The sequence below is a fragment of the Myotis myotis genome, unplaced genomic scaffold, assembly GCF_014108235.1.
Source record: "Myotis myotis isolate mMyoMyo1 unplaced genomic scaffold, mMyoMyo1.p scaffold_m19_p_2, whole genome shotgun sequence".
NCBI lineage: Eukaryota > Metazoa > Chordata > Mammalia > Chiroptera > Vespertilionidae > Myotis > Myotis myotis.
The window spans coordinates 113,267,668-113,411,846 of record NW_023416324.1 but is presented as its reverse complement, the minus strand read 5'-3'; the positions used below and the strand labels follow the sequence as shown (position 1 = coordinate 113,411,846).

At 43.6% G+C, this 144,179-nt stretch overlaps 1 protein-coding gene, 1 long non-coding RNA gene and 1 pseudogene across 2 annotated transcripts; 2 read left to right on the top strand and 1 right to left on the bottom strand.

Annotated features, from left to right (window-relative positions):
- Positions 1 to 25,749: 25,749 nt before the first annotated feature.
- Positions 25,750 to 115,627, top strand: ERICH6 (glutamate rich 6). Its single transcript, XM_036348499.1, has 14 exons — positions 25,750 to 26,035; positions 26,720 to 26,777; positions 35,652 to 35,743; positions 61,208 to 61,267; positions 61,606 to 61,661; positions 61,758 to 61,874; positions 64,765 to 64,878; positions 65,853 to 66,010; positions 66,440 to 66,510; positions 74,135 to 74,280; positions 87,394 to 87,479; positions 97,989 to 98,144; positions 101,011 to 101,239; positions 115,364 to 115,627. The coding sequence occupies exons 1-14, from the start codon at positions 25,750 to 25,752 to the stop codon at positions 115,625 to 115,627; spliced, it is 1,893 nt and encodes a 630-aa protein (XP_036204392.1).
- Positions 92,371 to 93,328, top strand: LOC118677550 (annotated as a pseudogene).
- Positions 115,628 to 115,709: 82 nt separating the features above from the next.
- Positions 115,710 to 117,050, bottom strand: LOC118676488. The gene is made up of 2 exons (XR_004974117.1): positions 116,814 to 117,050; positions 115,710 to 115,862 (listed from the first exon to the last, which is right to left on the bottom strand). It is a non-coding gene; the product is annotated as an uncharacterized LOC118676488 (long non-coding RNA).
- Positions 117,051 to 144,179: the final 27,129 nt, after the last annotated feature.

Here is a 144,179-nt window from a genome sequence, read left to right as displayed (position 1 = left end):
CTATAACTGACACACTGTAAGAAAACACAAAATGTGACTTTGCATATTTACTTTAGAGAGTCCAGGGCTTAAAAGGGGAAAGAAAGGTTTTCTCACTCTCCTTTTAGCTGATTTTTAAAACTATTTTTGTGCTAAAATATACTTAACATAAAATGACCATTTTAATCATTTTTAAGTGTGCAGTCCATTGGTATTAAGTACATTTACATAGTTGTGCATCTGTTTAACAGTTTTATTCTTATACTTCCTTTCTTTTCTTCTTGCACATGCCCACATGTATGTGCATGCACTATCTTCATGATTTTGTGGTTCAAAAATGTTTCACATTTAAATTTAGAGACTATCTAAAATTTAGAAACAATCTGACAAGGGGTCCCAAGGCAACATGTATTTTCCTCTCACTAGGGGGAAATTTATTTGGTGAATGATAATTATGTGTTAGGTGCCTCCACACTTTATTCATAACAAGCCTGAAACTGAGGGAGGAGGTGTTACATTCTTAACAGATGAGGAAACTGGAGGCTTGGGGAGGAGAGTAGCATGTGCACAGCCCTGAGAGAGGAAGGATGCAGCTTCACACCATGTCCGCAGGACTCCCAAGGCAATGCTTTTTTTCTCCAAGAAAAAAATTTCTTATAGAATATATGAGTTATTATTACAAAAAATTAATGCAGGAAAATGTAAAGAAAAAAGTAAAAATCATGTACAAACTCCTCTCACAGAAGCAGTCACTGATAGATTGTGAGGTCTCGTCCAATGCCTTCCACATGCCAGCACGTTTGCCTTCACGTGTCCCTTTAAAACTGGAACAGCAGAGAGGGTGGCAGAGAGATCGGACAGAGAAGTTCTATGGCTTTTTTTTCTGTATATGTATGTGTTGTTTGAACCTTTAACAACAAACTGTGTTTACATACTAGTTATATTGTAAAAAGATAGAAAATAATTGGAAGTAAAACACAGAAAAAGAATGCATTGATCAAAATGGGAAAATTGTCAACCCTGGTAACACTGAAAAAGGAGAATGCAAGACACAAAGATTGACTCATAACCAAGAAGTCTTTCAGGTAGAGGATAAGGCTGAAGCCAACAGGTGTACTTCTAATGTGAAGATGGGTACATCGGGCTTTCAAAGTGTGATGCCATTAACCTCCTTACTAGCTAGTCAGCTCCTGGTCCTGGGGTTTCATTCTGTGCCTGCCAAACAACTTCCTGAATACAACTCAGCTTCCCGTGTAGTTTGCTTACAGGGTGAGAATGTTCTGGGTAAACTATTATAAATGTCCTAACTATTTGACCATGTGGGCCTTTCTGCTAATTGAGCTAGTTTCCAAATATTTCTTCAGTCAGTCAGCATCACCAAATTATGTCGATAAGGACACTGTCAATTTGAACTTTCAAATTCTTAAGTTTGGACTCTGGGTTATGTCAAAGGTCAAGTTAATGCATTTCATGGAATATGTTCTAGGATGGGGAGTGACAGGACTGCAGCAGACCCCCTGGTCCTACACATCCAATATGTACCAGAAAATGCCCTCATTAACACCATCCTTAACACTCCTCATGTTGTTTGGGGCAGGACCAATCTTGAGCCATTTAACAGCAGTGCAATGTGGTGGTGGGGCAGCAGATTCTGAGGAGACAGACCCAGCCACAGACACTGCGGGGGGGGGGGGGGGGAGGGATAGGAAACCCCATCCAGCACACAGAGGATGGTAGGTGGCTCAAACAGTAACAGAAGATGCTACCAGTTTCCACAACCATTCAGCCTCGGATAGTGCAGGTGGGAATGAGGCTCCATAAGGCCTGAGAAGAGTCAAAGGGAATCTTTTGTAAGTGATAGTAAGTGATAGGCAGGGATCCAGGCAGCTGTTGACCTCAGGTGAGTTCATCCACAGGCACCGATACTAGGTACCTGGTCACTAAATGAAATCTTCATTCATTCATTCATTCATTCATTCAACAAATATTTACCACATACTTCTTGAAAGACACCCCTCCATTAGACTCTCACACACCTTGCTGGGTAAGTTGTGGATACACAGCCTGACTGCCCTTGACCTGGGCCATTTCTCAGGGTTGTGTTGTCAGTAAGGAACCTTGAGAGGTGAGATAAAGTCTCCCATGAGGACAAAAGGCAGGCTTACTTACTGCTTCCTAAAAAAGTCATGGATTCCCCAGATTCAGTGTTCCTCACCTCCACCTGCAGTTTCCATCTGACCCAAATCAGGTCTCCCACGTGGGAACCAGAAGCAAGGGAACCTGACACAAACATGCTGCCTGCTGTCCCGGGAGTAATAAAGTCCTTTGTTTCCAACCCTGGAGTCTCATGTCTCCTACCAGCACCCACAGGATAGTAACGGCTAACTCACAGCTTGTGAGTGGGGTAGAATACAATTCCTGACCTGGCAGCACCTAGTGTGTATCAGGTTATATACTAGGTCTTGAGGATAAAGCAGTGCATGAAAACAGGCAAGGTGCCTGTTCTCATAGAACATACATTCAAGTGGAGGATGCAAATAATAGACAAAAAATATCAGAGTAAGAGGTGCTCTGCAGAGACCATAAATGGGGTGATGTTCTAGAGGTGACCAGGTGGCCACTTTAGGTTGAGTGGCCAGAGAAGGCTGAGGAATGCAAATCAATGTAAAATCCACCTGGAGGTAAGAAGAGAATGGCAGTGCAGAAGGCCTGAGGCAGAAGCAGCCCTCATGGCCAGAGTCCAGAGCACATGGGGAAATGGTTTGAGGGGAGGTCATGAAGGAGCTAGATTCTTGCCCTATGAGGCCAGGGGTCTGGGTTTCTTCTGAGGTGCAATGGGAAGCCACTGGACTGGAGAACTTTAAGAAGGATCTTAAATAATCTGATTTAGATTTTTAAAACTAGCTCTAACTGTTCAGTAAAGAAAAATGATGGTAGTGGACAAGTATGGCAACATTTAGGAAGCTATTGCATGAGTCCAAGTGGAAGATGAGTAAGGTGTGGCAAAGGATGGGTAGAGGTAAAGCTAAAGAGATGTGGGCAGATTTGGGCTAGTGTTTAAAGATACACTTGATAGGAATTGCTAAAGGATTGGATGGGGAGGCAAGCTGGGATGGTGATTACAGGACTAAGAAAAGGGGAAAAACCAAAGGTGCCCACTCCTAGGCTTTTACCCTGAGTATGGTAAGTTCCATTCTAGAGACGAAAGAGCCTGGAGAACCAGCCAGTTTAGGGGAGAAATCCAGAGAGACACAAGGTTGAAGGCAGCAACCAAATGATTGTTTTATGAGTCTGGAGTTCAGAGAGAGGCCAACCTGGAGTGTCATTAGGGGGCCATCACCATATGTGTGCTATTCAGGCTGTGGGAAACCATGAGAAGACCTGGAGGGATAATGAGGACAGAGAAGAGGGTGGGGACAGGACCATGTCCCAGGACTGTCAACATTTTAGAGGCCACATGAGGAACTAGAACCAGGGAATTAGACTTTTATGAGTGGCTGTCAAGGGGGATGGGAGGAATCCTAGAGGTTGTGGTGTCATGGATCCTCAGGGAAAAGGTCAGGTTCAAGTAGAACAGGGCAATAGGCTGTTGACTGCTGCTAAGACTAAAGAAGTCAAGGTGAGTTGATGGGAGCTACTCAATGGAGGGGAGGGGACAGACCTAGAGCAGAGAAGGGCAGGGAGAGGACCCGATCGGGGAGTGAGGAGACATGGTGGGAGTCACAGACAACACTTTCAAGGAGTCATGCTGAGAAGGGGCAGAGAAACAAAGCAGTTGCTTTGGTGTAATAGTGGGGTCAGTGACAGGTTATTTTGTATTTAAAGTTGGAGCTATGAGCATGGTATTTTACAAATAGGAATGATCCAGAAGAGAGGGGAAATGGATGATGCTGGGAAAAGACGCAATGATGGCAGGGGAAAAAATCCTCATAAAGGCAAGAGCAGAGGGAGAGAGAGAGAGAGAGCCGACCAGAGCTTTCAGGGCAGATTATGTACTTGTGCTGGCTGGTGTTGCTCAGTGGTTAGAATGTCGGTCCTCGGATAGAAGGTCACTGGTTTGATTCCCAGTCAAGGGCACATACCTGGGTTGCAGGTTCGATCCCTGGCACCAGTGGGGGGAGGCAACCAGAAACCAATTTCTTACATCAATGTTTCTCTCTCTTTCTTTCTCTTCCTTCCTCCCTCCATCCCTTCCACTCTTTCTAAAAATCAATGGAAAAAATATCCTCGGGTAAGGATTAACAACAACAAAAAAGTCAAATTTTAAAAATAATATTAAGTAAATGTTAATACAGGTGGGGCAAAAGTAGGTTTACAGTTGTGAGTATGTGAAACAGTTTATTCTTATATTATTATTTATTAACTAGAGGCCCAGTGCATGAAATTCGTGCCTCAGTCCTGGAAGGTCGTCCGGAAGATTGTCTGGAAGGTCAGCCATTTGGTTGATTTGCATATTATGCTTTTATTATTATAGATTACTGTATTATTTTCCATATAAACAACTGCAAACTTGCTTTTGCCCCACCCAGTACACAGAAGAGGCAAAATTTCTGATGGTGGCCTGCAAGGACGATGCTTTTGAAAGCCCTACTCAGCAATGAAGGGCCCAGGCTCTGAAGACAGTCACCTGGACCAAATTCAGGCCTTCCTGATTGCCACTGGCTTTTCGAACTTACAGCCTCAGTGTGCTCATCTGGACAACAGGAACCAACACCTTAGGGTTCTTGTCATGAGACAGTGAGAGCAGGGAGGCCAGGGTTAGGCACAAACTGGGCTAACCCAAGAGAGGGGCTGGGGAGGAGCCTGGTCTAGGCCTGGCCTCCTCCCTGACCCCAACCCCATGGTGCCTTTAACTTCCTCTCGCTGACAGGTGTAACATAAATATTCACCACACTCAGCATTTTCTCCAGTAATCACCCCAACACCTCGCCAGCACTGCTCCCATGTCTCAGCATCATTTCCGTCTGCTGGAGGAGCTGGTTCCTGCAGGTGGCCTGCCCTGACAGACATGAAAAAACATCCCACTGCCAGTTGATTATATAAGTTCTGCTTTTTTATATTTTTTTCACTTCCCTATGGGGCTCTAAGGGCACTTTTGGAGTAGGTAACATAAACTTTAACAGATACACACACAGTGAACATGGTTGTAAGAGTCCTCATCCCTCTGTGTTGGCTGTGTGGTGAATCAAACAGCTTCTAGTTTAAACAAAAAGACCCAGTGCAGGGGGATAGGGGGAAGAGAAGAGGGAGGAAAGGGGATAAATGGTGAAAGACGGAGACTTGACTTGGGGTGGTGAACACACAGCATAGTGTACAGATGATGTCTTATAGAATTGTACACCTGAAACCTATATGATTTTATTAACCAACTAGAGGCCCAGTGCACGGATTCATACACTGGTGGGATCCCTCGGCCTGGCCTGTGAGGATTGGACTGAAACTGGCTCTCCAACATCTCCCAAGGGGTCCCAGATTGTGAAAGGGTGACACGCCCCAGAATCGGGCTCCCTCCTCTCTGGTTCCAGGTGCATCACCGGAGAACCGCAGTTGCCAAGTCACTGCATCTCGGCAGCTTCTGCATTGAGTGTCTGCCCCTTAGTGGTCAGTGTGTGTCATAGCTACCGACCGGACAGTCAGTCGAACAGTCGGACGGTCACTTAGACTTTTAGATAGATAGATAGATATAGATAGATAGATAGATAGATAGATAGATAGATAGATAGATATCACCCCCAATAAATTCAATAAAAATAAAATAAAATAAATTTGAGGGCGTTGGGGGAGGCTCAGTCATTCTCATGGGTTCCTCGGCTATTCCCCAACAGAGTCCTCAGTACATATGACTGGGCCTGGGCCTGTGCTGGCACCCAGGATATGAAGTGGAGACTGCCTCTGTGTCTCCTGTGGAGTTCTGACAGCTTCTTTGGGAGGCCATCCGTGGACAGCACAGCACATTCCGGTAGCAGAGACCAGGGCCCAGAGACCTGCCTTTGTGCCCTCTGGCTGCTGTCTGCTGTGTTGGGCTGTTTTGCTTGCAGGGAATGGAGATCAGTGAAGTCCTCCAATGACTGGCATTTGTTGTAACAGTCACAACAGCAGCAGCCACACTAGCAGACACCTGCTCTGCGAGGGCACTGGCTGCCCATCCTCCCCACCCTTCCACACCTGCTCTGGGCCTGGCTTGTGTTTTGTATCCACCTAACTGCCTTGCCTTTTGGCCTCCAGTTGGACTCGTCTTTGGGAGGCATGAACAAGAGATCAGAGCAAAGAGAGAGAGGGCTTGGAAGTATGTTTGCCCTCCACTCCTGCCCTCCACTCCTTCAGGCCTAGGCACAGTAAAGGCTTCCTGCAGTGCTAGCCCCGGGGTGCTCCACTATTCCCTGTCAGAGTCCCTGCAGCTTACCCACACCACTGTACATTCTCCTCAATCACCCAGTGGAGTGTCCTGCCCAGGCCCAGGCTGCTGCTGGTGTGTTTAATATATCCCAGGCTCTTCTCTGCATTTGTACCCATTAAGTCATTCTGTCATCACATCCACTCTATGAGGAAAACAGCAGTGTTAGACAGTTTACAAATGAGGAAACTGAGGCACAGAGCGGTCAATCACTAGCCCAAGTTCACACCCTTGTAAGTGGCAGGGCCAGCATTCAAACTTAGGCAGTGGAGCTCATGACACTCGTCTGCATTGGAGCAGGTAAGAGGAGAGGGAAGTGTGTGTGGCTATTTCTGCTCCTGGGAGCACAGATCCAGCCATATACTTAGACTTCTGAAGTCTGGGATGCAGTTCAGAAACAGAAAGATCCTCCAGGTCCCTCTGAGGTTGTCTCATGGCTCTTGGATCCGTGGCATCACTGTGACTCAGCCACATCCTCTCTACCTGTCTTGTACCAGCACGTGCTTCTACCTACTCTTCTCTCATTCTCATTGCTTCTTCCCCGGTGCCTTTACCTTGTACCCTACACTAGCTGCTGCTGATTCAATGCCTCCAAGAGGTCTGCTTGACTGGGCCAACCACCAGTCATTCTTCCCCACTCTAGTCACTAGCATGTCCTTGATTCAGGAGCTACCTGGTTGCCACAAGGAGATGGCGGTCAGTGGAAAGACATCAACAGCCCCAACGCAAGACTGTTTCATGGCAAAGAAAACAAAAACATACACAAGCAGAAGGTTGCACAGCCTGCTCTGAGGCAGCAATACAGGCATTCTCATGGGGGTGAAGGGTAGACATTCTCACTCCTCCCAACTACCCCAGAGACCCTGGCTGCATGCTGGTTGTCCCCAAGAGCAAGAAATGGATGCAAATAACTCCCACACTACCTGAGCCTAGTGAGACCAGACTTAGTGTCCCAGGAGCATCTGCAGCAGACTCAGGCCTCAGGCCTGTCCCAAGTTCATCTCTACAGATGTCCACCCCTCCTCAGCAGCTACAGCCAGGGTTGGAGGGCTACTTTGTACAGAAGGACAGAACCAGGCCAGAAACAATCTGAAGGCATGCAGGGCCCCTTCTCTGACCTCTCAGGGGGTGGCAAGTACCCAGATTTTGAGACTCCTCTATGCACATTCTTTAGGCACCCTCCACTCCAGTCTCTCTGAACTTCCCAGGTTCCAAACATACCATGATCATGGGGAAGCAGTCAATTCCATTCTAATTTCCAAAAACTCTTAGAAAAATGATGGGTAAGACAAACAAACAAACAAAACCACCTTCAAATTTTAAATGAATCAAGAGGAAGGCACCTGGAGAATACGTGGGGTGCAATGACACAACTTCTCAAACAATTCTCTCAGGACATGCACACTGAGAGCTGCCTTTGGAGCCCTTAACACATGTGCTGAAGTGCTTCCTGCTCCAACCGCATGGGAGGCTCTTCTCTATCTTACCTCCTGACGCTGGGGCACATTTATATAGATATCCTCCAGGGTTCCTTTCTTTGTCTTTTTGGGGTAAGTTAGATTTTCCTGAACAGTCCAAGATTAAAGGCAAGATGAGATATTAATATTTATTTTCCCGTGTGAGTCATAGCTTGGATCACCAAACACAGAGTTCGGTCAATGTTTTTAGTGGTGATGACACTATGGAGACAAGATTATAGAGTTCTGCTGTGATGTTTAATTAAACTTTTCTTCTGATCAAGGGCACTGTCACTGTTGGTGACAATGTCAATTACCCATCACCCAGAAAGTCTGCTTCTGGGAATTTATCCTAAGGAATGAATAAAGAATATGGGGGTAAGATTTAGTTACAAGGATAGTCACCACTGCTATAAAAAGCAAAAATTTAGAAATGATATAAATTCCCAATAGAGGGGCATTAAAGACAGTACTATCATACAATGGAATACTATGTGTCACATTCCCATATGTGTGTGTGTGTTATATTATGTTCTGACATAAGCTGAAAGAATCTACAGTATTTCCCAGGTTTGTGAGGATGGGAGTATTTTAGATGTTCCTTTGCTTCATTTTATAAATTATGAGTATGAACCACTTTTGTAATCTATATTATAGAAAATCCTAAGCGACTACTCAACCAGTCAACTGGTCACTATGCTGCGCACTGATCACCGGGGAGCAGATGCTCAAGGCAGAAGCGGCTCCCTGGTGTCAGTGCGCTCCCAAAGCCAACCTCCTGCTACTGGCCAACCTCCTACGGTCCCTCCCCCAGCTGGCCAAACTCCCGCGGTCCCTCCTCCCGCCAGCTGGCCCCTACGACCCCAAAGGGGGGGTCGGCCAGCCAACCTCCTGTGGTCCCTTCCCCCAGCCAGCCCACCTCCCATAGTCCCTCCCCCCAGCTGGCCAACCTCCATGGCCCCTCTCCCTGGACGGCCCCAATCACCCCAATCTGAACCTCCTATGGCCCCTCCCCACCAGCCAACCAGCCAACCTCCCGTGGCCCCCTGTCCCGCCAGCTGACCCCAATCAGGTCTAGGCGAGACACCCTAATGGGCCCCGATTGCTGGCCAGGCCAAGGGACCCCACCCATGCACAAATTCGTGCACCGGGCCTCTAGTATCTATAATAATAAAAGTGTAATATGCAAATCGACCGAATGACCAAACAGCAGAACGACTGTCTGAATGACTGTCCAGAAGACCACACTATGACATGCACTGGCACCAGGCTAGCCAAGGCAGGTGTGATGCGATTGGTTGGGGAGTCCTGCCATTGCCCCACAATTGCCCCCACAGAGGGAGGCCCAGGCCACCCTCTTTAGGATGATTGATCAGGGGCGGCCTCCATGATCGATCACCCCAAAGAAGGAGGCCAAGGCTATCCAGCCGATAGCGCTGCAGTGGGTGGGCATGGCCTCCCTCTGCTGGGTGATTGATCACCCCAAAGAGGGAGGCCCAGGCTACCCGGCTGGTGGCACTGCAGTGGGGGGGGGGGGGGGGGACCTCCGTCTGCACTTTGATCAATCACATCGCTCCTGCCAGGTGGGCAGAGCCTCCCTTTGCTGGCAGCTGGAAGGCCCCAATCAGCCCTGATCGCTGGTCAGGCTTAGAGACCCTATCTGTGCATGAATTTCATGCACTGAGCCTCTAGTAGAAAAAACAATTACAGAATAGTCCCACTGAGGGGATTTCCATTGCTCATGCCCAAGATGGTCATAATTTCCCCCTATTTTTAGCTTCAGCTAATGGAGCAGGTTAGTCTTGTAGACATTTGTCCAGCTTAAGTAGGACATGCCACACACTACAAACTTCTGGGGACACATGGAGAAGGTGAGGTATGGTCCCTGCCCTTGAGGATCTTGAAGTGGGACACACACACCTCAATGGGAACTCATCAGCAATCTCGGGGAAGCCTAGGATTTGAAGCACAGCTGAGCCTCCCAAAAATAGTAAAGTGCTTTGGAAGGCTGTACTACACTGACAGAGGCTCCAAAATACCTTCCATCAGAGGAAAATCTAAGTGTTCTCATGAGAACTGGCATATAATGCACAGCTGTGAGGAAGTGATATAGCCTCTTTCTATAGCCAGCACGTGTAGGTGGAATCTGAGTAATGCTGCAGCCATTCTTCCAAAGCACCCTCTGATATAGTAATAATATTTCCCTCCTACAGAAGTATACTACAGACACTATATTAAGAAAGACATTTTACTTTCCTTGATACTAGACATTTGAAATCTTCTGGTCAGATTTTCAAGTGTGCTGATTTTATTTTAATTGCAATTGCATGTTGTCCCCTAATGTTCATCTATATTATTTCACCCTGTTGTAATAGGATGAGAATAGAATGGAGGCAGGTCCCTCCTTACCCCTCAACTTCCCTGAAGAGGAAAAATAAATGTATTATACATGTGATAAAACTTTTAAAAGTACACAAATGGCCACTTAAATCACAAAACATAAGCCATGGGCCCTGGCCAATGTTGCTAAGTGGTTAGAGTGCTGGCCAGCGCATGAAAGGGTTGAGGGTTGACTTTCTAGTCAATGGCATATCCCTGGGTTGCAGGTTCACCCCCAACCCCCTTCTGACTAGGGCGTGAGGCAATCAATTGATGTATGTCTCTCATCTCTCTCTCTCTCTCTCTCTCTCTCTCTCTCTCTCTCTCTCTCTCTCTTTCTCCCCCCTCCCTCCTTCCCTTCCACTCTTTCTAAAAATCAATGGAAAAAATAAACTGATTATCAAAAATAGACCCAGAGTCACAGAAGCATGAACAGACTGTTGAACCTCAGAGGGAAGGCAGGAGAGGGTGGGGGCGAAGAGATCAACCAAAGAACTTGTATGCATATATGCATAACCACTGGACACAGGCAAAAGGGTGATGAGGGCCTATTGGCGGGGACGGAGAAGGACATAAGTGGGCTGGAAGAGGTTAATGGGGGAAAAGGAGAACCTATGTAATACTTTCAACAATAAAGATTAAAAGAAAAAATATTTAAGAAAAAATAATAATATTAAATGTAAAGTGTAATTGAAAAAAACTTTTAAATAAAAATGTAAAAAACATTTTAAAAATATATCCTCAGGTGAAGATTAACAAAAATTAATTAATTAAACATAAGCCATGGCTCTTTTTTTCTATAACAATATAAAATTTGTGAATTTATAGTCAGCATAATAGTAAGAGGTAAGATTTAGTGTACATTTACCAAGTGCAAGGCATAATGCTAGGTGCATTGCATATATTAACTCATTTAATCCTCACAAAAATCCTCAGAGGGAAGAACTATTAGTTGGTCTGAGCTTATGCAGTGCCTCACAGTTCAAAAGGGGATAGACATAAAACATCACAGCAAACAAAGCAAAGGGGCCATGCTCTGCAAATAGGAACAGTGAAATGAAGTACAGAAGGCAGAGTCTGCACTCTATAGTGCTGCCATATCAATTGTTGGTGTCTGCATGATGTACTTTCAGATTACTCTCCAAATTAAGCCATCTTTATATAGAGAGAGAGATTTCAGAGAGAAAGGGAGAGGGAGAGAGAGAGAGATAGAAACATTGATGATGAGAATGAATCATTGATCAGCTGCCTTTGTACGCCCCCTACTAGGAATTGAGCCTGCAACCTGGTCATGTGCCCTGACCTGGAACAGAACTGTAACTTCCTGGTTTATAGGTTGATGCTCAGACAGTGGGCCACACCAGCCAGGTCATCTTCAAAAATAAAAAGCTTTATTGAGATGTAATTCACATATGCAATCCACCCACTTGAAGGATGCAATTCAATGTTTATTATTAGTATGTTCACAGAGATGTGCAACAACACAACAAATTTTAGATCATTTTCATCACCCCTAAAGGAAACCACATACCCATTAGCAGTCACTCCTAATTTCCCCAAACTCCTCTGATCCTATGCAACTGCTAATCTACTGTCTCTGTGGATTTGTCTATTTTGCCCACTTTACATTTTATAAAAATGGAATCACATAATACATGGTCCTTCATGACTGGCTTTACCTCAGCATGCTTTCAAAGTTCATCCACATTGTAGCATGCTTCATTTCTCTTTTTTTAATTGATTTTTTAGAGAGAGAGGGAGGGAGGGAGGGAGATGTCAATTTTGTTTTACTTTTTTTTTTTCAAATAGGTTTTAATTGATTTTTTTTTTAGAGAAAGAGAGAGGAATAGAGAGATGGAAACATCGATGAGAGAGAAACATCATCGATCAGCTGCCTCCTGCACGCCCCCTTCTGGGGAGCAAGCCCAAAACCTGGGCATGTGCCCTGACTAGAAGTCAAACCCATGGCCTCTTGATTCCTGGGTTGATGCTCAACTGCTGAGCCACACCAACTGGACATGTTGTTCCACTTATTTATGCATTCATTGGTTGCTTCTTGTATGTGCCCTGACCAGAGATTGAACTCACAACTTTGGCATATTGGGATAATGTTGTAACCAATTGAGCTACCTGGCCAGGGCTGCTTTACTCCTTATTTCCAAATAATATTTCATTGTATAAATATATCACATTTTAATTATCCATTTATCAGGTTATAAACATTTGGGTTAGATTCACTTTTTTACTATTGTGAACAATGCTGATATGGACATTCATGCACAAGTTTTTGTGTGGACATATGTTTTCATTTCTCTTGGTCATAATCCTAGGATGGAATTGCTGGTTCATAGATGACTCCATGCTTAAATATCAAGAACCTGCCTGACTGTTTTCCAAAGTGGCTGCACCATTTTACATTCTCACCAGCAGTACCTGAGACTTCTAATTTCTCCACATTCTTGCCAAAACACATGTCTCAGTGAGCGTGAAGCAGCATCTCCTGTGGTTTGGTTTTGTTTGTATCTGATAGCTAACGATGTTGAAAGTAGAAAACCACTGCTTTTTGGTAATACAGTAGCCACACAAGCCAAATTAAGACAATCTAGTCTTACTTTTATTAACAGTCTAAACATATCAGATAAAATATGAGAAACAATCAGAAGAGATGGAGTTGAAGGTTCTGAAAACAGCAAGTCATTATCAAAGCTCCTGTTCTTGGTGCTGGGAAAAGGGTGGACAGACACACAGAGACAATCTCTGCTCTCATGGAGCTTAATATTCTGTTAGGGGACATGACTAAGCAACTATTTACATAATGAAATAATTACAGTCATGAAATGCTCCGTGAGAGAGAAATAGGAGAAGGTCTGAGACATAACAGAGGGTCCTGATGATGTAAGGGCTCATGGAAGGCCTTAAAAGTTGGAGTGGAGATTGGTAGGATGAGTTCACTGTCAGAACAGGGAGGGGTTGGTGGCAGGAGAAGGCCTGAGCTGGTGGGAGTTATAGGGAGGGGTTGCTGAACAGGTGTGAGGAACTGAAAGTTGGTGGGTATGGCTGCAGTATAGACACCAAGAAAAGGAGGCTGGAGACACAGCCAGATCATACAAGGTTTACAACTTGTGTCCAGACTTTTCCCTAAGAACAGTAAGAAACCATTGTTTAAAGGGTTTTAAGTACAGAGAGCTGGGAACTAGGGTTGTAGTGGCGTTTTTAAATGGTCACTTTGGCTGAAATTGGAAGAATGCAATGTGCAGAGTGCCATTTGAAACAAGAGGGAATGTAAGCAGACCCTTCAGGAAGTGATTTTAACTAATCCAGGCCAGAGATAAAGTTAACTTAATTCTAGGATTCGGAGAAATTTTGAAGAAACTTAGTAGATGATTAGATTTGGGGGGCTAGGAAATGGAAGATGTCAAGATAACAGTGCCATAGACTTGATAATGGGAAACCCAGGGAAAGAGCAGGCTGGGACAGGGAAAACCATACCTCATTCCTGAGAAGTTAAATTTAGGTGTGCAGGAAACACTGGGTGGAGAGTTTGATATGTAAGTTTGGAACTCAGAGGAACATTCCAAGCTAGAGATACACATGTAGGCTGCTCAGGGTACAGATGGTAAATGTGACCTTGGTAGAAATTAGCCAATTAATGGGAAAGGTATGGAATTAGGAGAGAGGGAAGCCCAGGGAGGAGGCATGAGCCACTACAATATTCAAAGGTCACATAGAAGAGAATTGGCCAGCAAACGAAGCTGAGGAGTGATTAAAGTAGTAAGATTAGAACTGGGAAGTTATTCAAGAACTAAGAGAATTTAGGAGCAAATGAGCAATGTGACTGGAAACTGCCAAGAGGTATACAACATGATGACCACTGCCGCAACCTTTTGCAGTGAGGGTTCAGGATCTGAAGAAAGGGCTACGCACAAATGAAAACACTAGACTAGAAATATGAATTTAGAAGGCATAGGGGGCCAGGTGGAAACCTGTCTGTAGTGGAGAAGCTCTCTGAAACCCTGGTCCTGTCAGATTTTATTCAGTTTTTGATACACATCTTGCCCTCAGGCAAACAGGTAGCAGACAGACTATCTCAAAGGTCAGTAAAGATTTACTTTGAGGCTATTAGGTCAGGAAATTGCTTCAAGCCATCACTATCTCAACACAGCCCTGCTAAGTCCAAGGTCCATCAGCCTTCTACGTTCCTTGGAGCACTCTTATGACAGTATTGGGAAATCAGTGGCTTCCTGCAGGCCACTGGGTTTAACAGCAGAGGGGTAAAATCAGCAACCTTAGTGAGGGGTTCATTACAGGCCTCCCAAGGCGTGCCACTTCCACATGTGAATTATTTTTCACTGAAGGCACTCAAGACCCTGTGCGCTCATGAGAAACTCTTACTTCTCCCTTAAAGAATTTAAATTTGGCCGAAACTGGTTTGGCTCAGTGGATAGAGCGTCGTCCTGCCGACTGAAGGGTCCCAGGATCGATTCCGGTCGGGGGCATGTGCCTGGGTTGCGGGCATATCCCCAGTGGGAGGTGTGCGGGAGGCAGCTGATCGATGTTTCTCTCTCATCGATGTTTCTAACTCTCTATCTCTCTCCCTTCCTCTCTGTAAAAAATCAATAAAATATATTTTAAAAAAAAAAGAATTTAAATTTGGGGCCTTTCCCATGATAAGAGTTATTACCAGAGAAAATGTTTTCTAACCTATCTATAGAGGCAGGGACATTACTGAATTACTGAACATCTGCTCTTCTTATCATCCCATCTGAAGCCCCAAGGTCCTGTACCTCATCCTTAGCTCAGAATGTCTACCACATTTTAACTTGCTGTCTTTAACCTCTCATGTATGTGGGGTTCCCATAATTTGCATGCAATTAAATTGGGTTATTTTCTCTTGCTAACCTGTTTTATGACCATTTGATTATAAGACCACCTGGAAGAATCTAGACAGGTGGAAAATGTTTCTTCCTCCCCCACAGGAGCAAGAATATGGTTGAGTGGAAGGGGCTGAATTCAGGATACAGTGAGGTGAGGAGTGTGTGGGAGGGGAGGAAATTGAGATGATATGAGTAGACAACTCTTTCAAAAACTATGGAGGTAAAGGGCAGGAAGGTGGAAGGGAGAAGTAGCTGGAAGAAGATGTGTGGTCAAGGGAAGCAGTTGGATGTAAGATAGCAAGATGAGGTGTATTTAACACTACTGGTGGAGACAAGAGAATGAAGATACAGAGGCAACAAATCTGAAAGACAGAGAGCTTGGCTTCTGCGGCCAGACCACTTGGGTTCAATTCTCGCTTCTCCTTCTGCCACCTATGTGGTTTGGGGTGGGGTATTTGGCCTCTATGTGCCTCAGTTTCTTCATCTGTAAAATGGGGGAGCCAGCTTTTGTTTGATAAACCCAGTTCATTGAACCTTTCAATTACAAATACTCACCAAGACTGGGGTGCAGGTGTAGGTGCAGTTTTGTGGTGGCTGGAGAGAGGCTGTGGAGAAGAGCAAGACAGGGAGAGGTGACCAGGAATCCGGCACTGGGACATTCTTGACCCTCCAACTATAAGCAGCCATTTTTCTCCTGAAGAGCCAGCCCCTCCCAGCAGCACCTGCAGGGCAACTAGTGCAGCCACACCCAGCCTTGAACTTTTCAGAGGAAAGGAGGAATCTGAATAGCCAGAGGGAGCCCTGGGGGATTGGGTTGAGGGGCTGTTTGGTCCCAGAAACACACCCACCTAAAATCCATGTAAGAAATAGATGCTTGTGTAAATAAGCCTGAAAGCAGGCAGATAAACAAAGCGTGCAGATTGGTCCCCTGTGCCTGCAGCCAAGGCTGCGGAGACAGACACAGAGGAGTGGTGGATCACTGGGAACTTCAACACAGTGCTGACTACCTAACAGGAAACTGAGAAGTGGCAGACAGAACAGGAGAGAAGGGTCTTAAACCAGACCCATGGGAATTAAAACTCAGCTGAGGTGAACAACACTTCACTTTTTTATTTTTATCTTTTACTTAAGGAAGGAAAATTTTTTTTAATGTTTTTAACCTTTTATGTTTTGTATTATTTTCCTTCATTCTATTTTTATTTTTATATCATTATTTCATTTTATCTTAGTTTTTCTTTTTTTTCACCCTTTTCTTCCTCACTTCTCCCTTTTCTTCCTGTTTCTATTTTCCTGTTCCTGCTTTAGTTTACTCTCTCCTTTCTTTTTACATCTTGTTAAAAATTGATCTTCTTAGGGAGACAAAATTGTGGCAGAATAGATGAACGTGTCCCGAGCCTTGTCCCAGAGCAGATAGAATGAGCAATTAAATTGAATAACATCCACCCCGAATTGGTGAAGTAGACACAGCTGGTGGACAATCTGCAGCTGGGAAGGGCACAGGACACCTGGAGAACAGCAAAATCAGGGATCTGGGCTGGGGAGAACTGTGAGACCTCTGAGCCCAGAGCGTCAGAGGGAAACCGCTTGGCACCGAGGCCGTGTCCCTGGGAAAGGCACAGCGTCTGACTGTAGAAAGGAGGTCCACAGGACTGCTGGTGTCAGGGGATTCTAGATCTGGGTCCACAGTCATGAGAAACTCTAGTTTTGTAATAAAGATAAAAGCAGAAGATCTAGCAATCAAAGCTAAAATGAGTTAATTTGGTCTGCACATGTGGCTGTTTTTCCCAGAAACTTGCACTTTTAAATAAAGGGAAAGTGGAAGAAAATTACCCATTACAGACTGCAGCCAAATTAAGTGGCTGATGGGGGCACCCGGCAATGCCTCCAAAACTAGAAGGATAGTGAAAGTAGAAGCAATAGGGTCCATTTGCTTACTTTTTGACATGAAGAACGAGGATAGAATATCCCGGATGGACCCCCAAAGCTGATATCCAAAAGTTGAGCTGAAGTTCTTCTGGGATCATGTCTCACAAAGTTGAAGAGTAAAATCATGGACCAGAAGATTTAAGTAAAATCATGGACATTTATTATCAGCAGATACAAACTCCCCACATGGGGAGTGGGCCCAAGAATGGGTTGTCACCAAAACTCACTTGTCTAGGGGTTTATATCTACCAAAAGCCTGATCTTTGTCTCCCTGTTATGCCCAGATTTCAAGATCCCCAATAGACCACCAGGGAGCCAGCGAGTCTGATGCAAAAGCAGAGAGTCTTTTATTCAAACTAGTTCGGCTCCCTGACCACACTCACCGACCCAACGGTAAGCCAAGTGGCAGAGAGAGGGCTAGCCCGGTGGGAAGGAGTTTTATAGGGGGGTGGAGTAAGGGAAGGAGAGGTGACCGTGGGCCCTGCCGATTGGCCAGGCGCAAGTCGGGTCCCGCCACACAGGATGTGGTCATATCCATAGCGCGCACCTCCCTTGACCGTCACTGGCTAGTTCAAAGAAATCCTGGGTGTGGCTAGCAGAGGCCTGGGCTTCCAGGAAGAAGCCCTGCTGAGCACATGGCTGCTAGGGTAAGATGGAGGGTGTAGCCCTTGCCCTTCCATCCCATGTCACTCTCTGATTGGCTCCTTCTACCTCTTTTGTCCAGCAACAATTTTAAAATCCACCTGCTGCTACCCCTCCTCTTTTTCCTCTTCCTCCCCATCTCTTGTAACCATCTGCGTGTGCAAGATAAGCATTCTTGTCTTGTGACATCCTGTTTTTCTGAAAGACCAGAATTCCTGTGGTTTTAGCTGGCTCCAACTGTCATGTCCATATTTCCTTCTTCCTTTCACCCCTTATCCTATCTGCCTAATCCCGTTTCTAATTCCTCTCAATAGTGTCAAGGACATGGAATTTTTGTGGTGTTGTTGAAACCAGACAACAAGTGGGTCTAGGCTACCTGTCACTACTTGAGCCAATTAAGCAGAGACAGGGTTGAATCATATATGAGTGTTTATTCCAATACTGCAGGCAGTATGGGAGGGCAGCAAGTCATCCACAAAAATCCCCATAAACCAGCTTATATTGGGTAGGACAAAGATTACATGGGGAAGTAAGGATTACAGTCATGGGAAGTAGGCTGGGGCGGGACTCCATTGTTTGGGCAACAAGGGTTTTTTACTTATTTGTTTGTTTTTTAAATATTATCTCAAGAAACAATTTTGTTAATCTTTCCCTGTTAATAGGCAATTCTTGAATGAGAATGGACCGCATTCCAAGGCTGACTGCCAGCTCCAAGGTTGACCTGGACACAGGGGTGGTAAGTCTTTTGAGACACAGCTGGAGAAGTGGAGGCCAATAGCTTATTAAATGACTTACACCTGAACCCTGGCTGACCAGTTCACCAAAAGGAATCATTAATGGGGCAGGGCAAACATTTAAACACCATCAGGCTCCTGAAACACACTCAAAAGGCCTCTCTTATACTAACAGGCCATGTGCCCTACTCTGCTCATCAAAACCACGTTAGGAAATAAAGCCAGATTTTTAACCCCATGGCAATCTGCTCTTGCATGTCCAAGGCTGGTGCATTATTAATAATTACTTGAGTCAAAGGGTGAAATAAAAACTATAATCCAGAAAATAGAGTAGAGAGAAAACCAGTGCTTTTCCCCCACCTCATGGATGTGCCTGTATAGTTTTCCCACACACATTTATATAGAGCCAGCTGTCATTTATTAAGTTGCTTATTTGCTACAAAACTGCTGGGACAGTAGGGAGCTAAAAAGCACAGGAGAGTGCAATTAAGCTGTCACTTCCTTTGCAGCCATCTCTCTTAACCATCTCACTTATTTTTTGGGTTACTGACAAGATTTGAAAGGAGTATTTCCATGGCTGCCTCCATTCACAAACTGTTATTACATTCTAATTGCAAGGTAACAGACAATCAAAAGTATAGCTAGCCCTGGCCAGTGGGTTCAATTCCTGGTACAGGGCATGTACCTGGGTTGCAGGTTTGTTCCCCCAGGCCAGGTTGGGGTGCGTGCAGAAGGCAACCAATCAATGTCTCTCTCTCTCTCTCTCTCTCTCTCTCTCTCTCTCTCTCTCTCTCTCCCTCCCTCCTTTCCACTCTCTCTAAAAAATCAATGGGAAAAAATATCCTCAGGTTCTCAGGTGAGGATTAACAAAACAAAAGTGTAAATAGATAATGCAATATTTATAATGTGCCAAGTCATTATATAACATATTAACTCATTGAACCCTCATGACCAGCCTATAAAACAGGTACAAAAAATATTAGTTTTCCCCAGCTGGTATGGCTCAGTTGGTTGGGCGTCATCCCCTACAGCAGTAGGTGGTGGGTTTGATTCCCAGTCAGGGCACATGCCTAGATTGCAGGCTCAATCCTGGTCCAGGCACATGTGGGTGGCAATCAATAGACGTTCCGCTCTCACAAAATCCCTCCCACCAGGAACATTTGTTTTGAGAAGTTTTTAAAAGGAAGCTGAACTCTTCGGTGAAGGTGTATGCTCCAAATCTGGGTAGTAGGTAGACAGGTGTCTATTATAGCTGTATATCTATTTGTGTGTACATAAATATTTTACAAAAATTTTAGTAAGTACAATGAAATGAAAATAAAGCCCCCCAAAAACTCAGGTGGTGCCTAGGTGGCCAGATGCCTCAAGCCTTTTCCACCTCCTGATTGAATGGATGAAAAAAGCAACAAATAGGCCCCAGATTCACTAACCAAGGTAAATAATATTTAAGGCAATGTCTTAAAAAATCATAGTTCTGGAGGCTAGGAAGTCCAAGATCAAGGTTGTGGTGAGAACCCACTTCCTGGTTCATAGGCCTCTGTCTTTTGGCTGTGCACATGGCAGAAGGAGCCAAGGAGTTCTCTGGGGTCTCTTTTATAAGGGTACTATTCACATTCATAAGGGCTCTGTCCTTATTATCTAACTAGAGGTCCAGTGCACGGATTCATGCACTGGTGGGGTCCCTTGGCCTGGCCTGCGGGGATCAGGCTGAAACTGGCACTCTGACATTCCCCAAGGGGTCCTGGATTGTGAAAGGGCAGTACTCAGGTGATGCACCCCGGAATCGGGCTCCCTCCTCTCTGGTGTATCACCCAATAACTGCAGCTACCAAGTCACCACAGCTTGGCAGCTCCTGCGTTGAGTGTCTGCCCCCTGGTGGTCAGTGTGCATCATAGCTACTGGCTGGTCGACCAGTCGCTTAGGCTTTTATATATATAGACTAGAGGCCCGTGCACAAAATTCGTGCACTGGGGTGGGGGGGTGTCCCTAAGCCCAGCCTGCACCCTCTCCAATCTCGGACCCCTCAGGGGATGTCCGATCCCAGGCCTAAACCAGCAGTCGGACATCCCTCTCACAATCCGGGACTGCTGGCTCCTAACCACTCACCTGCCTGCCAGCCTGATCATCCCCTAACCACTCCCCTTCCAGCCTGATTGACACCTAACTGCTCCCCTGCTGGCCCAATTGCCCCCAGCTGCCCTCCCCTGCTGGCCCAATGGCCCCTGAATGCCCTCCCTTACAGGCCTGGTCCCCCCCAACTGCCCTCCCCTGCCAGCCCAATTGCCTCCAACTGCCTTCCCCTGCTGGCCATCTTGTGATGACGTGGGGGTGGCCATCTTGTGACAACATGGGGGTGGCCATCTTGTGATGATGTGGGGTGGCCATCTTGTGATGATGCGAGGGTGTGAGGGTCAAATATTACCTCTTTATTATATAGGACTGTTACCCAACACAAGGTTTTTGCCACTTGGGGTGTTCTATTCAAGAACAAGACAAGGTTGTCCCAAGGTAGTTTTATTTACTTGGAGCAAGTAAAGGAAATGGGATTCACATCTAAAGCTGTGTCCCCAAAGGGAGGAACAGTATAAATTGGAAATAATATGACTTACCCCTGAGATGTTTGTGGATATGTGGTAGGCAGTTAAACTTGAGCAGAGCAAGGATGATGGGCCAGGTACAGAAGGTCACCATGGTGGAAAGCCCAGGTGCCTAGCAATGGACAACTGTAGGGTGGGACCTCATCTCCAGGGTGACCTTTCATCCCTAGAGATAACATCTCGGCCTCAGTTGTACTTCAGCTCCAGACCCAGAAAAGCAGCAAAAGTAGCAAAACCAGACAAGTGATGCTCCAGTTGCCCTCAGGACCAGCTTCATTGCCTAATGACTCCTGGCCCTGGCACCAACAAATGAACCACTGGAGACCTAGACCCTGAAAGGACACACCTGGAAAGCTGTTGAATATTCTACTGAGATCTTCCCCTGGACCTCCTCTGAAAACTACACCCTTAAAACCCTTAGGATAGAGGACCCAGGCCCATTTCTTTCCCTTCCTCCTTGTCCTCTTCTTCCCCCCAAGTGCATTACTTTTACCTTCCTCACTTGCAAGCTCCAAGGGCCCTTCTTTTGCCTCTGCAACTTGTTTCCTGAGCCATTTCTTCTACCACTCATTTTTTCCACCTTTGTGATCTTCTGTAATAATAAAAGCGTAATATGCTAATTAGACCAGGCATCCTTCCGGACAACCTTCCGGATGAAGCTGGGGATGCAGCCATGGGATTGAGGAAGTTGCCGCGGCTGGAAGGGATCCAGGCAGCCACCACGGTTGCAAGGGAGAGATCCAGGCAGACACCACAGGTGCAAAAGGCCTACTCTTGCATGAATTTCATACATCAGGCCTCTGATCCTATCTAATAAAAGAGAAACATGGTAATTAGCGTACGACCGCTACCCTTCCCATTGGCTAATCAGGGGGATATGCAAATTAACTGCCAGCCAAGATGGCGGCGGGCAGCCAGGCAGCTTGAAACTAACATGAGGCTCGCTTGCTTCAGTGACGGAGGAAACCAACGTTCCCCGCCTGCCTTGCCGGCCTCTGAGCCTGCAGTTTAAAACATTGTAACAAATATAGAAGCTAAACAAAACCCCAGAAGCCTGCTTTCAGCAAGCCGGGATCTCAGAGCTGGAGTTATACATTGTTTCGATTATAGAACCGAAACAAACCAGATACCTGCTTTCAGCAGCCGAGGCCTAAGAGCTGGAGCCTCAGAGCTAAAGCTGGCCCAGAATAAAAAAGAAAAAGAAAAAAAGGAGCAGTTGGGAGCTTCCGTTACCCACCAACCTGAAAACAGCCCTCAGCCCCTTACCCAGACTGGCCAGGCACCCCAGTGGGGACCCCCACCCTGAAGGGTGTGTGACCAGCTGCAAACAGCCATCATCCCCTCACCCAGGCTGGCCAGGCACCCCAGTGGGGACCCCCACCCTGATCCAGGACACCCTTTAGGGCAAACCAGCCGACCCCCACCCGTGCACCAGGCCTCTATCCTATATAGTAAAAGGGTAATATGCCTCCCAGCACCGGGATCAGAGGAGCCACGAGGCCTCCCGGCACTGGGATCAGCGTGACAGGGGGCAGCGCTCAAACCCCCTGATCGTCCCTGCTCTGTGTGTAACAGAGTGTGGCGCCCCAACTCCCTTCCCCCCCAGGGGCCCTGCTCTGTGTGTGAGAGGGTAGAGCCATAACCTCCCCATCGGCCCTGCCCTGAGTGTGACAGTGGCGGCTCCCCAACCCCATGATCGGCCCTGCTCTGTGGGTGATAGAGGGCGATGCCCCAACCGCCCCCCACGGGCCCTGCTCTGTGTGTGATGGGGTAGAGCCATAATCTCCCCATTGGCCCTGCCCTGAGTGTGACAGGGTGCAGCACCCCAACCCCCTGATCTGCCCTGCTCTGTGTGTGACAGGGGGCGGTTCCCCAACTCCCCTATCGGCCCTACTCTGTGAGTGACAGGGGGGAGCTCCCCAACCCCCTGATCGGCCCTGCTCTGTGCGTGACAGGGTACAGAGCCCCAACCCACCTGATGGGCCCTGCTCTGTGCGTGACAGGGGGTGGTGCTGCAACCTCCCCATTGACCCTGCCTTGAGTGTGACAGGGGGCTGTGCCCCAACCCCCCAATCGGCCCTACCCTGAGCGTGACTGGGGGTGGCATCGCAACCTCCCGATCTGCCCTGCTCTGTGCATGATAGGGGGCGGTGCCCCAACTCCCCAATCAGCCCTGCTCTGAGCCCGACCAGGGGCTGCACCTAGGGATTGGGCCTGCCCTCTGCCACCCGGGAGCAGGCCTAAGCCAGCAGGTTGTTATCTCCTGAGGGGTCCCAGACTGCGAGAGGGTACAGGCCGGGCTGAGGGACCCCCCGCTTTCCCCCAAGTGCACAAATTTTTGTGCACCGGGCCTCTAGTATATAATAAAAGCCTAATATACTAAGTGTCCGGTTGCCTGGTCAGCCATTCAACCAAACAAAGCATACTATGCTAATGATATGCTAAGGCCACTCAACCACTCGCTGTGATGTGCACTGACCACCAGGGGGCAGACACTCCAACCGGTAGGTTAGCTTGCTGCTGGGGTCCGGCCAATCAGGACTGAGCAAGATGGACCAGATACATGCTGGAGCCTTCCCATGGTCCCTTCCTGGCTGGCCAACCTCCCATATCCCTCCCTGGCCTCGATTGTGCATTGGTGGAGTCCCTTGGCTTGGTCTGCACCCTCTCGCAATCTGGGACCCCTCGGGGGATGTCAGAGAGCCAGTTTTGGCCCGATCCTGCAAGCTGGGCTGAGGGACCTCACTGGTACATAAATTCCTGCACCGGGCCTCTAGTTTTCTAATAAATGTTCTCTTATAGTTTCAACCCTGGCTCTGCATTCTTTCTTAGCCAAGATCCAAGTACCAAGGTTGCTAAACCTAGGTCTGATCTGACTCCTGGTGCCAGTTCTCAAACCAGCCACCAACAGATATCTGTGGCCAAAAAGGAGCCACATGCTAACCTGAGTAACTCAGGAAAGGCCTGCATGGTGGCCTTGCAAATTCAGAAACCTAAAGTAACCACAAAAGATGGTCTAAAATTAAAACTTTTTAATTAAAAAGCAGTCTATAGTGATTAGTCATATCCTAGGCCGGTATCTTCCCTAATAAAGATCAATTTTGATCTTAACAGAGCCTATTTTCTTTTTGCATCTTTGGAATGTCAGGGTAACTTGTAACATCCCCTTTTCAGGACCCCTCAGGGCACAACCTATGTGCCAGGGTGCCAGGCAGAGACCACAAATTTCCTCATTGCTATTGTCATGTTAATTTTTGACTGTTAACTATCCTATGTAAAAGAAGCTTGTGTCTATCATTTTACTTTTTATCCAATCCCAGAGGTTTCCCTCCTCTGCTTTCTCCCACCTCCCTAATCTATCATCAATAGATTTCATGTAACCCACTTATGTCTCCTATTTTATAAAAATAGGTGAAAAAACACCATTCCCTGGAACATTGTCTCAATGCATTGAAATTCTGTTTCCCTGCAATTGTCGACAGTTTGGTTCAAATAAACTCACAAAAATTCTTTACAGCTTTGAATGTTTCTTACGTTAACATATCAATGAATGTGAAATGACTACCTACAATTGACAGTGCACTTGCTTTGTGTAAGCACAGATATCAATAAGGTGCATTTCAGCCAAAGACCATTAGGAACAGGATACAGTTAAATACGTTGGTTTGTTACTCATAGCAGTAAGATGTCTTAGTAAGAGGATGTTAGAAAGAACCTATAGGATTTAGGATTTAGTTAGATGATTTGGGAGAAGGACTAAGAAGAAACTAAGGAAGCGAGGTTTTGCTCTGAATTGGATGCTGTTAGAAAGTGGGGGCAATTCTATGATGGGGTTGTTTTGTGGTAGCACAGTCACCTTATTTATATCTGTGCTTAGACAAAATTATGACCTGGCCTTGCTTTGTTTCTTTTTATCATGGTTTCAGAGTAACCTTGTTTCTTATTCTATTTGGGCTGCTAGAACAAAGTACCATAAACTGGGTAGCTTATACACAACAGAAAGTCAAATCAGCAAACTAGGACCCAAGTTTATTTATAGTTTTATAAAGTTTTATCCTAAGTTCCAACAAGCATCTGTCTATACACACATACACTCCAGCATCTGCAATAACAAGTGGCCTTATGGGTCTCCATCGCTACCCCTACCACACTAAAAAAAAAAAAAAAAAGACTTGCTCCAAAGGAGCTGATAGAAGAAAGGGAGATCATCTGGCCGCAGGCTGCCAAGGTGTCTCTGAGACCACGGAGAGCTTGTGCAAAACAAGTTTGCAGTGGCCCAGCTCCCCGCAGCAGCTCCTGGCCTCACCACCTCTCTATCTCTGTCCATCATTCCACCCAGCTAAGGGGTTCCTGGGGCTTTATTTCTTTATTTATTTATTTATTTATTTATTTATTTATTTATATATTTTATAATCCTCACCTGAGGATATTTTTATTGATTTGAGAGAGAGCGAAACATCCATCGTTTCTTTCCGTATGTGCCCTGACTGGGAATCCAAATGGCTACCCTTTTGGTCACCAGGGGACACTCCAACCAACTGAGCCACCCACCCCTGGGCACTGGGGCTTTAAATGCCCCGAGTTATAAGCAGCTGGCGGTTGCCCAGGGAGATGGACAAACAATGGGGCGCGCCCGGGGCGCGGGACCAACCGCATCCCTCTTCCGCCATGGCTAGCTTGCAATGGCAGGGCAACTTCAGGAAGCCCGAGGAGGAGGGCCAGGAAGAGGAGGAGGAGGACGAGGAGGAGAATGAGGAGGAGGTGCACATGGGAGAAGAGGAGGAAGAGGAGGTAGAAGTGGAGGAGAAGGCGGAGGCAGAGGAGCAGGAGGAGGAGGCGGAGGTCCGCAGGACGTTGGATGATGCGTACTTCTGGAAAATTATGAACATCGACGATGACAGCGAGGAAGACCTGCCAGCCGCTCGCCTCCGCTTAGCCAGCGTCGTGAGCCCCAGCCTGAGCTCGATATCCAGCGAGACTCTGATGTTCAGCCAGCCCGTGAGCCCCGAGAGCCTCAGCTCCAGCTCGCCCTCCAGCCTCTCCTCCCAGAAAAGTACTGCCCCTGCCCGCCCTTCCCTGGAAGCTTCGGGGCCCTAGGGGGCAGCTAACCCAAAGGCTCCAGAGCCTTCATCCACCTGGGTGTCTGATTTCTAAATACCGGCACCAGCACCACCAGACACACCTCTATCTCAGTCCCTTCTGTAAAAGGACTGAAATCCTGGCTGAGCAGGTGTGATGGTTTACAATTTAGGATATAGGTGAACACCCAGCACACAGGGATCTCTCCCTTTTCTCTCCCTCTCTCCCCTCCATCCCCTCTCTCCCCTCTCTCCAGTCTCTCTCCCCTGTCTCTCTCCTATCTCTCTCTGTCTCTCTCAACTCTTGGAGAAGTAGTGCCTTAAGGGTGCTGTGCTACTAAAAACAGTCCTGCAAAAGGCAACTCCCCTTTCTGTTAAATTTCCTGTGCTAAAACTACTCCATTCACTTCCTTAGAAATATTTTGTCAGTATAATTCTTTGTTGGGGAGGGAGGAGGGAAAGGCTGTCCCCTGCATTATAGGATTTTTAGCAGCATCCCTAGCCTCTAGCCCTGGCTATGCCATTAGCCCCTACCCCACTCTGTGACAATCAAAAATGTCTTCAGATGTTGCCAAATGCCTCCTGGATGGCAAAATTGTCTTCTTGAGAACCACTGATTTAGAGGCAATGGCTAAAATTTTTAATGTTACATTTAACAGGTTTTCCTACGATATTCCAGACATTTAGGAAAGGCATGCCTGAAGAAAATTTAGATAGGTAAGAGAATGTTTTCGTGTTATTTTTGAAGCTGATTGCATTTACTTTTTGGATAAACATGTCAGGAATTGGAGTAAAATAACCCAGGACATTTACAACTAATTAATTTTTTAAAGTTTTAGGTTTTTTACAAATCTACACTGTTAGACAATTTGGAAGAGACCCCTGCCCATTTCCAACTCATCACCTACCTGTAGAGAGGACATGTGCACTTAATGTAACTCAATAACAACTGTATGGCATGTGTAAGCGCTATGAACATTTAGCACATATGTCTCTATTGGCTAAATTCAAGAGCGATCAGGGACACTTGTGGAGGAGAGTGGAAATTATGATCCTTTTCTTCTCTTTTTCTTCTTCCTGTTGTTGCTATTAGCCTTTGAGTACTTTGTAAGAAGAAGAAACCAGAGCAATCCCTTTTGAAAAATCTTTATAAATCTTCCCTGAAATCTACACCAAACCTGAGTCTACAATCTTGAATTACTATTCACCTAAGTTTTGCTTTTACAAGCAACTTTTAAATTATTAAGCATAAGGACAATAGTTCTGTTCCACTTATATGTTTCTATGTATCCCTCTTATTTCAACATTTTAATAAAAGATAATATATGTACATAGTTAAAATATTAAAGTATACAATAGTATAAAATTTTATTTTTAATAAATTTTTATTGATTTGAGAGAGGAAGGGAGAGGAGAGAGAGGGGGGGGGGAGAGAGAGAATCATTCATCAGCTACCTCCTGCATGCCCCCCACTGGGGACCGAGCCCACAACCCCAGCATATTCCCTAACCTGGAATCAAAAGGTGACCTCCTGGTTCATGGGTCAGCACTCAACCACCGAGCCATGCCAGCTGGGCAAATTTTAAATCTCCATACTTTTCTTCACCACCACCCGCTCCCACTCATCAGAATTAACATACTGTTAACTGTGGGGAAGCACAGGACTTGGTCAGAAAGTCTTTAAGGAGGATTCTCTGAAAGGTTGGGGGCCTTTAGGGGGACCTTGCCAAAGGCAGTAGAACCTGCCTTCACTTTTCCAAACAAGTCTGAGCCCCCAGGTGTTTTACTGGAATCTTTATGTTTAGTCCTTAGACATCCTTGCTTAAAGAACACTACAGACACATATGTATTCTCAAGGATGCTTACCCTGCTGATAGTATCTAATAGTTAATTTTAGTTCAAGCTGTTGTTATAATAAAAACCTAAAGAGGCAGGCAAACAGGACTGTTTGGTTCTGATAACTAAGCAGCCCCTTAGCCCTCTCTTTCACAGAAACGTGTATCAGAGTAATCCATTCATCCATCGCTCAGGGTCTGCTGGTCAGTCCCTGCAGTTAACAGTTTGTTTTGCTTCTGGTACAATTTTAAGTGGCATATTTTCATTTCTTGACTTATCAATTTTTGATATAACTAATGACTTCCCACCATGAAATGTAACTTCCCTCCTCTCCATTTTTGGTAGTTACATTATTTTTAGTTTTTCTAACTTTTAGGACATTAATACATTTAAATCACTACTGTTTTTACAGAGAGAGAATGGAAGAGAGAGAGGAAGGGAGAAAGAGAGAAACATCGATGTGAGAGAGACACATAGATTCGTTGCCTCCCGCATTCACCTACCTGTGGAGAGGACATAACTTGATCTCCAGGGCTGGGGATCAAACCTGCAACCAAGCTGCCTGCCCTTGAACAGGAATCAAACCCGACACCCTTCTGTGCTAGGGCCAACACTCTAACCATTTAGCAAGGGCTAAACCTGTACTTCTTTATTTTAGCAGCTATTAACTTATAAAAATTACACATTAATATACTTCTACTCCCTTCTATCTCTTCTCTCACCCTTTCCTCTCCCAGTTAACAACAAATTATATAACAAACTATATTAAAACATATATACATATATATATAGTCATATTGCTTTGCCAAGCTTTATTATATTTGTATTATATTTTGTAACTAGAGGCCCGGTGCACAAAAATTTGTGCACTCCGGGGGGAGGGGGCCGTCCCTCAGCCCGGCCTGTGCCCTCTCGCAGTCTGGGACCCCTCAGGAGATAATGACCTGCTGGCTTAGGCCTGCTCCCGGGTGGCAGAGGGCAGGCCCAATCCCTAGGTGCAGCCCCTGGTCAGGCTCAGAGCAGGGCCGATTGGGGAGTTGGGGCACCGCCCCCTGTCATGCACAGAGCAGGGCGATCGGGAGGTTGTGATGCCACCCTCAGTCACGCTCAGGGTAGGGCCAATTGGGGGGTTGGGGGCATCGTCCCCTGTCACACTCAAGGCAGGGTCAATGGGGAGGTTGCAGCACCACCCCCTGTCACGCACAGAGCAGGGCCAATCAGGGGGTTGGGGCGCTGCCCCCTGTCACGCACAGAGCAGGGCCCATCAGGGGGGTTGGGGCTCTGTACCCTGTCACTCACAGAGCAGGGCCAATCAGGGGGTTGGGGCGCTGCCCCCTGTCACGCACAGAGCAGGGCCCATCAGGGGGTTGGGACGCTGCCACTGTCACACTCAGGGCAGGGCCGATGGGGAGGTTATGGCTCTACCCTGTCACACACAGAGCAGGGCCGATCAGGGGGTTGCAGCGCCACACCCTGTCACAAACAGAGCCGCAGGGCGATCAGGGGGTTGGGGAGCTCCCCCCCCCCCCCCGATCAGGCACAGAGCAGGGCTGATCAGGGGGTTTGGGCTCTGCCCCCTGTCACACTGATCCTGGTGGCGGGAGGCCTCGCGGCTCCGCTGATCCCGGTGCTGGGAGGCATATTACCCTTTTACTATGTAGGATAGAGGCTTGGTGCATGGGTGGGTGCTGGCTGATTTGCCCTGAAGGGTGTCCTGGATCAGGGTGGGGGTCCCCACTTTGGTGCCTGGCCAGCCTGGGTGAGGGGATGATGGCTGTTTGCAGCTGGTCACACACCCTTCAGGGTGGGGGTCCCCACTGGGGTGCCTGGCCAGTCTGGGTGAGGGGCTGAGGGCTGTTTTCAGGCTGGGGGTGACTGAACCTCCCAACCGCTCCTTTTTTTTCTTTTTTTTTTTGTTCTGGGCCAGCTTTAGCTTTGAGGCTTGGCTCCAGCTCTTAGGCCTCCGCTGCTGAAAGTAGGTTTCTGGCCTTTGCTTACAATGTTGTGATCCTGCTGGCTGAAGCCCAGGACTAAAGCAGGTTTCTGGGGTTTTGTTTAGCTTCTATATTTGTTACATAGTTGCTTAGATTTGCAGCTCAGAGGCCTGCAGCGGCAGGCGGGGAACGTTGGAGTCCTCCGTCACTGAAGCAAGCAAGCCTCATGTTAGTTTCAAGCTGCCTGGCTGCCGGCCGCCATCTTGGCTGGCAGTTAATTTGCATATTGCCCTGATTAGCCAATGGGAAGGTTACCGGTCGTATGCCAATTACCATGTTTCTCTTTTATTAGATAGGATTATAATTAATTCTAGTACTTTGGGTACAGGTTGATTCTAAAAATTAAAAACCAATCAAAAATACTCATAATTTCATGTTAACACCAAATAATGTTACTGAGTTTATGCACAGGAAAATGAAATCCTATGTTCATAAAGCTTAACTCCTAAAAGATGAATTTTTCAACTCCTAGTTGTTTTTAGTTGTCTTCAACTTTTCTGAGTTGGGCTCAATAGCCATACTTTCTTGATTCCCATATTGCTTGCTTTCTTTTATTCTTTTTCTTTTTGCTGGAGAAACTCCTCAGGTAATTATTTCATATAGATCTCAGAGGAATTTTAGAGTCCTTGCCTGTCTTGAAATTTCTTCATTTTGCCTCATACTTTATTAATCATATAACCTGGCATAAAACAATAGATTTAAAACCACTTTCCCTTGTGCTCTGATACATTGATTGCTTTATTGCATTCTAGTATCTGGTACTGCTGATCACTGACTTTCAAACCCTTCTGATACTTGCTTATTTCCGCCCTTCACTGCCTCTGTTCTTTCCATCCTGCAGGTATCTGAAGGACGGCTATTGGGTTTCTGGATATCTAAGATTTTAGGTGTTTACACGCTACTGTGCAGCCCTTGTACAGATTTTATTTCAGGATTCATGTTTGTAGCTTCCAAGAACCAGTTTTTGTTCTCTGCTGCTTTTCAAATAGTTGTGTGGGGTCTTTTTTAATGTCTTTGGGGGTATTCTTACAACATACTAAAGTTCTTTATTCTTTGTATTGCTTCTTTTTTCTTTCAGGATCAGTTGTTCTGGTTTGTTTATCTTGATCCTTCTCTTCCATGCTACTGATTGTCCTTAAGCATTTGATAAGCCTTGGTTACCTAGTGACTGTTAGCTAAGATGGAGTCCTATGCTGAGTAGTTCTGTTGTGTGTGTGTATTGTTGTTTTTTAATTTTTTATTCATTGACTAGAGGCCAGCGCATGAAATTTGTGCACGTGTAGGGTCCCTAGGCCTGGCCTATGATCAGGGCCGATCTTCCCAAACTGACAGCAGCTGGCCCCACCCCCACCACCAATGCCAGTCGCCCTCTGTGTGTGGAGCAACTGGTGGGGAGATCAGAGCCCCACTCGCTCGCACCCACCTTGGCCTGGCGCTACCTGCCACCACCCACCCTGGGTGCCCCATTCCCCATTGGGCGATCAGAGACTGCTGGCTGGGGGTAAGGACCAACAGGGTGGCTGGCAGGCTCCAATTGGGGTCGGTAGGCTGGGGACAGCTCCTGCATTGACCATCTGCCCCCTGGTGGTCAGTGCATGTCATAACAACCGGTCGTTCCACCATCTGGTCGATTTGCATATTATGATTATATATATATAATAGAGGCCCGGTACACAAAAATTTGTGCACTCGGGGGGGGGTGGGGGAGACCCCTCAGCCAGGCCTGTGCCCTCTCGCAGTCTGGGACCCCTCAGAAGATAACAACCTGCTGGCTTGGGCCTGCTCCTGGGTGGCAGAGGGCAGGCCCAATCCCTAGGTGCAGCCCCTGGTCGGGCTCAGAGCAGGGCCGATTGGGGAGTTGGGGCACTGCCCCCTGTCATGCACAGAGCAGGGCGGATCGGGAGGTTGCAATGCCACCCTCAGTCATGCTCAGGGTAGGGCCGATTGGGGGGTTGGGGCACTGCCCCCTGTCACACTCAAGGCAGGGTTGACAGGGAGGTTGCGGCACCACCCCCTGTCACGCACAGAGCAGATCCGATCAGGGGGTTGGGGCACTGCCCCCTGTCATGCACAGAGCAGGGCGGATCAGGGGGTTGGGGTGCCGCCCTCTATCACTCACAGAGCAGGGACAATCAGGGGGTTGGGGCGCCGCCACTGTCACACTCAGGGCAGGGCCAATGGGGAGGTTATGGCTCTACCCTATCACACACAGAGCAGGGCCCGTGGGGGGGGGGGGGGGGAGTTGGGGCGCCGCACCCTGTCACACACAGAGCCGCAGGGAGATCAGAGGTTGGCGAGCTCCCCCCTATCAGGCACAGAGCAGGGCTGGTCAGGGGGTAGGGGTGCCTTCCCCTGTCACGAACAGAGCAGGGTGGATAGGGAGGTTGTGACCTCGCCCCCTGTCACACACAGAGCCGCAGGGCCATCAGGGTGTTTGGGCGCTGCCTCCTGTCACACTGATCCCAGTGCCGGGAGGCCTCGTGGCTCCACTGATCCCGGTGCTGGGAGGCATATTACTCTTTTACTATATAGGATAGAGGCCTGGTGCACGGGTGGGGGCAGGCTAGTTTGCCCTGAAGGGTGTCCTGGATCAGGGTGGGGGTCCCCACTGGGGTGCCTGGCCAGCCTGGGTGAGGGGATGATGGCTGTTTGCAGCTGGTCACACACCCTTCAGGGTGGGGGTCCCCACTGGGGTGCCTGGCCAGTCTGGGTGAGGGGCTGAGGGCTGTTTTCAGGCTGGCGGGTGACTGAAGCTCCCAACCGCTCCTTTTTTTCTTTTTTTTTAATTGTGGGCCAGCTTTAGCTCTGGCTCCATCTCTGAGGCCTCTGCTGCTGAAAGCAGGTTTCTGGTTTGTTTGGGTTCTATAATCGAAACACTGTATCATCTCCAGCTCTGAGATCCCAGTGGGCTGAAAGCAGGTTTCTGGGGTTTTGTTTAGCTTCTATATTTGTAACAATGTTTCAAACTGCAAGCTCAGAGGCCGTCATGGCAGGCAGGGAACTTTGATTTCCTCCGTCACTGAAGCAAGCAAGCCTCATGTTAGCTTCAAGCTGCCTGGCTGCCTGCCGCCATCTTGGCTGGCAGTTAATTTGCATATCACCCTGATTAGCCAGTGGGAAGGGTAGTGGATGTACGGCTAATTACCATGTTTCTCTTTTATTAGATAGGATATATATATATATATATATATTTATTTATTTATTTATTTAGAGAGAGAGAGAGAGAGAGAGAATCATTGATTTGTAGTTCCACCTATTTATGCATTCATTGGCTGATTCCTGTACATGCTCTGACCAGGGATTAAACCTACAACCCTGGCACATCTGGGTGATGCTCCAACCAACTGAGCTACCCTTCCAGGGCCTGAGTTGTTCTGTTTTCTGACAAGGTATGCAGAGGGGAGTTTGACTATGAGTCCTATGTAGGTGGGTGACGTATGCCAGAGCCAGTTTCCAGGAAGTGTCAGCAGGGAGCAGGCAAGGTGGGCAACCCTACTATTGCTAGAGTTAGGATAAGGACACTTGACTGTGTGGCTGCAGTTCTCTGTAGATAGAATGTGCCTTCCCTTCACTAAGGCCTGCTGAGCAGATCCTCAAGAACCTCTTACTGTGCTCTGCTTCTCTTTTAGACTTAAATCCCTCAGGCAAGCTGCTCACATTTTCTAGAAAGCAGTTCTTTGGGCTTCATCTGAAATAAAAGCGACTCCTGCCAAATGCTCTGTACAAGGGGAAAGAAGGAGTCTGTCTGGCAGCTCTTCCAAGTTCACTCCTTGAACTTGAATGACAGGCCCCAGCCCTATGTCTGCATTTTGTTGAGTCAGAGCTGGGAGCTCCTTGGAAATTCCCTTCAGAACGAAACTCTCTTGTCTTGAGCTGTGGTGCTCCCTGTTCTGCTTTTCCATCAACCTGAGGCCACTTACTTTCTTTTTAAAAAAAATATATTTTATTGATTTTTTACAGAGAGGAATGGAGAGGGATAGAGAGTTAGAAACATCGATGAGAGAGAAACATTGATCAGCTGCCTCTTGCACACTCCCTACTGGGGGTATGCCCACAACCAAGGTACATGCCCTTGACCAGAATCGAACCTGGGACCCTTGAGTCCGCAGGCCAATGCTCTGTCCACTGAGCCAAACCAGTTAGGACTTACTTTCTTTTTTATAAGGAGTTCTTCAATATTATCTCCTTTATGACAGCTTTCTTATTTTCCAGGGCTGTTTCTTGTTTGCTTTTAAGTGTTTGGTATCTCAGAAAGGAAGGGCCAAACCATGTGCTCAGATGCCCTCTTGACCTGGACTCTCTACATGGGAAGCTCTTTCCCAGATCAAATCTTAATTTCCTCTCATAAATCTTCCTGAGAAAATGCTTCTTCATATTTTAAAGCATTCTCTGGTGAATTTAGTGAGGTATGTTTTTAAGGAAATCCTAAAAATCCATAAAAATGCCACCAATATTGGCTCAAGTTCTATGTTTAATGGCCCTATTACTATTCAGGTTGAAAATGAGGCAAACTTTGGAGTAGGTAAATGTGGAGTAACACAGGTTTGGGAGCCAAACAGGTCTGAGCCCCCACCTGCCTTTGCCACACATAATTTCTGAGAGGTTCCCTATAGCCTCAATTGCCTTGCCTGTAGAAAGGGATATCTGCCTTGATTGTTTTTTGCAAAGATAAATAATGTGAGAAAGCAAATACTATGTATGTACTACTACATACTGTAGTAAGTTCTCAGAAAATGTTGATTTTGTTATTATCCTTGGTCATCTGCCATCTTGACACAGGATTTCAGAAACAATCTTTGGTGTTGGTTTAAGGAAAACAAAGAGACCTAAATAAATAATACACTGCTTTTGTTAACCATTGCATTTTGGCAGGGGGGAGGGGGGGCCCAAACTTTAAATGTTGTCTAGGGATTGCTCTTCAATGTGCCTGTATTCTTGGTCCCTATAACTTGTTTCTCCAGGAAGTTAGATAAACAGACTTGCACAGGTAGCTTCGGCAGAGGAGTTCTTCGCTCATTGTAAGGTGCAGTCATTTCAGAATTAAAACAAAACACCCACTGCTACAATGTACCAATGAACAAAGCATCAAAACAGGAAGGTGGAGACAGAGGAAAACAGAGAAACATGGAAAAAGGGACAGTTCTGAAATTGACTAAATTATTTGGAAAAATTTTGTTTGATAATTTGGGAAGATGCCAGAAATGATTACAAGAAAATGAAATTCAAAGATGCAAAGGAACTTGAAAAACAAGTTATCATGTACTTGTTACCAGTAACAGTCATCTTAACTAGTAAAAGTCAATAAATTCCTGCCTTTCTATCATGTCAATAACTCAGGTAACTGATTAAACTACTTGTAGAAAGAATGCAGATTTTTTTTTTATTACAATGCATATAGCTTCAGCCTTCTAAAAAGAGTTCTCATTTAAATTCAAGGAAATGTTTAAGCACACTCACAATCACTACCACCACCATCAGCACACACTCACAGAATGGTAGTAATTTAGTCCCTAAGGAAGGTAATATGGGAGCCTCCAGAATTTAGAAAGGAGTACTTGCTAAAGAGCAGATACCATGCAAACACACTGTGCCTGACTTACTGTAGAGATAAAAATGGAAGAAAATATTTCAAAGAAAATAGAATTTAGGATCTTCTATGTACTAGTGCACTTGTTATTTGATTGTTAAATGCACTATACTTAGGTCAACTGGTAATGACTATATAGGTATACTCAAAAATAATGTTTTGTCTAAATTTCAGGACGAGTTATTATGGTTTATATCCAGGAATCCCAATGTCCATCCAAACAGAAGAAAGTTGGCTTCAAGAGATGTCCAGCAAAAAGAAGCCTAGTGAGTAGTTTGATTTTTTAGCTTTTGCTGGGTGATAGATGGCACATTGGGAAGAGCAGTATAGGCAATTGGTAAGTCCAGGTTTGAACCCCAGCCTCAGCACTAACATTGTGATGGCTGGGCAAGCTGCTTCACGTCATTCAGTCTCAGTTTCCTCACATGCTGGCAATAATACTGCTCCTGTCACAGGGCCGTTATGTAGATCAAAATGAGGTTAAATGTTTACATTCCTTGGCACTTAGTCTTTAAGAAATAGTAGTGTTACTAGTAAACCCCCTGTTGGGCTCTGGTTGCCTGTCACTATGTCCAATAACAAAGGCAGGGTTGAATCATATAAGGCATTTATTACACTTGATCTTAGCCAAAAGGCCGAGAAGCGGTATATATAAGGCATTTATTGAGAAGGCCAGCCAACCAAGAAAACAGGGTGCCTAGAAACATTCACATCCTGTCTTACACAAAGTTCAGGGGACAGGATTATAAAGGGGAAAGAGGTTAGAGCAGTGGTTCCAATGTGGGGCACACGCCCAAATTGCACAGGGGGACAATTTGATTTTTAAGGGGGAGCAATTCAAGAATAAGTTATTAACAGTGATGTTTTTTGCATTTCTTATGAATCTAGAGGCCTCATATATAGTGTATAAATATATATTGTCACATATTTATGCATTTCAGTTCTCTTATATGTTTTGAACTTTATTTGCTATTTTTTCATATCACTTCATATTATTTTTTTTAACAATTTCTTAGTGATTTCTTCCTCAGTATTTCAACTGTCCTTTCCTTCTTTTATTTTTCTCTTTCATGGATGCCACGTTCTTTGGAAGCTTGTTTAGACCAAGTTAATGGCCTTTTAGGCTTCCTCCACATGAATAGGAGCTCACTTTTTTAATAATCCTATATAATAAAAGCATAATATGCAAATTGTCCCCTCGGGTGGTTGTTCGACCAAAAGACCAGAAGTTTGACCACTCACTATGACATGTGCTGACCACTAATGGGTGGCACAGAACATGGTGAGCATCAGCAACAAGGCACTGGCAGCAGTCGCTCAGGTGCCAGGTGCCCGGGAGGAGCCCGCCCCACTTTTACACAGCCTCTTTCGGGTGAGTTGGGCCACAGCCGCAGGGACTGCAGGGGCTGGTCAGCTACCCGTGGGTTCACGGTGCCCTCCTGGCTTCCATGCGGTGCCACTGGGCGGCCCAGAGGCCCATGCTGCTCCCCGGTCCAGCTGTGATCACCGCTTCTCCATGTGAGGACGTGGGCACCATGACTCGTCGGGGGTCAAGGGGCCCAGGTGCTGCTTAGGGCCCAGAGATCAGCTGGGACCTGCCCTTCCATGCCAGACACTCACGCTTCGATAGCCAGCCAAGCCTAGGGGCTGCACCCATGCATGAATTTCATGCACCGGGCCTCTAGTAAGAATTACATGAAACGAGGGCATCAGGATTTTAGAGATGCTTAGATGGGGCATATCGAAAAAAGGTTGGGAACCACAGGGCTAGCATGAGACTGAGAATGGAATGCCCTGAAGGTCCGCAGACGTCAGCTATTGTCCTTAGTTACCAGGTGATGAGATGATGTTTTGACTCCTGGTGGGTCAGTCTGACCCTGCTTATTGGTTCTACTTGCTGGATTCACAGCTGAGTCACCTCCTTCAATCGCTTTGCATAGGCCTTGAAAAGGAAACTTAAGTAAAACTTAATCCCCTATTCACATATGAGAAACTTAACCCCCTATTCACATAAGTATATGTGTTTTAAGATTTAAAATATGATTATTTTTCAGATTAATTCAGGTGCTCTATCTACCAGATTATAAATCCCCCTATCAGTAGTGTTTATGTTCACAGCAAGTAATAATCTGCCATTATATTTTGATACATATCTTTATTTTTAATATAGAACATATACATACTGTTTTTTAAATGTCAAACCATTAAATATATAATGTAAAAATTGAAATTTTAAATTATCCCAATATACTCCTCAGAATTAATCTTTTTGCCCAGCTGGTGTGGCTCAGTGATTGAGCATTGACTTAGGAACCAGGAGGTCACATTTCAATTCCCAGTCAGGGCACATGCCTGGGTTGCAGGCTTGATCCCCAGTAGGGGGTGTGCAGAAGGCAGCCTATCAATGAATCTCTCTCATCATGGACATTTCTATTTCTCTCCCTCTTCCTTCCTCTCTGAAATCAATAAAAATACATTTTTTAAAAAGAAGTAATCTTTATGAATAGTTTTTCCTTTCAATTTTTATATTTGTTTTGTGTTATATCACTTATTCATCAGGTGTTTTTTAAGCACCTGCCATATGCCAAAGCACCTATCATAGGCCCAACCCTGTTCCAGGGAAACAACAGTGAACAAAACAAGCAAAACCCTTGTCTCAGTGATCTTCTATTAGAGTGTGGGAGGTGGAGGTAATGGTGAGATAAATAATAATAATAAAATAAGTAAATATGTAATACATTAGGTAAGTGCTAAGGAGAAAAATCAAGCACGTAAAGGGATGGAAAATGTTGGGCAGGAAGGATGCAATCTTACAGTATACCGGGTGTTCAGGGAAATCTTCACTGAGAAGCTGAAATATTTGTTCAAAGACCTATTTAAAAAAAAAAAAAAAAAAAAAAAAAAAAGACCTCAAATAGGTGATAGCATGAGCCATCTTGATCTCTGGGGAGAGAGTGTTCCAGGCACAGGAAATAGGAAGTGCCTCCTTCTAGAATAAAGAGGCATCCTGTGTGGCTGCAGTAGAACAAGTAAGGAGGAGAATCTTAGGGGACAAGGTCAAAGAGATAATGAGGACCAAATCTTTTCAGTGGGAATGAAGTGGGAAATCACTAGAGGGTTTGAACAAAAGAGTGACACAACCTAGCGTAAAAATATTTTTAAAACATTAATTATTACTAAGTTAATCTATGTGGTCAATGTAATTTTGATTAGATTTTTCATTGGAATTTGAAAAGTTGATCCTTTGATCTGGGTTGGCATGTTAAAAGATAAATTGAGGCATTTTCAAATGTTTAAGTGTTTATTTAAGTAAATGTTCACTCAGATTGTGCAGCATCAGACCAGAAGTGTTTAGGAACCCTACATTGACAAGAGCTATGGGAGAGGTTTTTATAGAGGAGACACAGGAGCAAAGCAAGGAAATTATTTGATTGGCTACAGCAACAGTGCTTACAGTATTTGGGGAAGCCTAGTTGGCTGTTTGTGATTGGCTGTTCTTCTTACAGGAATTGACTGTGGCTTAGGTTTCAGTTTGCTTACATCAGACAAGACACTGCAGCCACCTCTAATTTCTCCTTCTTTGATTAACAGTGTTTGATTAGTGTACCTGTCCATTTTTAAAATGAATCTTCTTTTGTAGTTTTTTTTTTTTTCATAAAGGACTCACATGCAGCTTTTAAAAATATATATATATATTTTATTGAATTTTTTACAGAGAGCAAAGGGGAGGGATAGAGAGTTAGAAATATTGATCAGCTGCCTCCTGCACACTCCCTACTGGGGATGTGCCCGCAACCAAGGTATATGCCCTAGACTGGAATCAAACCTGGGACCCTTCAGTCCGCAGGCCAACACTCTATCCACTGAGCCAAACCGGTTAGCGCTCATATGCAGCTCTTATTAGTTTATTCCTAGGTACTTTTTAGTCTTTTTATCAACATAACAATTGGCATTTTTTTTCCTATTATATTTTCTAATTGGTTATGTCACTGCATAAGAAAACTGTTTATTTCTATGTGTTAATCTTCTATCTCTGACCCTATTATTCATGCTATCAGTTTGTCACTTGAAAGCCTATTAGACAATTATATTTCCTGTAAATAACAGCAATTTTATTTCTTTAATTTTTTTATTGAACATCTTCCCATGTTAGGGAAGATTGCTCTAATCATCTGAATGACTGCACAGTATTCCCATATGTACAGTTATTGTGACTTATGTAACAAATCTGATTGCTAGGTATTTCAAGGTTGTTTTGGTTTGGTTGGTTTGGTTTGGTTAGGTTTGGTTCCTTGAGTTCTTCCCAACAGCAAATAATGCCTTAATGAAAATCTTTGTGCACTGATGTTTTTATACAGCAGGTCCTTGAATAATGTCATTTCATTATAATGTTGATGATATTAAATCTTTATTGTTGAAAGTATTACATATGTAAGAACTTACTTCTTTCATATCAATAGCCAGTGGTAAAATCAATTTTGTTATAGGTCATTTCACTTAAAGTCACAGTACCTTTTGGTGACTTAAATGAGGATTTATACTGTACCAGTGTTTGTATTTCTATTGGACAAAATGCCTAAAATATATTTAAAATTATTTCAGATGCTCCACATAAAAAGTGTGTTACCTCTGAAGCTTATTCTCTGCCCAGCAGCAGTCCTTCCATCTCTAGCTCCACTGGGAGACTGAAAAGCCTCCTCCGCTGAGCAATTGTAGATTGTTCTGATTGGTTTCTCATCAGTGCATCCTGTGTGTTTAAACTTCTAGATTTACTCCATGTTGCTGTTGTGTTGGTAGCTGCTTTCCCCATTTCCAGTACTGCCCTGGAGTAGGTGGAGGAAATGATACTAGTGGATTAGTTCATTGTTTTGAACTTTAACACCCCTCCCCGAGCACCTGTCTACCTGAAAAATCTTTTATAGAATAGCAGACATCAAGTAGACAGAATAGTACTTAAGAGATGCAGAAAAAAAAACGACATCTGCAAAATCCTTATCTAATAAAAGAGAAACATGGTAATTGGCGTACGACTGCTACCCTTCCCATTGGCTAATCAGCAAGATATGCAAATTAACTTCCAGCCAAGATGGCGGCCGGCAGCCAGGCAGCTTGAAGCTAACATGAGGCTTGCTTGCTTCAGTGACGGAGGACTCCAACTTTCCCCGCCTCCCTTGCAGGCCTCTGAGCCTGCAGTTTGAACATTGTAACAAATATAGAAGCTAAAAAAAAACCCCAGAAACCAGCTTTCAGCAAGCTGGGATCTCAGAGCGGGAGTCAGAGCTGGAGTTATACATTGTTTCGATAATAGAACTGAAACAAACCAGATACCTACTTTCAGCAGAGGAGGCCTAAGAGCTGGACCCTCAGAGTTAAAGCTGGCCCAGAATTAAAAAAAAAGAAAAGAAAAAAAGGAGCGGTTGGGAGCTTCAGTCACCCGCCAGCCTGAAAACAGCCCTCAGCCCCTCACCCAGACTGGCCAGGCACCCCAGTGGGGACCCCCACCCTGAAGGGTGTGTGACCAGCTGCAAACAGCCCTCAGCCCCTCACCCAGGCTGGCCAGGCACCCCAGTGGGGACCCCCACCCTGAAGGGTGTGTGACCAGCTGCAAACAGCCATCATCCCCTCACCCAGGCTGGCCAAGCACCCCAGTGGGATCCCCACCCTGAATGGTGTGTGACCAGCTGCAAACAGCCATCATCCCCTCACCCAGGCTGGCCAGGCACCAAAGTGGGGACCCCCACCCTGATCCAGGACACCCTTCAGGGCAAACCAGCCAGCCCCACCCGTGCACCAGGCCTCTATCCTATATAGTAAAAGGGTAATATGCCTCCCAGCACCGGGATCAGCGTGACGGGGCAGCACCCAAACCCCCTGATCGCCCTGCGGCTCTGTGTGTGACAGGGGGTGGGGCCACAACCTCCCTATCCGCCCTGCTTTGTTTGTGACAGGGGAAGGCACCCCAACTTCCTGATCAGCCCTGCTCTGTGCCTGATACGGGGAAGCTCCCCAACCTCTGATCGCCCTGCGGCTCTGTGTGTGGCAGGGTGCGGCGCCCCAACCCCCCCACCCCCGCCACCCACAGGCCCTGCTCTGTGTGTGACAGGGTAGAGCCATAACCTCCCCATTGGCCCTGCCCTGAGTGTGACAGTGGCGGCGTCCCAAACCCCTGATCAGCCCTGCTCTGTGGGTGATAGAGGGCAGCGCCCCAACCCCCTGATGGGCCCTGCTCTGTGCATGACGGGGCGGTGCCCCAACCCCCTGATGGGCCCTGCTCTGTGCGTGACAAAGGGGAGCTCCCCAACCCCCTGATCGACCCTGCTCTGTGTGTGACAGGGTAAGGAGCCAAACCCCCCCTGATGGGCCCTGCTCTGTGTGTGACAGGGGGTGGTGCCGCAACCTTCCCATTGACCCTGCTTTGAGTGTGACAGGGGGCTGTGCCCCAACCCCCCAATTGGCCCTACCCTGAGCGTGACTGGGGGTGGCATCGCAACCTCCCGATCCGCCCTGCTCTGTGCATGACAGGGGCCGGTGCCCCAACTCCCCAATCGGCCCTGCTCTGAGCCTGACCAGGCGCTGCACCTAGGGATTGGGCCTGCTCTCTGCCACCCGGGAGCAGGCCTAAGCCAGCAGGGCGTTATCTCCCGAGGGGTCCCAGACTGTGAGAGGGCACAGGCCAGGCTGAGGGATCCCCCCTTCCCCCCGAGTGCACAAATTTTTGTGCACCGGGCCTCTAGTATGATTATAATCAAATAAAATATGCATCCATACTGTATTCTATTAGTAGAAAGGAGCGGAAACATTTTGTGTTTTAATTAAATATTTATTGTTGAAAGTATTGCATATGTCCCCCCTTTTCCTCCATGACGCCTTCTACCAATGTCCCATCCCATGACCCAGGTGTTCACCCCTATTGTCTGTGTCAATGAGCTATGCACATATGCATACAAGTTCTCTTTCCTCCCACCCACCCACCCCCACCTTCCCTCTGAGATTCCACAGTCTGTTCCATGCTTCTATGTCTCTAGATCAGCGGTTCTCAACCTGTGGGTTGTGAAGCCTTTGGTGGTCGAACGACCCTTTCACAGGGGTCGCCTAAGACCATCCTGCATATCAGATATTTACATTACAATTCATAACAGTAGCAACATTACAGTTATGAAGTAGCAACAAAAATAATTTTATAGTTGGGTCACAACATGAGGAACTGTATTTAAAAGGCCAGAAGGTTGAGAACCACTGCTCTAGATCTATTTTCTTCATCAGTTTACTTTGTTCATTAGATTCCACATATGAGTGAGATCATGTGATACTTATCTTTCTCTGACTGGCTTATTTCACTTAGCATAATATTCTCCAGGTACCTCCAGGCTATCTCAAAGGACAAGAGCTCCTTCTTTTTTACGGCTCCATAGTATTCCATGGTGTAAATGTACAACTTTTTTTTTTTACACTATCACAGCATTTTTATCCACTCATCTACTGATGGGCACTTGAGCTGTTTCTAGATCTTAGCTATTGTAAGTAACACTGCTATGAACATAGGGGTGCATATATTCTTTCTGGTTGGTGTTTTGGAACTCTTATGGTATATTCCTAGAAGTGGAGTCACTGGGTCAGATTGCAGTTCTATATTTAATTTTTTGAGGAAACGCCATACTGTTTTCCATAATGGCTGCACTAGTCTGCATTCTCACCAGCAGTGTACTAGGTTCTCTTTCTCCACATCCTCACCAGCACTTGTCATTTGTTAATTTATTGATGGTAGCCATTCTGACAGGTGTGAGGTGAATTTGTATCTCTCTGATGATTAGTAATTTTGAGCATTTTTTCATGTCTTTTGGCCATCTGTATGTCCACTTTGAAGAAGTGTCTATTTGGTCCTTTGCCCATTTTTTAATTCAGTTGTTTGTCTTCCTTTTGTTAAGTTGTGTGAGTTCCTTATATATTTTGGATAATAATTCTTTAGCAGATGTATCATTGCCAAATATATTCTCTCATATAAAGTAGACTCCCTTTTTATTTTGTTGATGGTTTATTTTGTTGTGTAGAGCCTTTTATTTTGATGTAGTCCCATTTGTTTATTTTCTATTTAGTTTCCTTTGCCCTGGGAGATGTATCCATAAACATATTGCTATGAGAGATGTCTAGAATTTTGCTGCCTATGGTTTCTTCTAGGATTTTTATGGTTTCATGTCTTACATTTAAGTCTTTGATTCATTTTGAGTTCATTCATTTGTATGGTGTAAGTTGGTGGTCTAGTTTCATTTTTTTGCATGTATCTGTCCAATTCTCCCAACACCATTTATTGAAGAGACTGTCTTGACTCCATTGTATGCTCTTGCCTCCATTGTCAAATATTAATTGGGCGTACTGGCTTGGGTTGATATCTACAGTCTTTCATCTGTTCCATTTATATGCTTGTTCTTGTGCCAGTACCAGGCTGTATTGATTACCATGGCTTTGTAATATAACTTGATATCTGATATTGTGATTCCTCCAATTTTGTTCTTCTTTCTCAAGATTGCTACGGCTATTCAGGGTCTTTTTTGGTTCCATATAAATATTTGGAGTATTTGTTCTAGATCTGTGAAATATGCCACTGGTAATTTAATAGGGATTGCATGGAATCTACATCTTGCTTTGGGTACTATGGACATTTTGATGATGTTGATTCTACCAATCCACGAACACGGTATGTTCTTCCATCTGTTTATGTCTTCCTCTATCTCTTTTTTCAGTGTCTTGTAGTTTTCTGAGTATAAGTCTTTTACCTCCTTGGTTAAGACTTCCAGTACCATGTTGAATAAGAGTGGTTGAAAGTGACATCCTGTCTTGTTCCTGTTCTTAGAGGAAATGGTTTTAGTTTTTGCCCATTGAGTATGATGTTGGCTGTAAGTTTGTCATATATGGCCTTATTATGTGGAGGTATGATCCCTCTATTCCCACTTTGCTAAGAGTTTTTATCAAAAATGAGTGTTGGATTTTGTCAAATGCTTTTTCTGCATCTATTGATATGATCATGTGATTCTTGTATTTTAATTTATGTGATGTATCATGTTTATTGATTTGCAAATATTGTACCAACCTTGCATCCCTGGAATGAATCCCACTTGGTCATGGTGTATGATCTTTTTTAGTATATTGCTGGTTCCAATTTGCTAATATTTTCTTGAGGATTTTAGCATCTATGTTCATCAGGGATATTGGCCTATAATTCTTTTTCTTTGTAGTGTCTTTATCTGCTTTTGGAATTAGGATAATGCTAGTCTCATTAAAAGAGCTTGGAAGTGTTCCTTCCTCTTGTATTTTTTGTAATAGTTTGAGGATAATAGGTGTTAGTTGTTCTTTGAAGGTTTGGTAAAACTCTCCTGTGAAGCCCTCCAGACCAGAGCTTTTGTTTTCTGGGAGTTTTTGTTTTTGTTTTTGTTTTGTTTTGTTTATTTTTTTATTACTGCTTCAATTTCATCAATTGTTATTGGCCTATTCAGGTTTTCTAATTCTTCCTGATTCGGTTTTGCAACATTGTATTTTTTTAGGAATTTGTCCATTTCATCCACATTGTCCAGCTTGTTGGCATATTGTTGTTCATACTATTTTCTTACAAGTCTTTGTATTTCTGTGCTATCAGTAGTTACTTTACTGCTTTCATTTCTGATTTTATTTATTTGGGTCCTCTCTCTCTTTGTTTCTTGATGAGTCTGGCTAAAGGTTCATCAGTGTTGTTTATCTTTTCAAAGAACTAGCTCTTGATTTTTGTATTGTATTTTTTAGCCTGCTCTAATCTTTATTACTTCTTTACTTGTACTTACTCTGGGCTTTTCTTGATATTCTCTTTAAATTATGGGGCTAAATAGCTTAATGATAATTTTTGTATTTTTTTGAGGTAGGCCTGTAGTGCTATGAACTTCCTTCTCAAGACTGCTTTTGCTGTGTCCCTGAGATTTTGGGTTGTTGTGTGTTCATTATCATTTGTTTCCAGGAAGTTTTTGATTTCTTGCTTGATCTCATTGGTAACCTATTCATTGTTCAATAACATGCTATTTATGAACAACTCTACTCCAACTAACTAGACAACCTGGAGGAAATGGACATATCCTTAGAAAAATACAACCTTCCAAAACTTAATCAGGAAGAATCTAAAAATCTCAATAGGCCAATAACTATGGAGGAAATTGAAGCAGTAATCAAAAAGCCACCAGCAAACAAAAGCCCGGGGCCAGAAGGCTTCACAGGGGAGTTTTACCAAACATTCAAGGAAGAACTAAAACCTATCCTCCTCAGACTACTACAAAAAATTCAAGAAGAAGGAACACTTCCAAGCTCATTCTATGAAGCCAGCATCACCCTAATACCAAAACCAGATAAAGACAACACAATGAAAGAGAATTACAGGCCAATATCCCTCATGAACATAGATGCCAGAATCCTCAACAAAATCCTAGCAAATCGGATCCAGTGGTACATCAGAAAGATCATACACCATGACCAAGTAGGATTTATTCCCCGGGATGCAAGGATGGTACAATATCCCAAATCAATAAACATAATACATCACATAAACAAATTGAGAGAAAAAAACCCACATAATCATATCAATTGATGCAGAAAAAGCTTTTGACAAAATTCAACACCCTTTCTTGATAAAAACTCTCAGCAAGGTAGGAATAGAAGGATCATACCTCAACATAATGAAAGCCATATATAACAAACCCACAGCCAACATCATAATCAATGGGCAAAAACTAAAACCATTCCCCCTAAAAACAGGACCAAGACAGGGATGCCCCCTCTCACCACTCCTGTTCAACATAGTACTTGAAGTACTAGCCGTTGCAATCAGACAAGAAGAAGAAATAAAAGGCATACAAATTGGAAAAGAAGTAAAACTGTCCTTATTTGCAGATGACATGATACTGTACATAGAGAACCCTAAAGACTCCATCAAAAAATTGTTAGTCTTAATAAATGAATTCGGCAATGTAGCAGGATACAAAATTAATGCCAAGAAATCCATGGCATTTCTTTACACCAATAGTGAACTTACAGAAAGGGAGACTAAAAAGGCAATCCCATTTACCATCGCTCCAAAAAAATTAAGATACCTAGGAATAAACTTAACTAAGGAGGTAAAAGACTTATATGCCAAAAACTACAGGACACTGAAAAAAGAGATAGAGGAAGACATAAACAGATGGAAGAACATACCGTGTTCATGGATTGGTAGAATCAACATCATCAAAATGTCCATACTACCCAAAGCAATCTATAGATTCAATGCAATCCCCATTAAATTACCAATGGCATGTTTAACAGATATAGAACGAACGTTCCAAAAATTCATCTGGAATAAAAAAAGACCTCGAATAGCTGCAACAATCCTGAGAAAGAAGAACAAAGTAGGTGGAATCTCAGTACCAGATATCAAACTGTATTACAAAGCCACTGGTCTTAAAACAGCTTGGTACTGGCACAAGAACAGACATATAGGTCAATGGAATAGAATAGAGAACCCAGAAATCGACCCAAACCACTATGCCCAATTAATATTCGACAAAGGAGGCAAGAACATACAATGGAGTCAAGACAGTCTCTTCAATAAATGATGTTGGGAAAATTGGACAGATACATGCAAAAAGATGAAACTAGACCACCAACTCGCACCATACACAAAAATAAATTCAAAATGGATAAAAGACTTAAACGTTAGACGGGAAACCATAAAAATACTAGAGGAATCCATAGGCAGCAAAATCACAAACATATGCCGAAGGAATTTCTTCTCTGATAATGCTCCTAGGGCAATGGAAACTAAAGAGAAAATAAACAAATGGGACTACATCAAAATAAAAAGCTGGGAGAGAACCAAGATGGCGGCATAGGTTAACGCCGGAGTTTGCTGCTTTGAACAACTACTTCAAAAGTGAAACCAAAAAACGGAAGGGACATCACCCAGAACCACAGGAACGCTGGCTGAGTGGAAGTCCTACAACTAGGAGGAAAGAGAAATGCATACGGACACTCAGAGGAGGCGCAGTGCTGAAGTCAAATTCTGAGGTGCGGAGTGCGCGGAGCGGGCTGGCGGCGGAGGGCGCGGTTGGCGTTTTCAATCGGGAGGGAGTCGCAGACTCTGAGCCCCAGATCCGGGCGAGTCTTTAGGGACCCAGGCTCAAACGGGAGAAGCGGGACTGTCTGGCTTCGGTCAGAGCGAGTGCAGCTTTCTCTCCGAGCTTTGCAGCGGGTGCTGGGACTCAGGCAGAGCCCCTGGGGACGGGACTGAGAGCCGCCATAACTGCTCTCTCCGGCCCACCCTGTTGATCCTGTGCGACCCGCCCTGCCCAAGCCCTGCACACAGGCATTTGCCGGATAGCCTCAGGCAAAGGCTAGATTAGCACCTCCCTAGAGGACAGAAGTTCTCTCACTGCTGACACAGCTGATTCTCATAGCCACTTGGCCTGGAGGTCAAACCCTCCCTGGAATTAGCTACAACAATCAAGATTTAAATATAAGACTGCGAACAAAGACCACTAGGGGGTGCACCAAGGAAGCATAACAAAATGCGGAGACAAAGAAACAGGACAAAATTGTCAATGGAAGATATAGAGTTCAGAACCACACTTTTAAGGTCTCTCAAGAACTGTTTAGAAGCCGCCGATAAACTTAATGAGATCTACAAGAAAACTAATGAGACCCTCGATCTTATATTGGGGAACCAACTAGAAATTAAGCATACACGGTCTGAAATAACGAATATTATACAGACTCCCGACAGCAGACCAGAGGAGCGCAAGAATCAAGTCAATGATTTGAAATGCGAGGAAGCAAAAAACACCCAACCGGAAAAGCAAAATGAAAAAAGAATCCAAAAATGCGAGGATAGTGTAAGGAGCCTCTGGGACAGCTTCAAGCGTACCAACATCAGAATTATAGGGGTGCCAGAAGATGAGAGAGAGCAAGATATTGAAAACCTATTTGAAGAAATAATGACAGAAAACTTCCCCCACCTGGTGAAAGAAATGGACTTACAGGTCCAAGAAGCGCGGAGAACCCCAAACAAAAGGAATCCAAAGAGGACCACACCAAGACACATCATCATTAAAATGCCAAGAGCAAAAGATAAAGAGAGAATCTTAAAAACAGCAAGAGAAAGAAACTCAGTTACCTACAAGGGAATACCCATACGACTGTCAGCTGATTTCTCAACAGAAACTTTGCAGGCCAGAAGGGAGTGGCAAGAAATATTCAAAGTGATGAATAGCAAGAACCTACAACCAAGATTACTTTATCCAGCAAAGCTATCATTCAGAATTGAAGGTCAGATAAAGAGCTTCACAGATAAGGAAAAGCTAAAGGAGTTCATCACCACCAAACCAGGATTATATGAAATGCTGAAAGGTATCCTTTAAGAAGAGGAAGAGGAAGAGGAAGAAAAAGGTAAAGATACAAATTATGAACAACAAATATGCATCTATCAACAAGTGAATCTAAGAATCAAGTGAATAAATAATCTGATGAGCAGAATGAACTGTTGATTATAATAGAATCAGGGACATAGAAAGGGAATGGACTGACTATTCCTGGGGGGGAAAGGGGTGTGGGAGATTCGGGAAGAGACTGGACAAAAATCGTGCACCTATGGATGAGGACAGTGGGTGGGGAGTGAGGGCGGAGGGTGGGGCGGGAACTGGGAGGAGGGGAGTTATGGGGGGAAAAAAGAGGAACAAATGTAATAATCTGAACAATAAAGATTTAATTAAAAAAGAAAAAATAAATAAAAAAAATAAAAATAAATAAAAAGCTTCTGCACAGCAAAGGAAACCATCAACAAAACAACAAGAAGACCCACTACATGGGAGAACATATTTGCCAATGATATCACCAATAAGGGTTTAATCTCCAACATTTACAGGGAACTCGTGAAACTTAACAATAGGAAGATAAACAATCCAATCAAAAAATGGGCAACAGACCTAGATAGACACTTTTTGAAAGAGGACATACAGAAGCCCAAAAGACATATGAAAGCGTGTTCAAAGTCACTAATTATACGAGAGATGCAAATCAAAACGACAATACGGTATCATCTCACACTTGTCAGAATGGCTATCATCAACAAATCAACAAATAACAAGTGTTGGAGAGAATGTGGAGAAAAAGGAACTCTTCTGCACTGCTGGTGGGAATGCAGACTGGTGCAGCCACTGTGGAGAACAGTGTGGAGTTTCCTCAAAAAACTAAAAATGGAACTCCCATTGACCCAGTGACCCCACTTCTAGGAATATATCCCAAGAAACCAGAAACACCAATCAGAAAGGATATATGCACCCCTATGTTCATAGCAGCACAATTCACCATAGCTAAGATTTGGAAACAGCCTAAGTGCCCATCAGCAGATGAGTGGATTAGAAAACTGTGGTACATCTACACAATGGAATACTATGCTGCGGTAAAAAAGAAGGAACTCTTGCGTTTTGCAACAGCATGGATGGAACTGGAGAGAATTATGCTAAGTGAAATAAGCCAGTCAGAGAAAGATAAATACCACATGATCTCACTCATTTGTGGGATATAGAGAACAACATAGACTGATGAACAGGGACAGATCCAAAGACAGAGAAACATCGATCCGACTATCACTCCCCAGAGGGAAAGTAGGGGAGGGAGGGGGTAAGGGGAAGAGATCAACCAAAGGACTTGTATGCATGCATATAAGCCAAACCAATGGACATGGACAACAGGGGGATGAGAACATGGGGGGGGGGGGTTAATGGGAGGGGGTGGATAAGGACACACTTGTAATACCTTAACTAATAAAGAATTTTTTAAAAAAAGAAAAAATAAATTTTTAAAAAAACATGCTATTTAGCCTCTATGTGTTTGAATGTTTTTGAGTGTTTTATTATAGTTGATTTCTAACTTCATTCCATTGTGATCTGAGAAGATGCTTGATATGATTTCAGTCTTCTTGAACTTGTAGAGATTTGTTTTATGTACTAACATATGACCTCTTTGAAAATGACCCATGTGTAGTTGAGAAGAATATATACTCTGCAGCTTTAAGTGAAATGTTCTATACTGTTTAGATCAATTAAATCCATCTGATCCAGTGTGTCCTTTAGAGTCACTGTTTCCTTGTTGAGATTTTGTCTGGAAGATATATCCAGTGAAGTCAGAGGGGTGTTAAAGTCCCCTACTATGACTGTATTGCTGTCGATCTCTCCCTTTAAAAACCCCAATTTTTTTAATGTATTTAGGTGCTTCTATATTGGCTGCATATATGTTTACCAATGTTATATCCTCTTGTCGGATCAATCCCTTTCGTATTATATAGCGACCATTATTCTCTATTGTAATGGCCTTCATTGTGAAGTCTATTTTGTCAGATATGAGTATTGCTACCCCAGATTTTCTTTTTGTTTCCATTTTCATGGAAAATATTTTCTATTCCTTCACTCTCATCCTGTGTGAGTCTTTGTCTGAGGTGGATCTCTTGTAGACAGCATATAATTGGGTCATGTTTTTGTATCCATTCAGCTACCTTATGTCTTTTGATTGGAACATTTAAGCCATTTACACTTAAGGTTATTATTGATAGTAACTTATTTATTTTCATTTTAATTCTTTATTCCTAGGTTTATTTCTATAGTTCTTCTTCTCCTTACAGCAGTCCCTTTAGCATTTTTTGCAGTGCTAATTTGATAGTGATAAATTCCTTTAGCCTTTCTTTTTGGTCTGGGGAGCTCTTTATTTCAGGATCTAATTTGAATGATAGCCTTGCTGGATATAGTAATCTTAGCTTCAGATCCTTGCTTTTCATTACCTTGAGTACTTCGTGCCATTCCCTTTGGGCCTGTAGAGACTCTGATGATAAATCAGCTGACAGCCTATGGGAGCTCCCTTATAGTTAACAAATAGCTTTTCTCTTGCTGCTGTAAAGGGTCTCTCTTTGTCTTTAATTTTTGGCATTTTAGTTAAGATGTGTCTCAGCATGGGCCTGTTTGGGTTCTTTCTTGGGATTCTCTGTGCCTCCTGAACTTGTGTAACCTTCACCAGGTTAGCAAAGATTTCTACCATTATTTCTGCAAACATGTTCTCTATCCATTGCTCTCTTCCCCCCCTTCTGGCACACCTATTATGCAAATATTGTTATGTTTCATGTTGTCCCACAGCTCACTTAAAACTGTCCTCCTGTTTTTTAATTGTTTTTTTTCTTTTTGGTTCTCTGATTGAGTGATTTTTATTTCTACCCTGTCTTCTAATTCACTGGATCTGATCCTTGGCTTCTCCTAATCTTCTGTGTATTCCTTTCACTGTGTTCTTTATTAGTGCTATGTCATTCTTCATAATTACTACATCTTTTCTCATTCCATTGAGCATCTTTACCATCATTATGTGACTACACTATGTCTCGTATAATTTCTTATCTCTTCTTCTGGAGAATTCTCTTGTTCTTTCATTTGGGGGTTTTATTGTGTCCCCATTTTGGCTAACTGTTTGGATTTGTGTTTGTATATTAGGTAGATCTGCTATGACTCCCAATCTCTAGTGCAGGACAATTTCAGACACTGTTTGTGACTGGCCCTCAGCCCTCTGTTTGGAGCTATCAGCAATCCACAGCTTCTGGCTCCCTCTGCTGAGTCAGGGTGCCTTTGGAAAGGACCAAGATGTCCACCAAGGTCTGCTTTTTCTAGCCCTGAGCCCAGAAGATAAGGCAAAGACTCAAAGCCTCCAGAGATTCTCCTCTACCTGTAGTCTAATTGTTATCACCCTTGATTAACCTAAGGCTATCAACCATAGGGTGGGGGGAGAGGTCTTCCAACAGGGTGGGGCAACTGCCTTCCTCCAAGCAAAAACCGCCTGAATAGCACATGTACATGGGAGAAAGATATCCTCTACTATGTGAGGGAATGACTCACACAGGAATCCAAGGTGGCTGCCCTCCAAGCTCCAAACCCAGAGTTCTCACCCTTGGACCCGCCTCATACAGCTCCAGTCCACTCTGCCCTCCCTCTGTTGGAGCCCAATGTGAGTGGCTGCACACAAAATTTTGCATTGGCCCTTTAAGAAGGTACCTGCATTTCAAGCCATCTCTCCCTGGCAGACAGCAACTCTGTTGCTTTTGGTGCTCTGGGAAATGGAGCCAACTTGGGGTTTAGAACCCAGACTTCTCAGTCAGAAACACCGCTCCCCTCCCCACCCCACCCCCCGGCTGAGGTATCTGTCTGTGGGAGCCCGGCCAGCCTTTTCATGCCTCTGCACTTTCTACCAGTCTCTAAGCGGTCTCCACTTTCCATCCTTAGTTATCTGAATTCTTTCCAGCTAGTCCTCAGATGATTTTTCTGGGTGGTTCTTCTGTATTTTAGTTGTATTTCCAGTTTGGTCCTGGGAGAGTATCAGTGTAGCTTCCATTTACTCCACTGCCATTTTGGAAAATCTGGAGCAGACACATTTTTAAAAGTGAGGCTTTGGAGTGGTGGATTTTCTCTCTTTGTTCCTTATTGTTGATAAAATGTTATTTAGCCTGGCTGGGTACAGCTCGATGGCTTAACATCCACCAGGAGCCGACTACCGGAGAAACCAAGATGGCGGCATAGGTAAACACTGAACTTGCTGCCTCCTACAACAACTTCACAAATACAACAAAAAGACAAAACTACAGGAAGTCTGGCTGAGTGGAAATTCTACAACTAGAAGGAAAGAGAACAGCACACCGAGAGTCAGGAGCTGCGGAAGTAAAGTGCAAAGGTACGGAGGCTCAAGCACGTGGAAAGGGGCTGGTACCTGAGGACACGGCTGTCTTTTTGAATCGGGAGGGAGTCACAGCTCCCGACTGCTCTGAACTCTGGTTCCAGGAAGTCTCTGGGGAATCAGGACTCATACGGGGAGAAACTGGACTGTCTGACAGCAGGCAGAACTCTGAACTTGAGGGCGGCTTTCCCTCAGAGGTGCTTGCAGCAATTATCGGGACACTGAGACCTGCGGCCCCTTAGAGCAGGGCTAAGAATCTGCCATAGCTGCTTGCTCCGCCCTGTTGATTCCTTGAGACCCCGCCCCACCCAGGCTGCAGCAGAGGCTTTTGCATATGAATGCCCTGGCCCTTTGCAACCTGAAAATTACCTAACAAATTACAGCTGGGCCAGACAGACCCAGAACTTCCAAGAGAAGGCCCAAGGCCCCACAGCAGCTTGCATTGCTTCACAGCTGGACCTCATCTGGGCACCTCCAAACTCCAAAAAAGGAAGGGGAATCTGCAGATCTTTTTGTAGCTCCTACTGGGTAACCTCAGGCAGAAACTAAATTAGCACCTCCTTAGATCCAAGAGCCAGTGTACCCAGTGGTCAGAGTGGGACCATCCAGATTACAACTCCTCAGATCCATAAGGGACACACTCAGGGTGCAGACTCAGTGAGCACCAAAGCCCCACTGAAGCAAGTCTTGCCCCAGAAGGGTGCCTTCAGCATAGAAGTTCTCCCATTGCAGACACAGCTGATTCTCACAGCCAATTGGCCTGGAGGTCAATTCCTCCCAGTGATACCTACAACAATCAAGGCATAACTACAACAAGACTATGCACAAGGCCCACAAGGGGGTGCACCAAGAGTGTCCACCTCAGGTAACTGGGGAGGCTGAGCCACTGGGCCCTATAGGACACCTAGCACACAAAACCACTCTACCAACACAGGGAAGCATAAAAAATGTGGAGACAAAGAAACAGGTCACAAATGACAGAAATGGAGGAAAGCAAACGACTGGATATAGAGTTCAAAACCACGTTTATAAGGTTTTTCAAGAATTTTATGGAAACCGCTGATAAATTTAATGAGATCCTAGAGGATATGAAAAAAGACCAACTAGAAATTAAGCATACACTGACTGAAATAAAGAATAATATGCAGAAATCCAACAGCAGACAAGAGGATCCCAAGAATCAAGTCAAAGATTTGAAATACGAAGAAACAAAAAACATCCAACCAAAGAAGCAAAAAGAAAAAAGAATCCAAAAATATGAAGATAGTGTAAGGAGCCTCTGGGACAACTTCAAGCGTACCAACATCAGAATTATAGGGGTGCCAGAAGAAGAGAGAGGGCAAGATACTGAAAACCTATTTGAGAAATAATGACAGAAAACTTCCCCTACCTGGTCAAAGAAATAGATTTACAAGTCCAGGAAGCACAAAGAACCCCAAACAAAAGGAACCCAAAGAGGACCACACCAAGACACATCATAATTAAGATGCCAAGAGCAAAAGATAAAGAGAGAATCTTAAAAACAGCAAGAGAAAGAAACTCAGTTACCTACACAGGAGTACCCATACGACTGTCAGCTGATTTCTCAACAGAAACTTTGCAGGCCAGAAGGGAATGGCAAGAAATATTCAAAGTGATGAATGCCAAGAACCTACAACCAAGATTACTTTATCCAGCAAAGCTATCATTCAGAATTGAAAGTCAGATAAAGAGCTTCACAGATAAGAAAAAGCTAAAGGAGTTCATCACCACCAAACCAGCATTATATGAAATGCTGAAAGGTATTCTTTAAGAAGATGAAGAAGAAAAAGGAACTCTTACCATTTGCCACAGCATGGATAGAACTGGAGAGCATTATGCTAAGTGAAATAAGCCAGTCAGAGAAGGATAAATACCACAAGATCTCACTCATTTGTGGAATATAATGAACAACATAAACTGATGAACAAGGACTGATCCAGAGACGGAGAGGCATTGATTGGACTGTCGGGCCTTGGAGGGAAGGTAGGGAAGGGTGGAGGTAAGGGGGAAAGATCAACCAAAGGACTTATATGCAAGCATATAGGCCTAACCAAAGGACACGGACAATGGGGGGGTGAGGGCATGAGCGGGGGGGGGTAGGGTGGAGGGGGGTAAGGGGTAACGTGGGGATAAGGACACATATGTAATATCTTAATCAATAAAAAATATATTTCAAAAAAAAAACATCCACCAGGAGCCAAAAGGCCACTGGTTCTATTCCCGGTCAAAGCACATATCCCGGTTGTGGGTTTGATGCCCAGTAGGGGGTGTGCAGGAGGCAGCCAATTGATGATGTTTCTCTCCCATCATTAATGTTTCTATCTCTCCCTCTCTCTTCCTGTCTTTCTAAAAAATCAATTTTAAAAATGTTATTTAGAAAAAGCCAAAAGAATAAAAAATACAAACAAAATAAGGGTATATAATATATATATATATATATAACATATATATAACATATATAACATATTTATAATATATAATAAGGGTATATATTTTTCAAAGATATATATATATATATATATATATATATACACACACACACACACACACACACACACACACACACACACACAAACACACACATATACATACACACACACTAGAGGCCTGGTGCACAAAATTTGTGCATGGAGGCATGGGCCTCAGCCCAGCCTGCACCCTCTCGCAATCCAGGACCCTTCAGGGGATGTCCGACTGCCAGTTTAGGCCCAATCCCGCAGACATGCCTCTCACAATCTGGGACCACTGGCTTCTAACCACTTGTCTTCCTGCCTAATCACCCCTAACCCCTCTGCCTGCCTGCCTGATTGCCCCTAACCCCTCTGCCTGCCTGACTGGTTGCCCCTAACCACCTCTGCCTCAGCCCCCGCCACCACGACTTCATCCAGAAGGACATCCAGAATGAAGTCTGGAAGGTCATTCAGCTGTCCAGCCTAATTAGCATATTACACTTTACTAGAGGCCCAGTGCACGAATTCATACACTGGTGGAGTCCCTTGGCCTGGCTGGCTATTGGGGCTGATCAGGGCATGGGAGGTTGGCTATGGGAGTGCACTGACCACCAGGGGGCAGCTCCAGTGTTGAGCGTCTGCCCTCTGGTGGTCAGTGCACATCATGCAACTGGTTGTCTGGTGGTTCAGTCATTTGGTTGGTCATTGGCTCAGGCTTCTAATCTAATAATAGACAAACATGAGCGAGGAAACCAAGATGGCGGCATAGGTTAACACCGGAGATTGCTGCCTCGAACAACCACTTCAAAAAACAACTAAAAGATGGGACAGACATCATCCAGAACCACAGGAAGGCTGGCTGAGTGGAAATTCTACAACTAGGAGGAAAGAGAATATCATACCCAGACTCAGAGGAGGCGCACTGCTGAAGTGAAATACTAAGGTGCGGAGTGCATGCAGAGTGGGCTGGAGGCGGAAGGCGCGGTTGTTGTTTTCAATCGGGAGGGAGTTTCAGACTCTGCGCTCCAGATCTGGGCGAGTCTCTAGGGACCCAGACTCAAACGGGAGAAGCAGGACTGTCTGGCTTCGGTCGCAACTCGAAGGCAGCTTTCTCTCCGAGGTTTGCAGCGGTTGCTGGGACTCTGTGAGGCAGAGCCCCTAGGGACAGAACTGAGAGCAGCCATAACTGCTCGCTCCGGCCCGCCCTGTAGATCCCAGGGGACCCGTCCCGCCCAAGCCCTGCACAGAGCCATTTGCCGGATAGCCTCAGGCAAACGCTAGATTAGCACCACCCTAGAGATCCAGCACAGAAGCTCTCCCACTGCAGACACAGCGGACTCTCTCATAGCCAGTTAGCCTGGAGGTCAAATCACCCCCGGTATTGCCGACAACAATCAAGGCTTAACTACAACAAGACTGCGCACAAATACCACTAGGGGGTGCACCAAGAAAGCATAAAAAATGCGGAGACAAAGAAACAGGACAAAACTGTCAATAGAGGATATTGAGTTCAGAACCACACTTTTAAGGTCTCTTAAGAACTGTCTAGAAGCCGCCAATAACTGTAGTGAGATCCTCAAGAAATCTAATGAGACCCTCGATGTTATGATAAAGAACCAACTAGAAATTAAGCATACACGGACTGAAATAACGAATACTATACAGACTCCCAACAGCAGACCAGAGGAGCACAAGAATCAAGGCAAAGATTTGAAATGCGAAGAAGCAAAAAACACCCAACCGGAAAAGCAAAATGAAAAAAGAATCCGAAAATATGAAGATAGTGTAAGGAGCCTCTGGGACAGCTTTAAGCGTACCAACATCAGAATTATAGGGGTGCGAGAAGATGAGAGAGAGCAAGATACTGAAAACCTATTTGAAGAAATAATGACAGAAAACTTCCCCCACCTGGTGAAAGAAATAGACTTACAGGTCCAGGAAGCACAGAGAACCCCAAACAAAAGGAATCCAAAGAGGACCACACAAAGACACATCATAATTAAAATGCCAAGAGCAAAAGACAAAGAGAGAATCTTAAAAGCAGCAAGAGAAAGAAACTCAGTTACCTACAAGGGAGTACCCATACGACTGTCAGCTGATTTCTCAACAGAAACTTTGCAGGCCAGAAGGGAATGGCAAGAAATATTCAAAGTGATGAATACCAAGAATCTACAACCAAGATTACTTTGTCCAGCAAAGCTATCATTCAGAACTGAAGGTCAGATAAAGAGCTTCACAGATAAGGAAAAGCTAAAGGAGTTCATCAGCACCAAACCAGTATTATATGAAATGCTGAAAGGTATCCTTTAAGAAGAGAAAGAAGAAGAAAAAGGTAAAGATACAAATTATGAACAACAAACATGCATCTATCAACAAGTGAATCTAAGAATCAAGTGAATAAATAATCTGGTGATAATAATAGAATCAGGGACATAGAAAGGGAATGGATTGACTATTCTTGGGGGGGAAAGGGATGTGGGAGATGTGGGAAGAGACTGGACAAAAATTGTGCACCTATGGATGAGGACAGTGGGTGGTGAGTGAGGGCGGAGGTTGGGGCAGGAACTGGGAGGAGGGGAGTTATGGGGGGAAAAAAGAGGAACAAATGTAATAATCTGAACAATAAAGATTTAATTTAAAAAAAAAAAAGAACTTGAGGATAGTTCTGAAATGACAAAGACAAACATGGTAATTGTCTGTACCTTCACTACACTTCCCATTGGCTAATCAGGGTGATATGCAAATTAACTGCCAACAAAGATGATGGTTAATTTGCATATGTAGGCGCAATGCTGGGAGGTGAAAGGGGAAGGATGGAAAAAGCCGCCTGCTGCTGACAGTGATCGGTAACCCAGGCAGCAGCCAAGAGCCTGTGATTGGAGAGCCGGGCGCCTCTGCCTGCCCCGCCCAGCTTCTCCAATCACCAGTCACTGGCCAGTGATCGGTGATCGGAGAAGACCCAGAAGCCGGCCTGCATCACCACCTGGGACCCGATCCAGCCCTGTGTCAGGAAGTGGGAGGCAGCTCTTCACCTGGAGGCTTAAGTCCAAGGTGGGAGGCTTAAGCCCAAGTTGGGAGGCACCATTTTCTGTACGGAAAGGCAGGGGGCATGGCTAAGCACAAGGTGGCCCCATGTTTACATACAGAGAGGGGGCATGGCTCAGAGTGGGGCGGTGCTACGTTCGGAGTGAACCATGCTGAGGCTGGGTGTTCGCCTCAAGACATGAGCAGCGGGAGAGGAGCGCAAGGTAGAGGAGGTGTGGCTTCAGGCAAGTGAAGGAAAAGGGTAGGTCGCCCAGCCGTTCCAAGCTTCCCGGCCCAGGTTTTCAAATGTAAATATTACTTGAGATGTTGTAGTTGCACGGTACTTTATTCCCTTCCCCTCATCTTGGCTGTTAAAGTCATGCCCACCCCCTGGGCAGCCAGGCCTCACGTTCATGGCACAGACAAGGTTTGGTTCTGGGGTCACCCCTTAGATTTTAAGTGGCTGCTACACTTGGTCAATAGGAAGAGTGAGACTTTAGCCCTGAAAAGACGGAAGGCTTGGGGCAGACGGTTCCTTCGAGGGCTCAGCCTGCTTTCAGGCTGTAGGCACATGGGACGTCCAGGGCAGCCCCCGGAGCAGGCGTCCGGCTGAGCTCGGACGAGGCCGTTTTGCAGCCTCCCCTTCCTCCATCCCAGGTGGTGGGGGCCATGACTGCCTTGAGGCTGCTCCCTGGAAGCCATTCTCCCCTCAGCCTGTAGCTGTAAAACAGCTCATGCGAAGAGAATCTTTTTTTTGTGCCTCATGTTAAAAAGTAAAAAAAAAAAAAAAAAAAAAAAAAATGCTCTTAAGATCCCAGGCAGCAAGGTAGCCCAGCCCCAGAAGACCCCGAAGCCACCTGATATGGCAGTAACTCTATCAGTAAGCACTCTGAAAGTCAGTGGCATAAATGCACCAATTAAAAGACAGATTATGAGGGTGAATCAAAAACAAAATCCACTTTAAATATAAAGACACATATAGAATAAAAGTACATGAATTAAGCTGCAGCCTGTTTTGTTCAGTGGATAGAGCATTAGCCCATGGACTGAAGGGTTCCAGGTTCGATTCCAGTCAAGGGCATGTACCTCAGTTGCTGGCTTGATCCCCAGTCCCTATCAGAGCATGTGCAAGAGCCAACCAATCAATGTGTCTCCTTTCCCTTCACTCTCTCTAAAATTCAATGGAAAAATATCCTTGGGTGAAAATTAACAAAAACAAAGTAAATGGATTAGGTAGCATTAAAGAGATTATAAGAAAAATATATTCCAAATTTTGTTAGTTGTATAATGGCTATGTTTAAATTATTAACACCTAAGAAATTGGGTGAAGGGTACATATAATATGCTGTAGTATTTTATAGTTTTTTTTACATGTATGAGGTTATTTCAAATTAAGGTATTAAAAAATTAAATATTAATAAAATATTAATTGAAATGTATCTGCATTACATGAAAAATGTCCTAATTGCTTCTAGCATAATTTATTAAATTGTGTTAAAATTTACAAGGGTTCAATTAAAAAATATCTTAATTCTAAATGATATAATAGAAAATATATAATAGTGCAGTTATAAGCACTTATCTGAAAATAAAAATTTAAAGAAGTGAATTTAAAGAAGGGATTAGCCAAAGAAAATATATGCACAACCCATGGACACAGACAACAGTATGGTGATGGCCAGAGAGAAGTGGGGGGGGCAAGAGCTGGGTAGAGGGTACAAAAGGGGGGAAAGAGGGACATCCTATATAATAATAATAAAAGGCTCATATGCACATTGACTGAACGGCAGAATGACCGGTTGCTATGATGCGCACTGGCCACCAGGGGGCAGATGCTCAATGCAGGAGCTGCCCCCTGGTGGTCAGTGCACTTCCATATGGGGAGTGCCACTCAGCCAGAATCTGGCTCATGGCTGGCCAGCGCAGTGGTGGTGGAAGGAGCCTCTCCCACCTCCGTAGCAGCACTAAGAATGTCCAACTAACAGTTTAGACCTGATCCCTTGGGGGCCTAAGCCTTTAGTTGGACATCCCCCAAGGGCTCCCTGGCTGCCAGAAGGATGTTTGACTGCAAGCTTAGGCCTGATCCCCCGGGGAGTGGGCCTAAGTCGACAGGTGGACATCCCCCAAGGGGTCCTGGACTGTGAATGGGTGCAGGCCAGGCTGAGGTACCCCCCCTGCCCGAGTGCACAAATTTTTGTGCACCGGGCCTCTAGTTTATATATAATTGACTTCAGGGAAGAAGAGAGAGAGAGAGATAGAAACATCAATGATGAGAGAGAATCATTGATCTGCTGCTTCCCATGTGCCCCAAACCAGGTACTGAGCCCACAACCTGAGCATATGGCCTGACTGTGAATTGAACAGTGACCTCTTGGTTCATAGGTCAATGCTCAACCACTGACACACTCCCGCTGGGCTCATGTTTTCTTTTATATTAAACTTCTTTCCTATTTTGTCAGGATTAATGACACATATATATTCTTTTGACAGGGAAGAAAACACGACCTATAAAGGAATCTGAATCTGAAAATATAGCTGCTATGTTAAGAGGTGAATGGATATTTGGGGTCATCCCCTGTGTGGCAAAGGCAAACTGCTATTAGGGAACCTACATAACCTGGATGGTTCTCATGTCCTTTAGAAAATCCCTCCCCTAAGAATACATGCAGTAAGGTGGTGAAAAGGGAGGGTTTCAGGGCATTTAAACAGTATGTGCTTGGGGGGGGGGGGGGGGTGTGCATTTGCATAAGTTTGCCTGTGTATATGACTGCATGTGTGTGTGCATGTGTGTGGGTGTGTGATGGGGTAGGATCTCCAAACTAGAGAAAATGGGATACACTGCACAAAGACTTTAAACTTTCCTTCTAAATCTATCCTTTTCTCTTCAGAAAAATGGGTAATTAATCCAGAAGAGCTAAAACTAAATATTTTATGTGAGCTGGAGGTAAGAAATATTTCAGTCCAACTAGTAAACCATGCTCATGGTAAAATCGATCATTCACCTTCATTTTCTTTTTCTGTGTCTTCCTTTAAAATTTAGTTTGAGGAAGACTTTATGACATTGTTTGAGCCTTCTCTGAGAACATTACCCAGTGTCGGGCCACCAACCTTTCTGGCATTCAAACAGGAGCATTCCACTTTAGGCACTGACTTCAAGGTAATTTTTAATTCTTTCTTTTTTTTACTCTAATAAGTGAAGTGAAAAGACACATGATGATTTGCACAAAAGACAGTGAACATACTTTTTTAAAAAACATAGGCAAAGAGCCCATTTACTTGAAACAGCATTTGGACAGGATAGCTAGCTATAGTAGTTTCCTAGGGCTGCTGCCTAAAGGGGCCACAGACTAGGTGCCTTAAAATGACAAACACGTGTTGTCTCCTAGTTCTCAAGGTTAGAGGTCCAAAGTCAGTAAGTGCAGCGTGTAGGCGAGCAGGCTTTCTTGCCTCTTCCCAGCTCCTGGTTGTGGTTGTCAGTTCTTATCCTTGGCTGGCAGCACCATCACTTCAGTTTCTGTGTCAGTTGCCCTGGAGGTCTGGGGGTCTGTGTCCAAGTGTCTCTCTTCTCCAAGGACACCAGCCATGTTGGATTAGGGCCCACCCTAATGACCTCATCTAAACTTGATGACATCTGCAAAGATCCCATTTCTAGATAAGACCACATTCACAGGTTCCAGGAGTTATGACTTCAGTGTCTTTGGGGGGAAACAATTCAACCTGTGAGAGTGGCCATAATGCCTGGAAACATAGATAAGACATAGGTTTGCCACATTTAATCATGTTAAATGACCAATGCCTTTGCTTGGTGGGCAAGGAAAAGGTCAACTTAGTAATTCCAACAGGATGGCATAGCACCCGCTTCACCTGAGTGGTGAGGGGCAGCCTGGTGGAATGATTATTTCCAAACTTGGGCGTTATGGCCATGTGGAGAGAGCTGCACAGCCCCCATATGGCAACCCCTTTGATTATTTTTTCTGGGTGCACTAAGGTGCAGACTTATTCACTGAAAAAAAGATACCGATCATGTGAGACAGCCTGTGTCAGTCAGTGCATTGCAAGAGTTGGTGGGAATGCTGCATGGATGCTCTGAGGTGGTGTTCATTGCCGATCTGGTGAGGGGCAACACACTGAATATATCATGTCATTTAATGTCAACCAACATTTACTGTTTATATTTAGCCCAGGTCTCTAAATTTTTAGTCACCCTATAGACTCCTCAGGTGAAATTCTTTATTCAAACATAACACCTTCCTTCTTCTGAACCACAAAGGCTCGTATCCAGGGAAGTTTTTCAAGCTTTCTTCCTCTGACACCCAAAGATGCGCCTGAACAATAGGAAGGTCCTTTCTTTCAGGGAACTGTCCCTGCTCTAGCAACTGGGCATGGATGGCTCCTCCTGCTCTTTGGACAGACCTTCCAGATCCTCTAGTTCGGGAACAGAGCAGCTGGCTTGCCCACGTTCCCCTCCAGTCATATCCTCTTCAAATGCAGATTACAACTCCACTCATGGTCTTTTGAAGCATCTCCACCTTGCTTCACCGCAGGTAAAGCGATAAAGGGACCTCAGGCTGAGGAGCTCACTACCAAGATCCTTGAATGGAACAGGTTGCAGATGTCCTGGCATTGTCAAGCTCTCCTTCAGCCCTGCTCCATCACCTGATTTACTCCACCATTTCTCTATTACAAGGCTTTACCACTCTACCCATCCGCTAAGTCCTCTGCTTTCAGCTACATTATTGTGTAGTTTCAATGGCTAACGGTATTGAGCAGTACTCCAGGGTGATGAATCCCGGACTGTAGTGGCCATCTCAGTTACACTTTGGCCCCAGGATGGCCATCTTGCCAGTCCGAGAGAATGGTTTCTATGGAAAATACAGATGCCCTTGTGGTATTCATGACCTGTGAGCCATAATCTCGGTCTTTTCCTGAGACCTGTGCTGAGGCTTGCCTGCTCGCCATCATGACCTCAAATCACCAACATGCCATAATGTATCAACCCCACACGGAGCCACCTGAACTCCTAACTCCAGATCTCCTTCTTGCTTCCCCTTCTCTCTCCTTCCCCCTCCTGAATTACCTTTATAGCCCAGACAGGAGAATTCATATCCCCAATCTGGGCTTCCCCTTGAGAAAGGACTCTAATTTAGAACGGTGATCATTGTGAATGGTGACCTGCATAGTAATGTCAAGACTTTTTTTTAACCTGACACTTCTTGAGTTGATGGTATTCAAAATCTTAGACCATTTGCCTACAATTTGATATACAGGCAGTCCTCGGGTTACATCGTTTTGTGGTTACATGGCCATCTCCCATTTATTTAAAAAAAAAAAAGTTCTGTCATTTCGACATATGTACATATGTGCTTTATGTTTTTTATTATTTATTTACCAAAAGTAAAGGTCAGGAATTGTTATCTTTCTTTTAATTTTTTTTTTACTGTTTCACTTCATTACTGCTGTGTATGTGCTCCATTGAGTGACGTAGGTGCTTATGTAGGTGGGTTCCGACTTACGGCGAAAATCGCGTTACGTCGCGGCATAGGAACAGATCTCCGACGTAACCCGAGGAACTACTGTATGTTATGTCCTGTCTCTTGCATCTAGTTACACACTATATAGCCCCCTCCCCAACGAGAAACTCTGATGTCAACAGTCATTTCTGCAACTTTGTTCTTACACTAAGGAGCCATCCAAAGGACCAACACAGTTCCTGATGGGCTCAGCTGTACTCTGGTGAACTGCATCACATAGAGGTCCTCAGCACCACCTCAGCATCCTCAGTCCTCACCAGCTCATTAACAGAAGTGATGTCTCATTCTGGAATATATAGATCTTCTGGCTGGGTGCCTTCTAGTATAGAATCTCAGGCTCTTGAAAATTTCCCACCAGCTATTTCTGAGAGACTTCAGGGTGTTTGACAGGAGCTCTCAAGTAGCGTTGCACATCTCCATACTCCCGCTGTTCTAATGGGCACTTGCTGGCCTGCCCAGAGCCCTGGCTCCTGCTGCTGCTTGTGGGCAGGTCTTCATTTTTTCCCCTCTCTCAAGGGAGAAGAGGATGAGATATTGCTGACGTGTGAATTTTGTGGGAGTGACCTAAGCACATTTCTTTCTGCTGTGGATATTTATTCTGACAACAGTAGCTCTGAACCAATAAAACAAGTAAGTTCTAAAGCAGGTTTACTAAGGAAATGGTGTTATTTTAAATACCATTTTTAAATATATGTAGTATTTTCTCCTGCATTTTCCCCTTGCATTGCCATTCTTTAAAATTATGTGTTACCAGTCGGGGAAATACAAATCATAAACACAATGGGATACCATTCCACACCCACTAGGATGGCATTAATAAAAAAGACAGATAATAACAAGTGCTGGCAAGGAGGTAGAGTAACTTGAACCCTCATACACTATTAAAGGGGAATATAAAATTGTGCATCTGTGTTGGGAAAAAGTTGGGTAGTTTCTCAAAAGTTACACACACATTTACCATATAACATACAAATCCATTCCAAGGGATGACAAGAAAATTGACAATATATGTCCACACAAAAACTTGTACACAAATGTTAATAACAGCATTATTAATAACAGCCAAAAGGTGAAAATAATCCAATGCCCTTCAACTGATGAATGGGCAAATAAATGTGGTGTATTCATAAAATCAAATATTATCCAGTCATAAGAATTGAAGTACTAATACGTGCTACAACATAGATGAACCTTGAAAACATTATGCTCAGTGAAAGAAGGCAGACACAAAGTACTGCATATTGTATGATTCCATGTATATGAATTGTACAGAACAGGCAATAATAGAGACAGAAAATAGATCAGTGGTTGCCAGAGGCTGAGAGGAAAGGAGGATAGGGAGTAAAGTGTCAATGGGTACAGGTTTCATGTCCTAAATTTGATGGTGGTGATAGTTACACAACTCTGTATACACTAAAAACCATTGAATTGCACACTTTAAATGGGTCAATTGTCTGGTATATGAATTATATCTCAATAAAATTTTTACCAGAAAGTGTTATGATAGATTGTAATTCAAACTCCATTAGCCATTTTTGGTTTTTACCCCCTCTAATTATCTTCACCCAGAACTAAAGAGAAGAAAATGACCTCTTTGTTTTTAGGCCATCTGTTGTAGTTCTTTCCAAAATCTAGTTGATTACATTTATGAGGAAAAACAAAAAATCCAAAGCTCTAAAGAAGAATTCATCTGTATCGACCCTCATACATCCCACGGCACTGAGATGGAGAAATTCAGAGCAAAGGAAAAGGCCCTGCAGAGGTAACATTGACCCTTGGATATTGAAACTCAGATAAGTCCACTTAGAAAGCTCTTTGTAAAATGAACCTTGTTTTTCAAAATACGGAAGTTTGAAGATATATTCCCAATGAAGAAATAAAATTGGCCAAAGCAAACCTATTACAAAACCTGGTGGATGTTATGAGATTCAGGAGCTCCCAGAAACTCAGTGAACTCACTGATTTAAAAATAAAACCTTACCAAGATTCTCAGGACAATTCAGAATTCCTATTTTGGAGAAATTGGTCCACTAAACAAAATGGAGATACATGTGCTTTGATTAAATATATAGACTCACAAGTAATAACAAATTAAAATTACAAGGGATGACATTGAAACAGTTACAATTTGTCATATGCTTTTTACAGCTTGAAACATTAGATTTATGGATTTTTGTTTGTTTGTTTGCAGAAAACAGGAGCAACAAGTAGCCAAAAATTGGGAAATAAAAACAAATGAACGTACTAGTTTCTCTGAAGAAGGTGAGTTCATCAGTGCTCCTATTATAGATCAATCGTACATCAGAAAGCTCATATGTTTGACCAAGAGCTAAAACTGGCATTTTTTTTTATTTTATTAATCCTCACCCAAGGATATTTTTCCATTGACTTTTTTTTAGAGATAGTGGAAAGGAGTGGGAGAGATAGACAGGAAGAGAAACATTGATGTGTGTCACATCAATTGGTTGCCTCCTACATGTGTCCCTCCCAGGGCCAGGGATTGAGCCTGCAACCGAGGTATGTGCCCTTGACCAGAATCTAAGCAGGGGCCCTTAAGTCCACAGAGTGATGCTCTATCCACTGAGCCAAACTATCCAGGGCAAAACTGGCATATTTAAAAAACCGTATTTAAAGTTTTCAGTTCAGTCGATGCATTAGTCAAAATGGCTCAGAAAAGCTGGTGTTTCAAGTCATCCGGCTTTTGAAGTTTTTAGTCTTCATCTAGTTGTTATTGATTGAAGTGAATTAGCAACATCTATAGAGCATGTTACAGATAACTGCAAAGAGCTTTTGGGTTCAGTGTCTTTTGTTTTATTAAGCACATATTCCATTTTGTTTTCAAGCTGGGGTATGGAAAATCTGTCAAAAATAAAACAGATTTCTTTCTTCATAGGTTCCATCAGTCACTTGGCCAGTATAGTTAAAGAGCCGGGACTGTTGAAGGAGTACTGATGTTAGAATCACAAGCTCTGAATTTATATCCTTGCTTTTCTACTTAGAGGCTGTCTGCTTTGGGGTAAATCACTTAATCTTTACAAGCATTAGGCTCCTCCTCTACCACTCAGTGCTATTGAGAAGATAGGGAAAATATATTTTTGTTTTTGTTTTTTAAACTAAATCTCTAGTATAAAGTTCCTTGATAGTCAACTGGTTTCTACTAAGTCTAAGGCCAGAAAATTGCACTTAATGAAAATGAACATTTTTCTGTCTTTTTAATTTATTATTTATTTATTTATTTATTTACTTCCTTCATTGACCTCTCCCGGACCACTCCCACCCCCCAGCACATGCCCTCACCCCCCTTAGTGTCTGTGCACATTGCTTATGCTCATATGCATGTATACAAGTCCTTTGGTTGATCTTTTACACACACACACACACACACACACACACACACACACACACACACACCACTCCTGCCTTCCTCTGAAGTTTGTCTGTTTGATGCTTCTCTGCCTCTGGATCTATTTTTGTTCATCAGTTTATGTTGTTTATTATATTCTACAAATGAGTGAGATCATACTAATATAAATTCAAAGTAAGCATCATCCGGCCCGTTTGAAATGAATAAAACTAAAAAAAAAAAGACTGCACCCTTTTATGTAATGATGCTTACTTTGAATTTATATTAGTTCACACAAACACTCCATCCATGCTTTTGTTCCGGCCCTCCGGTCCAGTTTAAGAACCCATTGTGGCCCTCGAGTCAAAAAGTTTGCCCACCCCTAGGACAGTGATGGCGAACCTTTTGAGCTCGGTGTGTCAGCATTTTGAAAAACCCTAACTTAACTCTGGTGCCATGTCACATATAGAAATTTTTTGATCTTTGCAACCATAGTAAAACAAAGATTTATATTTTTGATATTTATTTTATATATTTAAATGCCATTTAACAAAGAAAAAATCAACCAAAAAAATGAGTTTGCATGTCACCTCTGACATGCATGTCATAGGTTCACCATAACTGCTCTAGGAGCTGTATCGGTATAGATATTGCTACGACATATGTCTGATATTTGGCTGCATATGTATTCTTCTAAGATTTTTATGGTTTACTGCCTTACGTTTAAGTCCTTTATCCATTTTGAGTTTATTTTTGTGTATGGTGTTAGTTGGTGGTCTAATTTCATTTTTGCATGTATCTGTCCAATTTTCCCAACATCATTTATTGAAGAGACTGTCTTAACTCCATTGTATGCTCTTGCCTCCTTTGTCAAATATTAATCAAGCATAATGGCTTGGGTCGATTTCTGGGTTCTGTATTCAGTTCCATTGGTCTATATGTCTATTCTTGTGCCAGTAGCAGGCAGTTTTGAGAACAGTGGCTTTGTAATATAGCTTGATATCTGGATTGTGATCCCGACAACTTTGTCCTTCTTTCTCAGGATTGCTGCAGCTATTTGAGGTCTTTTTTTATTCCTATGAATTTTTGGAGAGTTTGTTCCAGGTCTGTAAAATATACCATTGGTATCTTAGTGGGGGCTGCATTGAATCTATAGATTGCTTTGGGTAGTATGGACATTTTAATTATGTTGATTCTACCAATCCATGAACACAGTATATTCTTCCATTTGTTAATGTCTTCTTTTATATCTTTTTTAATGTCCTGTAGTTTTCTAATTAGAGGTCTTTTACCACCTTAGTTAAGTGTATTCCAGGGTATCATAATTTTTTTGTTGGAATGGTAAATGGGATTTTTTCTTTGTTTCTCTTTCCATGAGTTCATTATTGGTGTATAAAAAGGCTATAAATTTCTCAATGTTAATTTTGTATCCTGCTACAATGCCAAATTCATATATTAAATCTAGTCTTTTTTTTTATGGAGTCTTTGGGGGTTTTCTATGTATAATATTATGTCATCTGCAAATAATGACAGTTTTACTTCTTCTTTTCCAATGTGGGTGCATTTTATTTCTTCTTCTTGTCTGATTGCTATGGCTAGCACTTCCAGTACTATGTCAAACAGGAATGGTGAAAGTGGGCATCCCTGTCTTGTTCCCATTCTTAGGGGAAATGGTTTTAGTTTTTGCCCATTGAGTATGATGTTGGCTGTAGGTTGGTCATATAAGGCTTTTATTATGTTGAGGTATGATCCCTCTATTCCCACTTTGCTGAGAGTTTTTATCATAAAGGGTATTAGATTATGTCAAATGCTTTTTCTGCATCACTTGATATGATTATGTGATTTTTATCTCTAACTTTTTATGTGATGTATCACGTTTATTGATTTATAGATATTGTATCAGGCTTGCATCCATGGAATAAATCCCACTTGGTCATGGTATATGATCTTTCTAATATAATGCTGGATCTGGTTTGCTAGGATTTTAGCATCTATGTTCATCAGAGATATTGGCCTGTAATTCTCTTTCTTTGTAGTGTCTATCTGGTTTTGGGATTAGGGTATTTATTACTGCCTTCATAGAAAGAGCTTGGAAGTCTTCCTTTCTTTTGAATTTTCTGGACTAGTCTGAGGAGGATAGGTTTCAGTTCTTCTTTGAATATTTGGTAAAACTCCCCTGTGAAGCCCTTTGGCCCAGGGCTTTTGTTCGCTGAACATTTTTTGATGACTGATTCAACTTCCTACATAGTTATAGACCTATTCAGATTTTTTTATTCTTCCTGATTGAGTTTTCGAGGTCATATTTTTCTAGGAATATGTCCATTTCTTCTAGGTTGACCAGTTTGTTGGAATAGAGTTGTTCATATTATTTTTGTTTAAAATCCTTTGTATTTCTGTGGGATCTGTTGTTATTTTGCCTCTTTCATTTCTGATTTTGTTTATTTGGATCCTCTCTCTTTACTTCTTGGTGAGACTCACTAGAGATTCATCAATCTTGTTTATATTTTCAAAGAAGTAGCTCTTGGTTTCATTGATCTTTTGTATTGTTGTGTGTTTTTTTGTTTTGGGGCTTTTTGTTTGTTTGTTTGTTTTTGGTCTTTATGTCATTTATTTACACTCTGATCTTTATTTCCTTCCTTCTGCTCACTCTGGGCTTTTCTTGTTGCTCTTTCTTATTCTTTAAGTTGTAGAGTTAGATAATTTATTACCAGTTTTTCTTGTTTTTTGAGGTAGGCCTGTAATGCTATGAACTTCCCTTTTAGGACTGCTTTCATTATGTTCCATATTTTGGATAGTTTTGTTTTCATTGTCATTTGTTTCCAGGATGTTTTTTTATTTCTTCTTTGATCTCTTTGGTAATGCAATCATTGTTTAATAGCATGATATTTAGCCTCCAAGTGTTTGAATTTTTTTGATTGTTTTTATTATAGTTTATTTCTAATATTATGCCATTGAGATCTGATAAGATGCTTGATATGATTTCTATCTCCTTGAATTTGAAGAGAATTTGCCTGTGTCCCAATATGTGGTCTATTTTTGAAAATGTCCCATGTGCACTTGAGAAGAATGCATATTCTGTAGCTTCAGGGTGAAATGTTCTGAAGATGTCAGTTTAGTCCATCTGATCTAGTGAGTCATTTAGGATTGCTGTTTCTTTGCTGATTTTTTGTCTAGAGGATTTATCCAGTGATGTCAACAGGGTATTAAATTCCCCTACTATGACTGTATTGCTGTTGATCTCTCCCTTGATATCTTCCAGAAGTTTTTTTTTTTTTTTTATGTATTTGGGTGCTCCTGCATTGGGTGCATATATGTTTACCAGAGTTATATCCTCTTGTTGTATTGATCCCTTTAGTATTATGAAGTAGCCTTCCTTATCTCTTGTTATGGCCTTAACGTTGAGGTCTATTTTGTCAGATATAAGTATTGCTACCCCAGCTTCTTTTTCATGTCCATTCACCTGAAAAAATGTTTTCCATCCCTTCACTAACTGTGTGAGTTCTTTGTTCTGAGGTAGGTCTCTTATAGACAGCATATATATGGGTCATGTTTTCTTATCCATTCAGCTACCCTATGTCTATTGATTGGACCATTTAATCTATTTACATTTAAGATTATTATTGATAGGTACTTGTTTGTTGCCATTTTTATTCTTTATGCCTGTGCTCCTTCTTCCCTTCCAATTTCTTCTTTTTTACAGCAGTCCCTTTAGCATTTCTTGCATTGCTGGCTTGGTGGTAATAAACTCCCTTAGCCTTGTTTTGTCTATGAATCTCCTTATTTCACCTTCAATTTTGAATGATAGCCTTGCTGGGTATAGTATTTTGAATTCAGTCCCTTGCTTTGCATCACTTTATATATTTTATTCCATTCCCTTTTGGCCTGAAGTGTTTCTGTTGAGAAATCAGTTGATAGCCTAATGAGAGATCCCTTATAAATAACTTTCTGTCTCTCTCTGGCAGCCTTTAAGATTCGCTCTTTGTCATTTACGTTTGCCATTGTAAGTACTATGTGTCTTGGTGTGGGTCTTTTGGTGTTCATTTTGTTTGGGACTCATTGTGCTTGTGTACCTTTTTTCTTCCCCAAATCAGGGAAGATTTTTTGTTATTTTTTTTTAAATATATTTTATTGATTTCTTACAGAGAGGATGGGAGAGGGACAGAGAGTTAGAAACATCAATGATAGAGAAACATTGATCAGCTGCCTCCTGCACACTCCCTACTTGGTATGTGTCTGCAACCAAGGTACATGCCCTTGACTGGAATCGAACCTGGGACCCTTGAATCTGCAGGCCGACGCTCTATCCATTGAGCCAAACCAGTTAGGGTTCAGGGAAATTTTTTGTCATTATTTCTTCAAATAAGTTTTCTAATCCTTGCTCCTCTTCTTGTACTTCTGGTACCCCTCTTATATGTATGTTACTTAGTTTCATGTTGTCCCAAAGCTTTCTTAGGCTCTCCTCCTGCTTTCTAATGTTTTTCTCCAATTGCTGTTCAGATTGGGTGTGTTTTGCTGCTCTATCTTTTAACTCACAAATTCGGTCCTCTGCTTCTTCTAGTCTATTGTTGAAACCTCCATCATGTTTTTTATTGTAACTATATCAGTTTTGATTTCCTCCTGATTCTTACATAAGTTGTTGATCCTTTCATCCTTCCGGTTTATGAACTATGACCCTTACTCTGAATTCTTTTTCTGACATATTGCATGCCTCTGTTTCATTTCTTTTTCTGGCAAGTCCTTTTTTTTTTCCCTAGGGGGTTGTTTCTTTGCCTCCCCATTTTTGCTGTCTCTTTCTGGCCCTGGGAACCCTGCTTTGGATTTGAGAGGTTAAAGATCTTATTAGGGCAATGGTCCAGAAATCGTTAACCCAGAGGCTGGGTCTGCCTTGAATTTCACACCTTTATTGTCTCTGCTCTGAGTTGTATTCCCTTCTCCCACGGATCTGGTTCCTCAGTTGTCTGCTTTGGGTTTTTTTTTTAAATCCTCACCTGAGGATATTTTTCCATTGATCTTTAGAGAACAGAAGAGAGAGGGAAAGACAGAGAGAAATACTGATGTGAGAGAATCACATCTATTGGTTTCCTCCTGCACGAGCCCCAACCAGGGCCTGGGCCAGGGAGGAGCTTGCAACTGAGGTATGTGCCCTTGACTGGAATCAAACCCAGGACCCTTTGGTCCATAGGCTGACACTCTATCCAATGATCCAAACTGGCTAGGGCTCAGTTGTCTGCTTTAGATGCTTGGGGTAGTGGGAGCATGTGCACAATTCCTCTGATGTGAAACTCCCTGTGAAGACCCAGAGCATGCAATTTGCTGTGTGGCTCCAGCACCCATGGCATGGTGGCATCCTAGGTCCCTCAGGTGGCACACTTGCAGCGCTGTCCTGTGGCTCCTGAGTAGGCACACTGGCTTGCTCCAGGATGCTTCTGCAGTGCTTTCCTATGGCTCAGAGTGAGGCGTGTGCTTGGTTGCTCCAGGTAGCCCCTGCAGAACTGTCCCAGGGACTGGGGGGAAATGAGTATGGGCTCCTCTGGGTCACACAGTCTGAGCTCCTGTGTGGTCTGAGTGGGATGCATGCTAGGTTGCTCCAGTTCACCCCTCCTCAGTGTAGAAGGAGGTTGGGTTGCCCTGGGTCGCTCAGTCCATTCTCCCCTGTCACCCAGGGTGAGATGTGCATTGGGTTGCTCTGGATGGCCCTGGAAGGACTGTCCCAGGAGCCTGGTTGGAGTGGGGGCAGATTTCTCTGGGCCGCAGAGACATAACTCCCCTGTGGTCTGGACTGGGTTATGTTCTGTGTTCCTCCGGGTCACCCCAACAGCAGGTCCCGGGGCTGGGGGTGGAGCAGGTGCCAGGTGGCTATGGTTCAGGCTAGCGGCATGATTCTGGGGTCTAGGGAAGGGGTGAGACATAGGATTCCCTCTGGCTTGCACTCACTGCAGGATCTTGAAGCCAGATCCTAGGATACTCAGTCCCAGGAAGCTGGTGAGGAGGCCTGCTGTGGGAGCTCACTCTGACAGCCCGCGCTCCCTGCAGACATTTGGGGGCCTGCCAGGAGGTACTGCACCACTTACTGCCTGGGCACAGTGGTGGTTCCACATGGGTCATGGCTGGCAAGTGGTGTTCTTTAGGCATCCTCTCCCCTTCCTTATTGAAAACTGTCTCCTCAGCTGTGTCTAATTTGTAATTCAGGGTGGATATTCTATGATTTAATTGCTTTCCTGGCCTGTCCCTAGGAGGAGGTGCAGGACACTGCTGCCTGTTCGGCCACCATTTTTGCTTCCAGATCAAGGTGCTGGATCCCAAAGCAATTCTCATTTTTCTTTTTTTAACAAAGGAATAAATGGTCTCATTTTTTTTTTTAACAAAGGAAGGTTCCTCACTTTAATTTATTTAAGGTTCTCATTTTTATACCATTAAAATATGCCTGATGAAGCAATGCATTTGCAATAGTTTAAAATTCATTTTAGTATACAGGTTTTGGAAAATTTAAAACATATATGTACTTCATGTGATTCTTTTTCTTTTTTATTCTTTTCCTTTTAGAGCCAAAGCACTGTAAAACAATTTCTTATCAACTTTCTGTGGATATTCCAGAAAAAAAGATAGTTGATGACAAACTATTTGATTTTGAACTAGATAAAAGAAACATGTCCATCACTAGTTGTGATTCTAGGACAGCATGTGGAAAGGTAATTAGCTTGTAATTTTTTTTCTTGCTACTCTTTAAAAAATAGTTTTACCTAAAAGTATAAAAGCTATCATGATGAATATGGCAGCTTATGTACATGGCACATTTAATTATGTGTCAAAAAGAATTGGTATAGCCTGGCTGGCGTGGCTCAATGGTTGAGCATCAATCTATGAAATAGAAGGTCATGATTTGATTCCTGGTCAGGGTACATGCCCATGTTTTGGGCTCGATCCCCAGTGGGTATATGCAGGAGGCAGCTGATCAATAATTCTCTCTCATCATTGACATTTCTATCTCTCTCTCGCTCTCCCTTCCCCTCTCAATAAAAAAAAATGTATTTTTGTAAAAAAGTAATTGGTATAGCCTTGGCATTTTAACTTCTACTAGACTTTACAACAATACTTTATATATGTTTTATGGGGGACTAGTTTGGTTGAAACCTTCTTACTTTAAAATGTAAATGTAAATTGTACATTAAGGAACATTTGGAACCCTTTGAAGACTAAATAGAAAGGGGAAAAGACACTAAAACTCTCAACCACTTCCAAAAGAGATCATTAATATTTCAATATTTTCTAGACCTGCAATAGCCTATATTGCATACTATTACATACAGCTAAATTTAAAATAACTAAAATTAAATAAAATTTAAGCTGTTATTCTCTTTTGTTACTGTTGTTAATCCTCACCTGAGGATATTTTTTCCATTGATTTTTTTAGAGAGAATGGAAAATAGAGGAGAGACAGAGAGAGAGAAGAACATTGATGTAAGAGAGATACATTGATTGGTTGCCTCCTGTAGGTGCTCCCTGGACCCTTCAGTCTGTAGGCTGACGCTGTAACCACTGAGCCTCCAGCCAGGGCTAAACTGTAGTTCTTTAGTTATACTAGCCACATGTCAAGTATTAAATAGCTGTGTGTAACTAATTGCTACCAAATTGCAGGGCAGATATAGAACATTTTTATGGTCACCAAAAGTTCTGTTAGACAATACCCATTGTGGACAATTTTATGCGTTGGTGTTTGTTAACATACTTATAATTATATTACACTAGAGGCCCAGTGCACAATTTCGTGCATGGGTGGGGTCCCTCAGCCCAGCTGGTGATCAGAGCTGATTGGGGCCATCTCACCCAGTCCTGATGGGGGCCAATAGGGGCTGGCCAGCTAAGAGGAGGGACTGTGGGAGGTTGGCTGGCCACAGTAGGTTGGCTGTGGGAGCACACTGACCACCAGGGGGCAGCTCCTGCATTGAGTGTCTGCCCCCCTGGTGGTCACTGCGTGTTATAGTGACCAGTCAACTGGTCATTCGGTCACTTAGGCTTTTATATAGAGAGATATGTAATTTTTACCTCCTTTTAAACTCAATTATAAAAAATATTTACCATAATATTGTGTGGCTTATATTAACATTATTTTTTAATATCTATGTGCTTTTTCATATAATTTATCTAAACATTCCCCTCGCATTGGACATACAGATTCTCAACAGTTTTTTTGTTATACAAAATAACATTGCTTTGAATATCTTTGTGTATATGATTATTTATTTTTTTAATATATTTTATTGATTTTTTTTTACAGAGAGGAAGGGAGAGGGATAGAAAGTTAGAAAAATCGATGAGAGAGAAACATCGATCAGCTGCCTCCTGCACACTCCCTACTGGGGATGTGCCCACAACCAAGGTACATGCCCTTGACCAGAATTGAACCTGGGACCCTTGAATCCACAGGCTGATGCTCTATCCACTGGGCCAAACTAGTTAGAGCTACATTTATTTCTTATGTAGGTATAATTCCTAAGAATAGATTCCTAGAAATTAAATTATGAGATGAGGTTTGTTTCTCTTGGGTGACATAGAATTTAAGGGGTGGCAGTGAACTGAAGTAGCTGGCAAAATCAAATACAAAAACTATCTGGAGGAATATTACTCATCCAGCCCTCAAATTACTCCTATAAATTATCTTTCAAGTTCAATTACCAGCACACATGTAAAAGAACCAAGGACACTAGGAAACAACACCACAATAAAAAAATCCAGACCGGAAACCAAGATGGCGGCATAGGTAAACACAGGAAATTGCTGCCTCACACAATCACTTCAAAAATACAACTAAAAGACAAAATGGACATCATCCAGAACCACAGGAAGGCTGGCTGAGTGGAAATTTTACAACCAGAAGGAAAGAGAAAAGCACACTGAGACTCAGAGGAGGTGCAGAAGCAAAGTGCAGAGGTACGGAGCTGCATGTGGAAAGGGCTGGCAACTGAGGACAGTGTTGTCTTTTTCAAATGGGAGGGAGTCTCAAGCTCCTAACTGCTCTGAACTCCAGTTCCAGGTGAGTCTCTGGGGACCCAGATTCATAAGGGGGGAAACTGGACTGTCTGGCAGTGGGTGGAACACGAGGGTGGCTTTCTCTCAAAGGTACTTGCAGCGATTACCGGGACACTGAGATGCAGGGCCCCTTAGGGTAGGACAGAGGAGCAGCCATAGCTGCTTGCTCAGCCCTGTTGATCCCCTAAGATCCCACCACACCCAATCTGTGGCAGAGGCTTTTGCATATGAAAGGCCTGGCCCTTTGCAACCTGAAAATTACCTAACAAACTGCAGCTGGGTCAGAGAGACCCAGAACTTCCAAAAGAAGGCCCAAGGCCCCACAGCAGCTTGCATTGCTTCACAGCTGGGCCTCATCTGGGCACCTCCAAACCCCCAAAAAAGAAGATGAATCTGAAGATCTCTCTATTGCTCCTGCTGGGTAGCCTCAGGGAGAGGTTAAATTAGCACCTCCTTAGAGATCCAAGAGCCAGTGTACCGAGTGGTCAGAGTGGGACCATCCAAATTACAACTCCTCAGATCCATAAGGGACACACTCAGGGGGCAGAATCAGTGAGCACCGAAGCCCCATTGAAGCAAGTCTTGCCCCAGAAGGATGTCTCCAGCACAGAAGTTCTCCCACTGTAGACACAGCTTGATTCTCACAGGCAATTGGCCTGGAGGTCAATTCTTCCCAGTGATACCTACAACAATCAAGGCTTAACTACAACAAGACTGTGCACAAAGCCCACAAATGGGTGCACCAAGTGTGTCCACCTCAGGTAACTGGGGAGGCTGAGCTACTGGGCCCTATAGGACACCTAGCACACAAAGCCACTCTATCAACACAGGGAAGCATAAAAAAATGCGGAGACAAAGAAACAGGTCACAAATGACAGAAATGGAGGAAAGCAAAATACTGGATATAGAGTTCAAAACCACATTTATAAGGTTTTTCAAGAATTTTCTAGAAACCACCAATAAATTTAGTGAGACCCTCAAGAAATCTAGTGAGACCCTCGAGGATATGAAAAAGGACCAACTAGAAATTACGTATACACTGACTGAAATAAAGAATATTATACAGAGTTCCAACAGCAGACTAGAGGATCGCAAGAATCAAGTCAAAGATTTGAAATACGAAGAAGCAAAAAACACCCAACCGGAAAAACAGAAAAAAGAATCCAAAAATATGAACGTAGTGTAAGGAGCCTCTGGGGCAACTTCAAGCATACCAGCATCCAAATTATAGGGGTGCCAGAAGAAGAGAGAGAGCAAGATATTGAAAACCTATTTGAAGAAATAATGACAGAAAACTTCCCCTACCTGGTCAAAGAAATAGACTTACAAGTCCAGGAAGCACAGAGAACCCCAAACAAAAAGAATCCAAAGAGGACCACACCAAGACACATCATAATTAAAATGCCAAGAGTAAAAGACAAAGAGAGAATCTTAAAAGCAGCAAGAGAAAGACAGCCAGTTACCTACAAGGGAGTACCCATACGACTGTCAGCTGATTTCTCAACAGAAACTTTGCAGGCCAGAAGGGAGTGGCAAGAAATATTCAAAGTGATGAATGCCAAGAACCTACAACCAAGATTACTTTATCCAGCAAAGCTATCATTCAGAATTGAAGGTCAGATGAAGAGCTTCACAGATAAGGAAAAGCTAAAGGAGTTTATCACCACCACACCAGTATTATATGAAATGCTGAAAGGTATCCTTTAAGAATAGAAAGAAGTAAAAGGTAAAGATACAAATTATGAACAACAAATAAACATCTATCAACAAGTGAATCTAAAAATCAAGTGAATAAATAATCTGATGAACAGAATAAACTGGTGAGTATAATAGAATCAGGGTCATAGAAAGGGAGTGGACTGACTATTCTCAGGGAAGAAAGGGGTGTGGGGGTGCAGGAAGAGACTGGACAAAAATTGTATACCTATGGATGAGGACAGTAGGGGAGGGGGAGTAAGGGCAAGAGGTTAGGGTGGGAACCAGGCGGAGGGGAGCTATGGGGGGTAAAAAGAGGAACAACTGTAATAATCTGAACAATAAAGATTTAATTTTTTAAAAAATCCAGAGAAATAATATCCAATAAGAAAAGGCCTGCAAAGACTTTGGAAATTGAAATAATCTATGTTTATAAAAATAAAAGATTGACTTCAAGATATTTGAAGGGAACAGAATACTATAAAGTGACATAACAGGTTTGAAAAGAAAAAATAAACTTACAGAGATGAAAACAAAACAACTGAAATTGAAAACTTAAAAGAGAGTTAAAGATAATAACAAAATTCATCATGGGGACAAAAAAAGTAAGGAAAACACAAGAGAGTGTACGATGTGAAAATAAAATGAGGGGCCTAAAATGTATTTATTCAAAATCCCAGAAGGAGAGGAGAAAGATAATCAGGCAGAGGTAGTATTTGAAAAGATAATGGGCAATCTTTTCAGAACTGATAAAAGAGACTGACCCACAGAATTAAGAAACCAAATAAATCCCAAGCAAGGTGATTTATTTTGTAAATACTACACACTTTGCAGTGACAAATACATAGCTCAACTTTCAGACTTTGATAAATTTAAGTTTGCTTGATGAAATGTCTAGAGTTGCCAGACATTTAAAAAATAATAAAAGCAGAGAGTATAACCTCCCAGCTAGTAGAGGTTGAACAAAAAATAGAACAATTTATTTGAAATACCCCCCAAAAAAAGAAAGAATAAGAGAAGAAAAAAGCAGGTGGAAAACATCAAGGATTGTCAGAAATTATATTATATGTAAATAGACTAAATATCCCAGTTAATAGACAAAGATTGCCAATCTATATAATAAAAGCCTAATATCTTAATTGACTGAACAATGGAAGGAACTGCAGAATGACTGGTTGCTATGATGTGCACTGATCACCAGGGGGCAAATGCTCAAAGGAGGAGCTGCCCCGAGCCTGCAGGCCCCAGGCCAGCCAAGGCAGGTGTGAGCAGTGGCCCCCAAAATGGTGCCAGGCTGATCAAGGTGGGTGCCAGCAGGGGCCCCCAATCATCCTGCCAGTCACCCCACAGATCGGCCCTGATTGCCAGCCAGGCCTAGGGACCCTACCTGTGCACAAATTTCGTGCACTGGGCCTCTAGTTAAAAAATAAAAAGTCAACCATATACTGTTTATAAGAGACACATTTAAAATATATGAATACAGCCCAGCTGGTGTGGCTCAGTGGTTGAGCAACAAGCTACGAACCAGGAGGTCACTGTTCGTTTCCTAGTCAGAGCACATGCTCGGGTTGCAGACTCAATCCCCAGTAGGGGGCATGTAGGAGGCAGTTGATCAATAATTCTCTCTCATCATTGATGTTTCTATCTCTCTCCCTCTCCCTTCCTCTCTGAAATCAGTAAAAAATATATTTAAAATATAAGGATAGAAAAAGATTATATATAAATAAGTAAAAATAATATATTGTGAAAATACTAATGAGCATTACTAGAGATAAAGAGGATCACTTAAGAATCATAATAATTTTAATCTACCATGAAGATATAACATTACAAAATATTTTCCCATATTAATATAGTTTCAAAATATATATAAAAGAAAATTTCATAGAAATAAAAATATTTTAATTCATAATCTAATGGGATGCTTTAACCTATTACTCACATAATTGAGAGGACTATTAGACTAAAAAGGAGCAATAATACAGTAGAATATTTGAACATCCCATTTAACAAATTTGTTCATGGAATGGAAGATTAAATAGTTTAAATATGACATTCTTTCCAAATTTCAAATTCTAACAGGATGGTATATTTGCATATGTGTGGGGGGGGGAAGCAGTATTGGCAAGTTGATTCTAATATTTACATGGAAATATAAATAATCTAGAATAGGCAAGACATTCTTGAGAAGAATGCTGGGAAGTATGGAAACATAGTCTACCAGATAATTAAGACCTATTCTATATAATAAAAGGCTAATATAAAAATCAACCAAAAGATGGAATGACTGGTCACTATAACATGCACTGACCACCACAGCAGCGGTGACAGGAGCCTTGCCAGGCTGGGAGGTACAATGGAGGTAACTGGAGCCTCTCCCGCCTCCGCAGCAGCGCTTGCGGCAAGCCAAGTGATAAGGAGCAAGCAGGCAGGCAGTTAGGAGTGAGAGGTCCTGGATTGCTAGAGAGTGCAGGCCAGGCTGAGGAACATGCCCCTGCCTCCCGTGCACAAATTTCATGTACTGGGCCTCTAGTTATAAAATATAGTGATCAAGACAGTGTAATGTTATGGAAAGATAAACAAAGAATAAATAGTCCAGAACAGACTCACACATACATAAATGTCTGATTTATAACAGCAGTGGCACTGCTTAATAATGGAGATAGGAAAGTTTTTAAAACATAGCACTGGGACAGTCAGGTATCCATAGTTTTTTAGTGAAATTGGAACCACTACCTCACATCAGATGTAAAAATCAATTCCAAGTGGATTAAAGACCTAAATGTGAAATTCAAAAATGCAAAGATTTCCTTTATATAGGAGAATAGTTATATTACCTTATATTAGGGAAAGATTTACTAAAAATCTATAAAAGATTTTTAAAAATATATTTCATTGATTTTTTTACAAAGAGGAAGGGAGAGGGATAGAGAGTTAGAAACATCGATGAGAGAGAAACATCAATCAGCTGCCTCCTGCACACTCCCTACTGGGGATGTGCCCGCAACCAAGGTACATGCCCTTGAGTGGAACCAAACCCAGGACCCTTTAGTCCCCAGGCCGATGCCCTATCCACTGAGCCAAACTGGTCAGGGCTCCATAAAAGATTTAATAAATTAAAATTAAAGGTGTGGCCCTGGCCAGTATCGCTCGGTTGGTTGGGCATTGTCCTTTGCACTGAAAAGTTGTTGGTTGGATTCCTGGCCAGGGCACAGGCCAGGGTTGTGGGCTCCATCCCCAGTGAGGGGCATGTAGGAGGCAGCCAACCAATTTTTTGCTCTCACATAAGAGTTTCTCAGCCGAAACCGGTTTGCTCAGTGGATAGAGCGTCGGCCTGTGGACTGAAAGGTCCCAGGTTCGATTCCGGTCAAGGGCATGTACCTGGGTTGCAGGCATATCCCCAGTAGGAGATGTGCAGGAGGCAGCTGATCGATGTTTCTCTCTCATCAATGTTTCTAACTCTCTATCTCTCTCCCTTCCTCTCTGTAAAAAATCAATAAAATATATTTTTTTAAAAAAAGAGTTTCTCTCTCTCTCTCTCTCTCTCTCTCTCTCTCTCTCTCTCTCTCTCTCTTTCTCTCTCTCTCTCTCTCTCTCTCTCTCTCTCTCTCTCTCTCTCTCTCAAAATCTTATTAATGAGAACCAAGATGGCAGCATAAGGTATACACCAGTATGTGCTGCCCCGGACAACCACACTAAAACTACAACTAAAAGACAAAATGGCTATCATCCACAACCATGGGAAAGCTGGCTGAGTGGAAGTTCTACAACTAGAAGGAAAGAAAAAAGTGAATTGAGACTGGGTAGGAGGTGCGGAGGCACCAAGAGCAGAGGTATGGAGGCAAGTGAAACAGGCTGGCAACTGGGTGCACTGTTTTTTTCAATCAGAAGGGAGATACAAGATCCTGACTGCTCTGAACTCCAGTTTCCGGCGAGACTCTGGGGACCCAGACTCCTACAAGGAGAAACTGGACTGTCTGGCATCGGGTCGGAAATCGAGGGTGGCTTTCTCACAGAGCTGCTCTCAGGGATCATTGATATTGTGGGGGCATGGGACTCGGGGACGCAGAGACCCGGAGACCCAGAGACACAGAGACAGCTGACTGATAGCCATCACTGTTTGCTCCACCCTGGAGATTCCCTGAGACCCCGCCCCACCCAATTTACAACCCCACCCAAGCTGTGCCCAGCAGCTTTTGCATATGAATCGGCTGTCCTTTCACAGCCTAACCTAACAACCGGCAGCTGGGTCAGAGACCTCCAAAACCTCCAAACCCCAAACAAAGAGGAGAAATCTGCAGATCTAGCTGTAGCTCCTGCTGGATGGACTCATGCAGTGGCTGAATTTGCACCTCCTTGGAGATCCAGGAGCCAGTTTATCCAGTGGTCAGATACCAGATTACAACTCCTCAGATCCATAAGTGACACACTCATGGGGCAGACTCAATGAGCACCAAAGCCCCACTGAAGCAAGTCTTGCCCCATAAGGGTGTCTTCAGCACAGTTCTCGCACTGTAAACACAGGTGATTCTCACAGGCAATTGGCCTGGAGGTCAATTCCTCCCAGTGATACCTACAACAATCAAGGCTTAACTACAACAAGACTGTGCACAAAGCCCACAAAGGGGTGCACCAAGAGTGTCCACCTCAGGTAATTGGGGAGGCTGAACCACTGGGTCCTATAGGACACCTAGCACTAAAAGCCACTCTATCAACACAGGGAGGCATAAAAAAATGCAGAGACAAAGAAACAGGACACAAATGACAGAAATGGAGGAAAGCAAAATACTGGATATAGAGTTCAAAACCACACTTTTAAGGTTTTTCAAGAACTTTCTAGAAACTGCCGATAAATTTAGTAAGACCCTCAAAAAGTCTGGTGAGACCGCCGATAAATGTATTGAGACCCTCAAGAAATCTAATGAGACCCTCGAGGTTATGAAAAAGGACCAACTAGAAATTAAGCATACACTGACTGAAATAAAGGATATTATGCAGAGTTCCAACAGCAGACTAGAGGATCGCAAGAATCAAGTCAAAGATTTGAAATACAAAGAAGCAAAAAACACCCAACCGGAAAAGCAAAATGAAAAAAGAATCCAAAAATATGAAGATAGTGTAAGGAGCCTCTGGGACAACTTCAAGTGCACCAACATCCGAATTATAGGGGTGCCAGAAGAAGAGAGAGAGCAAGATATTGAAAACCTATTTGAAGAAAGAATGACAGAAAACTTCCCCTACCTGATGAAAGAAATAGACTTACAAATCCAGAAAGCGAAGAGAACCCCGAACAAAAGGAATCCAAAGAGGACCACACCAAGACACATTATCATTAAAATGCCAAGAGCAAAAGACAAAGAGAGAATCTTAAAAGCAGCAAGAGAAAAACAGTTAGTTACCTATAAGGGAGTACCCATACGACTGTCAGCTGATTTCTCAACAGAAACTATGCAGGCCAGAAGGGAGTGGCAAGAAATATTCAAAGTGATGAATAGCAAGAACCTACAACCAAGATTACTCTACCCAGAAAAGCTATCATGTAGAATTGAAGGTCAGAAAAAGAGCTTCACAGACAAGAAAAAGCTAAAGGAGTTCATCACCACCCAACCAGGATTATATGAAATGCTGAGGGGTATTCTTTAAGAAGAGGAAGAAGAAGAAAAAGGTAAAGATAAAAATTATGAACAACAAAGTGATAACAAATACATATCTATCAACAAGTGAAACTAAAAATTAAGTCAATAAAAAAATCTGATGAACAGAATAAACTGGTTAATATAATTGAAGCAGGGGCATAGAAAGGGAGTGGACTGCCGTAAGCAGTTTGGCTCAGTGGAAAGAGTATCAGCCTACAGACTGAAAGGTCCCAGGTTCGATTCCAGTCAAGGGCATGTACCTTGGTTGCAGGCACATCCCCAGTAGGGAGTGTGCAGGAGGCAGCTGATCGATGTTTCTCTCTCATCAATGTTTCTGACTCTATCCCTCTCCCTTCCTCTCTGTAAAAAATCAATAAAATATATTTTTTTAAAAAAAGAAAGGCAGTGGACTGACAATTCTCAGGGGGAAAGGGGTGTGAGGGGTGCAGGAAGAGATTGGACAAAAATCTTACACCGAAGGATGAGGACAGTGGCGGGGGGTAAGGGCATGGGGTGGAGTGGGAACCAGGTGGAGGGGAGCTATGGGGGGGAAAAGAGAAACATCTGTAATAATCTGAACAATAAAGATTTATTTTTAAAAAAGAAAATGCTAAAAAAGTCTTATTAAAAAATTAAAGTTATGAAAGACAAGCCAAGAAGCGATAGTTATTTGCAGCACATGTGACATACAAAAGGTTTATATCCTAAATGTAAAAAGACATGAAAAAAGTCCATCTAATAGAAAATGGGCCAAAAAATTTGCATACTTCTCAAAGGAAAAATTCAAATGATCTATAAACATATATAAGGAGTTTAACCTCATTAGTAACATGGGAAAGGAAAATTAAAACTACAATTAGGGATCAGTGCATACCTATCATATTGGCAAAAAAAAAAATATTAAAAAACTTAAGTCTGATAATACTGTATTGGAAAATATATAGAGCAACAATGCTATTATTTGCCTCTGGTAAGAATGTAAATTGGTACAACTTGGAAGTCATTTTTGCATTATCTAGTAAACTAGAAGACAGACATATCTTGGGATTTGCAATTCCTCTTCTGAAAGGAACTGGGTACCAGTATACATACATAAGAATATTCACAGTGTCATTGTTTATAATATACAAATGAAAGTTATTGGACTACAGCTACATACTGGGACATGTATCAATGTTGACAAAAAAATAAAATAATAAAAATATATAATGTATGATTCCATTTCTGTAAAATTTAAAATGGTAAAATTACACTATATTGTTTAGAAATTAGGGCTCGTGATTATGTCTAGGAAGGATATTAGCTTTGGGATAGATGCTCTGAGGTCTTCTAGGTATCAGCACTGTGCTTTCTTGACTCAGGTGGTGATAACAGGGGCATTTATAATTACTGATTAACAAAATAGCATTTTTTAACAACTATATGAATATATTTCATATTTTTAAGAATGAAAAATGTATTATCTTCTAAAAAAAATAGCAACATTTAGATAAAATTTAGGTTGTTTCACTGTTTTACCCTAGGAATTCTTTGTCTTTAAAGCTTTTTATTGATTTTTAGAGAGAGAGGAAGGGAGAGGGATAGAAAGAGAGAAACATTGATGATAGAGAAACAATGTCAATCAACTGCCTCCTGCACACCCCCTACTTGGGATTGAGCCCACAACCTGGGCATGTGCTCTGATGGAATCCAACCAGTGATCTCTTGGTTGCTGGGTCAAAGCTCAACCACTGAGCAACGCTGGCCAGGAACCCCTAGGAATCCCTGTATCTATTTTATCACAGTTCAAGATTGGGAATAAGTAGAATCAAATTGAATTTTTTATTTATTTTTTTTGAATCTTTTATTTTATTATAAAATATTCTTGGGGACAAATTTATATCCCTATCAAGTATCTAATCTAATAAAAGGAAAATATGCAATTGACCATACCTTTGCTCCAGCTTAAGCCATGCCCACCAGCCAATCAGAGCGACTATATGAAAATTAACCCAACCAAGATGGCGGCCGGCAGCCACGGAGCTGGAGTGAGCAGGAGGCTTGGTTGCTCCAGTAATGGAGGAAGCCAAGCTTCCCACCTGCCTCAGCCGGCTCTGAGCTCCACTGAAGGCAACAAAGCTTCAATTATAGAAGATAAATAAACCTCAGATACCTGCTTTCAGCCGGGTTGTGGCCACGAAGCTGGAGCGAGCAGGAGGCTTGGTTGCTCCAGTGATGGAGGAAGCCAAGCTCCCCTCCCGTCCTGGCCGGCTCTGAGCTACACTGAAGGCAACAAAGTTTCAATTATAGAAGGTAAATAAATCTCAGAATTTAAAAAAAGAAAAGAAAAAAAGGAAAGGCTGGGAGCTTCCGTCGCCAGGGAGCTTGGCCAGCCTGAAAACAGTCCTTAGCCCCTCACCCAGACTGGCCAGGCAACCCAGTGGAAACCCCCCACCCTAAAGGGGGTGTGGCCATCCTGAAAACAGCCATCAGCCCCCCACCCAGGCTGGCCAAACCTCCATGGGGTGAGGGTCCCCACTGGGGGGAGCTTGACCAGCCTGCAAACAGCCATCAGCCCCTCACCCAGGCTGGCCAGGCACCCCAGTGGGGACCCCCACCCTGAAGGGGGTGTGACCAGCCTGAAAACACCCATCAGCCCCTCACCCAGGCTAGCCAGGCACCCTAGCAGGAGCCCCACTCTGATCCAGGACACCCTTCAGGGCAAACCAGCCAGCCCCCACCCATGCACCAGGCCTCTATCCTATATATAAAAGGGTAATATGCAAACTGACCCTAATAGCAGAATGACTGGGAATGACTGGTCACTATGACACACACTGACCACCAGGGGGCAGATGCTCAATGCAGGAGATGCCCTCTGGTGGTCAGTGCGCTCCCACAGGGGGAGCTCTGCTCAGCCACAAGCCAGGCTGATGGCTGCCAGTACAGCGGTGGTGGTGGGAGCCTCTCCTGCCTCCTCAGCAGCGCTAAGGATGTCTGACTGCAGGCTAGGCCTGCTCCCTGCTGGCAAGTGGACATCCCCCAAGGGCTCCCGGGCTGCCAGAGGGATGTCTGATTGCCAGCTTAGGCCAAATCCCCCGGAGAGCGGGCCTAAGCCAGCAGGTGGTCATCCAACAAGGAGTCCCAGACTGTGAGAGGGCACAGGCTGGGCTGAGGGAGACCCCCCCCCCAGGTGCACAAATTTTTGTGCACTGGGCCTCTAGTTACCTATAAAAGAGTTAAACTTAGAGATAAAGTAAGAGCTCCCTGTATTTCTTTCCCCCTCCCCATATTTCTCTCTTCATCTTCCCATACTCCACAAGTGTTTTGTCAGATGCAGGGCCAAAAAGTTAAATTAAGAAATGGTTTGTATCATTGTCTAGCAAGCAAAGGATGTCACACTTAAATGCGTTCCATGTGAAACAATTAACAGTTAAGTGTTGTTTTATCTCCTGTGGTTTATAGATCGTGACGAATGAGCTCATGGAGAAGCACTATAAACATGGGAGCAAGTTTCTAACTTCATTTCCAGATGGGACAACGCAAATATTGTATCCTTTCTAGCAACAAGTTCCTTTTTGTTTTTTAAGGGGAGAATGATGCTTTTTATTTTCATTTTAATATATTTTATTGATTTTTTACAAAGGGGAAGGGAGAGGGATAGAAAGTTAGAAACATTGATGAGAGAGAAACATCGATCAGCTGCCTCCTGCACACTCCCTACTGGGGATGTGCCTGCAACCAAGGTACATGCTCTTGACCAGAATCGAACCTGGGACCCTTGAGTCCACAGGCTGATGCTCTATCCGCTGAGCCAAACCAGTTAGGGCAGTGGTCAGCAAACTACGGCTCGGCAAACTGCGGCTCGTGAGCCATGGCTCTTTGGCCCCTTGAGTGTGGCTCTTCCACAAAATACCGACTTCTGCGAATAGGCCACGAAGTTTTAGTTGCACTGTATGTGCGTGCCCGCACGTGGTATTTTGTGAAAGAGCCACACTCAAGGGGCCAAAGAGCCGCATGTGGCTCGCGAGCCACGGTTTTCCAACCACTGGGTTGGGGTATAGCAACAAGTTACTTTTATCAGCTTTATTTCTTTACAAAAAGATAGGTAAAGAAAAAGTACATGGGGGGGGAAACCAAGATGGCGGCATAGGTAAACACTGGAGATTGCTGCCTCGCACAACCACTTCAAAAATACGACTAAAAGACAGAACGGACATCACCCAGAACCACAGGAAGGCTGGCTGAGTGGAAATTCTACAACTTGAAGGAAAGAGAAAAGCATACCGAGACTCAGAGGAGGCCCAGTTCGGAAGTAAAATACAAAGGTGTGGAGGTGCATGAGGAGCAGGCTGGCGGCTGAGGGTGCGGTTGTCGTTTTCAATCAGAAGGGAGTCTCAGGCTCTGAGATCCAGTTCCGGGCAAGTCTCTAGGTACCCAGACTCATATGGGAGAAGCGGGACTGTCTGGCATTGGTCGGAACTCGAGGGCAGCTTTCTCTTCCAGGGGCTTGCAGTGATACCAGGACATTGAGAAGCAAATCCTCTGAGGGCAGGACTGAGAGCAGCCTTAACTGCTAGCCCCACCCTGTTGATCCTGTGGGACCCGCCCCACCCAAGCCCTGCAGGGAGGCTTTTGCTGGATAGCCTCAGGCAAAGGCTAGATTAGCACCTCCCTAGAGATCCAGGAGCCAGGAAGCCCAGAGGTCAGAGTGGGACCATTCAGTTTGCAGCTCTGTGGAAACATAAAGGACACACTCAGGGCTCAGACACAGTGAGCACCAAAGCCCCATTGAACCAAGTCTTGCCCCAGAGGGGTGTCTCCAGCACAGAAGTTCTCCCACTGTAGACATAGCTGATTCTCACAGCCAATTGGCCTGGAGGTCAATTCCTCCCAGTGATACCTACAACAATCAAGGCTTAACTACAACAAGACTGTGCACAAAGACCACAAGGGGGTGAACCAAGAGTGTCCTCCTCAGGTAATTGGGGAGGCTGAACCACTGGGCCCTAGAGGTCACTTAGCACAGAAAACCACTGTATCAACACAGGGAAGCATAGAAAATGCAGAGACAAAGAAAAAGGACACAAATGACAGAAATGGAGGAAAGCAAAATACTGGATATAGAGTTCAAAACCACACTTTCAAGGTTTTTCAAGAATTTTCTAGAAACTGCTGATAAACTTAATGAGATCTACCAGAAATCTAATGAGACCCTTGATGTTGTGATAAAGAACCAACTAGAAATTAAGCATACACTGACTGAAATAAAGAATATTATGCAGACTTGCAACAGCAGACTAGAGGATTGCAAGAATCAAGTCAACGATTTGAAATATGAAGAAGCAAAAAACACCCAACCAGAAAAGCAAAATGAAAAAAGAATCCAAAAATACGAAGATAGCGTAAGGAGCCTCTGGGACAGCCTCAAGTGCACCAACATCCGAATTATAGGGGTGCCAGAAGAAGAGAGAGAGCAAGATATTGAAAACCTATTTGAAGAAATAATGACAGAAAACTTCCCCTACCTGGTCAAAGAAATAGACTTACAAGTCCAGGAAGTGCAGAGAACCCCAAACAAAAGGAATCCAAAGAGGACCACACCAAGACACATCATAATTAAAATGCCAAGAGCAAAAGACAAAGAGAGAATCTTAAAAGCAGCAAGAGAAAGAAACTCAGTTACCTACAAGGGAGTACCCATACGACTGTCAGCTGATTTCTCAACAGAAACTTTGCAGGACAGAAGGGAGTGGCAAGAAATATTCAAAGTGATGAATGCCAAGAACCTACAACCAAGAATACTTTATCCAGCAAAGCTATCATTCAGAATTGAAGGTCAGATAAAGAGCTTCACAGATAAGGAAAAACTAAAGGAGTTCAGCACCACCAAACCAGTATTATATGAAATGCTGAAAGGTATCCTTTAAGAAGAGGAAGAAGAAGAAAAAGGTAAAGATACAAATTATGAACAACAAATACACATCTATCAACAAGTGAATCTGAAAATCAAGTGAATTATCTGATGAACAGAATGAACTGGTGATTATAATAGAATCAGGGGCATAGAAAGGGAGTGGACTGACTATTCTAAGGGGGGAAAGGGGTGTCGGGGATGCGGGAAGAGACTGGACAAAAATGGTGCACCTATGGATGAGGACAGTGGGTGGGGAGAGGGAGGAGGGTGGGGTGGGAACTGGGTGGAGGGGATATATGGGGGGAAAAAAGAGGAACAAATGTAATAATCTGAACAATAAAGATTTAATTTAAAAAAAAGAAAAAGTACATAGAAAAATATTTTTAAAACAGATATTACCCCCAAATTCTACCAACCAAAGAAACGCTGTTAACATCTTTTTATTTTTCATTTCATATTTTTCCCTATGGGCATATACTTTTTAAAAAATCAGTTCTTCCACTATATTTCATATTTTATAACTTTCCCCCTTCACATATATTATACAATAGATAATGTTATGAGTATATAAAGTGCAATAAATATAGAATTTTAACACCATTTTATAACCACATGGTATTTCATTATAGAATGTACTATAATTCATTTAACCTGTCCCCTATTACCAAACAAAGGTGGTTTCACAATTTTTTGCTATTATATACAGTACCTAAATGAACAGCTTTGTGCATTTTTCCTTTCATACTTATCACTTATTTTCTTGAATTAAATACCTAGTGGTACAAATTCTGAGTAAGAACTTATGGACATTTTAAAGCTTTGATAGATTTTGCCCCCAAGAAAATGTGTAGCAGCTTACACATCCATGAGCACCATGTTATTTTTTAATACAAAAATTCAATATTCATTTTATGGAATAGTAAGTTGTTGGTCACGTGAACTTCTGCCTGATGGCCGGGCCCTTTGGTATTTTGAAATAGAGGCTATTTAGTATCTTGAGGAAAGAAAAAACAAACCAACAAAAAAGCCCTATGAAATGTGGAGGAATTTTGGTGAATCAGGGCCTCACTTTGCAGGAGAAAGTCGTTTTTAGTATAGTTTCTTAAATGTTGAGTCAAAGCTCAATAATAAATCAGAAAAATTACTTTCATGGCATAGGAAGTGCGATAAAGTTTTAGTTCCTTAGACCCTGTGAGAAAGAGTGTAGGTTTTATTTTAATTGTACCAATAAATTTAAAATAACTTCCCCAGCTTTTATTATTAATTATCACTTCATGCCCTGCCTTTAATTGCTAACTCGTAAAGACTGTGGCTGGTTTTCAAAATGATTCAGTATCAATCTTGTATTTACATCATCTCTGGACTTCTGGTCAGTTTAGATAGGAATAAGTATCAACAGTTAGGGAATTATCCTCAGTATATTTGATTCCTTTTGGTGCTATTATAAATTGAATTTTTAAAATATATATTTATTGATTTTAGAGAGGAAGGGAGAGTGAGAGCAAGAGAGAAAAACATCAATGATGAGAGAGAATCATTGATGGGCTGTCTCCTGCAAGCCCCTTACTGGGGATCATCCTGTAACTCAGGCATGTGCCCTGACCAGGAATCAAACCATAACCTCCTGGTTCATAGATCCACGTTCAACCACTGAGTCACACTGGCTGGAATTATTTTCTTAATTTCACTTTCAGAATGTTCACTGCTAGAATAGAATAATACAATTTATTTTTATATATTGATCTTGTAGCCAACAACCCTGTTGAACTCAATAGTTCTACTATATTGTTTTATAGATTCTTCAGGATTTTCTCTATGTAAGAACATGTCTTCTGAATATAGGGATCATTTTACATCTTCCATTACCAATTTAAATGCCTTTCATTTCTTCTCTTCGATAAAATTTCCCTAAAACCTCCAGTGCACCCACAAAAGTGGGAAAGGATATGAGGGGGAAGGGAGGCTAATGTAAGTGTAGGACAAGAGGTTCCCATTCGGTCCGTAGGTTCATGCCAAGTAGCGATGGGTACAAAGGAAAGTCCCCGAATGTGGTGAGTCGGGTCAGGAGTGTTCCAACCCCACCCTCAACGGAGGCGAGAGGTTTGCCCGCCTCCCGCAGCCCGGCTGCCCCAGATGTTCCGCCACACCGGCTCCGAGACGCCTCCCATGCGGGAAGGGCTCTGGGCACAGCCAGCGTCTCTCCAGTGCGCCTCCAGCTTGGGAGCACCCGGGCCCCAGGAGCCCTCAGGACTCACCTAGACATGCCCCCCACGCCCCACACCCCTGCCCGGAACCCGCCCCCTCCCCCCCTCCCCCCCCCCCCCCCCCCCCCCGCACCGGTGCGGCCCCTCCTCCCCGCTGTGTTTGTTCGGGGAAGGAGGGCGGAGGCGGAGGCCAGTTCGCTGGCTCCTGCAGCAATCGCCGCCTGCGTATTTGCAGCCCCGGCCCGTCTCCCGCCAGCTAGCTCCCGGGAGAGAGAGCGCGCACGAGCCCCTGGCGTCCCCGCCCCACCCTTTCCCGGAGCCATGAATTCCAATTGCGCCCGGTGCAGCAAGATGGTGTACTCCACGGAGAAGGTGAACTGTCTGGATAAGTTCTGGCATAAAGCATGCTTCCACTGCGAGACCTGCAAGATGACACTCAACGTAAGGAACTACAGGGGCTACAAGAAGTCCTACTGCAAAGCACACTAGCCCAAGCAGTCCTTCACCATGGTGGCTGACACCCCTGAAACAACAGAGCGAGCTCCAGAGTCAGGTGTGCTACAAGGAGGAGTTCGAGAAGAACAAGGGCAAGGGCTTCAGCGTGGTGGCAGGCACACCCGAACTCCAGAGAATCAAGAAGACCCAGAACCAGATCAGTAATATAAAATACCACGAAGTTTGAGAAGAGCCGCATGGGCCCCAGTGGGGGTGAGGGCTTGGAGCCCCAGCGAGATTCCCAGGACAGCACCAGCTCCTGGAGACCCCAGGAGCAGCAGCCTCATCACATCCCGACCAGCGCCCCAGTTTACCAGCAGCCCCAGCAGCAGCAGGTGGCCCCATTCTTTGGTGGCTACAAGGAGCCTGCAGCCCTAGTCTCCACACATCCCAGCGCCCCAGGTGAGGCGGGAAGCGGTACCGCGCCCTCTAAGACTACAGCGCCTCAGACGAGGATGAGGTCTCCTTCCAGGATGGGGACATCATCATCAGTGTGCGGCAGATCGATGACAGCTGGATGTACGGGGCCGTGGAGCGCACTGGTGACCCGGGGATGCTGCGGGCCAACTATGTGGAGGCCCGCTGGGCCCCGACCCGCCCCATCCTTCAGCGCATTCCACAGCATCACATCCTTCCTGGACGTGACCTGTCCACCCTCCAGTGTCTCCGCGATTTTATATTTGCAATTGCTTGTTTCTTCCCAACCTCTTCCAGCTTCTTTTGCCAACTGAAGCCTTGTTCTGCACAAAAACAAAAACAAAAAAAACCTCCATTGCAATGTTGAGTAGAAGTGGGGAGAGTAGATATTTTAGTTCCTGATCTTAAAGGGAAAATACTCATTATTGGGTTTTATTACTTGCTCTTTATTATATCAATATTGTACATTTCATTAATTGATTTTCAAATATTAAACCAACCTTGCATTTTGGGGAAAACTCCATTTTGTCGTGGTACATAATCCTTTTTATGTGATGCCAGATTCTATTTTCTAGTATTATGTTGAGGTTTTTTTGTGTCTTATAAATATACGAGAGGCCTGGTGCATGAAACACATGCACTGGTGGGATCCCTAGGCCTGGCCAGCGATCAGGACTGATTAGGTTCCCCTCGCCACTCATATCCCCTGCCACTCACACCCGGTTCCCGTCCCAGCCCGGGGCCTGCCTGATGGGGTGATCAGGACCTACCAACCCCAGGGAGGGACCAGGATTTTGGCTGGGAGGAGAGACCAACAGCCACCACAGAGGGCTGATCAGGGCCTTGGGGGAAGGGGAGGAGGAGAGGTGCTGGGAACCAGTTCCAGCATGACAGCAGGGCTGAACCTGGGAATGGCTAAAGACATTTCCCCAAACCTGAATAGAATACATAAAAATGATTTTTGGCTGCCAGACAGCTCAGGGCATCTTAATCTACATGTTATTGCCTCCTACTGGCCAAACACCTGAACAACCATAGGCTAATTCTTCCATTCTGACAATGCCACTGTATGTGAAACCCTGACACTTTGAAGTGTATATCTCTGCCTCATCTAAGGACAATTTGTATTAATAAAAAGCATGGGATCTGAGACGAGAAGATCTTAGATCTTAGTTTCCTTTAAACTAGGCTCCTCTGACCCCCAAATGCCTTTCAAAATTATGCTTCATCTCTGGACTCCTATTTAATCTACGCACAGCCTTCTCCAGATTGCTGAACTCTTCTTTTTTTTTCTTTAAATTAAATCTTTATTGTTCAGATTATTACAGTTGTTCCTCCTTTTTTCTCCCATTTCTCCCCTCCACCCGGTTCCCATCCCACCCTCTGCCCTTACCCCCCCCACACACACACACACGGTCCTCATCCATAGGTGCATGATTTTTGTTCAGTCTCTTCCCGCACCCCCCAAACCACTTTCCCCGCCGAGAATAGTCAGTGCACTCCCTTTCTATGCCCCTGATTCTATTATATTCACCAGTTTATTCTGTTCATCAGATTACTGATTCACTTGATTTTTATATTCACTTGTTGATAGATGTGTATTTGTTGTTCATAATTTGTATCTTTACCTTTTTCTTCCTCTTCCTCTTCTTAAAGGATACCTCTCAGCATTTCCTATAACACTGGTTTGGTGGTGATGAACTCCTTTAGCTTTTTCTTATCTGTGAAGCTCTTTATCTGACCTTCAATTCTGAATGATAGCTTTGCTGGATAAAGTAATCTTGGTTGTAGGTTCTTGGCATTCATCACTTTGAATATTTCTTGCCACTCCCTTCTGGCCTGCAAAGTTTCTGTTGAGAAATCAGCTGACAGTCGTATGGGTACTCCCTTGTAGGTAACTGAGTTTCTTTCTCGTGCTGCTTTTAAGATTCTCTCTTTGTCATTTGCTCTTGGCATTTTTTTAAATTATATCTTTATTGTTCAGATTATTACAGTTGTTCCTCTTTTCCCCCCCCATAGCTTCCCTCCACCCGGTTCCCACCCCACCCTCCACCCTCACCCCACCCTCCACCCTCACCCCAACCCCACTGTCCTCATCCATAGGTGCACGATTATTGTCCAGTCTCTCCCCGCATGCATCCCCCAAACCCCTATCCCCCCCAAGAATAGTCAGTCCACTCCCTTTCTATGCCCCTGATTCTTTTTTTGTTTGTTTGTTTAAATATATTTTATTGATTTTTTACAGAGAGAAAGGGAGAGAGATAGAGAGTTAGAAACATCGATGGGAGAGAAACATTGATCAGCCACCTCCTGCACATCTCCCACTGGGGATGTGCCCGCAGCCCAGGTACATGCCCCTGACCGGAATCGAACCTGGGACCCCTCAGTCCGCAGGCCGACGCTCTATCCATTGAGCCAAACCGGTTTCGGCCCCTGATTCTATTATAATCACCAGTTTATTCTGTTCATCAGATTACTGATTCACTTGATTTTTAGATTCACTTGTTGATAGATGTGTATTTGTTGTTCATAATTTGTATCTTTACCTTTTTCTTCCTCTTCCTCTTCTTAAAGGATACCTTTCAGCATTTCATATAACACTGGTTTGGTGGTGATGAACTCCTTTAGCTTTTCCTTATCTGTGAAGCTCTTTATCTGACCTTCAATTCTGAATGATAGCTTTGCTGGATAAAGTAATCTTGGTTGTAGGTTCTTGGCATTCATCACTTTGAATATTTCTTGCCACTCCCTTCTGGCCTGCAAAGCTTCTGTTGAGAAATAAGCTGACAGACGTATGGGTACTCCTGTGTAGGTAACTGAGTTTCTTTCTCTTGCTGCTTTTAAGATTCTCTCTTTGTCTTTTGCTCTTGGCATTTTAATGATGATGTGTCTTGGTGTGGTCCTCTTTGGGTTCCTTTTGTTTGGGGTTCTCTGCGCTTCCTGGACTTGTAAGTCTATTTCTTTGACCAGGTAGGGGAAGTTTTCTGTCATTATTTCTTCAAATAGGTTTTCAATATCTTGCTCTCTCTCTTCTTCTGGCACCCCTATAATTCGGATGTTGGTGTGCTTGAAGCTGTCCCAGAGGCTCCTTACACTATCTTTATATTTTTGGACTCTTTTTTCTTTTTGCTTTTCCGGTTGGGTGTTTTTTGCTTCTTCGTATTTCAAATCTTTGACTTGATTCTTGCGATCCTCTAGTCTGCTGTTGGAACTCTGCATAATATCCTTTATTTCAGTCAGTGTATGCTTAATTTCTAGTTGGTACTTTTTCATAACCTCGAGGGTCTCACTACATTTCTTGAGAGTCTCACTAAATTTATCGGCGGTCTCACCAGACTTTTTGAGGGTCTTACTAAATTTATCGGCAGTTTCTAGAAAGTTCTTGAAAAACCTTAAAAGTGTAGTTTTTGAACTCTATATCCAGTATTTTGCTTTCCTCCATTTCTGTCATTTGTGTCCTGTTTCTTTGTCTCCGCATTTTTTATGCTTCCCTGTGTTGGTAGAGTGGCTTTTTGTGCTAGGTGTCCTATAGGGCCCAGTGGCTCAGCCTCCCCAGTTACCTGAGGTGGACACTCTTGGTGCACCCCCTTGTGGGCTTTGTGCACAGTCTTGTTGTAGTTATGCCTTGATTGTTGTAGGAATCACTGGGTGGAATTGACCTCCAGGACAATTGACTGTGAGAATCAGCTGTGTCTACAGTGGGAGAATTTCTGTGCTGAAGACACCCTTATGGGGCAAGACTTGCTTCAATGGGGCTTTGGTGCTCACTGAGTCTGCCCCCTGAGTGTGTCCCTTATGGATCTGAGGAGTTGTAATCTGGATGGTCCCACTCTGACCACTCGGTACACTGGCTCTTGGATCTCTAAGGAGGTGCTAATTTAGCCTGTGCCTGAGGCTACCCAGCAGGAACTATGAAGAGATCTGCAGATTCTTCTTCTTTGTTTGGGGTTTGGAGGTGCCCAGATGAGGCCCAGCTGTGAAGCAATGCAAGCTGCTGTGGAGCCTTGGGCCTTCTTTTGGAAGTTCTGGGTCTCTCTGACCCAGCTGCAGTTTGTTAGGTAATTTTCAGGTTGCAAAGGGCCAGGCCTTTCATATGCAAAAGCCTCTGCCACAGCTTGGGTGAGGTGGGGTCTCAGGGGATCAACAGGACCGAGCAAGCAGCTATGGCTGCTCCTCAGTCCTACCCTAAGGGGCCCCGCATCTCAGTGTCCCGGTAATCGCAGCAAACACCTCTGAGAGAAAGCTGCCCTTGATTTCCGACCGATGCCAGACAGTCCAGTTTCTCCCTGTATGAGTCTGGGTCCCCAGAGACTCGCCCAGAACTGAAGTTTAGAGCAGTCGGGAGCTTGAGACTCCCTCCCGATTGAAAAAGACAACCATATCCTCAGGTGCCAGCCCTTTCCACATGTGCCTCTGTACCTCTGCACTTTACTTCTGCGCCTCCTCTGAGTCTCAGTGTGCTTTTCTCTGTCCTTCTAGTTGTAGAATTTCCACTCAGCGAGCCTTCCTGTGGTTCTGGATGATGTCCGTTTTGTCTTTTAGTTGTATTTTAGAAGTGGTTGTGCGAGGCAGCAATTTCCGGTGTTTACTTATGCCGCCATCTTGGTTTCTCCTTCTGAACTCTTCTTAATGCTGGAACAAGAACCCTGACAAGGAGGGTCAGGGGGAGGCATGTGGGAGGTTGGCTGCCAGCCCCAAGGAGGGAGCTGACCCTCTGCCCCTCTGGGAAAGGGGGTCGCGTCCGCCACCACCCACCCCTGCATTGAGCGTCTGCCCCCTGGTGGCCAGTACGTATCATAGTGACCAGTCATTCTGGTCATTCTGGTTGTTCCGGTTGTTCTGTCGTAAAGGTCGCTTAGGCTTTTATATATAGAGATTTGATTCACATAAAATGCATAACATTTTTAAATGAAAACAGTGTCTCCTGTTTTGGGGAATGCTTTCCATTTTAAAGGTCTTTCTTATAAATTGAATTTATTCACAGTATAGCCAGGGACCATTAGAACAATGACCTTATCTGATCTCAGCTACCCATCTGGAAACCTAGCCATCATCCGAGTGCCCAACAAGATCCATGGTTTCACTTGTATAGTCCAAGAAGACATACCCACTAACCCTGCGATCCTGGCAGTGCTGGACTCTTCTGGCCGAAGTTCCTGCTATCATCCCAATGGAAATGTCTGGTAGGCTTCTAGTTTCCTCCTGCTGCCATTGTGCTTTCTGGGTTTGTGAAATTTTATTTTTCCTTTTATTTTTTCCAACTTTATTGAGATATAATTGACATACAACATTGTGTAAGTTAAAGGTGTACAACCTTATTTGTTTGCTATAGTTAAAAATTTCAAAATGATTACCACCATATCATTAGTTAACACATGCATCATTCCACCTAATTACCTTTTGTGTGTGTGTTGAGAACACCGAAGACATACTTTGTTACCAACTTTTAAATATATAACATAGCATTATTCAATATAATTACTATGCTATACATTAGACCCCAGAACCACTTACTCATCTAATAACTAGAAGTTTTATTTTTTTCTTTTAAATGATAAAAATGGCTTTAAGAAAATTTATTTAAGTTAATGGTCTTTAGATAGTAATGTTCAACTCATAGAACTATTTGATTTATGCCTTTCCATATACTTCTCTGGAAAAATCTTAGGCAACTTTGTAAAACAAAGCTCATCATATTCTTTTTGTTTGCTTCTTTCTTTTTTCTTCTTTTAATATCTTTTTCTTTTTTAATGTTATTTTCATTTTGTTTTTTAATTTTTTTCATCATATCCTTTCTATAAATGAAAAGAAAATATTAAGTATACAATTTCAATGTTATAAAAAAAATCTATATAAATTACATTAGGGATATGGAATATGAACTCAGAGGGTATCTCTAGAGCAGTGGTTCTCAACCTTGTCTGCACATTAGAATCACCTGGGAATCTTTTTTAAATCCTGATTTCTGGGCCTCATCCTCCGGAAATTCTGTTTCTTTGTTATGGGGTGAGGCCACAAAATTAGTAACAAAGAAACAGAATTTCCAGAGGATGAGGCCCAGAAATCAGGATTTTAAAAAGATTCCCAGGTGATTCTAATGTGCAGCCAAGGTTGAGAACCACTGCTCTAGAGCTAATGCCCTAATAATATTATACTGCTTCACTTATGGAAATAATTTACAATGGACAGGTGCTACAATGCACTGTTATTGTCTGAGATATACAGGGTGTCCCCCAAAATGTATACACACTTTAACAGCTGATAGCTCAATTTTGAAAATTAAATGTATTTTAATAAACACCACCTTTATAATTATTCAAAGTATGTTTATACATTTTTGGGGACACCCTATGTTTCTAACTAAGTAAGCTTTCTATAGCCACAACTAACAACAATAACATGCAAACAAAACCTCTAGAGCAATTAAGATCCTGATCCCATTTTGATCTACTAACTCCTGTACTCTATACTCTGACTTTATCTTACTTCATTTAACCTGAGCAAGTGAAATTCAGATTCTAACTTCAAATACAATTTAAACTTTTTGAGGTTTTCAGAAAGAGATATTCTATCCCTTTAAATTATTTAAAGGTATAACAGTCTCATCTTGAGACATTCTGCCAATAATTGACAAAGCTTGGACACTGTCAGAACTTGAGAGAGTTAGGACACAGAAAGCTATTTGTGTTTTCAGTCCAAGGCAGTAATCAATGTGTTATCCCCATGTATATTGGGGAATTTCTACTTATCCTTCAGGGTTCAGCAGCAACTCTATATTATGTTTGGTGGGGCACTATATTAATTGTCACTAGGTATTCATTAGTTTCTAGGACTTTTCCCTTGCCAGTGAAGCCCTCTGACCCACCAGCTCAACTCCTGGGCCCTCTGACATGATTCCTTGATACACTCTTAACCCCTTCTCACTGCCTCTTGTGAAACAAGCCCATCTTCCTACTGGACTGAAGATGCTTGAAGGCACACCCTGAATCTTTGTCATTACATAGTATGTATCTGTACATGGTCTAGATTCAAGAATGTTTATTAAATAAATAATTTATATGGATAATTTTGTATCCTACTTTCCAGACACAATAAGATAATCATCTCAATTTCTCATTTGTTCTTTTGCTATTACATTACTGCCACTAATCAATACTGGGGAAATAAGATGTTAGAGACTTTACTTGGGGGGCCTTCATGGCCAATTCATCTGGTTTTTAAAGAAATAATTCATTATCAAATTAAGCCAACTTTCTAAGCACCCAGAACTCTACATATTCTGTCTCCTCAAGGAAGAGATGGAGATCCAATTTGGAAGAAGGTGAGAGAGCATGAGAAGGAGTTAACTGAGTAGAATGGAAATCATTAGTGCCACTAGCTTTCAGACTGTGCATAGCTAAATTTGTATGTGTGTAGTAAAATGTGCATTAGTGATGGCGCTAAGAGACTGGGGAGCCTGGCTGGTCTAAGTTCACCTTCTGCTCTGTCACAGAGCTCTTCTCTTCCACAGTGCCTCAGAGATATCCCCTGAGCTCTCCTGCCCACCCCAACCCTGGAGAGAGGCCTCCTCAGACTCCTGGCTTCCAGGTGCCAGATGCTGTTAGAAAACAGATCTCTTGTACTGAGGTCAATTTGGCCGTCCTCAAAATTTACACCCCCAGTCTTCATTTTGCCATGGGGAAAATCTAAGCACTGGTCTTCTCCTGGTTTTCAGATATAGCCTGCTCCCCTGTATTTCTTCTTGTACAGATTAAACCTTCTACTTCATCTTTCTTCCTGCACATCATTTTCCAGATTTCTTTACCATCTTGGTTCCATCATTTGACCCATTTTGGTATATTAGTATGTCTTGAATTAAACCCAGTACTTCATATGTATAGCATTCAGTCACGGTCTTATCACTCCTAGGATCACCTGGGATTTTTCCATCATTTATATGCTATTGGCTAGCATAAACTACTACTTCCCTTGGTTTGAAAATGTCAGGTCAAATTTCAGAGTTGAATTATAATGTTTCTGTTTGTGATTATTAATTTCTTTCCTGCCCAGGGTTTACATCAATGTCTTTGGAGGTCAATATTCAGATCAAGCTGGCAATAGAGTAAGAGCCTGGAATTGGTCAAGTTCTGTCACTTCCTCGCCCGTTGTTTCATTTAAACCCGTCTTTCTGGCTTTGAACCATTATGTTGGAGTTCGCATCTTAGAACAAGACAAGATTTCAATCACTTTCCTAGCAATGGGCCAGCAGGCAAGAATCAATGTCGGAACCAAAGTGCAGGTAGGTACATTTTTAAAAACAGTTAAATCGTAAGAGTAAAATAACTTTTGTTATTGTTATTATTGATAAACTAGAGACCCAGTGGATGAATTCGTGCATGGGTGGCGTCTGGCCAGCCTGCCCCGATCAAGGTCGATTGGGCCGGGCCGGCCAGGGGGAGGGACTGCAGGTGGTTGGCAGGCCAGCCCCATCCCCTGTTCGAACTCCCAGTTGAACTCTTGGTCAAGGGAATAATTTGCATATTAGCCTTTTAGTATATAGGATTATACTTGTGTGTAATCTACTGTCCACTAAGAATTTTGGAATTCAATGAAAAAACAAGAGGTGAAAGTTTCAAATGGAGTTGGGGGAGTCTTATTAATTGTTTCTTCATCCTCCGAAATTGCTTCTAGTTCAGACTTGGATCCAAGCAACATTTACTGAGTATTTCCTCTGTGAGTGCATGCATAGTGCTGCTTTGGGAGTTTGGTTTTAGGATTGCATTTGCTTCTCTCTTTGCTCTAGTACAGTGGTTCTCAATCTTCTGGCCCTTTAAATACAGTTCCTCTTGTTGTGAACCAACCATAAAATTATTTTCGTTGCTACTTCATAACTGTAATGTTGCTACTGTTATGAATCATAATGTAAATATCTGATATGCAGGATGGTCTTAGGCGACCCCTGTGAAAGGGTCATTCCACTGCCAAAGGGGTCGCGACCCACAGGTTGAGAACCGCTGCTCTAGTAAAAAGCCCTGAGCTAAGTCAGGAGACCTGGATTCTAACAATGTTCAAGACCAAGCATCAGCCCCTTCTCCTTGGAGACACTTCCATACTGCCTAGTCCTTGGCTGAGTGAGGGTCAGTCATGTCCTTCTCTGGGCTGTACTCACCTCTGTCTCTATGCTTGTTGAACTGTGCTCCTTTAATTGCCCTCCTGGCTGCACTTCCTATGGGATGGGGAGCTCCTGAATTGCAGAGTCTCTAGTATTTTACTGATTCCTCTATCCCACCCAGGGCATGGCCCAGAAGCACTCTCAGTAATTGGCAATACAGTGCAATAGTTAAGAACATGGACTTCAGGTTACATTTGATGTAGTTTCAAAACTCAACTCTGCCATTTAGCTAAGTAGGTGAACTTGAACTTCAGTTCCCTCATATTGGTACACACAGTCCCAGGGGAGAGCCCCAAGACTGGAAATCTACTAGTACCTTCATAAGTGATGGGCAGGGAAAGGCTGAAGAAAGAGGCAGGCCACTCCAGTCTGGCAATTAACAGAGTTTATTAAAGGAAACTTATATCTTGGGCAGATGAAGTGGGTATCCTCCAGACTGCTTGACAGGCACCAAAGAACTAACAGAACAAGGCAGGAGGGATGGGGCACTGGCCCCAGACCCATCCCAGGTAAAGGGAAATACCTTACCTGCGTGCCCAGGTCAGGACAAGGGTCATTCCAGAACCCGAACACCATGGGGCTTAAGGCAGAGATACTGTTTATGTTAGAAGGAAAGTGTCTATTACAGTCACTCCCTGAGTGTTTAGAGCAGTGATGGAGAACCTTTTGAGCTCGGAGTGTCAGCATTTTGAAAAACCCTAACTTAACTCTGGTGCCGTGTCACATATAGAAATTTTTTGATATTTGCAACCATAGTAAAACAAAGACTTATATTTTTGATATTTATTTTATATATTTAAATGCCATTTAGCAAAAAAAATCAACCAAAAAAATGAGTTTGCGTGTCCCCTCTGACACGCGTGTCATAGGTTCACCATCACTGTCTGGCCCACATCTAGCTCATGGGTCTGGCAGCAGTCACATCATGGGGCAGTCTGTCCTCCACACCTCATCCATAAAATGGGGATAATAATTCCTACCATATCAATTGTTGTGAAGATTCAGTGAGAATGTAAGATACTAAGCATTGTGCTTGGCATCAGTCAGTGACAGCTCAAGATAGATGTAGAGTTTAACAGTTAAACTTCAATAAAGCTGAAATATATACACAGGTGTAGAAATAGATACAGATCTGTGTGTCTATATACTTATGTAGCATATATACTGTGTGGCTTTGAACAAGTTCCTTTAACTCTGACCTTTGTTTCATCAATTATTAAAGGAAAACACTGCTCCAACTTCTAAGGTGTCTTCAACCTCTAAAGTTTATACTTTTTTAAAAAAATATATTCTATTGATTTTTTACAGAGAAGAAGGGAGAGGGATAGAGAATTAGAAACATTGATGAGAGAGAAACATTGACCAGCTGCCTCCTGCACACCTCCTACTTGGGATGTGCCCGCAACAAAGGTACATGCCCTTGACCAGAATCGAACCTGGGACCTTTCAGTCCGCAGGCCGACGCTCTATCCACTGAGCCAAACTGGTTTGGCTAAAGTTTATACTTTTAATTAGGTGGAAGTATGACCTCAATATTCAGCACAGGCAGAAACATGTCATAAAAGCAAACAGAAGGGAGACTTCAGATTCATCCAACATAAAGAGAGCGTCTACAATTGCTGTGAATTATTCTAGCTGCATTCAACCAGTCTAGCTACTGCAAGCAGCTGTTCAGGCTCCAGACATAGAAATTTACAATATAGCCTTGTACATTTGGTACATTATATTTACCAAAAGAAAATGTGCAAAATGTGCTCACTCTCTCTCCTCTCCCTCTTTAGAAATGAATTTTAATCAGAAAAGCAGTCACTTTGATGCAAAAGAAAGAATTCAGTGTTAAAGTTTTTACTTTTCTCTTTGTCCTCATGATCACCCTTTCTTTGGATTTTTTAAAAATACAAATGGAACATGTGAATACATTCTCGTATTTGAAGATTCAAATAATATACAAAAATCAGTTTAAAAATTAGATTTTCCTTTTATCCTTTCTTCTATTCTAATCCCTTTCCCAAAGGTAACCATCACCCAAAATTTGGTGTGTATTTCTCTTTTCTATGCATTTACAAATTACTTACATACATCATACACACACACACACACATATATATATGTATATATAAAATTTATTGTCTAAAGTTTTACATATGTCTCCTTTTTCCCTGATTGGCCCCCTCCCCGCCACCCCCCCCCCCCCCGCACCACCCAGCCATTCCCATCCCAGGCAAGTCCCCACCGCCCTAGTATCTGTGTCCATTGGTTATGCTAATATGCATGCATACAAGTCCTTTGGTTGGTCTCTAACACCCCCACCTACCCTGCCATTTGTCTCTGGGTATATTTTTGTTCATCATGTTATGTTGATCATTATATCCCACATTTAAGCGAGATCATGTGATATTTATCTTTCTCCGACTGGCTTATTTCACTTAGCATAATGCTCTCCAGTTCTATCCATGCTGTTGCAAATGGTAAAAGTTCCTTCTTTTTTATAGTGGCATAGTATTCCATTGTGTAGATGTACCACAGTTTTTTAATCCACTCATCTGCTGATTGGCACTTAGGTTGTTTCCAAATCTTAGCTATTGTAAATTATGCTGCTATGAACATAGGGGTGCATATGTCCTTTCTGATTGGTGTTTCTGGTTTCTTGAGATATAGACCTAGAAGTAGGATTACTGGGTCAAATGGGAGTTCCATTGTTAACTTTTGGAGGAAACGCCATACTGTCTTCCACAGTGGCTGCACCACTCTGCATTCCCACCAGCAGTGCATGAGGGTTCCTTTTTCTCCACATCCTCACCAGAACTTGCCATTTGTTGATTTGTTGATGATAATGGCTATCATCTGACAGGTGTGAGATGGTATCTCATTATTGTTTTGATTTGCATCTCTTAGATGATTAGTGACTTTCAGTAAGTTTTCATATGTCTCTCAGCCTTCTGTATGTCCTCTTTCAAAAAGTGTCTATTTAGGTCCTTAGCCCATTTTTTGATCAGATCATTTATCTTCCTTTTGTTAAGTTGTATGAGTTCTCTGTAAATTTTGGAGATTAAACCCTTATCTGAAATATCATTGGCAAATATGTTCTCCCATACAGTGGGCTTTCTTGCTGTTTTGTTGATGGTTTCTTTTGTTGTGCAGAAGCTTTTTATTTTGATGTAGTCCCATTTGTTTATTTTCTCCTTCGTCTACATTGCCCTAGGAGATGTGTTGGTAAAGATATTGCTATGATATATGTCTGCTATTTTGCTGCCTATGAAGTCTTGTGGGATTTTTATAGTTTCCAGTCTTACATTTAAGTCCTTTAGCCATTTCGAGTTTGTTTTTGTATGTGGTGTAAGTTGATGTTCTAGTCTCTTTTTCTTTTTTTTTTTTTTTTTTTTTTTGCATGTATCTGACTTAATTTCCCGGCACCATTTATTGAAAAGACTGTCTTGACACCATTGTATGCTCTTGCCTCCTTTGTCAAATATTAATTAAGCATAACGGCTTGAGTTGATTTCTGGGTTCTCTGTTCTGTTCAATTGGTCTTATATATCTGTTCTTGTGCCAGTATCAGGCAGTTTTGAGAACCATGGCTTAGTAATATAGCTTGATATCTGGTACTGTGATCCCTCCAACTTTGTTCTTCTTTCTCAGGTTTGCTATGGCTATTTGGGGTCTTTTTCTATTCTAGATGAATTTTTGGAAAGTTTTTTCTTGCTCTTTGAAATGTGTCGTTGCTATCTTAATGGGAGTTGCATTGAGTCTGTAGATTGCTTTGAGTAGTATGGACATTTTAATGATGTTGATTCTACCAATCTATGAACATGGTATGTTCTTCCATTTGTTTATGTCTTCCTCTATCTCTGTTTTCAATGTCCTCTAGTTTTCCGAGTACAGGTCTTTTACCTCCTTAGTTAAGTTTATTCCTAGGTATCTTAATTTTTCTGGTGCAATGGTAAATGGGCTTGTTTTTTTAATTTCACTTTCTGTGAGTTTATTTTTGGTGTATAAAAAGGCCATAGGTTTCTCAGTGTTAATTTTGTATCCTGCTACATTGCCAAATTCATTTATTAGGTCTAGTAGTTTTTTTATGGAGTCTTTGGGGTTTTCTATATATAGTATCATGTCATTTGCAAATAAGGAACAGTTTTACTTCTTCTTTTCCAATTTGGATGCCTTTTATTTTATCTTCTTGTCTGATTGCTATGGCTAGCACTTCCAGTACTATATCGAACAGGAATGGTGAAAGAGGACATCCCTGTCTTGTTCCCATTCTTAGGGGAAATGAGTTTAGTTTTTTCCCATTGAGTATGATGTTGGCTGTAGATTTGTCACATAAGGCTTTTATTATGTTGAGATATGATCCCTCTATTCCTACTTTGCTGAGAGTTTTTATCATAAAGGGTATTGGGGATGCCGAAACCGGTTTGGCTCAGTGGATAGAGCGTCGGCCTGCGGACTGAAGGGTCCCCGGTTCGATTCCGGTCAAGGGCATGTACCTGGGTTGCGGGCACGTCCCCAGTGGGAGATGTGTAGGAGGCAGCTGATCGATGTTTCTCTCTCATCAATGTTTTTAACTCTCTATCTCTCTCCCTTCCTCTCTGTGAAAAATCAATAAAAATATATTTTTTTTTAAAAAAAAAGGGTATTGGATTTTGTCAAATGCTTTTTCAGCGTCGATTGGTATAATTATGTGATTTTTGTTTCTCAATTAGTTTATGTGATGTATCATATTTATTGATTTGTAGATATTGTACCATCCTTGCATCCCCGAAATAAATCCCACTTGGTCATGATGTATGATCTTTCTAATTTAATGCTGAATCCGATTTGCTAGAATTTTGTTGAGGATTTTAGCATCTATGTTCATCAAAGATATCGGCCTGCAGTTCTCTTTTTTTGTGGTGTCTTTATCTGGTTTTGTAATTAGGGTAATGTTGGCTTCATAGAAAGAACTTGGAAGTGTGCCTTCCTCTTTAATTTTTTGGAATAGTCTGAGGAGGATAGGTTTTAGTTCTTTGAATGTTTGGTAGAACTCTCCTGTAAAGCTGTCCGGGCCAGGGCTTTTGTTTGTTGGAAGATTTTTGATCACTGATTCAATTTCTTCTGTAGTTATCGGCCTACTCAGGTATTTTTATTCTTCCTGATTGAGTTTTGGGAGCTTGTATTTTTCTAAGAATATGTCCATTTCATCTACGTTGTCCATTTTGTTGGAATAGAGTTGTTCATAGTATTTTTTCATAATCCTTTGTATTTCTGTGGGATCGGTTGTTACTTCACCTCTTTCATTTCTGATTTTGTTTATTTGGGTCCTCTCTCTTTGCTTCTTGGTGAGCCTGGCTAGAGGTTCATCAATCTTGTTTATCCTTTCAAAGAACCAGCTCTTGGTTTTGTTGATCTTTTGTATTGTTTTTTTGGTCTCTATGTCACTTATTTCTGGTCTGATCTTTATTGTTTTCTTCCTTCTGCTTACACTGGGCTTTTCTTGTTGCTCTCTTTCTAGCTCTTTGAGTTGTAGGATTAGATCATTTATTACCATTTTTCCTTGTTTTTTTTGAGGTAGGCCTGTAGAGCTATGAACTTCCCTCTTAAGACTGCTTTCACTGTGTCCCATTGATTTTAGATTGTTGTGTTTTCATTGTCATTTGTTGCCACAATGCTTTTTATTTCTTCTTTGATCTCTTTGGTAACCCAATCATTATTTAATAGCATGCTATTTAGCCTCCAGGTGTTTGATTTTTTCCATTATTTTTATTGTAGTTGATTTCTAATTTTATGCCATTGTGATCTGAGAAGATATGATTTCTGTCTTCTTGAATTTGAAGAGACTTTGCCTGTGTCCCAATATGTGGTCTATCTTTGAAAAATGTCCCATGTGCACTTGAGAAGAATGTATATTCTGTGGCTTTGGGGTGGAATGTTCTGAAGATGTCAATTAAGCCTATCTGATCTAGTGAGTCTTTTAGGATTGCTTTTTCTTTGCTGATTTTTTGTTTAGAGGATTTGTTCAATGGTGTTAGTGGGGTATTAAAGTCCCCTACTATGACTGTATTGCTGTCAGTCACTCCCTTGATATTTCCAGAAGTTTTTTTATGTATTTGGGTGCTCCTGTATTGGGTGCATATATGTTTACCAGAGTTATATCTTCTTGTTGAATTGCTCCCTTTAGTATTATGAAGTGGCCTTCCTTATCTCTTATTATAGCCTTCACTTTGGGGTTTAATTTGTCAGGTATAAGTATTGCTACCCCAGCTTTTTTTTTCATTTACGTTCACCAGAAAACCTTTTTTTATCCTTTCACCATCAGTCTGTGTGAGTCTTTTGTTCTGATGTGGGTCTTCTGTAGACAGCAGATATTGGGGTCATGTTTTCTTACCCATTCAGCTACCCTATGTATTTTGATTGGGGCATTTAATCCACTTACATTTAAAGTTATTATTGATAAGTACTTGCTTGTTGCCATTTTTATTTTTTTATGCCTGTGTTCCTTCTTCCCTTCTTATTTCTTCTTTTTACAGAAGACCCTTTATGATTTCTTGCATTTCTGGTTTAGTAGTAATAAACTCCCTTAGTCCTTTTTTGTCTGTGACGCTCCTGATTTCACCCCCAACTTTAATTGATAGCCTTGCTGGGTACAGTATTCTTGGATTCAGACCCTTGCTTTGCATCACTTTGTATATTTCATTCCATTCCCTTCTGGCCTGATGTGTTTCTGTTGAGAAATCAGTTGGTAGTCTGATGGGAGATCCCTTGTAAGTAACTATGTGTCTCCCTGGCAGCCTTTAAGATTCTTGCTTTGTTGCTGGTGTTTGCCAATTTAATTATAATGTGTCTTAGTGTTGGCTTTTTTGGGTTCGTCTTGTTTGGGACTCTGTGAGCTTCTTGGACTTGTGTGAGTTTTTTCTTCCAATATCAGGTAAGCTTTCTGTCATTACAGTGGGGCCTTCACTTACAAGTGTCCCGACTAACGAGTTTTTTGAGATACGAGCCATCTCTCAGCCAATTTTTTGCTTTGAGTTGCGAGCTAAAATTCGGGTTATGAGCCAGCTTCAGATACCCCACCACTAGTTGGCACAGCAAACATCACAGTGAATGCTACAACATCAGCCCAGCATCACATGTCTCATTTTTTCACTTTTGATTTGACATATGAGTAATTTGAGTTATGAGCTCCATCACAGAATGAATTAAACTCGTAAGTCAAGGCCCCACTGTATTTCTTCTAATCATTGTAGTTTTTCTAATCATTGCTCCATTTCCTCTTCTTCTGGCACCCCTATTATGCAGATGTTTCTAATGTTACATTTGTTGTTACTAATGTTGTGGCCCCACCCCATAACAAAGAAACAGAATTTCCAGAGGATGAGCCCCAGAGATCAGGATTTTAAAAAGATTCCCAGGTGATTCTAATGTTCAGCCAAGGTTGAGAACCACTGCTCTAGGCAATCTCTGACCTTTCTGTCCATGGATTGCCTCACCAGCTGTGTTTAATTCACTAATTCCAGGTGGGTGTTATTCAATTCAGCTGTTCCTTCTATCTGCTGTGTGAGAAGGTGCAGGACCCGTCTGCATATTCAGCCATCACCTTGTCTCCCCCTGGACAAACATTTTAGGCACCTGTGGCCAGGGAGGCTGGAGGCTCAGTGTTCGTGGGTTCACAGCTGAGGCAGCTGGTCCCTGGGCATTGTGGTTGTAGAGTCCCGGGAGGTATCCGAGGTCTCCCCAATTGAAGGCAAGGCTGGGCTTCTGATCACAGCCACTCTCTCCTTTAAGATAGCGCAGTCTCTGTGACAAAGCCGGCTGCTCTGGAAAAGATTTCAGCAGTAGTAGAGGCTGCCCGGCCAGGAAAGCCTGGTCCGCCAGTCTCCATCAGTCCTGTGGAATATAAGTGCCCCTAACTCACAAATATAGACACTCCCTGCAGATCCACACACTCTCCTTTTGCTCTCTCACTCATACACTATCTTGCAGCCTGCCATCCCATCAGCCGCTATCTTGGATCTATAGATACATACATACATCTTTTAAAATAAAAATTGGATTAAACTATACAATTATAGTGTTAGGGCTTCAATTCATTTTTGTTTTCCAATTAACAAGTACTAAAGGTTTTTCCATGCCTGCATTTCCCGGCATACTTGTCCATTTTATTTTTAAATTGTATTTATAATATTTCCTATGTACTCTAGTTAACTTATGCAAAATCTAATGACCTCTCAGCAATTCACTGTTGCTAACTTTGTCTTCCATTGCTTCCAGGTCACTATTCTCCCTTGATTTTGCTTCCTTCTCATTTTTCTTTGTTGACTGTCTTCGCTTCCTTTTCCCCCAAATATTGAGGGTTTCCAGGGTTTGCCTTGAGTGTCTCTTGATTTCTTTGAGTCTGCTGTCCTTAAATATCTCCTACATGCTGATAGCCCTTTTGTTTTATCTCCAAGGGGATCTCCCATGAACTTGACATTAGCATATCTCTGATTCCAAACCTGCACCTCTATTTGGGTGCCTAAGAGAACATTAAATACTTTACTTAGCAAAATTAGACTTGAAAGCTCACTCTACCCTCCATCTTCTCCATTTCCAAAAAAAGGCAACGCATTTACTTAGGTCAAAGACTTTGAACTAGTTATCCTCCTTTCTGTTTTATAGCCCCACATCTATTATCTGCAAGTCCTATAAACCCCATGTCCAGACTCTAAGACTTCTCACATCCTCCAATCTATCTCTCTTGTCTGCCTCTCATATCTAATCTATCTCTTGCTTCAATTACTATAGTAGCCTCCTAATGAATCTCCCTGCTTCTGGTCTTCCTAAAGTCTATTCCAATACAATAGTTGGAGTGATACTTTGAAAACATAAGTCTGGTCAAAACTATCCAGTGGCTTCTAATCTTACTCAGAGTAAGCCAAGGTCCTATAAAATACTGTACCTGACCTGACTTTTTGTTTTAATACTAGAGGCCCAATGCACGAATTCATGCACAGGTGGGGTCCCTCAGCAATCGAGGCCTATCAGGGGGCCAGCCAGCATGGGGGGGAGGACCATGTGAAGTTGGCCAGCCAGGGAGAGGGGCTGCAGGTTGGCTGGCTGGCCAGCCCCCCCTCATCGGGGCCAACTGGGGGGCCAACCAGGGGGAGGGGCTGTGGGAAGTTGGCTATGGGAGCACACTGACTACCAGGGGGCATCTCCTGCACTGAGTGTCTGCCCCCTGGTGGTCAGTGAGTGTCATAGCGACTGGTCGACCGGTCGTTCCAGTCATTTAGTCATAATGATCGCTTAGGCTTTTATATAGATAGATGCCCCTTCTCACTCACCTGCTCCTTTTTGCTGTTCCTAGACAATCCCAGGCATGTGCCTGCCACAGAGCTTTTGCACTTGCTATTCCTTCAGCCTAAAATGTTGCTCCTACATTTAGCACATAGCTGCTATCTCACTTCCTTCAGGTGTCTGACCCACCCTATCTAACCAACAGCACCCCATCCCCACCTCCACCCTGGCACTCTGAATGCTTCTTTGGCCCTATGCCACAAGTTCTAATATGTAGTGCTCTAAAGTGGCCTGAAGAGTCCCAGGTTCAATCCTAGTCAAGGGCACATGCCCAGGTTGTGAACTCCATACCCAGTAGGGGGCATGCAGGAAGCAGCCAATCAATGATTCTCTCTCATCATTAATGATTCCACCAATGATGTTACCAGGGATTGAGCCCGAAACCTAGGCATGTGCCCTGACCTGGAATTGAATGAGCAACCTTTTTATGCATGGAACAATGCCCAACCAGTTGAGCCACACTGGCCAGGGCATATTTTTCCTACTATTTCTACCAAATTTTTCTTTGTATATCTTGAAACTTTATGGTTATGAAATTAAGATGTTGACACTGTTCCTGGTGAGTTGTGCCCCTCACCCTTGTGCCAGCTTCCACATCACTTATTTGCTCTTCAGTTATGCCCATTTTGTGACTCAGTGTATCAGTGAGGGGTGTTGGAGGGGGCTTTTCTGACAAATATTTTAAGATCAGAGTATTATTCACAATTTCTCTTTAAGTGGTCTTTGGCTTAAACACTATTCCATCTGATGTTAGATTGCTACACCTGCTTTCTTTAGTTAGCATCTGCTTGGTGCATTGTTTTCATCTTTAGACTTTCATCCTTTTAACCTAGTTTTGAGGTGGATGTGTCTCTTGTAAATAGCATTGACATGGATTTTGTTGCTTTCCTCAACCTAACAAAATCAATCTTTTAATACATTCTATTTTAATGGTTACTCTAAAACTGTTAACTATATATATATATATATTTTTTTTTTATTGATTTTTTACAGAGAGGAAAGGAGAGAGATAGAGAGTTAGAAACATCGATGAGCGAGAAACATCGATCAGCTGCCTCCTGCACATCTCCTACTGGGGATGTGCCCGCAACCCAGGTACATACCCTTGACCGGAATCGAACCTGGGACCTTTCAGTCCGCAGGCCGACGCTCTATCCACAGAGCCAAACCGGTTTCGGCAACTATATTTTTTTATATAAATAGAATTAACTTCCAGGTTCTCTAGTTATTTATTTTCCTTGACAACAATACTCTCAAGTCCTTCAGAAAATATTAGATAGATATATATATATATATATATATATATATATATATATATATATATATATATATCCTAATCCTATATAATAAAAGGGTGATATGCAAATTGACCCTAACAGCAGAATGACTGGGAATGACTGGTCACTATGACACACACTGACCACCAGGGGACAGACGCTCAATGCAGGAGATGCCCCCTGGTGGTCAGTGCGCTCCCACAGGGGGAGCTCTGCTTAGCTACAAGCCAGGCTGATGGCTGCCAGTACAGCAGTGGTGGTGGGAGCCTCTCCCGCCTCCTCAGCAGCACTAAGGATATTCGACTGCAGCTTAGGCCTGCTCCCCACTGTCAAGTGGACATCCTCCGAGGGCTCCCAGGCTGCCAGAGGAATGTCTGACTGCCAGCTTAGGCCCAATCCCATGGGGAGTGGCCTAAGCCAGCAGGTGGACATTCCCTGAGGGGTCCCAGACTGCAAGAGGGTAGAGACTGGGCTGAGGGGACCTCCCCCCCTTCCTGAGTGCACAAATTTTTGTGCACCAGGCCTCTAGTTTATATATAATCTCCCTCTGGCTCCTAATTCTGTGTTCTTGAATACAAGCATCTCTGACAGGTAAACCTGGAGCCTCTCTGTCGTGGCCTTGAATTTCCTCAGGTGTTTGGTGATTCTTGGTGTGTGTTCATTTTTGTGTTTTGCTGGGGTCCAACCCCAGCAGGTCCAGGGTTCCCCAAAGGTGTGGACAGAGTCAGCGAAGAAGGAATGACACGGAGACAGGATTCAGTTGATCAGCAGCCTTGCCAGGATCTCTAGCCACAATCTCCAGCCAAGTTCTGTGTCCATGTTCTCTTGCTAGGTTCTCCGGGTTCTCCAGCCAGGTTCTGTCCAGGTTCTCCAGCCAGGTTCAGTCACCAGGTTCTAGTCAGGTTCTCTTGCCATGTTCTACCCAGGTTCTGTAGCCGTGTTCTCCAGCCAGGTTTGGTCGCCAGGTTCTGTAGCCAGGTTCTTCAGCCAGGTTCTGTAGCCAGGTTCTGTCCAGGATCTTTTGCCATGTTCTCTCACTAGGTTCTGTCTCTAGGTTCTGTGTCTAGGTTCTGTGTCCTGTTGTCTTGTTACATCTGTATTTATACCAGTTGATTCCAATCCTATCAATCTTTATTCCAAAGGTTAGGGCGTTTCTTATCTCCATTCCAGGGAGTAAAGATTATGTAGCTAAGGCATGATTGTTCGTAGTTAAAGTGATTAACTACCCGCCTGGCACTTAGTTAAGGGGTTTTATTCCCTCCCTAACTTCAGGGGAAAATCCCTACCTGGGGAAACAACCTTTCTCAGAGAGGTGACCTTGGTTAAAACACATAGTGCCAAGAAGGTGAACAAACATATTAAGAACAGTATGCCTTATATGCCAGGTCCTTTGAAACAGCAAGGATGGACCGCCTCCCAGCAGTGTTTGAGAATCCCTGCTTTTCTGCATGTTCTTCTCACTGAAGTTTGCTTCTGATAACTGTGGATAAGTGGTTTGTGCTGCTGAGGGGTCAAAGACTAGGCTCTCAGCCCCAAGTGGGGCTCAACACAGAGGAGAGGGCGAGGGCTACCTCCCGACTGACATCCTCACATTTACCTCAGGACCCCTCCTGCTTCTCATTTCTGTTGACTTGGAGCTCAGAAAGGGTGTGTTTGGGGTTAGTGATTTCAGTTGGTCATTTACCACTCTGGATATGGTCCCATCTGCTTTTTTATGTTTAGGAATTCCTCATGGTTATTTCTGCTGATGAAAGTTTTTCTTATTTTCTAGAACCATTATTGATTTGTTCTCTATGAGACTTGGAATTGAAGGGAAGTTAAAAACGCTGATCAATTCTTGTTACTCACCCACCTCATACTCCCTCCTCCCTCTCTTCCTCTCCTCCTTCCTTTTATTTCATGGGGGGAGGGATGAAAATGCAGAATAATACTGTGAGTTCTGGGGCCTTTGCAGGTAAGTGGTCACTCATTTGGCAGAGGGTAGTGGTTGAGCTTCTGTTTAGCCTGCCCACTGAACCCCCGCCCCTGGGGAGCTGCAGCCTGGAAGCTCCTCCTGCAAGGCTGTGGAGCAGACCCATTCGCCTTCCCTGCAGCTGCACAGAGACACCAGCCTGAATCATCAAAGGCTGTGGGGAGTGGGGAGAGCAGAGGCCAAGGAAGGGCCATAGAGAGGTTAATGTGGAATGGCCTCCTGGAAGAAGGGTACCTTTAGGAGAAGGAAAGGAGTTGTAGTCATCCCAGTTCTTCTTGAAAACCCCACTGGGGTGCTCCCTCCTCTGAGGAGGGCTGCCCTCAGTTTCCTCCAAGCTTCCAGGCCAGCACTCACAATGCTCTCCCCAACTTGGTGTTTCCCAGGGAAGGAACTGGGTTGCAGCATCTTTGTGCTCCCCTCAGTATATGCTGGTCAAATTATTTGAATAAATTGCAAGCATTTGAAAGTATCCAAATTCTGTTTGCTCTGGACTTCTTGAGTCTCTCAAGACTCCACAGCATTCCATTTCTCGTCCAGGTCAGAGTAACACCCTGCCCCTGTTTATAGATAATTAGACTCTAGGGAATCCAACCCCAAATTAGTGTCGCCACCAGCCTCCCCACCTCCTTGGTTCCACAGGCACCTTCCCACTCCAGGTCCTCAGCTTCCCTTCTCTTTCCCTTTGCTGAACAGCTGATGAAACCTGAGGAGATTCCAGTTCTCCAATACGTGAACGGGGATGACCTTCTTCTACTGGCCATTTTAATAAGGATTCGACGCCTGTTTCATAAACTTGAAGGATGTGTGAATTTTCCCTCTGGTCAGGTTTGGGGAAAATTAAAGCAACCTTCCTACCTTTCTTCACTTTCTGTAAAACTGATGGCCCTTTGTCACAATTCCAGTATAAAGAAAGACACCAAAACAACAATAGCAGCTCTAATAAATGAAAAAATTTAACTAAGTATAATGGTGCTTTCACTTGTTTCATTGATTTTTTTTAAGGAGGGGGTGCAGGAGATTTCAAGAAGAGTATATAAAATGATTAGGGAAGACCAAGAAATAGGCTTTATTATAAATTTAGAATACATCCTGGGTCATCACTGGTTTACATTCTTGGTCAGGGAAAACTATCTCACTTTCAGGACAGCAGAGAATGAGCAAATCAGCAAAAGTGTTCATGTCAACTGGAGTTCTATCAGGAAAACAGAAAACAGGGAGGGGTCAGAATTTCCAAAACCATCCTAAAGGCTAGGGAAGTGAAGGTCAACAAAACCCCACTGGCTTCCAGGAAAACTGGGAGTGAGAGGATCTCAGGAAGCTAACAGCAAGGAAGTGAGGGTGGCAGGAGCTCTCCTGGAAGAGCTCCCCTCACATTTGAGAGTGGGACTAACAAGAAACGGCCACCTGCCTGATCCCCCGCCCTCCTGCCAGGGATGAATGGGGGCCTGCTTCTCTCCCACCTGGCAAACATCAGGCAGGTGCCTCTTGCTGGGGAATCATAACTGGGACTGCTGGCAAGGGATTTTAGAACATCGTGTATTTCCCCTTCCAAGGGGAAGGTGGGGGTGCTGCTGAGTCTGCAAGGACAACCCAGCACAGTTTCTTCTGCTCAATGATAAAGTTGCTTTAGAGAACAATGAAGAGTTGAGAGGAACACCTGCACACTGCCTTTCTGAACTTCCTGGATTTCTCAGTTCCCTGTTCTTTTCTTTTAAATTTTATAATAGTTTTATTGGAGTGGAATGACCTAAAGCTATCAATCAACTTTATTTTTTAAATTATAGTTGACATACAATATAATATTAGCTTCAGGTGTACAACATAGTGATTCAACATTAACTTACCTTACAAAGTGATCAACACAATAAGCCTAGTAACCATTTGTCACCATAGATAGTGATTATGATTATTACTAACTTTATTCCCTATGCTTTACAGCAGGGGTCCTCAAACTTTTTAAACAGGGGGCCAGTTCACTGTCCCTCAGACCATAGGAGGGCCGGACTATAGTTTTTAAAAAAAAAAAACTATGAACAAATTTCTATGCACACTACACATATCTTATTTTGAAGTAAAAAAACAAAATGGGAACAAATACAATATTTAAAATGAAGAACAAGTAAAGTTAAATCAACAAACTTACCAGTATTTCAATGGGAACTATGGGCCTGCTTTTGGCCAGTGAGATGGTCAATGTCCGGTTCCATATTTGTCACTGCTAGTCGTAACAAGTGTGCATCAGTTAGTCTAGATCTGGTTGGAGATTTCAGATGTTTCATTCTGGAAAAAGGCTCTCTTAACTTCAAAAAAAAAAAAAAGGCCCTACTAACTGCAAAATAAAAAAAAAAAATAGACCTCCTAACTTCAAAAAAAAAATAAATCCTAACTTGTTCTTACCTCGGTCCTCAAGCAGCAGCAGGCTCTGCACAGGCAAGCTCGTGACTCGTCTGATCACACCCAAGACTGAGAGGAGGAGCCCAGAGACAGAGAGAAGGAGGGGAGTCGGAGAATGCAGCGCACATTCCACACATGCGCACTGCGGGCCCAGGATGAGTTGGCTGCTAAGCAACAGGCAGCTGCGGCAAAAACACCCGACAGGTTGGATAAATGTTTTTGGTGGGCTGCATGTGGCCCGCGGGCCGTAGTTTGAGGACCCCTGCTTTACAGTATATCCCCATGATTTACATTATAACTGGAAGTTTGTACTTCTTAAGCCCCTGCTCCTTTTCCGCCCAACACCCTGTTCTCTGGGAGAGGGAGAAATGTAGTTTGAGGGACCATTCCTTATAGTGAATTCCAAATTTGGTGTGAAATGCACAAGAGGGATTAAGCCTATCAACCATTCACCACTTAGTGTGAAGTACTAAACCCTATTGTTTTCCTACAAAGAGCCACCTGAGGAAGTGCAAGTTGGGAATGGAAGGTAAAGGAGTAAGTGAAAGAATGAAATATTCCTGGGAAGGCTGAGTAGGAACCAGTAGGAAGGAGCTGAGTCACTGGGAGATGGGGCCTAATTCTTGGTAGTAAGCCATTTGCCACCTTTTATGTTGTTGTTGCCTTTTGTTAGCTTGTTTTATAAGAACTCTGTTAACATTGAAGATTTAACTTTATTATTCTTCATTTCTACACTTGCTAATCTCCCCTGCTATCTTTGTGAAAAAGAGGTTACTAGACTCATGCCTGGATCAACACTAAATCTCTCTTTTCTATTTTTGACTTTTGCCTCTTCTTTTTCATTGATGAGGGAAATTTTAGTTTCAAGTAAGATAGAAATATTAAATTAATTGAGCGAATATGTATAAGCATATCTCTGAAAAATAGCACATAAAGTACAAGTAACAGTCACAACAAAGCCTCAACTAAATCTGTTCTTGTACATTAGTAAAACTTATTTCATGGATGTAAAGCCCATAGTAGATACTGAATAACACCTTGATTAATTGGACATAGGCAAAATAATGAGATGACTTTTTTTTGCAGTAGTAGTTTCAGATGTACAGCATAATGGTTAGACAATTATATACTTTACAAAGTAACCTCTTGATATTTCAAGTACCCATCTGACACCATACATAGTTATTACAATATTATTTACTATATTCTCTATACTATACTTTACATCCCTGTAACTATTTTGTGACTGCCAACCTGTAGTTCTTAATCCCTTCACCTTTTTCAACACCTCTCCTTCCCCTCTATCAATCATCAGTCTGATCAATGAGTCTGTTTCTATTTTGTAATATACATCCTATCTAATAAAAGAGTAATATGCAAATTGACCATCACTCCAACACACAAGATGGCCACTTCCATGTGGACACAAGGTGGCCAGCAGGGGAGGGCAGTTGGGAGGAACCAGGCTTGAAAGGGAGGGCAGTTGAGGGCGATCAGGCCTGCAGGGGAGGGCAGTTGGGGGGGACCAGCTCTGCAGGGGAGGGCAGTTGAGGGGAACCAGGCCTGCAGGGGAGGGCAGTTGGGAGGAACCAGGCTTGAAAGGGAGGGCAGTTGAGGGCGATCAGGCCTGTAGGGGAGTACAGTTAGGGGTGACTAGGCCAGCAGGGGAGGGCAGTAGGGGCAATTGGGCCAGCAGGGGAGCAGTTAGGCTTCAATCAGGCTGGCAGGCATAAGCGGTTAGGGGCAATCAGGCAGGCAGGCAGGCAGGCAAGTGGTTAGGAGCCAGCAGTCCTGGATTGTGAGAAGAATGTCTGACTGCCTGTTTAGGGCAGTCAGACATCCCTCAAGGGGTCTCAGATTGGAGAGGGTGCAGGCTGGGTGAGGGACACACACCCCCATGTACGAATTTCGTGCACTGGGTCTCAAGTGTATATATATTTATATATATCACCTCTTCATTATCCACTGGCCTATTGATGGATACTTGGGTTGCTTCCAGAGCTTGGCTATCCTAATATATAAAACCCTGGGTCTGTCACATCCACAACGACCAGAGACTCAACCTAACACCCATGCTGCAGGTGCAGCAGGCTCTGGTGGGTGGGAACTTGTGGCAGCAGAGACAGGGATGGGGGAGGCAGGGCCAGCACTCACACTCACAACCACACACACAGAGAGACACACACAACACCCACCAGTTCACAGACTTTTCTCCCTTTCTTTCCCTCCCTCCCAGCTTGCTCTCAGAGCCTCTGTCAGAATGAGGAAACAAAACAGACTGGGCCTGAAAAGGCCTGGATGGAAGGGGGTGGAGCAGCCCCCACTAGCCCCAACCCCTCCCAGCTGGGAAAGAGGAAAAGGGAGACAGGGAGGCAGGGAGACCTGGAGGGCTGCTGAGGAAAACAAAGAGAGACAGAGACTGGGCGAGATCAGGCCAGCAGGGGAGGGCAGCGATCAGGGAGGCAGGCAGGCAGAGGCAGTTAGGTGTGATCAGGCAGGCAGGCAGGCAAGTGGTTAGGAGCCAGCAGTCCCAGATTGCAAAAGGGATGTCCAACTACCAGTTTAGGTCCTGCCTGGCACTCGCATTCATTGCCAGCACCAGAGCTGCCACTCACACCTGCTGCCGGCACCCGGCACCAGCCCCAGTCCCTCAGTACTGTCAACGAGTGCGGGCAGCAGCTGCTGGGCCTGATCACCCCTCCAGGCTTCTCTACCTCCCCTTGCTCCTACGGGGCGATCAGGGTCGGCAGCTGCCTCTCGCACCTGCTGCCAGCACCAGCCCCACTTGCATTCACAGCCAGTGCCAGCCCCAGTCGCCCCTGAGGGCCTCTCCACCTCCTCCTGCTCACACCCGATGCTGGCACCGGCCCCAACTGCTCTGCACTGTCAGTGGGTGCGAGCAGGGCCAGCACCATCGGTGCGTGGGAGTGGTGGCAGCAGCGGCAGGAGCAGGGCTGCCAGCAGACAGGGGACCAAGGGCCATGGTGGGAGGGGCCAGGCAAGGGTGTGGAGGATGGGCCAAGACCCGCCCCTATGCCCACTGCAGCCTCATGGTCCACAGTTCCTTTCAAGGTGCACGAATTCATGCACTGGGCCCCTAGTCTATATATAAAAGCCTAAGTGGCCGTTACCACCAAACAACGGGAATGATTGGAATAACCCATTGATCAGTCACTATGACGCACACTGACCACTAGGGGACAGACGCTCAATGCAGGAGCTGCCCCCTGGTGGTCAGTGTGCTCCCACAGTGGGAGTGCCACTCAGCTGACCAACCTGTCCTGGCAGCCCACCAGCCCAGCAGCAGCCACTCACTCCCTCAGTAGTCCTGCAGGTCCAATCTCCAGAGAACGGCCCCGGAACTGATGGACCAGTGCCACCAGCACAATCCCAACAGCATCACCAGCCTCCTAGAAGTCGGCTTCAGTCACCATGGCTGCTTCTCCTCCCTAGACACTCTGCAAGGAAGAAACAATATAAAAGCGGACACCAGATGGCTCCCAACAACCAGTGCAAATGTCAGCGGGATGGATCCGAATCCTCGCCTGGCAAGGGCATCCCACCACCTGCCTGCAGGACCGATCACATCCTGGTCCCCAACCCCCATGGAACCCTACCCGTGCACGAATTCATGCACCAGGCCTCTAGTTATAAATAATGCTGCAATGAATATAAGGGTGCATATATTCTTTTAACTTAGTGTTCTTGGTTTCCTCAGATATATTCCTATTTCTTGAGGAACCTATATATTGTTTTCCACAGTGGCTGCACCAGTCTGCAGTCTCACCAGTGGTGGTACTAGGATTCCCTTTTCTCCACATCCAAACCAACACTTGTTGCTTGCTGATTTATTGATGATAGCCATTCTGACAGGTGTGAGGTGATATTTCATTGTGATTTTAATTTGCTTATCTCTTTTCATATTGGTCTCTTAGGAGAAGTGTCTATTAAAGTTCTCTGCCCATTTCTTAATTGCTTGTTTATTTTGGTGTTGAGTTGTATGAGTTCTTTATAACTTTTGGATATTAACTCCCTCTCAGATATATCTTCTCCCATTCAGTAGGTTGTCTTTTCATTTTGTTGATGCTTTCCTTTGCTGTGCAAAAACTTTTGTTTGATGTAGTCCTATTTATTTATTTATTTATTTATTTATTTTATTATTTTTATTTTTATGTATTTTTATTCCTTTGCCCAAGGAGATACGTCAGAAAAAAACATTGCTATGAGAGATGTTGGTGATTTACTGTCTATGTTTTCTTCTGGAAGTTACATAGTTTTACATCTTACATTTAAGACTTTATCCATTTTTAGTTTATTCTTGTGTATGGTGTAAGTAGGTGGTCTAGGTTTTGGTTTCTTTTAAGTATCTGTCAAATTTCCTTAACACCATTTATTGAATATGTCTTTACCCCATTGCATGTTTTTGCCTCCTTTGTCATGTACTTATTGACCATATAAGTGTGAGTTTATTTCTGAGCTCCCTACTCTGTTATTTTTATCTATATGTCTATTTTTATGTCAGAACCATGCTATTTTGATTACTATGGCCTTGTAGTATAGTTTGATATCAGGTAGCACGATTCTTCCAACTTTGTTCTTCTTTCTCAAGATCACTATTACTATTTGGGAACTTTTGTGGTTCCATATAAATTTTTGAATTATTTGTTTTTGATCTGTAAAATATGCCATTGGTATTTTGATAGGGATTGCATTGAATCTGTAGATTTCTTTGGGGAGTATGGACATATTTTAATGAGATTAATTCTTCTTATCTGTGAACATTTATGAATATATGCTTCTATTTATGGTATTTGTATATTCTCTAATTTCTTTTTTTATAAGAGAACATTTATTTATAAAGTCACAGAGATAGAAGTAATTTGTAGAAGAAATTGATTTAGAAAACAAATTATAGAGGTAAAGGAAGGGCCCTAGGAACTTGGGAGTGAGAATGGTAATGGTCTGAATGAAGGAGTAGGGGGAAAGCGGAGGAAAGGCCTGGGCATGCTCCCAGGAGGGAGAGCACCTATCCTCTAATTTCTTTCATCAGTGTCTTATAATTTTCCAAGTACAGATCTTTTACCAGCTTGGTACTTTATTGATTTATTTTTATGCAATTGTAAATGGGAATGTTTTTTTAGTTTCTCTTTCTGATAGTTCATTGTTGGTGTATAAAAATGCAACCAATTGCCCTGGTCAGTGTGTGCAGTGGTTAGAGCATTGGCCTGTGCATGGAAGGGTCACAGGTTTGATTCTGGTCAAGGGCACATACCTGGATTGCAGGTTCATCCCCAGTCCCAGTTGGGGCACATTGGGTAAGCAACCAATCAATGTCCCTCTCATATTGATGTTTCTCTCTCTTTCTCTCTTTCTCCCCCTTTCCTGCTCCCTTTCACTCCCTGAAAATCAATGGGAAAAAATATCCTCAGATGAGGATTTTTAAAAAATGCAACCAATTTCTGAATATTTATTTTGAATCCTACTATTTTACTGAATTCATTTATCAGTCTTGCAAGTAATGACAGTTTTACTTCCTTTCCAATTTGGATGCCATTTTTGTTTCTTCTTGTCTGATCTCTGTGGCTAGGACTTCTAAGAGTATCCTATCTAATAAAAGAGAAACATGGTAATTGGCGTATGACCGCTACCCTTCCCATTGGCTAATCAGGGTGATATGCAAATTAACTGTCAGCCAAGATGGCGGCCGGCAGCCAGGCAGCTTGAAACTAACATGAGGCTTGCTTGCTTCAGTGACAGAGGACTCCAACGTTCCCCGCCTGCCTTGCAGGCCTCTGAGCCTGCAGTTTGAATACTTTAACAAATATAGAAGCTAAAAAAAAACCCAGAAACCAGCTTTCAACGAGCTGGGATCTCAGAGCTGGAGTCAGAGCTGGAGTTATACATTGTTTTGAACCGAAACAAACCAGATACCTACTTTCAGCAGCGGAGGCCTAAGAGCTGGAGCCTCAGAGATAAAGCCCAGAATTAAAAAAAAAAAAAAAAAAAAAAAAAAAAAAAAAAAGAAAGAAAGAAAAAAAGGAGCGGTTGGGAGCTTCAGTCACCCGCCAGCCTGAAAACAGCCCTCAGCCCCTCACCCAGACTGGCCAGGCACCCCAGTGGGGACCCCCACCCTGAAGGGTGTGTGACCAGCTGCAAACAGCCCTCAGCCCCTCACCCATGCTGGCCAAGCACCCCAGTGAGGACCCCCACCCTGAAGGATGTGTGACCAGCTGCAAACAGCCATCATCCCCTCACCCAGGCTGGCCAGGCACCCCAGTGGGGACCCCCACCCTGATCCAGGACACCCTTCAGGGCAAACCAGCCGGCCCCCACCCGTGCACCAGGCTTCTATTCTATATAGTAAAAGGGTAATATGCCTCCCAGCACCGGGATCAGCGGAGCCGAGAGGCCTCCCGGCACCAGGATCAGCATGACAGGGGGCAGCGCCAAAACCCCCTGATGGCCCTGCAGCTCTGTATGTGACAGGGGAAGGCGCCCCAACCTCCTGACCAGTCCTGCTCTGTGCCTGATAGGGGGGAGCTCCCCAACCTCTGATCGCCCTGCGGCTCTGTGTGTGACAGGGTGCGGTGCCCCAACCCCCCTGATGGGCCCTGCTCTGTGCGTGACGGGGGGGAGCTCCCCAAACCCCTGATCGACCCTGCTCCGTGTGTGACAGGGTAAGGAGCCCCAACCCCCCTGATTGGCCCTGCCCTGTGTGTGACAGGGGGCAGCGCCCCAACCCCCGGATTGGCCCTGCTCTGTACGTGACAGGGGGTGGCGCCACAACCTCCCCATCGACCCTGCCTTGAGTGTGACAGGGGGCGGTGCTCCAACCCCCCAATCGGCCCTACCCTGAGCGTGACTTGGGGTGGCATCGCAACCACCTGATCCGCCCTGCTCTGTGCATGACAGGGGGCAGTGCCCCAACTCCCCAATCGGCCCTGCTCTGAGCCCGACCAGGGGCTGCACCTAAGGATTGGGCCTGCCTTCTGCCACCCGGGAGCAGGCCTAAGCCAGCAGGTCGTTATCTCCCGAGGGGTCCCAGACTGTGAGAGGGCACAGGCCAGGCTGAGGGACGCCCCCTTCCCCTCGAGTGCACAAATTTTTGTGAACCGGGCCTCTAGTCTATATATATAAAACTTAATATGCAAATAGTCCGAACAGTAGGACAACTGAACAACCGAACAACTGGTTGTTATGATGTGCCCTGACCACCAGGGGCACGCGTGGAACATGGTGGGCATTGACAGCAGGCGGTAGAGCATAGATAGAACATGGCAAGTATCGGCCTCAGTGGGATGGTGGAGCAGTCTGATAGGGGCACCAGACCAAGGTGGGGTACTGTTTGCTGTCATCAGGATGAGCCTCTGGTGGTTACTGAAAATTCTTTGCTCCCCCGCACCACAGTCCTGCCTGGCACTCGCACCTGCTGCCGGCACCGGCCCTGCTTGCACCTGCTGCCAGCACCGGAGCTGCCACTCGCATCTGCTGCTGGTGCTGGCCCTATTTGCACCTGCTGCTGGTGCCGTCCCCAATCACTCCGCGCCGTCAGCGGGGGCCAGCACCCTCAGCACATGGGAGTGGCGGCAGTGGGACTGGGGCTGCCAGAAGACAGGAGAGTGGGGACACCGCGGGAGGGGCTGGGCAGGGGCACGGAGGATGGGCCAAAACCCACCCCTGTGCCAACAGCAGCCTCATGGCCCACAGTTCCTTTCAAGGTGCACAAATTCATGCACTGGGCCCCTAGTCCTATATAATAAAGAGGGAATATGCAAATGGACCATCACTCCACCACAAAGATGGCGGTGCCCACAGTGGAGGCAGGGGTTTTCGTAACACAAGATGGTTGCACCCACAGTGGAGGCGGGGTTTCCATACACAAGATGGCTGCACCTATAGTAGAGGCCAAGTTCCCATAACGAGCCTTAATGAGCAATCAGCAGGGACCTGAGGCGGTGCCCCCTGCCCTGGCGCCAGGCTGGGGGGCCTGAGGCTGCATCCCCCGCCCAGCGGGGTTTTATGGGGGACCTCAAGGTGCGCCCCCCGACCCTGGTGCTGGGCCAGGGGACCTCAGGCTGCTCCCCCATCTCAGTGCCAGGCTGGGGGACCTGAGGCTGCACCCCCCACTTGGCGGGGCTTGACGGGGAACCTCAGGCCACATCCCCCACCTGGGAGGGCTTGAAAGGGGACCTCAAGGCATGCCCCCCACCCCAGCCCAGGCTAGGGAGCCTCAGGCCATGCCCCCACCCCAGCGCCGGGCCAGGGGACCTGTGGCTGTGCCTCCCCCCCCCCACACACAGCGGGGCTTGACAAGGGTGAAACCGGACAGGTTTGGATCTAGCCCAATGGTCTCGTGCGATTTTGAGGCACACATGGGTGGGCGGGTACTTGACTCTGGGTCCCATGGTGCACCCCAGGCTCTGACAGGAGGAAGATTTTCATATACATTTTACTAATTTTCTTTCATCTCTGACACTTCTATTATAGAGAAAGGGCAAATAGCAATATTAAAATATTTTCTCTAATTAATCCCCTTTTAATGTGCATGAATTTCATGCACCGGGCCACTAGTCTATATATATAAAAGGCTAATATGCTATGTGTCCAACCCTCCAACTGGTCACTAGGATGCGCACTGACCACCAGGGGGCAGATGCTCAATGTAGGAGCTGCTGTGACCCACACTGGCCATTTACAGAGAAACAGCACCACGGACCTGGAACCCACAAAGCAACACTTGGACTCCCCCAAGTGGGACCAGGTTGTGCCACCATCCCAGAGTGACAGTCTACCAGATTGCAGCCAACGTTGCTGAGACCCCATGGAGCAAAATTGCCGGGAGCCGGTCCATGCTTGCTGTTTCAAGGGACCTGGCATATATGGCATACTGTTCTTAATATGTTTGCTCACCTTCTTGGCACTATGTGTTTTAACCAAGGTCTCTGAGAAAGGTTGTTTCCCCAGGTAGGGATTTTCCCCTGAAGTTAGGGAGGGAATAAAACCTCTTAACTAAGTGCCAGGTGGGTAATTAATCACTTTAACTACGAACAATCATGCTTAAGCTACATAATCTTTACTCCCTGGAATGGAGATAAGAAACGCCCTAACCTTTGAAATAGAGATTGATAGGATTGGAATCAACTGGTATAAATACAGATGTAAGAAGACAGAACCAAGAGAGACAGAACCTAGGCACAGAACCTACACAGAACGTTCTCTAGAGACAGAACTTCGCTGGAGAGAACATGGCAAAAGTTCCTGGACAGAAACTGGCCTCAGAACCTAGAGACAGAACCTAGCGAGAGAACATGGCAAAAGATCCTGGACTGAACCTGACTACAGAAATTGGCAAGAGAACCTGACTAGAACCTGGTAACTGAACCTGGCTGGAGAACCTGGACAAAACTTGGCTGGAGAACCTAGCGAGGGAACATGGCTACAGAACCTGGCTGGAGAACCTAGCAAGAGAACATGGACACAGAACCTGGCTGGAGATCCTAAGCAGAACCTCTCTGGAGATCCAGACCAGAACTTGACTGGAGATCCTGACTAGGCTGCTGATCAACTGAACACTGTCTCCATGTCCTTCCTTCTTCACCGATTCCGTCCACACCTTTGGGGACCCCTGGACCTGCTGGGGCAGGACCCTGGCACAAAATGCAGCCCACAGCCCAGCCCAGTCCAGAAATGGTGGCTGTGGGCGCCAGATAATGATGTCATGTAGCAATGCCTAGCTTCCTCTCCCTAGCGACTAGCCTCCTTGGAGTTTATTCAGCCCAGGAACATGAGTTGCTTTATAGCCAGGTGCAAACATTTTACACTTTAACCAAATTTCTGTGAAGTGTTTTCCCATGCCTCATCTCATTTGATCCTCACAGAAGTCCTGGAGTAGGTCGATAGGAGACTTGGTGGAATCTCATTTTCTTTTCATTAGCTGGAAAATGGATATTTAAGAAGCTTAGAAACTTGACCCGACTTAAAAGAAGTAAGAACTGGTGGACCTTGAAAATGACTTCACTCAAAAACATTCAAACACAAGGAGGCTAAATGGCATGTTATTAAACAATGAATGGATTACCAATGAGATCAAGAAAGAAATAAAAAAACTTCCTGAAAACAAATGAAAATGAACACCCAATAATCCAAAATCTATTGGACACAGTGAAGCAGTCCTGAGAGGGAAGTTCATAGCATTACAGGCTTACCTCCAGCAATAAGAAAATCTCAAATAAACTATCTAACCCTACAACTAAAAGAGAACAACAAGAAAATCCCAGAGTAAGTAAAAGGAAGGAACTAACAAAGATCAGAAAGGAAATAAATGACATAGAGACTTAAAAAAACAATAAAAAAGATCAATGAAACCATGAGCTGGTTCTTTGAAAAGATAAACGGGATTGATCAACCTTTAGTCAGACTCATCAAAAACAAAGAGAAAGGACAAAATTCATAAAATCAGAAATGAAAGAGGCGAAGTAATAACTCACATCACAGAAATACAAAGGATTTTAAGAAAATACTATGAACAACTACTAGTATATACCAACCAATTTAGTAACCTGAGCAAAATGGACAAATTCCTAAAATATACAATCTTCCAAAACTCAATCAGGAAGAATCAGAAGAAAAAAAAAATAACAACTAATGAATAGACCAGTGATGGCAAACCTATGACACGCGTGTCAGAGGTGACACATGAACTCATTTTTTTGGTTGATTTTTCTTTGTGAAATGGCATTTAAATATATAAAAGAAATATCAAAAATATAAGTCTGAGAAACCAAGATGGCGGCATAGGTTAACACCGGAGATTGCTGCCTCGAACAACCACTTCAAAAAACAACTAAACGACGGAACGGACATCATCCAGAACCACAGGAAGGCTGGCTGAGTGGAAATTCTACAACTAGGAGGAAAAAGAATATCATACCCAGACTCAGAGGAGGCGCAGTGCTGAAGTGAAATACTCAGGTGCAGAGTGCGCGCAGAGCGGGCAGGCGGCAGAGGGCGCGGTTGTTGTTTTCAATCAGGAAGGAGTTTCAGACTCTGAGCTCCAGATCCGGGCGAGTCTCTAGGGACCCAGACTCAAACGGGAGAAGCGGGACTGTCTGGCTTCGGTCGCAACTCGAAGGCAGCTTTCTCTCCGAGGTTTGCAGCGGTTGCTGGGACTCTGTGAGGCAGAGCCCCTAGGGACAGAACTGAGAGCAGCCATAACTGCTCGCTCCGGCCCGCCCTGTAGATCCCCGGGGACCCGCCCCGCCCAAGCCCTGCACAGAGCCATTTGCCGGATAGCTTCAGGCAAACGCTAGATTAGCACTGCCCTAGAGATCCAGCACAGAAGCTCTCCCACTACAGACACAGCTGACTCTCATAGCCAGTTAGCCTGGAGGTCAAATCACCCCCGGTATTGCCGAGACTGCGCACAAAGACCACTAGGGGGTGCACCAAGAAAAGCATAAAAAATGCGGAGACAAAGAAACAGGACAAAACTGTCAATGGAGGATATTGAGTTCAGAACCACACTTTTAAGGTCTCTTAAGAACTGTCTACAAGCCGCCAATAAATGTAGTGAGATCCTCAAGAAATCTAATGAGACCCTTGATGTTATGATAAAGAACCAACTAGAAATTAAGCATACACGGACTGAAATAACAAATACTATACAGACTCCCAACAGAAGACCAGAAGAGCGCAAGAATCAAGGCAAAGATTTGAAATGCGAAGAAACAAAAAACACCCAACCAGAAAAGCAAAATGAAAAAAGAATCCGAAAATACGAAGATAGTGTAAGGAGCCTCTGGGGCAGCTTCAAGCATACCAACATCAGAATTATAGGGGTGCCAGAAGAAGAGAGAGAGCAGGATATTGAAAACCTATTTGAAGAAATAATGACAGAAAACTTCCCCTACCTGGTGAAAGAAATAGACTTACAGGTCCAGGAAGCACAGAGAACCCCAAACAAAAGGAATCCAAAGAGGACCACACCAAGACACATCATCATTAAAATGCCAAGAGCAAAAGACAAAGAGAGAATCTTAAAAGCAGCAAGAGAAAGAAACTCAGTTACCTACAAGGGAATACCCATACGACTGTCAGCTGATTTCTCAACAGAAACTTTGCAGGCCAGAAGGGAGTGGCAAGAAATATTCAAAGTGATGAATGCCAAGAACCTACAACCAAGAATACTTTATCCAGCAAAGCTATCATTCAGAATTGAAGGTCAGATAAAGAGCTTCACAGATAAGGAAAAGCTAAAAGAGTTCATCACCACCAAACCAGTATTATATGAAATGCTGAAAGGTATCCTTTAAGAAGAGGAAGAAGAAGAAAAAGGTAAAGATACAAATTATGAACAACAAACATGCATCTATCAACAAGTGAATCTAAGAATCAAGTGAATAAATAATCTGGTGATCATAAATGAATCAGGGACATAGAAAGGGAATGGACTGACTATTCCTGGGGGGGAAAGGGGTGTGGGAGATGCGGGAAGAGACTGGACAAAAATCGTGCACCTATGGATGAGGACAGTGGGTGGTGAGTGAGGGCGGAGGGTGGGGCGGGAACTGGGAGGAGGGGAGTTATTGGGGGGAAAAAGAGGAACAAATGTAATAATCTGAGCAATAAAGATTTAATTTTAAATATATATATATATATATATATATATATATAAAGTCTTTGTTTTACTATGGTTGCAAATATCAAAAAATTTCTATATGTGACACGGCAGCAGAGTTAAGTTAGGGTTTTTCAAAATGCTGACACGCCGAGCTCAAAAGGTTCGCCATCACTGGAATAGACAAATAACAACTAATGAAATGGAAGCAGTAATTTTAAAAAATTCCCAGCAAACCAAAGTCCTGAACCAGATGGCTTTACAGGCAAGTTTTAACAAACAGTCAAAGATGACCTAACACCTAACCTCCCCAAACTATTCCAAAAAATTCAAGAGGAAGGAAGACTTTCAAGGTCTTTTAACTAGGCCAGCACTATCCTAATTCCAAAACCAGATAAAGGCACTACAAATAAAGAAAATTACAGGCGAATATCCCTGATGAATATAGATGCTAAAGTCCTCAACAAAATATCAGCAAATTTGGTCCAGGAATTTATTCAAAAGATCATATACCATGACCAAGCAGGATTTATTCTGGGAAGGCAAGGCTGGTACAATATTTACAAATCAATAAATATGATATAACACATAAAGAGAAGGACAAGGATAAAAATCACATTATCATAACAATAGATGCAGAAAAGGATTCAACAAAAGCCAGTACCAATTTTTGATAAAAATTTTCAGCAAAGTGGGAATAGGGGATCATACCTCAACATAATAAAGGCCATATATGACAAACCTACAGCAACATCATACTCAATAGGCAAAAACTAAAACTATTTCCCTTAAGAACAGGAACAGGACAGAAATATTCACTCTCACCACTCTTATTCAACACTAGAGGTCCACACCACGATTAAATCATGTGTGTGTAGGGTCCCCTAGGCCTAGCCTGCCGTCAGGGCCATGTCCGCCACCCTGCGACACCTCGCATGCTCTGCAGACGCTGCCGGTGCCCCGGCGAGGGGGGTGGGGGGGGTGGGGGGGTGGGGGGGGGCCGAGAGGTGCTCCAGCACCTCCTGGTGACTGGTTGTTTGGTAGTTCTGCCCTTATGGCATGACGACCATGGGCCTTTTATGATATAGATAGTACTGGAAGTCCTAGCCACAGCAATTAGACAAGCAGAAAAAATAAAAGGCATCCAAATTGTAAAGGAGGAAGTAAAACTGTCATTAATCACAGATGACATGATATTGTACACAAAAACCCCTAAAGACTCCACCAAAAAAGTACCAGATTTAATAAATGAATTGCCAATGTAGCAGGATATAAAATTAACATCCAGAAATTGATGGCTTTTTATTCACCAATAATGAACTCTAAAGTAGAGAAACTAAAACACAATCCCATTTAACATTGCAATAACAATAACAAAACAAAAAAAATAAGATACCTAGGAATAAACTTAACCAAGGAAGTAAAAGGCCTGTACTCAGAAAACTATAAAACATGGGGAAAAAAATAGTGGAAGATATAAACAGGTGGAAGCATTACTGTGTTCATGGGTTGGAAGAATTAACATCATTAAAATGTCCATACTACTAAAAGAAATCTATAGATACAATGCAATCCCTATTAAAATACCAATGATATATTTTACAGATCTAGAACAAACATTTCAAAAATTTATATGGAACCAAAAAGGACCCCAAATAGCCTCACCAATCTTGAGAAAGAAGAACAAAGTTGGAAAGATCACAATACTGGATGACAAGCTATACTACAAAGCTATTATAATCAAAACAGCCTGGTACTGGCACAAGAACAGACATATAGATCAATGGAACAAATTGACTCACACCATTATGGTTTATTAATATTTGTCAAAGGAGGTAAGAGCATACAATGGAGTACAGTCTCTACATCTCCTAGCGCAAGGGCAACAAAGAAAAAATAAACAAATGGGACTACATCAAACTAATAAGCTTCTGCATAGTAAAGGAAACCATCAACAAAATGAAAAGGGAACTCATTGTTTGGAAGAACATATTCCCCAATATATATCTGATAAGGGGTTAATTTCCAAAATATTTAAAGAACTCATATAACTCAACAAAAGGAAGACAAACAATTAAATTTTAAAAAACAGGCAAAGGACCTAAATAGATACTTTATTAGATAAAAATAGATAAAATATGCTCAACATCACTAATCATCAGAGAGTAGCAAATTAAAACTACAATGAAGTATCACCTTACATCTGCCTGAATGGCTACCATCAACAAATCAACAAACAGCAAGTGCTGATGAGCAAATGCAGAAAAGGGAACCCTAGTGGTGGGAATGCAGACTAGTGCAGCCATAATGGAAAAAAGTATGGAGTTTCTTCAAAAAAATTAAAAATGGAACTGCCATTTGACCCAGTCATCCCACTTCTGGGAATATATCCTAAGGATCCCGAAATACCAATAACAAAGAATATATGAACCCCTATGCTCATAACAATAACTAAGATCTGGAAACAGCCCAATTGCCCATCAGTAGATGAATGGATAAAAAAGCTGTGGTACATTTACACAATGGAATACTATGTGGCTGTAAAAAAGAAGGATATCTTACCCTTTAAGACAGCATAGATAGACCTGGAGAGTATTATGGTCAGAGAAAGACAAATATCACATGATCTCACTTATATGTGGAATCTAATGAACAAAACAGATTAACAAATAGGTCCAGAGGAACAGACTGTATGGAACAGACTGATAGATATTGGGAGGGAGAGTGGGCTGGAAGAGATTAACCAAAGAACTTCTATGCATATATACATAGCTCAAGGACACAGACAATACTGTGGTGAAAGACTGGGGTTGGGTGGGGTTGGGGATGGATGGAGGGAACCACAGGGGGAGAAAACTGGGGACATCTGTAATACTGTCGACAATAACAAATAAGAGTTTAAAAATAGCAGTGGAATAAGTGAAAGCTACACTGACATTCTCCTAAGACCAAACTGGAAATACAACCTTTTAGAATGGCTATCATCAACAAATCAACAAACAACAAGTGTTTGCGAGGATATGGAGAAAAGGGAACCCTAGTGCACTGCTGGTGGGGATGCAGACAGGTGCAACCATTATGGAAAACAGTATGGAGTTTCCTCAAAAAATTAAATATGGAACTGCCATTTGACCCAGTGATCGCATTTCTAGGAATATATTCTAACCCTAAACACCAATCAGAAAGAATATATGCACCCCTATATTCATAGCAGTACAATTTATAATAGCTAAGATCCAACAGCCCAAGTGCCCATCAGTAGATGAGTGATAAACAACAGAGGTACATTTATACCATGGAATACTATGCAACAGTAAAAAAGAGGAATCTCTTACCCTATGAGACAGCATGGGGGGACTTGGAGAGTATCATGCTAAGTGAAATAAGTCAGTCAGAGAAAGACAAGTATCACATGATCACACTCATATGTGGAATCTAAGTAACAAAATAAATTGATGAACAGAATGGATCCAGAGACTCGAAGCATGGAACAGAGTGTGGAATCTCAGAGGGAACGTGGGGGAGGGTGAGTGAGTTGGAGGTAATCAACCAAAGACCTTGTATGCATATATGCATAACCCATAGACACAGATAATAGGGTGCTGAAGACCTGGGGGGTGTGCAGGCTGGAGGGGGTCAATGGGGGAGAAAAGGGGACATATGTAATACTTTCAACAATAAAGAATAATTTTTTAAAAAATAAAAATGTAAGTATGGAACTGCCATTTGACCCAGTGATTTCATTTCTAGGAATATATCCTAAGAAACCTGAAACACCAATCAAAAAGAATGTATGCACCCCTATGTTCATAGCAGTGCAATTTACAATAGCTGAGATCTGGAAACAGCCCAAGTGCCCATCAGTAGACAAGTGGATATAAAAGCTGTGGTACATTTACACCATGGAATACTATACAGCAGTAAAAAAGAAGGATCTCTTATCCTTTGAGGCAGCATGGGGGGGACTTGGACAGTATTGTGCTAAGTGAAATAAGCCAGTCAGAGAAAGACAAGTATCACATGTATCTCACTCATATGTGGATCTAATGAACAAAATAAACTGATGAATAAAATAGATCCAGAGACATAGAAGCATAGAACAGACTGTGGAACCTCAGAGGTAAGGTGGGGGAGGGTCAATGGATAGGAAGAGATCAAACAATTTTATGCATATATGCATAACCCATGGACACAGACAGTAGGGCGGTGAAGGCCTGGAGTGTTTGGTGGGGGCGGGCTAGAAGGGGTAAATGGGGGAAAGAAGGGGACATATGTAATACTTTCAACAATAAAGATTTAATTTTTTAAAAATGAAAATGTAAAAAATAATAACAAATAAATTAAATTAAAATTTAGCACATGCAAGTCATTATACATGCCCTCATGGTGTTTATATTCCAGTGAGAGAAACAAGAAAGTAAATAATTTCAGATTGTAATAAATGCAATGATAAAACCAAAGAGAGTAATGTGGATGAATGTGTGCCATGGGGTAAGTTGGGAGACTGTTATGTGGTCAGAGAAGACCTCCTGGAGGGGCCAATATGTAGTTGTTGAGAAGAAACCAGTCATACAATGAGTTGGGAAAAGAGTGGAAATAACTTTGCAAGCATGTTCCACTAATAGTAGGAAGGCCACTGTGAATGAAGGGGAGTGTGGTACCAGGTGAGGCTGGCCAAGTAGGAGAAAGCCAGGTAAGCCAGGGCTGTTTGTGCCAAGGTAAGGAGTTTGGATTTTATTTCCCAGACACTTGTCTTTCTCTTAAAGGAACATTAATTTCAAAAGCCTGCAGAGTTAATCTAACAACTCATTGCCCTGTACTTTTTCTCTGCTCAACCATTAATGAAAGCTGGGAGCAAGGATAGAAAGCAACTGGAATGCTTGATTGTATTTGCAGAAAATATAAATTGGTACCATCTTTAGAGAGCAATTCACATTATCTAGGAAAGTCGAGGGTGTGCATACCCAGCACATGGAAGTTCCATTGCTACAGAGTTGAATCCTAGAGAAACACATATTTACACAGACAAAAATAAGCTTGTTCATTGCAGCATTGTTTGTAACACAAAACAACAACCAAATGTCCATCAGCAGAAGACAAGGTAAATTGTGGTGGGTTGTAAACTGAATGTTTGTGTCCCTCCCAAGTCATTTATTGACACCTAATACCCATGTGAGGGCATTTGGAGGTGAGGTCTTTGGGAGAGAATTGGGTCATAAGCTGGAGCCTTTAAGAATGGGATTAGTGCCCTTATGAGAAGAGGCTCACTCTTTCCTCCACGTGAGGATACAGGGAGAGCTTGGCAGTCTGCAACCTAGAACCTAGCCATGCTGGCACCTTACCCTCAGATTTCCAGCCTCCAGAACTTTGAGAAATAAACTTCTGTTGTTTATAAGCTGCCAGCCTGTGGACCTTTTTTAGAAAAGTCTGATTAACTAAGATGGTTTATACATAGAGTGGAGTTCCATATAGCAATGGGAAGACAGGCGCTGAATCAATATGAACAACCCTCAGAAATATTTTCGCTTTGAATAAGAACATCAAAAGGGCAGAGAAACATGTTCAGTATTTTTCTATTTATATGAAGTTTTAAAACATGCAAAACAATCCCGTGTATCAGTTAGTTAGACATGCCTATGCAGAAACCGTATAAAGAAAGCATGGGAATGCTGTCAAACTCCTGGCAGGTGCTTCCCACTGTAAGTGCATGTGATGGGGAGAAGTTTACAAGGGGTGGACACTGAGCAAGGCGGTAAGTTTGTGAGCCCTCACTGATTATCCTTTGTATATTTTTCATATCTGCAACTGTTCTTTTTTTAAAGACTAGTGAGAAGCAGGCAAGCAGACAGAGAAAGGCCATTTGAAGCAGTTATTGGGGAGAAGCCGCAATTGAGTCAGCAGAGGCTTCAACTGAGCCTTGAAAGCAGAACAGGGAATCTGCCACAAAGACGGAACTTAGAAATTTATTTTCTCCTTATCAAAGGTTTTCTCCTTATTCAAACGTTCCTTTAACACAAATGTTATTCTTGTTTTTAACTCTGTGCTTACATAATTCTCCAGAAATCAAGACCAGGTCAGAGTTGAACAATGAATGACGTAGGCGTTTTCTACCCACGTTCTTGCAATGCTGGATGATCTGGAATGCACGCAGGTAACAGCTCCCTACCTAAGAAGGTGTGATACACTCTCCTGTGTCCACACTACCTGACTTCCTTCCCCAGCGCCAAAGCCAGTTGGGGATTACCACACACTTCCCCACACTTCAAGCTGTGACAATCCATTCACTGCAGCATTCACAGGTGGGAAAACACTACAATTTGTCAAAATCAAATGATTCTATTTTTTTAAAAAAAAAAAAAAAAATACATTTTGGACCTGGCCAGCATGGCTCAGTGGTTGAAATTCGACCTAAAAGCCAGGAGGTCATGGTTCAATTCCTGGTCAGGGCACATGTCCAGGTTGCAGGCTCCATCCTTAGTGTGGTGCATACAGGAGGCAGCGGATCAATGGTTCTCTCTCATCATTGGTGTTTCTATCTCTCTCTCCCTCTCCCTTCCTCCCTGAAATCAATAAAAAGATATACATTTTTTAAAAATGTTTTTGCTCAACCAGGGTGGCGCAGTGGTTGAGCATCGACCTATGAACCAGGAGGTCACGGTTCAATTTCTGGTCAGGGCACATGCCTGGGTTTTGGGCTCAACCCCCAGTAGTGGGCGTGCAGAAGTCAGCTGATAAATGATTTTCATCATTGATGTTTCTCTCTATCTATCTCTCCCCCACCTCCTCTCTGAAATCAATAAAAATATATTTATCGAGAAACCAAGATGGCGGCATAGGTAAACACCAGAGATTGCTGCCTCACACAACCACTTCAAGAATACAACTAAAAGACAGAACAGGCATCATCCAGAACCACAGGAAGGCTGGATGAGTGGAAATACTACAACTAGAAGGAAAGAGAAAAGCATACCGAGACTCAGAGGAGCTGCGGTGTGGAAGTTAAGTGCACAGGTACAGAGGTGGACACAGAAAGGGCTGGCGGCTGAGGACACGGTTGGCTTTTTTAATCCGGAGGGAGTCTCAAACTCCCTACTGCTCTGAACTCCAGTTCTGGGTGAGTCTCTGGGGACCCTGACTGATACGGGGAGAGGCTAGACCAGCCATGGGCAAACTACGGCCCGCGGGCCGGATCCGGCCCGTTTGAAATGAATAAAACAAACACTCCATCCATGCTTTTGTTCCGGCCCTCCGGTCCAGTTTAAGAACCTATTGTGGCCCTCAAGTCAAAAAGTTTGCCCACCCCTGGGCTAGACTGTCTGGCATCATTCGAATCTTGAGGACGGCTTTCTCTCAGAGGTGCTTGCAGCGATTACCCGGACACTGAGACTCAGGGCCTCTTAGGGAAGGACTGATGATCAGCCATAGCTGTTTGCCCGCCCGATTGATCCCCTGGGATCCCGCCCCACCCAAGCTGCACAGGGAGGCTTTTGCAATCTGAAAATTACCTAACAAACTTGCAGTTGGCCAAAGGCCCCAGGGCAACTTGCATTCCTTCACAGCTGAGCTCCGGCTGAGTAGCCTCAGGCAAAGGCTAGATTAGCACCTCCTGAAAGATCCAGGAGCCAGTATACCCGGTGGTCAGAGTGACTCGGTGAGCACCAAAGCCCCACTGAAGCAAGTCTTGCCCCAGAGGGGTGTCTCCAGCACAGAAGTTCTCCCACTGCAGACACAGCTGATTCTCACAACCAATTGGTCAATTCCTCCCAGTGATACCTACAACAATCAAGGCTTAACTACAACAAGACTGTGCACAAAGCCCACAAGGGGGTGCACCAAGAGAGTCCACCTCAGGTAACTGGGGAGGCTGAGCCACTGGGCCCTATAAGACACCTAGCACAGAAAGCCACTCTATTAACACAGGGAAGCACAAAAAATGCGGAGACAAAGAAATAGGACACAAATGACAGAAATGGAGGAAAGCAAACAACTGGATATAGAGTTCAAAACCACACTTTTAAGGTTTTTCAAGAACTGTCTAGAAGCAGCCGATAAATTTAGAAAGACCCTCAAAAAGACGGGTGAGACCGCCGATAAATGTAGTGAGATCCTCAAGAAATCTAGTCAGACCCTGGATGTTATGATAAAGGACCAACTGGAAATTAAGCATACACTTACTGAAAGGAAGGATATTATACAGACTCCCAACAGCAGACTAGAGAATCAAGTCAACGATTTGAAATACAAAGAAGCAAAAAACACCCAACCGGAAAAGCAAAATGAAAAAAGAATCCAAAAATACGAAGATAGTGTAAGGAGCCTCTGGGACAGCTTCAAGTGTACCAACATCAGAATTATAGGGGTGCCAGAAGAAGCGAGAGAGCAAGATATTGAAAACCTATTTGAAGAAATAATGACAGAAAACTTCCTCTACCTGGTGAAAGAAAGAGACTTACAAGTCCAGGAAGCGTAGAGAATCCCAAACAAGAGGAATCCAAAGAGGACCACACCAAGACACATCATAATTAAAATGCTAAGAGTAAAAGACAAAGAGAGAATCTTAAAAGCAGCAAGAGAAAGACAGTCAGTTACCTACAAGGGAATACCCATAGGACTGTCAGCTGATTTCTCAACAGAAACTTTGCAGGCCAGAAGGGAGTGTCAAGAAATATTCAAAGTGATGAATGCCAAGAACCTACAACCAAGAATACTTTATCCAGCAAAGTTATCATTCAGAATTGAAGGTCAGATAAAGAGCTTCACAGATAAGAAAAAGCTAAAAGAGTTCATCACCACCAAACCAGTATTATATGAAATGCTGAAAGGTATCCTTTAAGAAAAAGAAGAAGAAAAAGGTAAAGATACAAATTATGAACAACAAATAAACATCTATCAACAAGTGAATCTAAAAATCAGGTGAATAATCTGATGAACAGAATGAACTGGTGATTATAATAGAATCAGGGGCATAGAAAGGGAGTGGACTGACTATTCTTGGGGGGGAAAGGGGTGAGGTAGATGCGGAAGAGACTGGACAAAAATCGTACACCTATTGATGAGGACAGTGGGTGGGGAGTGAGGGTGGAGGGGGGGGTGGGAACTGGGTGGAGGGGAGTTATGGAGGGAAAAAGGGGGAACAAATGTAATAATCTGAACAATAAATATTATATATATAAATTTCCTACTGGGGATCGAGCCCGCAACCCAGGCATGTGCCCTGACCGGAATAGAACCATAACCTCCTGGTTCATAGGTCAATGCTCAACCACTGAGCCACATCAGTCAGGCCCAAATGATTCTTTAAGAATTCTTCTGAGACCAAAAGGTTATATGACAGCTTTTCATGAATTCTATAACAATATAAGGTCTAGGAGACAGGATAAAATAACTGCTTACAGTTGAAATCTTACATAATCCTGCAAATTCCCAGCAACACTAAAACTAAATGATGGGAGTTCCTAGGTCTCACATCTAACCAGTGAGTGAAACTGGATAGTGAGCCTGGATCTTCAGACCCCAGGATGTTCTTCCTTCCTTCCTTCCTCACCTGTGCACTCTTTGCCCAGGGCCTGCATGCTAAAGCGGAAACTGTCATACAATCCTGGGGCAATGCCCAGCTCTACCAACTAGCATGTGCCCTTGGAACAGTTAACCACCATGAGGCTCAGTTCTCTCTCTGTAAACAAAAAGGATAAAATCAACTGCCCTTGGTCGTAGTGACCATTAGAGAGAACATATGTCCTCTGCCCTGCCTGTTGTAAGCTATGCCCAATGATGGGAACCACTGTGATTATTGCAGAGCCTGGAATAGCTTGTGCAGAGGTCCCAGCCTCTCATTTACTAGTACAGTCCTGACCAAACCAGTGAATGCAACCACCTTTCTTCTTAAGACAGAAATGGATTATAGAATTCGGTTAGATGATTTGATTAAATAATCAATAGGAACTGAAACCTAGTGTCTAAATGGAGTGATTTAATTATTACTATAAAGTAAGCTATATTAATAAGTACTAAAAATAGTGAAGGTGATTTTGCACCATACCAACATTTTTTTTCTCCTTTACCAACAATCTGTTTAAAAAGTGCTGAATAAAGCACATCCACACATGTTTTTGCAGCCTTTATTGTTTATCAATCCTAAAACAGATAAAGTTGTATACTGGTATATGGATCAAATTATGCTTCATTAAACTATAAAGATAAGATTTAAAATAAATTATATTCTAGGCCTATCTGGGTGGCTCAGTTTGTTGGAGCATCAACTCATACACAAAAGTTCCATCCCAGGCCAGGGTGTATATGAGAGGTGACCGATCCATGTTTCTCTCTCTCTCTCAAATCAATAATGATAACTTTAAAAACATACACTCAGGTGAGGATTAAAAGTAAAAATAATAATAAAATAAGTTACATTCTAATGAATAGCCCTTGGCCATCCAGAAGGAAACAAAGCAATCCATCTAAACCAGTGATCTTGAAACTTTTCCTTTCTCAGCCCCTTAAAAATTAAAAAAAAAAAAAAAATTCGTTATGTTCTAAAGCAGCGGTTCTCAACCTGTGGGTCTCAACCCCTTTGGGGGTTGAACGAACCTTTCACAGGGGTCGCCTAATACCATCGGAAAACACATATATAATTACATATTGTTTTTGTGATTAATCATTATGCTTTAATTATGTTCAATTTGTAACAATGAAATTGGGGGTCACCACAACATGAGGAACTGTATTAAAGGGTCGCAGCATTAGGAAGGTTGAGAACCACTGTTCTAAAGGATAATTTTATTTGAACCAATTAATATTTTTTCACTCAAAATTGTGAAGATGAAGCAACGTAAAATAGGAGGAAAGGGAAGCTGGTGTTCAAGAATTTGTGTCTCCAGGTTTTTACTGATATAACAACCATGTCAAGTCTGCAGCTAGTCAAAGAAGAATGATGAAAATAAGAAGAAAATCTTTATTTCAAACAGGTTCAGTGTTACGTGTGCTAAAGCAGCAGCTGGCTGAAGCAAACAGTTTCATTTCAAGCAGCTTATCCTATATAATAAAAGCCTAACAGGTCTCCTTGGGTGGTTGTTCGACCGGGAGACCGGCAGTTCGACCACTCACTATGACATGCTGACCACCAGGGGGTGGTGTGGAACATGGCAGGCATCAACAATGTGTTGTGACCTCTCACTGATTACCTGGGGGTGGGGGTGACGGGGATGGAGGTGTGGTGAGAATGCAGGGTGCCCACCGAGCTCGCTCTCACTTCCCCTGCTACTCTCCCCCGGGACGCCAGGGCTGGCTCCAAGGGAAGCCCTCACGCTCAGGTGCCAGGCACCTGCGAGGAGCCCGCCCGGCACCTGCACAGCCTCTTCCGGGTGAGCCAGGCCACAGCCACTGGGACCAAAGGGGCCGGTCAGGCTGCTTGTGGGTTCGCGCAGGAGCCGGTCTGCAAGGCCAGACAGGAAAGAGCATGCTGCCTGCCCAGCTTTTGTGCGGCACTGCTGGGCAGCCCAGAGGCCCACACTGCACCCCGGCCCACGGTGTCCAGATGTGCTCACTGCATCTCCCCGAGGGGACTCAGGCACTGTGACTCAGGTGGAGGGGGATGCGTGGGGTCTGGGGGCCCAGGTGCTGCCCAGGGCCCAGAAAGAGGTCAGCTGTGACCTGCCCTCCCACATCAGACACTTGCGCTTCAATTTGCCAGCCAGGCCTAGGGACCGCACCCGTACTCGAATATCACGCACCAGGCCTCTAGTTAGACTATAAGACACTATAAGAGAGAATCCCCTCCTGTATTTCCTTTATATTTCTCCTGCAATTAGTCCATGGAAGTCATTCCTAACAAATACTTAAGACTTGACTGTAGGTCTCAAGAAAGTACAAACTTTGAGTTCTAATCTTGACTCTTATTAACTGTGTGACCAGGGCAACCTGCTTAAGTGAACCTTTAAACTCTAGCCTAGAGTCAATGATACATATCTTTGTGGTGAAATAAAGATAAATGTATGCAGTGCAGTCCCTGGGCCATCCTTGGTGTTCAGTCACTGACTGGCTTAGGCCTGGAGGAAGTCCCAAGGTCAGTTCTCTGGAGAAAAAAGGCCACTTGGGACAGTGGTTGGGGGGGCACTGGCCCTACAGCTTCCCAATGCCCGGGACCCGCCCTTCTCATGGACATGCTGCAGTGCACCAAGGCAGCTCAGGGAAACAGGAGTCTTTACTCCCTGGGCTGCCTCAATGTGGTCATTAAAAGATTGTTTTTAATGCATGTTCTCTCTTGCAGTTTTCAGTTGACATCTATAATGATTCCTTCTAAGTTTAAGCAGTTGTGAAGAATGTAATTTCCAATGTATTGTAAATGGTGACATTTTGGAATAAAACACCCTATATAATAAAAGGCTAATATGCAAATTGTCCCCTCAACCCAGAGTTCGACAGGGAGTTTGACCATGGGGCGGGGCCATCCAGCCAACTGCCTGCGGCCCCTCCCCGCAGCTGGCACCACCCCTGATAGGCCTCCCCCACTCTGATTGGGGGCAGGGCCATTAGGCCAACCTCCTGCATCCCCTCCCCCCCAGATGGCCAGCCCCCATCAGCCCTGATTGGCGTGGGCTGGCCAGACCCAACCCACGCACGAATTTGTGCACCAGGCCTCTAGTTATTTTATAAAAGAAATCCAATGGAATCTAAATACAATAACAATGATACCCACCATTATCCACTGAAAAATTATATTAACTAGCTCTTCTTTAACATTCTATTTTTTTTTGAACTTACACTTTCTACTTGAAGATCAATTATTAGTTATTTGCTTACAATTCTTGACCACAAAAAGTATATATTTGTAAAATTTTAAACTTTACTTCCTATGACCTCATGGCTCTAAGTGTTCAAAAAATTATTTTGATTCAGTTAACATCACAATTATTAGTAGCACATAACTGATCAAAACAACATGACAAATTTTGATAAGTTGAAAGTAAAATTTCAATGAAAATTTGTGACTCACCCTTTTAACATTTGGTTAAAAACAAAGAATTGCAAATCACTTGACAGTCATCTTCAAACTGGCAGTTGTCAGTTAATTTGCAAGCCCCCAGACACCAGTACCTAAGTTGGTAGAAAAGTTTTTCTCACAACTGTGTGTGTGTGTGTAATTGTATCTTAGTATTCATCAAGAACCCCCTCCATTTTGTGCCTCACATGGGTGGCAAATTGAATGAAGTATATTTGGGGTGTCAACTCTAACCTGGATATTCAGCTAAATTTCATCCCTTAGAGAAGCCTTCACCCCTGGGGATCCTCATATCACCTTTTTGAAGATCACTATTCTCTCCATTTTAGTGTATATTTTTAAATTTCCACATAATAAGTAAAACAAAAAAACCCCACATTAAACAAACACACACACACACACACACACACACATATTTTATATTTATACACATATATACTTGGATGGCCAGTACCACTGGCTTCTAATTTTAAATTGGTCTGGGAAGTAAATGGGTATGTTTTTTAAAGCTCCATGTAGCTGATGCTAAACTTCAAACAAGGTTGATAATGACTGGATTAGGGCTAAAATAAGAGAGAAAAACTAGTTCCCTAAAAGCATAATTGGCACAGATTCCTGCCTACATTGGCACCATCACAAAGTGTGGTGTCAGCAGGGCCTCTCCCCCCACCCCCCGGCCCCCACTAACCCCTCCCCCTTCCCCCTTTTGAGCTTGAAGGAAAAACCATCACCTCTACCATGAAAACCTCTGGGACATGGCAGTTGCCTGGGAATTTGAGGACAGGGGAAGAATTGGTTCTTCCTGATAAAGGAGACTATCTCATGCAGAGATCAAACTGACAGCCTTAGACTTAAAAAAAAAAGTGCTTTGTCAAGTCACTTTTTTTTTTTTTAAAGAATCAATGCATTCATTTAAAGTGCAGCATCATTTCATTATCTTCTTTATTTCAGGGCATTCTATTCCTCTAGAAGCAATGTGTCTTGTTTTCCTCTGGCTGTTTTAAAGATTTTTCTTTTCATTTTTGGTTTTCAAAAGATAGAAAAACAACTGAAAAACATCAACAAAACCAAAAGTTGATTGCTTAAAAAGATCAACAAAATTGGCAAGCCTTTAGCTAGACGGGCAAAGGGAAAAAAGAGAGAAGACTCAAATAACTTAAAACAGGAAGAAAAGAGGGGACATCATTACCAAATTTACAGAAATAGAAAGGATTATAAGAAAATACTGTGAATAACTGTATGCTAACAAACTGGATAATTTGAATGAAATGAACAAATTCACAGGAATACACAAAACCCTGAAACCAACATCGTAAGAATAAAAAATGTATTTGGCCTATAAGAGATCAAATTAGTAATTTTAACACTTCCACAAAGAAAAGCTCAGTCCTAGATGGCTACCCTGGTGAATTTTACCAAGCATTCAGAGGAATTAATATTAATTCTTCACAAATTGTTCCTAAAAATATAAGAGAAGTGAACACATATTAACCCTCCTTATA

Excerpts from the sequence above, each read along its gene's own strand:
- ERICH6 (XM_036348499.1), top strand. The coding sequence starts at position 25,750 with ATGGGAGAAGAGGAGGAAGAGGAGGTAGAAGTGGAGGAGAAGGCGGAG. Across the intron at positions 26,778-35,651 it reads CCTGAAGAAAATTTAGATAG|GACGAGTTATTATGGTTTAT; the intron begins GTAAGAGAATGT and ends TCTAAATTTCAG. Across the intron at positions 101,240-115,363 it reads ATGTCGGAACCAAAGTGCAG|CTGATGAAACCTGAGGAGAT; the intron begins GTAGGTACATTT and ends TTTGCTGAACAG.